Source organism: Pelobates fuscus, chromosome 8 (genome assembly GCF_036172605.1).
Source record: "Pelobates fuscus isolate aPelFus1 chromosome 8, aPelFus1.pri, whole genome shotgun sequence".
In the NCBI taxonomy this organism is placed as follows: Eukaryota; Metazoa; Chordata; class Amphibia; order Anura; family Pelobatidae; genus Pelobates; species Pelobates fuscus.
This window is the reverse complement of record NC_086324.1, coordinates 42,901,622-43,018,802: the sequence shown is the minus strand read 5'-3', so window position 1 is coordinate 43,018,802 and position 117,181 is coordinate 42,901,622. Positions and strand designations below refer to the sequence as shown.

The 117,181-nt window shown below is 41.8% G+C and overlaps 1 protein-coding gene across 3 annotated transcripts; it reads left to right on the top strand.

Annotated features, from left to right (window-relative positions):
• The first annotated feature begins 14,204 nt into the window (after window positions 1–14,204).
• Window positions 14,205–92,763, top strand: WIPF1 (WAS/WASL interacting protein family member 1). 3 transcript variants are annotated; one of them, XM_063428650.1, is made up of 8 exons: window positions 14,205–14,308; window positions 80,152–80,235; window positions 81,662–81,791; window positions 82,792–82,950; window positions 83,361–84,134; window positions 85,339–85,542; window positions 90,241–90,354; window positions 91,721–92,763. In XM_063428650.1, exons 2-8 carry the CDS (start codon window positions 80,185–80,187, stop codon window positions 91,774–91,776), a joined length of 1,488 nt encoding a protein of 495 aa, XP_063284720.1. In that variant the 5' UTR covers window positions 14,205–14,308; window positions 80,152–80,184; the 3' UTR covers window positions 91,777–92,763. The 3 variants fall into 3 exon arrangements, with proteins under 3 accessions (XP_063284720.1, XP_063284722.1, XP_063284721.1); XM_063428652.1 differs by lacking the exon at window positions 14,205–14,308 and adding an exon at window positions 14,348–14,547; XM_063428651.1 differs by lacking the exon at window positions 14,205–14,308 and adding an exon at window positions 35,693–35,730.
• Window positions 92,764–117,181: the final 24,418 nt, after the last annotated feature.

Below are 117,181 nucleotides of genomic sequence, written 5' to 3'. Positions count from 1 at the left end.
ATTTTTGTAGTGCACGTAAATGATACAGGCAGGCTTGAGGTGCCCCAAAAGCAACCCTCAGGCGTTTCCCACGCTTAACATGCGGGGTATACGATTAACTGGCACAATTTTTTCATATTTTATCAGGCTTAATTGCTGTAACGTTATTGCATCAGTTTAAATGTAAGTATATCCTGCAAACAGGATTGGTTCATGTGTGAACTAGGTTAGTGGCAACATAGATAGTACAGGTAGTGTAGTAAAACGTTCAGGAACCCTTATTTAGTGTCAAAACATTCAAAAACAGTTGAAAGGGACACTATAGGCACCCAGACCATTTGAACTCATTAAAGTAGTCTAGGTGCAGGATCCCTGTCCCCCTCAACCCTGCAATGTAAATCATTGCAGATTTTCAGAAACTGCAATAATTACACTGCAGGACTAAGTCTGCCAATCAGACAGCCACTAGAGGCACATCCTGCTTGCTAGACGACTTTGGGTCACCTAACTGACGCTGTGCATGAGGGCATCCAGCTTCATTTAAATTCCCAAAGCATTGCTTCCCTAGTGGGAGGGCCTAATGCGCTCACGGCACTAGCCGACCATTAGGCCCCCCTTTCGGAGACATTGTAAGAGGAGCGCTGGTCCAGTGCTGAGGGAGATCGGCGCTGGAATTAGGTAAGTGTTTATTTTAACCCTTGCAGCGCCGTGGAGGGGATGGGGGGCGTGTGAGAGGGGAGCCAGTCAGCCAGAGTGAACTATAGTGTAAGGAATACAGCTGTGTATTCCTTACACTATAGAATACATTAAACAATGAACAGTGAGACTGCACTAGTGGACGCCAGTGGAATCCAAGCACCATAATAACTTCAGTAAGATGAAGTGGATAGGATATCTGGAGTGTCCTTTTAAATAAGCTGTGTAACCATACAAAACCAGGAGGTGTCACCGTGTCAGGGAACGGCACTTTCCAACGTAGGATACATTGTCTGCAAAACATTCTATCAAAATGTGTTAAAAGTCCCGTTGGCAGAAAATGCCCAGTTACATGATAAAGTGCAAAGCTCTCATTTTAATTCACTGTGAAGTTGTAAAACCACTTCCTTTTGTGCTTTCTGGTTTCCTGTTATCTTTTTGTTTTTCGGTTGAGCAAAAGGCTAAATTTGTCAAAATGTGTGTATTAGTTCAGTGTGAAACACATATGTAATATTCGATTTCCAGAATTAAAAAAAGAATACACCAGCAACCTTTCAGAAAATATTATATTTATATGTTGTAAATGGATGTGAAGATAAAATGTTAGATGAATCTCCCTTTTTTTTTAATTTTGAGAACTATAATTTTTAATTATTAAACCTTGTAAAATACATAACTGAATAACATTTAGTCCAGCTTTCTTGCTACAGTGAAGTTATTTGAAGTGTGATTGTGTGTGATTGTGTGTGAGGTTGGCTGAGTGTGATTGAGTTTGGTGTGGGCCAAGTGTGACAGTGTGTGGGGTTGTCTGAGTGTGTTTGTGTGTGGGGTTGGCTGAGTGTGATTGAGTTTGGTGTGGGCCAAGTGTGACAGTGTGTGGGGTTGTCTGAGTGTGTTTGTGTGTGGGGTTGTAAGTTTCTTAAAATTAGAAAGAGAATGCACACCAAAAAAAGTCACAATAGTAACTAACATGGTTTATTAAGCCAATATCAAATTACAGGCAAAAATAAACAATATAATTAAAGTGACATAATTAGGCACAAAACATAAATCAAAATAAGAATAATTACCAAAAGTTCTCACAAGCCTAATAGGGCAGAAACAGGACACAAAAATTAACCCCCCAACGTTTCGGCACCTCCTGGTTGCCTTTATCAAGGGTCTAATATATCTGGATTCACCACAATCCCTTTAAATAGCAATAAATCACCTGATGGCCATCAGTATGGAGGGGGAGAGCCGAAACCGGAAGTGACATCATCACCTCCGTCCTCGGACACATCCACTCCATATAACATATAAATTATATACATTAAATAAGTAATAATCATCCATTTACATAAAATTCTAACCTCATGGCAGCTAGTAATTGTACAGAACAAAATGATATGCTTAATCCATAATTATGCGTCCTAGCGCGCATGCGTAAAGAAGATATACAAATTGCCATAGAGGTTGCTGGCAAAAAACTCTTCACACTCGTCGCGCATGCGCAGTAATGTGCTAAATACAGACGCATCCACGCATGCGTATGCGCATGCGCGATACCAAAAAATTCGGCAATATACTTACGAAAAAAGATATTAACATAAAGTGTTTGCACATGCGCAACAAATTCGCCACAGTGCAGCTAATATCGAGCATGCAGAGGAGTAAAGAAAATGATAGAATATAACTATGACGAAAAGAATGGAATATGATTATAATCATCTTAAAAAGTAAAAAAGGAAAGGTGGTGACTAACATATAGGGTTGCTCATAATACCCAAATATTAATGCTATTGGTAATAACACACCAACACCAATGTCTTAAAGAAACACACCTTAAAAAAGTGAAAATAAATTTTATATAAGTGCATCAAATGTTTATTAATTATCCTCATTGTGAAAACACACTGAAAATAGAGAATTCATACAATTGCTTAAATAAAGCTGCATTAGGACAATATTGAATCGGACCAGAGTTATCTATCAATATAGCGATATATATAATTCACATAAACATGTAATATTTATATATCAAGCATGTAACAATATATATCTTATAATTAAGATATCATAAAACAAAATGAGTTTTACACATATGGGATACAACCTCCAAAGTATTTGGACTATTCATCAAAAAGTATAAAAATAACCAAAAGACCACGCACTATATTACAACTAGTGACTATATAGTTAAACTAGATATAGCATATAAAGAAATCATATCATCCATTTATACAAAAATCAAAAACAGCATCCTGTAGTCAATTAAATATTGTTCTATACAATGCAATAAATTGTCACAATTAATCACGAATATCAATGTAATGCAACAATAAGTCACCATAAAATGGTAAACACAAAGTACATCACATTATATATACAAATTGGACAATGTGATACTATCCACTCAATTGTCCCATAGGATCCAATATAGTCACTGTAAATTTGTACATGTTCCATGGTCATTCTTCAGGAAAATTTTGATCAAAGGGATTTTTTCACAAGATCCATATTTCAACACCGAGACCATCCAGAGAGTTATACATGAAGATCTAAATAAACAAATAAAAATAAAAACAATCAATCAAGATATAAAAAATACCCATAGTATCGTACCCATAGTATCATAAGAAGAGTCACAAGAATGGGGAAAGATGTAAGTTTCTTTACCACCCTTCTGCCTACCTTTCTGCAGGGAGGGGGTATAATCCCTGGTGGTGCTGTAGAGGCATGATCCCGGCTGGTGTATCGCTGGTGGTCCAATGGGGGAGCATGTGGTATGAATCTTCAGCTGTGCAGACCATATAAACGCTCTTTTGCTCCTTCAATCATGCAATGAGTCAGAGCCAGGCCGGCCTTAATCCTTTAGGGGCCTTTTGTGGAAAAATCTTCACAGCGCCCCTCCTTGGTCACACCCGCTCATTTATGTATAGTGTTTGTAGAGGGGTGTAGTGTTTATATAGGGGCTTTATTAAATTAATATTTTTTTAAAAAAACTACAAATATGAATTCTCCCTTCCCTGTTGTTCCCTGTTGCAGGGAGGAGTACATGGTGATCTCTATTGGTTCAGTGTACATAGAATGAATCTGCTCTGCGCATCTGTTTCTGTCTCTGTGTGTGATAGTTGTTATGGGTGTATTGATTGTGTGTGATATATGTGTGTATTGACTGTGTGATATTTGTGATAGGTATTTAATTCAGATTTTAAAAAGTGCATGTAGGTCCATGTGTGAGTGCAGGTGTGTAATTTGGCGTGTCACATGCACACAGTCCCACAGTCAGATGCACACAGTAATACAGGTTTACTTTCAAATACAGCCACATGCACACAGTTCCAAGTACATAGTCCCTCAAACAATTACAGGCAGACAGTCACACACACACACACACACACACATAGTCAAAGGCAGACAGTCACACACACACACAGTTACAGGCAGTCACACACAGTTACTGGCAGAAAGCCACATGCACACACAGTTACTGGCAGACAGTCATACAGTTACTAATAGAAAGAATCCCAGGCACTCACTGTGATTGTTCTTCAAGCAGATTTATTGCAACGTTTCGACCTCAATGAGGTCTTTTTCAAGTCATACAGTTACTGGCAGACAGTGACACAGTTACTGGCAGACAATCACACACAGTAACTGGCAGACAGTCACACAGTTACTGGCAGACAGTTACACACAGACAGTTGCAGGCAGACCGTCACACAGTTACTGGCAGACAGTCACACACACAGTTACAGGCAGTTACACACAAACAGTTACATACAGACAGTTATGCTGATAGTCACACACAGTGGTGTATCCTGGTTTTGTGTTGCCCTAGGCAGGACAAAACTCAGGCGCTCCCTCACCCCCCAACCCTTCCCCCCTACCCCGTCTTCTAAATACACACACAAATTCACTGACAGATAAGCATACACTAGCTAACAGACAGACACACACACACACACACTAACAGACACACACACACTCACTAACAGACAAACACTAATAGACACACACACACACTCACTAACAGACAAACACTAACAGACACACACACTCACTAACAGACACACATACTCACACACACTCACAGACACACACACACACTCACTCACTAACTAACAGACACACACACTAACAGACAAACACACACTCACTAACAGACACACACACTCACTAGCAGACAAACACTAACAGACACGCACTCACTCACTAACAGACACACACACTCACTAACAGACACACACACACTCACTAACAGACACACACACACACTAACAGACACACACTCTAACAGACACACACACACTCACTAACAGATACACACACACACTCACTAACAGACACACACTAACAGACACACACTAACAGACATACACACTAACAGACACACACTAGCAGACATACACACACACTCACTCATTCACTCACTCACATTAACACACTCACTTTTTTTATTTAACCCCTCCAGCCTCCTTACCTTTGGGAATGCTGGGGGGGGTTCTCCCTTTCCCTGGGGGTCCAGTGGCTGCTGGACGGGCGGGCGTCGCTTGCGAGGGAGCACTTTTCCCTGAGCGCTCTGCTCAGCTCCCTCGCGCACCGCCCGCAGAGTGATGGCGGGAGCAGGAATATGACGTCCCTGGTCACACACACAGACAGTTACTGGCAGAGAGTCACACACAAACACAGTTACAGACAGTCACACACAGACAGTTTCTGGCAGACAGCCACACGCAGACAGTTATAGACAGCCACAAAGAGACAGTCACACACAGACAGTTACAGGCAGTCACACACACACACAGTTAGACAGTTACCTCTTTCCATTATGGGCACTGGGGGAGGGAGTGGAGGCACAGCAGCCCCTGGAGTCTAGTAGTTGGGAAAGCAGGGACTTCTTCCTGATTCCCCCTCGGTGTGCAGCAATAACCTGGCATTACCTCCCTGTGTCAACTCCGCCCCCAAGCTTATTTAACTTCACCCCCATCTTCCTCACTTGTTCCTGCCATGGTGCCCTGTGCAGCCACACAGCTCTCCCACCCCTAAGGTCAGCCATAGAGTGTTGTAACAATCACTCGGCGGCAGCACTCTGACTATTCATTGATGGCTGTTGGAAACACGAGGGAGTGCTTAAAGTGCTCCTTGTGATAATTTGTTATTTAGTATATTGCCAAATTGGCTCTCTATTTAAGGGTGGCAAAAGGGGACCCTATAGTGTTCCTTTGACAACTTTTCAATTAGCCTCAGCACGTGTTTTAGTTCTCAGCGTGTCTGCTCACTGCAGAAAAGATGGTTGGCACTGGGCAGCTGAGCCTAAATTATATAATGTGTGTAACGGACCGTTTCAGCAGACAAGGGGTTAAAATCCGTTTAGGCGATATGCCCCTTTCTGAGAGACAGGCACAGCTACTGCAGAACACCAAACTCCAGAACTGGATACAAAATAGCACTTCAAACTGGAACCTCACGAATAGCTGCTAGCAGACGAACAGGAAAAGCAGACATCAGCTTACACTCCTAGCAATCGATCTCCAACAGCATACAGTGAATCCCCCCAAGAACGAGACAAGGCTCCGTGTTGAGGGTCAAGCAGTGGTCTGAGGTGCTGGGGCACCCAGCCTGGTTTTTATTACAAGAGTACACATACAGGCCACACCCAGGGGGAGGCATAAAATAACCAATGACATAGATGTTACATCCCACACATCCCCTCCCCTTAGTGTGACACATAATCCCATTATGCATACGGTTCAAAATATACTTTTACACAACTTTCATAACTTTAAAACCATACATCACATTCACATAAAAATACATATTCACAATCAATCCATTCGGGGGAACAACATACTCAAAAATTGCATGAATCAGACCAGGGGTTCAAAAGTTAGTAAAAGTATCTTTTGGGCCCTGGCTTGCAGCATGGCAAAATCTGGCTCAAACAGAAGAAAAAACATCCCCACAATGCATCCCGGTTTCCTCCCTTCTGCCCTGGAGATAATTGGAGAAGTAATTATCCAGGACTAGAGGCAGACTCCATTAACCACATGGTTGCAAAACGACATAAAACACTTTAAAATACATAAAGTCACATTTTACACATAACACACAGACATTTCACATATCCCCAGATAGCTCAGGTCTGAGTGCACATTATTAGGTGAATGGCACTCAGACCAACCGAATACAGTTTAATCGCCATAGAGCCAAAGTCTTTAATCACACGAATAGGCTCCATGGCATAGCTATCTGGGTTACCACAGCTCACACAGGGCAAGTACCAAATGACCCCACTGTATTTAAAGGGCCAGAATGAGTGACATACACTCTGGTATGGCCGCATACTGTTTTTAAAGGGCCCAATCTCCCAGGGCCATAGTCCAAAGGCAGCAGGCGGGCAGCCAGGCTTCTCCAATGCAATGTGGCGAGATTGCTCTCGTCACATCTCTCCCCTTTTCCAAACAGACTAACAGGGTATCTGACCTCCTGCCGGTCAGTGCCCTTGTTAGTCCAGCAGCCCACCCACAAAACAGAAACAGCAGTACAGCCCACCCACAATAACTGGTTACTACACCTGGGTAGAGGAGAAATTTGTCCATGTCCAGGTGCCTCACCATGGCTGTGTGGGGGACTGGTAGGCTGCCTTGGTGGGTTGCTGAGTGGGCAGAGACCAGCGGTACTCTGCCCTGATGCCAGCACTACCACGGGAGTAGTCTGGTTGAAGCCTGGTTGCTGGAGACCGACTGTCTCCCCTTTAGCTGCACTGCTCTGCTGCTGGAGACCGACTGTCTCCCCTTTAGTTACACAGCTCTGCTGCTGGAGACCGACTTTCTCCCCTTTGGCTAAACAGCCCTGTCGTGGGGGGGCAGGACCGACCATCCCTACCCCCTGTGTGGTAAGTGCAGATACCACGGTCCCATCTGCACCGGTGGGGGGCTTACAGTCTCCCCCTGGTACCTTAAGCTGCCGCTGGGGAGAGGGGGTAACAGGCTCCTCTCCCAATAGAACACTCTGCCGCTGGGGAAAGGAGACTGGGCTCTCTATTCCCTGCACATTACGGATCCGCTGCTGGGGAGAGGTGGTAGCAAGCTCCTCTCCCATACATACTTTCCGCCTTTGTGGAGGGAGACCGACTGTCTCTCCTCCCAATACAGTGTCCTGCTGCTGGGGAAAGGAGACTGGGCTCTCTATTCCCTGCTGGACACTCTGCCGCTGGGGAAAGGAGACTGGGCTCTCTATTCCCTGCACATCAATGATCCGCCGCTGGGGAGAGGTGGTAGCAAGCTCCTCTCCCATACATACTTTCCGCCTTTGTGGAGGGAGACCGACTGTCTCTCCTCCCAATACAGTGTCCGGCTGCTGGGGAAAGGAGACTGGGCTCTCTATTCCCTGCTCATCAATGATCCGCCGCTGGGGAGAGGTGGTAGCAAGCTCCTCTCCCATACATACTTCCATCCTCTGTGGAGGGAGACCGACTGTCTCTTCTCCCAATACAGTGTCCTGCTGCTGGGGAAAGGAGACTGGGCTCTCTATTCCCTGCTGGACACTCTGCCGCTGGGGAAAGGAGACTGGGCTCTCTATTCCCAAAAAATCACGCTGCTGCTGGGGGGTAGGACCAACTACCTCTGCCCCCTGTAACTCAGCCTGCCGCTGGGGAGGGAGGACGCTGCTCTCCTCTCCCTGCACTTCACACTGCCTTCACGGCATATCACTCTGCTGTTGGGGGGTAGGACCAACTACCTCTGCCCCCTGTAACTCAGCCTGCCGCTGGGGAATGGAGACTGGGCTCCCAATTCCCTGCAGGACCGGTGGAGAGACCTCGGTCCCATCTCTACCGGCCACCTGGGGTTCTTCCCAGTAAATCTCCACAATATCTTCCCAGCGGAATGGGTCTGGATCTGGGTCTGTCACTTTACTGTCCTGCTGAGCCTTCCCAATGGAGTGGAAGAGATCTCGGTAGTCCTGCTCCAGTTCCCACTCCCTGGTTGCTAGGTGAAGCAGGTCTTGCCCTACCTCATGGGGGTCATCCCAGTCATGCCTAGCCTCCCTTGTGTAGAAAATATCCTGAAGTCTGGTCTGCGCAGGGCTCCCGAAGTCCGTCTCTGCAAAGGACTCCCATAACAAGCCAGGACCATCAAACTCCTCTCCCTCTGGCTTGTCATGCTCGGCTGTCCAGGGTATATACTGTGCCATATACCACCAGAGTGCCTGGTAGGCATTTTCCAGCCAAATCTCCTGCCATACTCGGAGCTCCAATTCCTTCACCCATTCCTCCAGGGGCTGTTCTCCCAGGAAGGGCATCCGCAGGGCCACTTGTTTCTGCAACCGCTGCTCTTCACTGGGGAGACTCTCACCCCGCTGGTATTGTACATCCAGGGCCTGGTACCAGATGCTTTTCCTTAATGCATCCCGGCGATCCAGGTCCTCCTCGTATAACACTGCTGGTTCCATTCTGTTGCTTTTAGAGTCGCTGTACTGGGACATGCGTTGCCCCTACTTGTAAATCCAAAGAAATGGTGTTTCCTGTAGCTGTCCTTCTGGCTGTAGGAACGATCCCGCCGCTTGCCACCAATTGTAACGGACCGTTTCAGCAGACAAGGGGTTAAAATCCGTTTAGGCGATATGCCCCTTTCTGAGAGACAGGCACAGCTACTGCAGAACACCAAACTCCAGAACTGGATACAAAATAGCACTTCAAACTGGAACCTCACGAATAGCTGCTAGCAGACGAACAGGAAAAGCAGACATCAGCTTACACTCCTAGCAATCGATCTCCAACAGCATACAGTGAATCCCCCCAAGAACGAGACAAGGCTCCGTGTTGAGGGTCAAGCAGTGGTCTGAGGTGCTGGGGCACCCAGCCTGGTTTTTATTACAAGAGTACACATACAGGCCACACCCAGGGGGAGGCATAAAATAACCAATGACATAGATGTTACATCCCACACATCCCCTCCCCTTAGTGTGACACATAATCCCATTATGCATACGGTTCAAAATATACTTTTACACAACTTTCATAACTTTAAAACCATACATCACATTCACATAAAAATACATATTCACAATCAATCCATTCGGGGGAACAACATACTCAAAAATTGAATCAGACCAGGGGTTCAAAAGTTAGTAAAAGTATCTTTTGGGCCCTGGCTTGCAGCATGGCAAAATCTGGCTCAAACAGAAGAAAAACATCCCCACAATGCATCCCGGTTTCCTCCCTTCTGCCCTGGAGATAATTGGAGAAGTAATCCAATTATCCAGGACTAGAGGCAGACTCCATTAACCACATGGTTGCAAAATGACATAAAACACTTTAAAATACATAAAGTCACATTCTACACATAACACACAGACATTTCACATATCCCCAGATAGCTCAGGTCTGAGTGCACATTATTAGGTGAATGGCACTCAGACCAACCGAATACAGTTTAATCGCCATAGAGCCAAAGTCTTTAATCACACTAATAGGCTCCATGGCATAGCTATCTGGGTTACCACAGCTCACACAGGGCAAGTACCAAATGACCCCACTGTATTTAAAGGGCCAGAATGAGTGACATACACTCTGGTATGGCCGCATACTGTTTTAAAAGGGCCCAATCTTACATCTAACAGGGGCTGCTGCTGTGCTCTCTCTCTCTCTCTCTCTCTCTCTCTGCTACTTCCAAGATGGCTTATTGCTTCGTTCTGCTGTGGGCGCTGTAACTCCGCCCACTGGTGCCATGAGCCAATGATGGTTCCTAAATAAAGAGGCCTATAGCTTGCCTCATGGGCAGCTGGCTCTTTCAAATCTGATTGTCCTATTCCCAAAATAGTTCCAGAGCAATGTGTGCTTTGGCCGGTCAACTTTCGGGAGCTCCTGCGGCCGAAATACGGGGTGCTCCGCCTGGCTCTAGTGTTTGTTCCACTTAGTCTCAGGCACTTCATTCCAAAAAGCACTCTCCTGGTGGGTCGCAAAGTGGTTCAAAATACCGGACCTAGTTGCCAGGAACTGCAAAGTCACCTAGCCAAAAACAATTCCATAACATTCGCAGCTAAGTACCGCTGAGGTGACTGGGAACCACTAAGTCCTAATTCCGAAATTAGGTCCATAGCAGTGGCAGCTAAGTACCGCTGAGGACCATTTGTGGGTTGGTTCGTGCGATCAGCTGCCATGGAGCGAGCATTCAATGAAATCCAGAGAAGGCAAAGTGCCGAACCAGGGGCACCGAGGGAAAGCTGCCAAGGGCGGCTGGGCAGGGTAACTCCCAAATGGGGTCTCAGACCTAAACCATAGTCGGTGGGCAAGAGGTCAGCTTCCACACTCCTCCACGAGTTCATGGCAAACGATCGTGCAAAGGAGCGTTTGTCACACCCACAAATTATTAAAGGAACATACTGGGCACCATAACAACTGCCTAAGTCATTATGGTGCGAGGAAGTCCTGGGTGCTGACTTACTCCAAGGGGTTAAAACATTAACAGACCGTTTAAACCCAAAGTCTTTAATATGGTGCCCATGAGCTATACCCGTTAACTTCTGTTCCAGTCCAAGACTTCAGTCAAAAAGTCTTGGACTAGGTGCAGCTGATAAGCTGAAAAAAGTCAGCTGAGGCTCTCAATCTATCAGTGGCTCCCTATTCACATAACTTAGTGAAAAACATAAGTACCTTTTCACTCTGTTTGGAAATGGAGAATTACTGTGCAAACTGAATCTCTCAGCCTATCAGCGGTGCTTAGTCAATTAAGTTGTTGTGGTGTCTGGAGTGTCCCTTTAACCCCTTAAGGACGCGAGACGGTTCAGGACCGTCATCGGCATTTTTGCGTTGCCGACCGACGACGGTCCTGAACCGTCCTAAATTTAAAATGTACTTACCCGATCGCCGTCGTTCCCCCGGCGGCGATCGGCGTTGCTCCCGTTGTGGGGAGACTGCCTGCAGCCCAGACAGTCTCCCCATGGCGGATTAGGACCCCTGGGGCCATGTGATCGCTCAACAGAGCGACCACATGGTCACAATAGGTGTCCTAGTCTCTGCCTGCAGGGGGACTGTCTGTGCTGACAGGCAGTCTCCCTGCCAGTGTAAAATAAAAAAAAAATTTAAAGTGAAAGGTAATAAAAAAAAAAATATTATTATATATGTGTATATATATGATATATAGACATATATTATACCTATATAATATATGTCTATATATCATATATATAATGTCATGCTAAGTGTATTTTTATATTAATATGTACATATATTAATATAAAAATACACTTATAATTAATTTACACACGTATATATATAATATATATAATAACTATATATATATTGTATATATATATTATTATAAAATACGAATAATAAATAATTTAAATTAAATTAAAAAAATTAAAAATAATAATAAAAATTAAAAAAAAATTATATATCTATACGAAATGTTATTCTAACTGTATTTTGATATTAATATATATATATTTATATCAAAATACACTTAGAATGAAATTGTATATATATCTATGTATATATAAATAAATAAAAAGAATACGAACTATTCATATGTCCATATACAAAATGACATAAATAATTATATAAATATACACGTAGACTTCAAATATATAAATATGCATATATATTTAAATTCTACGTGCGTATTTATGTAATATTTTTACATAATTAAGTTATTTTATTGATTGCAATTTAAGGGACCTGCCTGCCAACCCAGGCCAAAAGTCTAGAGAATTTAATTTGCTAGCACTGTATTTTACCCTGTAACGTTCTACGACACCCTAAAACCTGTACATGGGGGGTACTGTTTTACTCGGGAGACTTTGCTGAACACAAATATTAGTGATTCAAAACAGTAAAACATATCACAGCGATGATATTGTCAGTGAAAGTGACTTTTTTTGCATTTATCACACATAAACAGCACGTTTACTGATGATATAATTGTTGTGATACATTTTCCAGTTTTGAAACACTAATATTTGTGTTCAGCAAAGTCTCCTGAGTATAACAGTACCCCCCATGTACAGGTTTTATAGCGTTTTTGAAAGTTACAGGGTCAAATATATGGGTCAAATATTTTTACATTGAAAATGACCAGGTTGGTTACGTTGCCTTTGAGAGCGTATGGTAGCCCAGGAATGAGAATTACCCCCATGATGGCATACCATTTGCGAAAGAAGACAACCCAAGGTATTGCAAGTGGGGTATGACCAGTCTTTTTTAGTAACCACTTGGTCACAAACACTGGCCAAAATTAGCGTTCAATTTAGTTTTTTACTTTTTTCACACACAAACAAATATGAACGCTAACTTTGGCCAGTGTTTGCGACTAAGTGGCTACTAAAAAAGTCTGGACATACCCCATATTGAATACCCTGGGTTGTCTACTTTAAAAAAAATATGTACATGTGGGGTGTTATTCAGCGATTTATGACAGATAATAGTGTTACAATGTCACTATTGATACATTTTAAAAATATATGTTTTGAAACCGCAATATCCTACTTGTACTTATAGCCCTATAACATGCAAAAAAATAGCACAAAGCATGTAAACACTGGGTATTTTTAAACTCAGGACAAAATTTTGAATCTATTTAGCAGTTTTTTTCATTCGCTTTTGTAGATGAATAAAAGATTTTTCACATAAAAGTCAAAAAACATGTATTTTTTTCAATTTTTCATCATATTTTTTCATTTTTTAAAAATTAAATTACATGAGATTATATAAATAATGGTATGTAAAGAAAGCCCCTTTTGTCCTGAAAAAAACAATATATAATTTGTATATGAACAGTAAATGAGAGAGCGGAAAATTACAGCTAAACACAAACACCACAAAAGTGTAAAAAGATGCCTGGTCGCAAATGTACAACATCGCAAAAAAAGTCCAGTCCTTAAGGGGTTAAAGGAATATACCGCTACAGTGCTCCCTGGCAATTACCCCTACAGCCCTGAACAGTGTTCTAGGCTGCCTAAGTCAAATGTATTTGTGGTGTAACTAGCCCCCGGCACAAAAGAGCAAATATATCTGTATGTGCTGCCTTTCAAGGACAAACCCTGCACATACAAACTCCTACAACCATCACCACTTCTAAAAGCAGATGTAGTCATAGTGGTCGGAATAACCCTTCAAATGTTAACGGAGTTTAATACTTAATAATGTAAAACTTAGAAATGTAAAATAGTTGGTCTATTAATGTTGGCCTTGAGTTTCCCTTTACTTTTGAAATAACTGAATAAAGTTATTATTATTTTTTTAAACTATTTCTTGGTGTCTGGCATTGCAGACCTCTGGCACAATCTCTGTACTATTTATTAGATAAACAAGTTCACCCAACTCTACAAACACCAAAGAAACATGAATATATAACATGGTTAATAAAACAAGTTCCCTATTTTCTCCTGCATGCTTGCTCAGCCCCAGCCTTGCACAGATGTAGCACTATCACTGCTAGCCCTCTCTCTCACAGCAGCAAGAGCAGGAGCAGGCCACATGTGGGAACTGTTGCATCACTTTCCGGACATAGGGGAAGTCTGACATTTTTTGCAGAGCTCAGGGAGAGCCTTGCAAGCAGAGAGCAGCGTGGCCGGTGCCTGGAGAAAGGGGCCATTGGGGGCAGCAGATCCAGAGCTGGGGCAAGCCAAGCTCCCCTCCTCCCTACCAGTAAGTGACAGCAGCAATGCAGGGACTGGCCCCTGTGTCCTGGGTTTGCACAGCTGGATGGGTGGGCCTTTGGGATGTTGATAGACAAGAGAGCTGAGTTGTCAGATCACTGGCATTTATGGTGATTTTGTCATGTCACACACTGCCATGTCATCTAGTCCAAAACAACAGCAATCTGGGCATATTGAGCAGACAGAACTGGAAGGACTTCTGAATAATTAAAACAAAAAATAAAAAAGGTATTTGGAAACTAACACTGCTTCTAACACACCCTGCATTTCCTGGACTCTGCTGAAGTTTATGTAACATTTGCCTGCTACATTTTGTTTAACTCATCAGTTCTGGATCCTGGGGTTTGAATTGTATTGTATCCGGTAAAGTTTATAAAAAGCTCATTATGTGCAGTCATTAGAGCTACAGCCTTGTAATTATAGTTATTGGTGTGATTCCATCAGATGGAAGGGGGAAAAAAATACTAACTCTTACAAGTTACATTGTTTTCCTTATAGATCTGCTCAAAGAGTTGTGTCTTGTGTCTTATTCTCATTTCCTTTGTTTATGTGCTTTTATGCCTCATTTTTTGCTCTTTTGATTTCAGTGCATTCCTCAGGCTGCTTACCATTATAGCCTTATTTCACCCTGAGGGCAGTCATAGATAAAAAAAAATAAAAAATAAAAAATAAAATAGCATATACTAATATAAAGAAAACAACTATTTCCCCTTTCTGTCAATACAGTATCCTGTAAAACCTGTGACTTCTGTGTAATCTCTTTGAAAACTGAGCTTTCAGTTAGTTGAATATTTTTTTTTTTTAGTAATGGCCAGTACTGTTTGTTCATAACACTACATGTTTACTGTACTTCCAGTATCAAACTTTAGTGATCTAGGGGTTTATTCACGAACGTGTGAATTGTTGAGAATTAACACCTGAATTGCGAAATGAATGCAACAAAAATCTTACTTTGTAAAAATTCTTTATCTCAGCTATACAGTCACATTCTTGGCTATTTTAAGCTAGATTTTATTTTTCAACTTTCAGTTTGGAGTTTAGTGAATAAGCCACTATTCACTCTTTGACTCATTGTTTTTCCTTAACCGTCAGTCCCCATACTGTTATGTTGGGTACCCAGAATAGTTCTTCAAAGTTGGTTTATATTATTTCATTTTTCTCCTTTCCCTGTGTGAAAAGTAGTAATAAACTGATGGCTCTGCAAAAATTGTGCATTGTTTTGTTATCCTGTTATTTGCAGAGTTTCAGTTGAAGTCTAATCATCAGCATTTTTAATAGGAAGTTTCAAATTCTGCATAACTAATCTGCAATGTTTTCCCCTTCTGTTTTCAATACGGAGTCCGACTGTCTCAGTGGTGGTATAATACACATACATGCATAAAATAATAATGGATGTATATAGTTAATTTGTTCCGAACACAATCAGTGTACATTACAACTAAATAATATATTATGTATTAAAGTGCTTTAACCCCTTAAGGACACATGACATGTGTGACATGTCATGATTCCCTTTTATTCCAGAAGTTTGGTCCTTAAGGGGTTAAGGGGTTAAAGTACATCAGTCACAATAATGCTACAACCATTAAAGGAAATCTATGGGCTTTGCATGCAAAATTGTATTCCTAGCACTATAGTACCCTATAGTGCCCCCCTCGCTTGTGCCCCCCTCTCCCCAAGCCCCGCACAGAAAGAGTTAACAATCCTTAATTCACTTACCGAAATCCAGCATCGATATCTCTCGGCACTGGGTCAGACTCCGTCTCTGTTCCTCCTCCCCCAACATTGGGGACCTAATGTGCATGCGCCACGATCGCACTAGGATGACCCCATAGGAAAGCATTGAATTAATGGTTTCCTATAAGGTTTCAGCCGAAACTGGATGTCCTCATACATAGCGTGTGGACGTCCAGCGTCAGTTAGGTGACTAAAAGTTGCCTAACGACCCATAAGCGCCTCTACTGGTAGAGGTGGAGTTAACACTGCAAGGTAATTATTGCAGTTTCTCAATAACAGCAATAATTACAATTGCAGGGTTAAAGGACCACTATAGGCACCCAGACCACTTCAGCTCAATGAAGTGGTCTGGGTGCCAGGTCCATTTAGGATTAACACTTTCTGCTGTAAACATAGCAGTTTCAGAGAAACTGCTATGTTTACATTAGGGTTAATCCAGCCTCTAGTGGCTGTCTCATTGACAGCCGCTAGAGGCGCTTCCGCGCTTCTCACTGTGATTTTCACAATGAGAAGACGCCAGCGTCCATAGGAAAGCATTGAGAATGCTTTCCTATAGACTGACTAAATGCGCTTGCTGCTCTTGCCGCGCATGCGCATTCAGCTGATGACGTCCGAAGGAGGAGGAGAGTCCCCAGCGCTGAGGGAGCCCGGCGCTGGAGAAGGTAAGGTATTAACCCCTTCCTCCCCCTTCAGCGTCATGGGAGGGGGTCCATGAGGGTGGGGGCACCCTCAGGGCACTATAGTGCCAGGAAAACAAGTTTGTTTTCCTGGCACTATAGTGGTCCTTTAAACTCACTGGAGCACTGCACCCAGACCACTTAAATGAGCTGAAGTGGTCTGGGTGCCTATAGTGTCCCTTTAAATGTATTATGGCGAAATATACACTTCCTAATCACACTATGCCTCCACAAATATTTTGTTCACAAATACTTACTTCTTTGCTAAATCGAAAATGTTACTTGGTGAGGTCCAACTCAAAAACATGTGACTTAATGAATTTATATTTTGGGGGTTCAGCCTTGTTGCATACAAGATAAGAAATGGTCAAGGAAGAGTCTACTTTATGTTTTACATGTGGAGAAGAGTGTATTTGCGGATGTCTCTAATTGAACCCTTTTTACTACTGAGCACTATTTGATTGAAAAAATATTTGCATTACATTCGTTTAAAGCAAGAGATGCATAGGAAATATATAAACATATCACAACTGATTGGTGTATAGATTGTTTTGCTGACATACATAAAAATGAAAATTATGGAAATCTCAATTTAAATTTTTTCGCTTATACGTTCAGCCTTTATGATTTTGGGAAGTGAAAAGTTTTAGACGGTGTACAGTATTCTTTAGCGTGCAATATTTCACACAGGGTCTGACATGTTTGCAAAAATGCAATCTTTATGACATACAGTAGGTGGGATAAAAATACCTTACTTTCTAAGGGCCCTCAAGGTATAAGTAGTAGTACTGCTTACTAAAAATGGCAACGGAATGCAAAAAGAATGTCTGCTAATGCCCACATACAGTAAATACAGTTAACTCATACAATTCTAAATTTAAGCGGCACTGTCACCGCCCCCCTCTTTATGAAATACTGACACCCAGTCAAGAGGGACTACTTTGTCTCTGTATATTTCCTATTCCTAACACTTCTAGACAACTAGAAGTGTCAAACCCCCCAGCCGTCACCAGTGACGTCTACAGGGAATTGGCTTTATCTATGGATTATCCTGCAGTCTGGCGGGATCTTCCATAGTCCTCAATGCTGTACTCTCGCGCATGCACACGAGAACAGCAGTGACATCGGCTTCTGGCGCTTTTGAAGAGGATCGGAGGAAGATGGACTTGCGCACAAGGGACAGATTCAGGTAAGTCAATCTCACCTCTACCTGCACCGCCCTGGTCACCGGACCCCCAGCAGCGATGTCACCGTTGGAGGTCTTTGCAAAGTCCCTAGACGGTGACAGTACCTCTTTAGAGGTTTTTAGAAACATCTATAACAATCTTTATCAGTCTCTGGAATGCTAAAATCTGTTGTAACATGACCACATGACCACTGCAACTGTCACAGGTTCTCTTACGCGTGTGGTGAGATACCATATGTTTCCATTGTACCATATGCTGTAGGTTTCCATCGAGAATATGTTTTTACCATCAGAAAGAGAGTTTGCCTTTCCCCATATACGTAGATAAGACAACTATTTGGAGTTTCATTGACATATGAGAAATTATTTATAAAGATTTAGGCACCATGACCACTTCAGTGTTTTGAAGTGGTTATGGTGCAAGAAGCCTGTATGTGCTGAGTTGCGTATGAAACACTGCACTTACATAGTATTTGGGCTGCTCGTCTGAGGAGTAACTCCACCACCGGCAGTGTCATTAGTCTGCCCAGAACAAGAGTTCCAAGCTGGCCAATGTTGATTCTGGGCATATTCTATGCACAACGCTCAATTGATGCTCTCATCCAATGAATGAGTGGCAGTATCAGTATGTGGTTCAGCCGTCAGTACAGGAGGCTCGGCGCCTCTAGGTAAGAGGGCAAACCATTGCAAAATGGGAAACAGTGCCAGGTTATTTCTACCATCATGACCAGCTGTAGTGGTTTTATAGGTAGGAGTAAGGGACACTCTACTACCCAAATACAAAATAATTAAAAATCACTGTTTAGTAGATATACACAAAATTAAAACACACATGCATTTAATTGTGCATGTTTTCATTGGGAGTACATCTACAAACAGATTTCAAAACCTGCAGTTCTCTTGTCTGCTGCCTATGCAAACCCTCCCCTGAGAAAAAGTTGGGGGGGGGGGGAGTTTCCAGTTTTTGGTCTAGTAGTGGCTATGCAAATATGAAAGATAAGCTTGTCAGCTGGTGGTGGGACGTCTTAGAACGGGTATGTACGATTGAGCAGAGATGTCCAGGGTTTGGGATCAACATCGACTCCAAGAGTCACACCATTTAGAACAGGGGAAGGCAACCTTCGGCACTCCAGATGTCTTGGACTACATTTCCCATAGTGCTTTAACAGCCATAATGCTGGCAGAGCATCAGGGGAGATGTAGACCAAAACATCTGGAGTGCCGATGGTTGCCTACCATGATCTAGAATATTTTTTAAAAACAATTCCACGTGTCTTGGTGGTTTTAGCATTTGCACTTACAGTGGCTCTGTAGGGCGAGTTTCCCTGCTATTGCCCCTGGGAAAAGCCTATTGCGGCCACAAAGTTTGTATTCATCGCATTAAATGTGTGTTGTCTGTATGGTTTAATTAACACTCACATTTATCTATTTTTGGAAGGAGAGCCAGCTAATCTAGGGCAGATGTTAGACTTCTGTTACACAGGAAAAGTAATGAATCATAAATTGTTTGATGTGCCTTTGGGTTTGATGAGCCGAAAATAGCCATTGAAGACTACTTACTGCTACACTGTCTCCTAGTGTTGTAGCAGCAACTTCCCACAATGGTTAGTAAGCAGCCATACACAACATGCATATAAAATTTGGGTGCAGGGTGGATTCTGAGGTAGTTTACTTTACTTATAAAAGAAACATGTATTTGTAACAGAGTTTATAGAGTTTATATTTAAATAATAAGGCCGGGCCCCCTCTAAAACATAACAAATTTAAATACATTAAGGGACACTCCAGGCACCCAGACCACTTCTGCCCATTGAAGTGGTCTGGGTGCCAACTCCCTCTACCCTTAACCCTGCAAGTGTAATTATTGCAGTTTTTCATAAACTGCAATATTTACATTGCAGGGTTAACTCCTCCTCTAGTGGCTGTCTACTAGACAGCCATTAGAGGGCACTTCCTGGTTTATAGCACAGGTTTTCTGTGCTATAGCGTCGCTGGACGTCCTCACGCTATGTGAGGACCTCCAGCGTCGCCAAAATCCCCATAGGAAAGCATTGAAAGCATTTTCAATGCTTTCCTATGTAGAGGTCTAATGCGCGTGCATGGGCGGACCCTAAACGAGCGCCGAGGGACATTGGCGCTGGTCTCAGGTACGTAACTGAAGGGGTTCTAACCCCTTCAGCAACATGGGATGGGGGGTGGGAGGGAGAGGGGACTTGCAGTGCCAGGAAAACGATTTGTTTTCCTGGCACTGGAGTATCCCTTTAAGCTGGAATGGTTCTGATGCTTAGAGTGTCCCTTTATTGAAGCCGTTTTGGTGTATAGACCATATGTATAAAATGTCATTGCTCAATTCTCTGTCATTTAGGAGTTAAGTCACTTTAATTTCTGTCCATTCAGCCCTAGCCACATCTCCCCTGGATGTGGCTCACACAGCCTGCATGCATAAATTATTTCATTTTCAATCAGATGTTAACTTGTTTTAGAAGTTTTTAACTTCTGCTCTGTAATTTGAACTTTAATCACACACAGAAGGGTCATGAAAGGTCTAGCAAGCTATTAACAGTGCAGGAGATAAGACATTCTAAATTAAACAAACTGTGCAATAAAGTTTAGACTTTGCATGTCAATTTACAGGAAGAGTTTAGGAAGGCTGCACACTTACATGCAGAGAGGTGCGACTAGGGCTGCATAAACAAAGATATTTAAATCCGCAATGGAAGATAATTGAGCAGTGAGACTGCAGGGACATGATCTATACACCAAAACTCCATGATTAAGCTAAAGTTGTTTTGGTGACTAGAGTGTCCCTTTAAGCTAAAGTTGTCTAGGTCACAAATCGTCAGGGCCGGTGCCAGGTTTTTTCTGCCGCCCTAGGCAAAGATCCATTTTGCCGCCCCCTCATGAAAGCAAATACAATCTCACAGAGGGTTATTCACTAAACTCTGAATTTCAGTGAGTTGAAAACCAAATCGCAAAGTTTAAGCAAAAACAGCTGAACTGTGACTGTAGCCGAATTGGAGAATTCTTCTAGATCAGCTATTTTTGCCTAATACACACATACTGCATAATGCATACATCCATACACACATACTGCATAATGCGTACATCCATACACACATACTGTCTAATACTTACATCCATACACACATACTGCCTTATACATGCATCCATAAACACACACTGCCTCATACCTACATCCATACACACATACTGCCTAATACCTACATCCATACACACATACTGCCTAATACCTATAACCTTATACACATACTGCCTTATACATGCATTCATACACACATACCGCTTAATACCTACATTCTTACACACATACTGCTTAATGCGTACATCCATACAAAAATACTGCCTAATACATGCATCCATATACACACTTCTTAATGCGTACATCCATATACACATACTTCTTAATGCGTACATCCATATACACATACTGCCTAATACATGCATCCATAAACACATACTGCTTAATGCATACATTCATACACACATACTGCTTAATGCATACATTCATACACACATACTGCCTAAGACCATGCATCCATACACACATACTGCTTCATACATACATTGTACATTGAATACATAATTTATCACTGTGGTAAATGATGTATTCAATGCATTTGGTGAAATTAATTTGCAAGACTAGCACAGAGGAGCACACACACTGACAGACGAACACACACACTGACACACATACATGCACTCACTGACAGACACACACATACTCACTCACTGACAGACACACACAGACACACTCACTGAGACAGTTTTATTTTTTTGAGGCAATTCAGCCTCCCTACCTCCCTGGGGTCCAGTGTGGGACAGCTTCTCACTCCTCCAGCACGCTGTTTAGCATGCCGGGGCTGAAATTACGTCATATTCCAGCTCCCGTCATCACAGAGGGTGCGCGAGGGACAAGTGAGAAGCTGCAAGAACAGCCTGCCTCACAACCCACAATACAGCCGCCTGCCTCCTGTCTCCCTCTCCTCCAGCATTTCTCAGCAGAGCAGGCACCTGCTATCAAGGTAAGGTGCCTGCTCTGCCATTCCTAAAAAGAACCACTCCTCCGGGCGCCCCCACTTTCAGGTGCCTGGAGGATCGGCCGGGCGCTGGGGGGGAGAGGGGTGCGGCTCAAGAGAAGCTCTGCCAGCAGGCCGGTGCCCTAGGCGAATGCCTAGTTCGCCTAACGGTGGCGCCTGCCCTGCACATCATAGTTCTAATGATGGCAAGATCAGAAAGTATGCTATTTTTGGATTGTTTGGGGTGGCCTGGCCATGAATTTCAAAAGCTAAAAATATAAGATTACATTATTTTTAATGTAAATTGTTCAACAGTTTAAAGGAACACTATAGCATAAGTTACAAAAATATATATTCCTAATTCTATAGTGGCCTAGTGACCATTTACATGGCCAGGCCAGAGCTGCAGGATTTAAAAGGGTAGATTATCTGTTTGCCCTCTAAGCGCCAGTCTCCTCAGTGAATCTCTGTCTCTCTGGGTAAGACTAAGATCGATGTTCTCGGCCAAAGTAGTGCTTTACCATTGGGAGGCTAGTGCACCTGTGCCACAAAATTACTCTCTTTTGCCCATTGGAAAAATAATTACACAAATCAGGGAATTAGAACTTTTCAGGTTCACCTATTTTGTTCTACATATAACAATTCCATGTCAAAGTACCACAATTAACAGTGTATTGAATAAATCTAATTTATGTTCGCAGTTAAGATTGTTAAAGGAACTCTATAAGGTCAGGAACACGAACGTGTATTCCTGACCCTATAGTGTTAAAACCACCATTTAGGTGGCTTGCCCCCTACAAAGATAAGAAAACGTACCTTATTTCCATGTACTGTGCTAGTCCGGCCCCCGAACTGCCTCTTTGATTAACATCATCAGAATTGATGATCTCAGCTAATCCAATGCTTTACCTTGGGAAAAGCATTGGATTGGCTGATATCGTCAAGGAGGCGGGCTGGGGGCTTGGCCAATCAGCCTCTCCTAATAGAGATGCAGTGAATCAATGCATTTCTATGGGGAAAGTTCAGTGTCTCCATGCAGAGAGTGTAGACGCTGAATGTTAGTGCTGCGTACCGTGCAGCACTGCCCCAAGAAGCACCTCTAGTAGCCACCGGAGGAGTGGCAACTGGAGGTGTCTCTAGGGACCAATGTAAACACTGCCTTTTCGCTGAAAAGTCAGTGTTTACTGCAAAAAGGCTACAGGGACTAACTATATTCACCAGAACAACTACCTTAAGCTGTAGTCAGGGGCGTTTTAGCCGCAAGGCAAACAAGGCATTTGCCTTGGGCAGCATTTTCCAGGGGGCGGCAAAAAACGCCGCCCCCAAATGCCTAGGGCATGGGGGGTAGGTTAAATTTATTATATTATATTTTATATATTATATTATATATTATATTATATTATATATTATATATATGAGAGTGTGTGTGTCTGACAGAGAGTGTGTGTGTGTCTGACAGTGAGTGTGTGTGTCTGTTAGTGAGTGTGTGTGTGTGTCTGCTAGTGAGTGTGTGTGTGTGTGTCTGCTAGTGAGTGTGTGTGTCTGACTGTGTGTGTCTGTTAGCTAGTGTATGCGGATCTGTCAGTGAATGTGTGTGTGTATTTAGAAGGCGGGACGGGGGGGGGGGGTTGGGTGGGGGTGGCGCGGGGGGGAGGGGGGGGAGAGGGGCCCCTGAGTTTTGTCCTGCCTAGGGCAGCACAAAACCAAGATACACCACTGGCTGTAGTTACAGTAACTAAAGTGTCCATTTAATATACAGTTGCAAGAAAAAGTATGTGAACCCTTTGGAATGATGTGAATTTCTGCACAAATTGGTCATAAAATGTGATCTGATCATCATCTAAGTCACAACAATAGACAATCACAGTCTGCTTAAACTAAAAACACACAAAAAATGAAATGTTGCCATGTTTTTATTGAACACACCATGTAAACATTCACAGTGCAGGTGGAAAACGTATGTGAACCCTTGGATTTAATAACTGGTTGAACCTCCTTTGGCAGCAATAACTTCAACCAAACGTTTCCTGTAGTTGCAGATCAGACGTGCACAACGGTCAGGAGTAATTCTTGACCATTCCTCTTTACAGAACTGTTTCAGTTCAGCAATATTCTTGGGATGTCTGATGTGAATCGCTTTCTTGAGGTCATGCCACAGTATCTCAATCGGGTTGAGGTCAGGACTCTGACTGGGCCACTTCAGAAGGCGTATTTTCTTCTGTTTAAGCCATTCTGTTGTTGATTTACTTCTATGCTTTGGGTCATTGTCCTGTTGCAACACCCATATTCTGTTGAGCTTCAGCTGGTAGACAGATGGCCTTTTCTCCTGCAAAATGTCTTGATATACTTGGGAATTCATTTTTCCTTCGATGATAGCAATCCATCCAGGCCCTGACGCAGCAAAGCAGCCCCAAACCATGATGCCCCCAACACCATACTTCACAGTTGGGATGAGGTTTTGATGTTGGTGTGCTGTGCCTCTTTTTCGCCACACATAGTGTTGTGTGTTTCTTCCAAACAACTCAACTTTGGTTTCATCTGTCCACAGAATATTTTGCAAACTTGTGCAAACTGTAAACGTGCAGCAATGTTTTGTTTGGACAGCAGTGGCTTCCTCTGTGGAATCCTCCCATGAAATTCATTCTTGTTTAGTGTTTTACGTATTATAGATTCGCTAACAGGCATGTTAGCATTTGCCAGTGACTTTTGTAAGTCTTTAGCTGACACTCTAGGATTCTTCTTCACCTCATTGAGCAGTCTGCGCTGTGCTCTTGCAGTCATCTTTACAGGACGGCCACTCCTAGGGAGAGTAGCAGCAGTGCTGAACTTTCTCCATTTATAGACAATTTGTCTTACCGTGGACTGATGGACGGCAAGGTTTTTGGAGATACTTTTATAACCCTTTCCAGCTTTATGCAAGTCAACAATTCTTAATCGTAGGTCTTCTGAGAGCTCTTTTGTGCGAGGCATCATTCACATCAGGCAATGATTCTTGTGAAAAGCAAACCCAGAACTGGTGTGTGTTTTTTATAGGGCAGGGCAGCTGTAACCAACACCTCCAATCTCATCTCATTGATTGGACTCCAGTTGGCTGACATCTCACTCCAATTAGCTCTTGGAGATGTCATTAGTCTAGGGGTTCACATACTTTTTCCACCTGCACTGTGAATGTTTACATGGTGTGTTCAATAAAAACATGGCAACATTTCATTATTTGTGTGTTATTAGTTTAAGCAGACTGATTGTCTATTGTTGTGACTTATTTTATGACCAATTTGTGCAGAAATCCATATCATTCCAAAGGGTTCACATACTTTTTCTTGCAACTGTATATATATATATATATATAGAGAGAGAGAGAGAGAGAGAGAGAGAGAGAGAGAGAGAGAGAGATTAAATGGATATTCTTAAATTATTTTATTTTTATTTATTTTTTACGTTATTTTTCTGCTAATGTTTTGGCATTCACACAGGATCATATTTTGGATGTGCCCATCAAAATAACGTTTGGGTTCTTAATTAAACCATGCTTGAACTGGACAATCAAGACGCATGATGAAGCGGATCTTAAACTGTGATATCATGGTCTCGGGGGGCCTGTGAATCTCTTTGATAAGCAATAGCAGTTTTGAACAATAAAACGAGTGAACTGTTTTATTTATGGCCTTATGCAGAACAAACTATTTTCTGCTGTGAGTCATCTCTGGAACAAATGAATCTTTGAGCACAAAGTTTTCAAAACTTGGGATAGGAAAGAAATACTAATACATTGAGGAGGAACAGCCTGTGAAATGCACTAAAGTAGACTATAATACAGTAGATGTGTTGCACCACATATTTTTGTCTCATATTGGATACTTTTATATTTCTGTGGAATTTTCATTCCATACACAAACAGATGCAGCGTAAACGCTTAGTGTTATCTCTATAAGCAAGGGCCAGTATTGTGTTTTAGTTTTTATATGAATAGAATAATATCTCTTTAGTAGAAAAGTTTTTCATCTGATTTAGCTACCTGATATGTTAAAGTACTGAAACTTGGGGATAACGTTCTTTTCTCTTTTTTTTTTTCACATTAAGAAAAATAGTTCAAATAGGTAGCCCAGAGAAAGAGGACTTTAAAGTGACACTCCAGGCACCAAAACAACTTCATCAAAATGATTTTGTTATGGTGCCAGAAGGACCCTGGAGGCACTATTAACATACCCCAGCACACATGAGTTTGGCAGCCAAATGAGAATTCCGTGCACATTTTACATCTGGCGTCAGTGTGCAGTGCACACCGGCAAAAGACGTAGCAATCTTCTCCCTTGCAGGCATAGGAGGGCAGGAAGGTCTCTTCCCTCCTTCTCTGTGGTCACTCCCTCCATTAAAAAAGTAGTGGGGGGGGGGCTTTAAAGTTAAAAATCCCCTTCCTCCCCTTCCCTCTCCCTAAGAGCATGCTCTCTTAACCAGCAAAATGGTCCAATCAAAGACTTCTCTATGAGAAGTACCGGTAGCTTCGCCCGGTGCTGGATTACCGGGAAGTTTTACACTTTTTTAGACGGGGCTGTAGGACCTATTAGTAGTGGGTTGGAGTAACCCTTTAAAAGGACATGCATCACTTTGAGACAATAGGCTCACTCAAAAGCTTTAGACAGTTGAGACTTACTCTGAGACAGTGACTTACAGCTGAGATTCACTCTGAGACAATGAGACAGTTGTCTTACTCTGCAGGCTGATAAAACTAGGTAAATATATATATATATATATTTTTTTAATATTGACTTGCTTATTCTTTCATGTTCCTTTAATCTGCAATCTCAGGAAAGTAATCTGGTCTCATATGAGTACATATAAGCAGGGTACTTATGAATTTTGAATTAGAGTAATTTATTACATGAAGGCGTATGCCCCCCGGTTGCCAACCTGTGTTAGCTTGTTAAGAGTAGTTACAATCACTGCTTACGGTCCAAGCATTGGAATACAAAGAATACAAATAAATTAGTTTGCATTGTTGTACATGTAGTCTCATGTAATAATATCATAAACAGGGCAAAGGTCAACGTTATTAAAGGTTGGCATAATATATAGATTGGATTTATTGATTGTTTTTATCATCTACATTCACGTTGTAAACATGAAGTTTATTCATTAAATAGCAAGTTGTATCAAATGGAAAACTGAATTGAAAAAATTAGACTACAATAGCCAAGTTGTGGCTTTAGATAGTTCGAGCAGTTCTTTTTCAAATTGACTGGTTTTCAGTTCACTCAATTCACTATTTAATGACTAATCAATCATTCCAATATCCAATATCTGATGGTTCTACATCATGAGATACTTTACTCACATGCACGTAACATAAAACTAGACAAATGAGCAGCAGAGCGTATCCGTACATTAGAAGAGACACGGATAGGACATTCTCGTTTTACAGCTCTAAAGATGTCTATGTACATGGGAGCATTTAATAAACTTGTAGTGAGCAAAGCAGAAACATTTGTGGTGTTCAATCGAATACATGTATGTGAGGAGGAGAAAAGAGAATAAAAGACGTTGAAAACAAAAATGGAGAAAGAAGCAAAGGAGAAAGGGATAAGAGGGAAAACAGAGAAGTGGTCATGCTAATTTCTGGAAGGTATCCATTGCTCCTCATGGCAAAATCGTGAAATTTGGATGTAAATATAAGCTAAGCCTGAGAGGAACATATACCAACAGAGAATAGGTTTTCTGTTTTATTCCCAAGGTGACATGCATTTTGGGGTACCTTGCATATTGGAGATTGCTTTATTCCAGACTGAGAGATGATTTATTTTCCCAGTTTTTCTCCCAATTAGTCATAGGGGGGAAGTTTTTCTTTTGTATTTTGGTCTAACAGAGAACAGTAACAGACAGTGGTTTAAGGTTCTTTTGGTATTCTGCACACAGAAAGCAATATGGGGTCAGTTCTTAACCTATTGGGTGTTTTATGTCATAAGAAGTAAGAATGTTCTTGATTGTTAAGTATGTAAGAAGGTCCTCTTGATGTGATGGAATATTGAGACCTAGGGTATGTAAAGTGAGATAGAGCTGAGGAAGCAAAATGTTGACTCACTTTGTGAAGTCAATGTTTTGGTAAGGGGGGCAATGGTTAAGTAGACAATAATGTGCCATAAGATAGTATGTAGTGTGCATGGTCTTGAGCACTAACATCAGACAATGGTGATCATGTTGGTAGACGAAAGATTAAAAAGTAGAGAAAAGCCATTTAGGGTTGGACAAAAGAATACATATAAGAGAAGAGAAGTATGATTGGTTGGGTAAATGACGGGCAGAATTGTATGAATGGAGAATGAATTTATAGTGGATGATATCCGTTTCAGAGCAAGACTCCAGACACGCTCATCAGTGCATGAACATTTTTGCAAATAGCGCCTTTGCTTCGAGTGCCGGGACAGGAAGCTAGAGTGTATAGTGCAGACGAGAGAGTAAAGCAGGTGGGAAAATGGGAAAAGGTTGACAGACAAAATCATATATAGAGCAGAGGTATGAAAATACCAGGTCAATAGAGTGTCTGTCATGGTGAATAGAGAATATGGTGGATTGTGAGAGACCAAAGAAGGATGTGGGTGAAAGATGTTTAAAAGAAGCATGGTTTAATAATGGAGATGTTGAAGTCCCCAAGTATTAGCCATGGTGCACGTGGAGAGAGAAAATGAAGTAGTCAGGTGGCATATTTGTCAAGAAACTGAGAGGTTGGTCCAGTAGGTCGATAGATGACTACCACTCTGAGAGAGGGAGAACAGGCGACGATTTCACAGCTAAAATAGATAAAATTTATGTGAGGATATAGCCAATCCTAAAAAGAAACATATAGGTACCAATGTAGGAAAATATGTCACATTCACAAACGTATTCAAGAAAAATGCCTTGAATAATAATGATAGGTGTCTTCACACTGCCAGCTTGATTGGATCCACCTTTGACAAATAAGAAATGTCTAAAAAAAAAAAAAGTACCAATAGTGCAGAATGCTTGTATTTGAAAATCAAATTACATATTTATTCTATGTAACTTAAAAACTCCAAAACGCAGAACTATCAAATGTCAACACTCCCAAAGAGCTACACTCAATATGTTTTGTCACAGTTCCTCCAGTGACTTCCTCTGGGGCTTCAGTATTTGTTCGGTGGTGTCACAACATAAAAACATACATAAAACAATAACAATGTTAACTTTTTGCCACTTTTGTGTTTTGGAGTTTTTTAAATTACGCAGAATAAATGTGTAATTTGATTTTAACTTACAAGTGCTCTGCACTATTGATACTTTTCTTGTTTCATTAGACATGTCTTATCTATCAATGTAGTCTAAAAACAAGGAACAGTTTAAACAAGGATCATACTATAAAAATTTACAAATTAGACTTAGCGTTAACGTCCTACTTAAGATTTTCCCCTACATTCTCCTAAATTACAGCATGTTATTTGGATGTTGCAATAGTTTTTGTTCACTGACTCGTGTAGTCTAAAAATGAGTTGCTCAATGTCTGTTTTTGAATGTGTCTTCTTCACCCTACGCACAGCATGTGTTCTAAGAACATAAGCACATATCAACCAATCACTGTGTTAAATACTGAGTACATTAGTTTGCGAAAGAGCATTGATGAGAAATCAGACTTAGGTTCGTAACATACACAGCGGTGTCATATTCTGAACTAAGATCCAGAAACCTGGACTGGGTTATTTGTTCAGTAAAGATTATAAGGATATTGAATTAAAAATGGCAGGTTTTTAGGCTTAAATCCACATTTAATATTTGGATAAGATTTTGAAATGATTTAATATTTATGGATAAACTTTTCAAATTATTTTAGAAAATACAATATCACAAAAAATATCATATATTAAAAGTATATCAGTATATCAAAATATTACAATATTAATTAGTTTAAAAAAATAAAATAATTCTAAAAGTTCTTGCGAAAATATCAAATCATTTAAAAAAAACATTATCTAAAAATGTAAAAATGGGGCCTTAGCTGACAGATTTAGAAAAACCCTCCCACTCAACTACACTCATAACCTTTTCTACTTTTCATATACCCAGGGAAATGTACTCAGGAGACACTTTAGAAAAGATCTACCGTAATCAGCCAATCACGTGGCAGTAGCTCAGTGCATAGATGCAACCAGACGAGGTCAAGAGTTTCAGTTTTGTTCAAACCAAACAACATAAAGAGGAAGAAATGTGATCGAAGTGAATTTGAATGTAGAGTATTTGCAGGGACCAGATGTGGTCGTTTGATTATTGCATAAAATGTTGATCTCTGAGATGTTCATGCACAACAATCTCTAGTGTTTAAAGAGCATGGTGCAAAATAAATAAATATATATATGAACAACGGAGCTCTGTTCGTGCATATTTAGCCGAACATAGATTGAGGTGGAAGTCCCAGTGGTGTTCGTGCCGTTGAGTGTCCGATTTCAGTTCCATGAACTCGACGGCAAAACACTGCTGACCGCGTTCGATTAAACAAAATGGCCGCCGCCACGCGTTTGACTATACGAACGGCGACCACCCAGCCATTCGTCAATTAAGCTGCGATTACCACAGCTTCTGGGAGATTAACAGGCTGCATACTCCACTTGCGGGTGGTCCCAGCTGTTCGACAGTTTGTTCGGTAAACGAACACCGTAAGCCTAACCCCTTCGGTAAGCCCCATATAATGCACCATAGCAGGGAAAAAAGGCACGAACCGTGTCTTTAGCCCAACGTTCACCACAGGGCCATAGTCACAGGGCAGGAGGCTGGCAAACAGGCCCCTCCAAAAACTCGTGGCAAACTCACAGAAAAGGGGGAGTTTGTCACAATGATCATATACTGCAACTAAACCCCCATTATTTTTGCCTAGATTAGGTGTTTTTTTTAAAAAAAGTTATATAATCTGTGAGTTTTGAAGTTGCTGTTTAGTGGATGAATGAGTGTGCTGGATCTTATGTATTGTATAAATTGGCCCCAGAAGCACCCCACTTATGCATGTTCAGGTGAGTGCAGCCCCCTGGTTCCTTAATACAAACTGGGCATTATTTAATTGATTACTCCGAGCACCTTAACCATTACAGCGAGCAGGCACAATGTAAGTAGTGAAACCACTTTAGAACAGTTTGACTTCTTACTTGGGGTACACCAGGAGCAAATCACAATCACTCCAGATATGAAGAAGTTTGAAATGGTACTACAGCTAACCACTCCAGGCACCAAAGCAGCTTTATCTCAATTATGTCGTTATGGTGCCAAGGGGCCCCCGGAGGTGCTCTTACCTCCCTGTGTTGCCTCAAGTGGCGATGTCCACTCCCCCCCAGGCGGCATCTAGCTTCTGACACTCTCAGCCAATTAGTGACTCCCCATTCACAAAACTGGTTTGAAAAAGTTAAGTTTCTTTCCAAGCCAGTATTGTGAATGGGTAGTCACTGATTGGCTGAGATAATCAGCTGACCGCTCTCAGCCAATCAGCAGCGCCCCTGCCCAGCGGCTCTCTGCGCTTCCTGAAAATTACATTTCCGAAGCTGGATGACAGCTCAGGGAAGCATGCATTGCTGCTGGAGGCAACTTAGGGGTTAAGCCCTTCGAGAATGGTTTAACCCCTTGAAGTAAGAGGGCTTCCTAGCACCATAACAATTTCATTTAGATGAAGTTGTTTTGGTGCCTGGAGTGTCCCTTTAACTCAGTGCAGGGATGTGTGTTATCTCTACTTGTCTCAGGATGGGCTGAATTATTCCTGGTTATTAAAGTGACAGGCTTCTGTAGTTTGAAAGATGACCTTACTTCTGAGTTGGGTCCATGCTAATTATGTATTGGACGTCACAGTGCACATATGGCAGCCTTTCATGTTTTGATTACTTACAATGCAACGTACTTATGTATGAGAAAAATGTATAGCATGCAAAGCGTACCTAAAATATTTAACCTTCCTATATTCTATACAGAAGCTACTTTTTTCAGTTGACAACTTTTTTTTGTGCTTTGTGGTTTTCTTTTACTGATTTTTTTTTTTTTATTCTGAACTGTTCCAGATTCGGTGGGAAGTCCCAAATTTGGTGACCTGTCCCACCATCCCTGCTTTGTTCCTTGGTGTCCTGCTTCTGGAATCTTTAAAATACAGCGTGCATTCACACCAGGCTTACAGGTCCACATTTTGAGCAATCTTGCCAATTTTTTGGTTGGTACATGAGTTTTCCAACGCCCAAATCTGTAATCCATGCTTGGATCTCTTCATCGCAATCTCTAGCGGTGTGTCATCAGTAGCTTCCTGATGACACTATGGAAGTTTTAATACTGTCAAAATGGGTTGTTGAATCTCTCGTACAGAAAGTATCTGGCAATGTATATAGGTACAGTACAATTGAGCGACCCCAGTTTTATTTGATAGGAGACTGCCCATCTGACAAGCTATAGAGACTTTTTTTCCTTTTATCAATGAGTGTCTCTTAAAGGGACACTATAGTCACCAGAACAACTACAGCTTACTGTATTTCTTCTGGTGAGTATAATCAGTCCCTTCAGGCTTTTTGCAGTAAACACTGTCTTTTCAGAGAAAATCGTGTTTGCATTACAGCCTAGGAATACCTCCACTGGCTACTCCTCTGATGGCTACTAGAGGTGCCTCCTGGGGCATTGCTGCCATTCAGTGTCTCCACCCTCTGCCTGGAGACACTGAACTTTCCTCATAGAGGTGCATTGATTTAATTAATCTCTATAAGGGGATTATGCTGATTGGCCAGGGCTGTGTTTGACTTGTGCTGGCTCTGCCTCTGTTCTGCTTCCTTGACAGTCTCAGTCGATCCTATGGGGAAGCATTGTGATTGGCTTTTGTTCAACACTTCTGAGGATGTCAGCCAAGCAGGCTGATCAGGGGCAGAGCCAGCAGCAGTAGACTGGAATAATTTTGGAAGATTTTACTCTATTTTGGTGGTAAAGGGGGACTAGATTATGTTTTTAACACTTTAGTGTCAGGAATACATGATTATGTTCCTGGCCCTATAGTGTTCCTTTAAAGGGTCACTCCAGGCACCCAGACCACTTCTGCTCATTGGAGTGGTCTGGGTGCCAACTCCCACTACTCTTAACCCTGCAAGTGTAATTATTGCAGTTTTTTATAAACTGCAATAATTACCTTGCAGGGTTAACTCCACTCCTAGTGGCTGTCTACAAGACAGCCACTAGAGGTCACTTCCTGACACATAGCACAGATTATCTAATTTCCTCATCTTTTTCAATGCTTTCCTATGGGGAGCGCTAATGCGCATTAGGTCTCCTTGACCGGTGGGCGGAATCGGTCTTGCCCACCGGCCGACGGAGTCAGTAGGAGGAGCGGTGCGGAGGAGGAGACAGCGACGAGGGACATCGTCGCTGCCTCAGGTAAGTGACTGAAGGGGTTTTCACCCCTTCAGCAACTGGGAATTGGGGGGTGGGAGGGAGAGGGGCCCTCCAGTGCCAGGAAAACGGATTGTTTTCCTGGCACTGGAGTTTTCCTTTAAGCATTGTATTTGGACATTTTGGATCCTTTGTCAAATAAATACTTGGTCCCCCATCTCCTTCTTATGAGCTAATTAGGAGGGGATTGTAATTCCTGAATTTGTGTGCAAATGGACCAGATTGACCAGAAAAACTGCATTGCTTCCATCATTAGAATTTATTGCATTCCAGCTTTGACTTTCTGTCTCTAGTGTGTTAAAGGGACGCTCTAAGCACCATGGCCACTGCTATTTGCTTTTCGGGCAACTAATGTTTGTGCTGCGTCACCCTATTTTGTGTCATGCCATTTTTAGGTGATTTGACAAAATATAAAAATCTCCCAGTACCTAAAGCCTTGCACATCTGCTGCGGTTCAGGTAATACAGAAGTAAATGTATGCATTAGCACAGTGGTTTCCAACCCATTCCTCAAGTACCCCCTAACAGTCCAGGATTTAGGAATTACTCAGTTGTATCTAAAATGTTTTTAGAAAGAAAAAAATGTTTTAGACACAACAGGGTAATCCATCAATCCTGGACTGGTAGGGGGTACTTGAGGACTGGGTTGGGAATCCCTGATTTAGCCCATCCAACTTTAACCCCTTAAGGACCAAACTTCTGGAATCAAATGGAATCATGACATGTCACACACATCATGTGTCCTTAACCCCTTAAGGACACATGACGTGTGTGACATGTCATAATTCCCTTTTAATCCAGAAGTTTGGTCCTTAAGGGGTTAAAGGAAAACTCCAGTGCCAGGAAAACAATCTGTTTTCCTGGCACTGGAGGGTCCCTCTCCCTCCCACCCCCCAATCCCCAGTTGCTGAAGGGGTGAAAACCCCTTCAGTGACTTACCAGAGGCAGCGACATGTCACACGTCGCTGCTTCCTCCTCCCCCGCCGCTCCTCCTTCTGCTTACGTCGGCCGGTGAGCGAGACTGATCCGGCCGGCCGAAGAGACCTAATGCGCATTAGCGCACCCCATAGGAAAGCATTGAAAATGAATTTCAATGCTTCCCTATGGGGAATAGAGCGACGCTGGAGGTCCTCACACAGCGTGAGGACGTCCAGCGACGCCCTAGCACAGAAAACCTGTGCTATAGAGCAGGAAGTTCCCTCTAGTGGCTGTCTAATAGACAGCCACTAGGGGAGGACTTAACCCTGCAAGGTAATTATTGCAGTTTAAAAAAAACTGCAATAATTACACTTGCAGGGTTAAGGGTAGTGGGAGTTGGCACCCAGACCACTCCAATGAGCAGAAGTGGTCTGGGTGCCTGGAGTGTCCCTTTAAGGGGTTAAACAGCAACAACAGGCTGAGTGTTCTAAAGGTGGATTAGCCTCCAGCAGACTCTAGCAATGATAATATGACTTATATTTTGGAACTCTTCAAAATCAACACATCATATTGAATATTATTCTATACAAAGTACAAGAAAGCGCAAGAGTCTAGAGTGAATAAAAAAATAAAGACTTTATTGTAAATTACCATAACAGACTGATCTGTATGTATAAAGGCTAAAAACATTAAAAACAAATAAAAATAAAAAAATGGGTGGATTTCTACATTCATACAACCCCTTTGTGTATTTGCCACTTATTGGTATCTTCTGTTATTTTAAACTAAAAATGAAACAAATAGTCAATATGTACAAAAATACACAAAGGGGTTGTATGAATGTAGAAATCCACCCATTTTTTTATTTTTATTTGTTTTTAATGTTTTTAGCCTTTATACATACAGATCAGTCTCGTATGGTAATTTACAATAAAGTCTTTATTTTTTTATTCACTTGCACTGTATGCTTTCTTGTACTTTGTATAGAATCATATTTGTAGGAATATTGAGGATATTTATTTCTGAAGGCGGCATTTAGTTCTGGAATCATTTTAATTATTTACAATATGTATTTTTGATTTTTTGGGGGGGCGTGTTTTTTTCACTATTGGGGTGTTATTCTTAACCTCCCAATTCTTTGTTCATATTGAATATTGTCCTCCTCTCAGATGTTTTGATATATACATAAACTAAGCAACAGTGAGATTAGCTGCCTCTGTCCATTGTAGCATATGCAGTTAGAACACCTGAGATCATCCATTTGGCTAATTAGAGGGGCCATTACCATTTGTGAGGTTAGATTATTTCGTCTGTACTTCACTACGATCAGTCAAGTAGAAAAAATAAGGTGCAAAGAGAAGGAAGTTTGCATTCATTTGCAACTTTTACAGGAAATGAGCCACTTGAATCATTTTAGAGGAACTTACATCGTGTTAACAGACTTAACCCAGAAAACACAGGTTAGTGATTCTCAAAAATAAACGTAATTAAGTATAAAAAAATCTGAATTCTATTGCTCTAGATCCTTTAATTTTAATTCAAACTGTATTGGTGCATGTAAGGATCAAACACTCCAGTTTTGGGGTTTTTTTGTATCTGTTTTTTGGTGATCGAGGACTTGAAACTAACTGCAAATTGCGACATATAATAATCATTTCCTTTTGGGTGCAGCTGAAATAACTAGAAATCACTTTAGTTTTTTTGTTCAGATTAACATGTTTGATTTGGGTGCAGATGCCCAATGAATAATGTTGTTTATGGGGGGGTAGGAGGTGATTTATGTTTGCAATTTAGGTGATTATGGTTACAATATATAGTTTGAAGTGTGGCGTGTCCACAGCCAAAGAGACTGCTTGGTTATATTCAGGTAACGGATTCACCCAGTGTTTCTGGAATTCTTTCTTTTGATTCACAATGTGGAGAAGCAGACGTAGATTGAACATTCGCCCAGAGTAATGTGCTCACCCGCATGGCATTGGGTTTCTTAAATTTGTTTGGGTGCTGTATATGTGCAAAGGGCAAGTGAGGATTTTAACTGGCACTGATGATATTTAGGGATGACCTTTCCTATGATGTATAGCCAGATACACCCTAATATATCATGGCATGTGGTTTGCCATAAGGGGTAAAACTTGTTTACTTGAGAACTGTCTGGGTGAGATGTGTTTGTTTAAATTTCGGAGGCGAGACTTACTTGAAATTAGGAAGTTTCTGAAAATGAAATTCTTCTGAGAAACTGTGCAGCTCTGCAGGATATATTGATTCTCGGTTAACCCCTCATGTACTAAAATCATTTTATTGTGTCATTAAAATGTGATCCTTAAATGAACACTTCAAGCACCATAACAACTACAGCCTACTGCAGTGGTTATGGTTTCAGGAGTGCCCTGTCACATCCTCCCATTGGAAGTAGTCAAACTGAATGGTTTGACTTCTTACCTGGGGTCCTCTAGGTGGCACTTCCTGCGTCCAATACTATGGTGAGCCGGACACTCCTGACCTTAGCGCTGCTCTCAGCCAATGAGCTGAGCTCTGCACTGCTGGGTTTAGCTCAGACAGAAAGCTTCCTTTTTTCTCAGGGTTATTTTCTAAATTTAAAACCAAAATTACCAAAATGGAAATATTCTCTGAGTCAGCTATGCCTTCACTTTAGCTACTTTGAATTAATTTAGAATTTTATGTTTTTAGTGAATAACCCTGTCTATCTGAAGTAGAGGAGGAAGGGAGCAGCATCTGCAGTTAATAGGGACATAAGGATTCGGTATCATCTGGCCTTATAAGTGTTAGAACCAGGACAGTAAGCGTCCATCAGTAGGTGACCTCTGGAACTCCAGATTTTGTGGACTACATCTCCCATAATGCTCTTACCACCATAATGCTGGCAAAGCATCATGAGAGATGTAGTCCACAACATCTGGAGTGATGGTGGTTGCATATCCCTGTATCTAGGCCACCAATCATTGAGATAGAGGACCCCTTAGCTCAGCTTTAGCTTAGTCCAGAGGTGGAGGAAGAGGTAGGGCCTATTTAACAGGCCAGGCCCAGTATATTTTTCCCTCCATCCCACTGCACTCACGCACACACTCACACTCTGAGAGCCTTTTTGTTTCTTCTCCTTTTCCAGTGTATCCTGAATTCCATTGGCACACAATGATGCTCTCCCCAAAAATACAAAAATTACACATTATGTAGAAGCAATAACATGTTAGAAACTATAGCTGTATGGCTCCTGAGGGGGGTTGTGAAATCCAGAATTAGAATATAGGCCAACCCCCGGAGTGGATAAGGAGGGGGAGCATGACTGCTGCCCGGAGAGGTTGCCATGGTGACAAAAATTGATACAATGTTTGGGATGAACTTGGACCGGGGTCACTGGGAAATACTTACCAGACCACTGGAGAGCACGCTGAGGGAACCTAGCAGTGCTGTTTCTGGTCACCTTAAAAAAGAAAAACTGCTGTTAGTGTTTTAAAACTGCTGTTCCAGAATTTTGCCACTGCAGTTAATAACTTAACATCATGGCTCATGTCCCTGACATGCCCAGAGAGGCTCTACTCACGATTTTGCAGGCCTTTCAGAGGACACACGGCGCAGAGTCCTATGCTGCACTGCTTCACAGCGTCCAAAACACCCAGGAGTCTCAAGAGGGGTCGGGGCCCACCAGAGGACGTCGTACCCGCCGTTCCAGGCCGCCATCCAGATTGTCTCCCAGTCCGGTGAGGAGAGCCAGGGCTGTGCCACCAACTACTACCAGTCCAGGGCCGAGTGAGGCTGGCCCCCTGCGGAGGAATCCGGTTTCCGGAAGAAGAAGGAGCGGGGAGAGGTGTTCCACGCGTCGGATGGCCCGGTCGGGGCCTGGCCATCAAGATGGCGGATCCCAAGATGGCGCTGTGGGAGAGGTGAGGTTGCGCAGTCCTCACCCTTCTCTTCCGGCTGCAGCGGATGTGACGTCAGGGCGTGCGGCTTCACGCCGGAAGAGGCGGGGCGCCGCACGCCGGAACGCTGGTGGCGCGTACGTGACGTCTGCGGGTCAAGGAGCGCAGACGTCACAGGCCACTGCCGAACCCGGAAGTCCGGGTGAAGATGGATCCGGGGATTCCGGAACGGAGCACCGCTGGCCCCCCGAAAGTGGAGATGGCCAGCGGGTGCAGGCAGGCCGGCGGAGGAACTCGCCAGGGCATCTTGGGACCACCAGGGAGAGGAGAGGGACGCAGGATTCCCCTCTTCTTCATCACCCCAGGAGACCTGAACGTGCTTCTGCAGCCACAGAGGAGGGAGGGACGCAGGATTCCCCTCCACACACCCACCCCAGAAGATCTGGAGCTACCATGGGGGTGAGCCGCCAGCCCCCTGGAGGGCAGGCTGGCAGGCTGGCCACAGGACCTGTATTGACGGATGGATCGGATGTGGAGCTGATGGAGAGACCCCTGCTCCAGAACCGTGAGTTGGAGTGCGCACGCGCTTGGTTAGGGGCAGAGGGGGTCTCTGGGCTGGAACAAGGGAATACTGGGGAAGTCATAAAATTGCTGCGCTTAGTATTAGATCGCTTAGGGCAGGTTGGCTTAACTGCGCAGGACGCTTCACTTCCCACGGGGCCCCCTCCGTTGGGTTCTATGGAGGGTACTGCAGGGGGGCCGGTGTGTGACATAGCCCCCCTGGGGATGCATGTGTCGCTGGAGGTGAAGGAGAAAATATTGAAGGGTGAGTATGTGGACCTCATATCGTTAGTCCCTTTTGATAGGGAATCTGCTGATAGACCGCGACGTGGTGAGGCGACGGAGATTGGAAAAGGTAAGGAGCTCCCCCGTACCTTCGGTAATTGGTTGCAAGGATTTGCAACTTACGCTAGTATTTTGTCGACGAGGTTTCCAGAGCGGGCCCCGTCTTTGTTTTCTTATTTGGATTTAATTTGGGGGGCTTATAAAGTTTATGGGGGTCAATGCTGGTTTAAATACGACCAGCAATTTAGACAAAAAATGGCGGTTCGACCGCACATGCATTTTGGAATGCAAGATGGTAACCTTTGGTTACTTCTCATGACCCCGTGCCGTCCAGCCTCATCGTCCTTTCCTTCGGCCGCCGGCGCTCCTGGTGGAGCGTCGGCCGGGATCAAGAAGGGCATCTGCTGGCTCTTCAATGAGAGTCAGTGCAGGTGGTACAACAGTTGTCGATTTAAACATGTGTTCCCACTGTGGTGGGGCTCACCCGGCGGTTCGGTGTTTTAGAAGAGGAAAATCCCTCCCCAGGACGGCATCTAAGGATGACGCTCCTCGGGGGGAGGACCCCGGTACGGGCGAAAAAACTGCTTCCGTGGCTCGCACGGTACCCCAGGCATAGGGATGCGCGGGTGCTTTGGGAAGGTTTCACCGACGGTTTTAGGATCCCATTTACTCCGTCTGGGGAGGCGTCGTTTTCGCACAATTTGTCATCGATTCGGGGTAGGGAAGGGATTCGGGCGGCTAAGCTGCAAAAAGAAGTGGACTTGGGACGGATGGCGGGTCCGTTTTCCTTTCCTCCGTTTGATAATTTGCGGGTGTCCCCATTGGGCCTCGTTCCTAAGAAGGAACCGGGGGTGTTTCGGCTGATTCATCACCTGTCTTTTCCAGCGGGGGCTTCGGTTAATGACGGGATTGCGAAGGAGGATAGTCGGGTCCGATACGCTTCTTTTGATCGGGCTCTGGATCTCGTTCGGGAAGCAGGGCCTAGGGCCCTGATGGCTAAGTCTGATATTCAATCGGCCTTTCGGTTGCTCCCAGTTCACCCTTCCTGTTTTCATTTGTTGGGATGTCAGTTTCAGGGGGAATTTTTCTACGATATGTGCCTCCCCATGGGTTGCTCGATTTCTTGTTATTATTTTGAAGTTTTTAGCTCGTTGCTGGAATGGATCGTATCGGAGGTGTCAGGTTTTTCTTCCCTCTTGCATTATCTTGACGATTTTCTGTTCGTCGGTCCGGTTCACTCTTCGCGATGTGAATACTTGTTGGGACAGTTTAAGGCAGTTATGCGAGATTTAGGGGTTCCAGTGGCAGAGGACAAGACAGAGGGCCCGAAGGCGGTTATTTCCTTCCTGGGTATAGAGATTGACTCCATCGGTTTGGTCTTTCGTTTGCCCAGTGATAAATTGGGGACCCTTACGACCATGGTTGATCGGGTGAAGGGTGCGCGGAAGGTGCAGCTTCGTCAGATGCAATCCCTGTTGGGCCACTTGAACTTTGCATGTCGGATCATGCCTATGGGTCGGGTGTTTTGTAGACGGCTGTCTCTGGCTACTGTCGGCATTAGCCTTCCCCATCATTTTATTCGGGTCACCAAGCGGCTCAAGGACGATTTGAATGTCTGGAGTGAGTTCCTCGCAGGGTACAATGGTCGGACAATTTGGCATCGAGAAGCGATATCTAACATGGCCCTGGAGTTGTTTACGGATGCCTCCGGCTCCCTGGGCTTCGGGGCATTTTTTCGGGGACGTTGGTGTGCGGAGCCTTGGCCTGCTGCATGGCGCGAGGCGTACCTGATACGTAACTTGACTTTTCTCGAGCTTTTCCCTATTGTGGTAGCAGTGGAATTGTGGGGGGAGGAGCTTGCGAACAGGCAGGTGGTTTTCCGCACGGACAACATGAGCGTGGTCCATGTGGCGAATCGTTTATCATCTGGCTCGGTTCCAGTATTGGCTTTGTTACGCCGGTTGGTTCTGCGTTGTTTGGAATTTAACATTTGGTTCCGAGCAATCCATGTTCCCGGAGTGTCTAATGTCATTGCCGACTCTCTTTCTCGCTTTCAGTGGGATCGTTTTCGGGAGGTCGCTCCAGGAGCCGAGGAAGCCGGTCTGGTATGTCCCACGTGCTTATGGACCCTCGATTTCGGAACCTAGCAGACCTGTTCAGGAGATCGCTGGCTCCCGCTTCGTGGTCTGCCTATCGGGCAGTGTGGGATCGGTGGCTGGTCTTTGCGAGAGAGTTCGGTTTGTACTCCTCTGAGGGTAGGTTGCTGTCTACTTTGGCTTTCATGTCCTCCTTACGGGAGCGCGCAGCTTCGGTGTCATCGGTGGAACGCAGTTTAGGGGCTCTTTCTTTCCTGATGCGTTGTATGGGGTGGGAGGACCTTTCAAAAGAGTTCGTGGTCCAGAGGGTTCTTCGGGGATGGAGGAAAGAAAGGGTTCCTGATTGTAGACGGCCGGTGTCCGTCCACTTATTGGATGATCTCTGTGGGGTTCTCTCTGCGGTGTGCTTCTCCCCCTTCGAGGCGCTGCTTTTCAGGGTGGCCTTTTCTCTGTGTTTTTACGCTGCGCTGCGGATAGGTGAGTTGGTGGCCGCGTCGGCTAGGGCTCTGGCATCTCTTCGAAGGGGGGACGTTCGCATAGGGCAGAGTGGAGTGGAGGTTTTCATTCGGAAGTCCAAAACAGATCAGTTAGGTCGGGGGAGGTCGGTTAGCATTGGTGCTACTGGGGGTAGGTGGTGTCCTGTGGCGCTGGTAGGTCAATACGCGCGCTTACGGCCGGAGGCTGCAGAGTCCTTTTTGCTTCACGCAGATGGGTCAGTCTTAACCCGGTCTCAGTTCTCCAGTGTTTTTAAGACTAGTTTGCGGGCTTTGGGCATAGAGGATAAGGGATATTCTCCCCACTCCTTCCGGATTGGTGCAGCAACTCAGGCGCGACAGGTAGGGTTGTCCGATGCTGCAATTCAGCGCATGGGTCGATGGGATTCTCGCAGGTTTCAACTGTATATACGTCCTCATCTGTTATAGTTTGTTGGTAGTTATGATGTGTTGTTTTCTTCACAGGTTCCCCCCGGTATGTTTGGATCATCGGTCACTCCTTTATTTATTGGGCGGCTAGGCGCGCTGAGCACAGACCATACGGCCGGAATCTAGGGCTCCCGCATGAGCAGGTTAGGGTTCGATGGCGGGGGATACGGGGTTTGGAGTGGCACCAAGTGTATCCGGAGTGCGTCGCGCTCCGGCGCTTCGTGACCGGGTCAGTGGTTCTGGTACTTCATGCCGGGGGGAATGACTTGGGACGGTGCCGAGCTGTGGATTTAATTTACGCGTGCAAGCACGACTTGGCCCGCTATATGGCGCTTTTCAGCGAGGTCACACTGGTGTGGTCCGAAGTTATTCCTCGACCGGCTTGGGGGGCGCTGCCACACGCCAGGGCGGTGGAGCGCGGCAGGCGTCGTTTCAACATGACGATTTCACGTTTTGTGCGTAGGCTGGGTGGCTTTGTGGCACGTCATGTGGAGCTGGAAGGGAACAACGCAAACATAATGAGGGCTGATGGGGTCCACCTAAACGAAATTGGGCTGGATATATTTAATTTGGGGTTACAGTCAGCCATTGAACAGGCGCTGGCTTCGGGGGGACGCAGGGATAGGGGAGAGGCTGCGGTGGCGGTTTGTCCTTCGCCAGCAAGTGGAACTGAGAGCAGTGCCCGGACGGGCTTGGGGAGTCGCAGCCTGGTCTGGTTGAGGACGGACTTCAGGCTGAAGAGGCTCTGGAAGATTTGTTGTGTTAGCTGTCTGCTGGGAAAACCCAGCAGCTGACAGTTGGTTTAAATTATGCTGGCTTAATAATAAAAGCTGTGGCCGTTGCCCTTACCCACAATTTGGTTGTCTGTGTTTTATTGGGGGGAAGGGTAACGGAAGATAAAAAGGGAGAGGGTCAGCAGTCATGCGTAATGATATACAAAAAAACGAGTTCTCAGGTTGACTCTCACATCGTCCCACCGTACTTGGCATCAATGAAGACTGTTTTTAGGAAGGCTGTCTAAGGTGATTTAGGAATGAAATGCCTTGTTCTAATGCTCAGTAGGATTACAGAAAAGACATATACTTTATTATGAAATTCTAACATTACATATACTACTTAAAGCAGAGATCACACGGTTTCACACAGCACGAACACAGTCAGTGTAAACGGAAAATAAAATACCACAAAGTCAGAAATGGTGAATAGTAAATGTAAAGTCTTAAGAAAGATTGCAAGTTCATGGAAACATGGTATACATCTAATATTTACCAAAATACGATGTAATGAGCAAAGTCAACAAGCTTTCTCCTTCTCTGACCTTACACCATAACGTCTTTCTACCCCTTTCTAACCATGTTTTTATTTTATACAATTTGTCTAATGTAGTTTTAAATCCTTTGATATATCACGCTACAATTCTTATAAAAATGTTATGTGGAGAACAGTTAAGAGCTTTAATGTCCTCTAGGCAGAATTTTTCGATCTGATCCTTAGGACCCACCAGCAAGTCAGGATATCATTACTATTGCACAGGTGTCTCCATGAAAATTACAAAGGGAAACCGTCACAGGCATGTGGGGTCCAGCAGGGGTCACATAACACCCCTCAACTAAAGCAGACCTTAAGGCAGTGGTGTATCCTGGTTTTGTGCTGCCCTAGGCAGGACAAAACTCAGGCGCCCCCCTAACCCCCCCCCCAACCCTTCCCCCCACCCCGCCTTCTAAATAAATACACACACACACACACAAATTTACTGACAGATACGCATACATTAGCTAACAGAAACACACACACTCACTAACAGAAACACACACACTCACTAACAGAAACACACACACTCACAAACAGAGACACACACACACTAACAGACACACACACACTAACAGACACAGACACACACACACTAACAGACACACTCACACTCACTGACATACACACACTCACACACTAACAGACACACTCACACTCACTAACAGGCATACACACACTCACTAACAGACATACACACACTAACACTCACTGACATACACACACTCACACACTAACAGACTGACAGACTCACTCACACACTCACTAACAGACACACACTAACAGACTGACACACACACAGACACACACTAACAGACTGACACACACACAGACACACACTAACAGACTGACACACACACTAACAGACACTCACTCACACACACTAACAGACACACTCACACTCACTAACACACACCCACACTCACTAACAGACAGTCATATACACACTCACACACACTCACTCCCATTAACACTTTTTTTTTTATTTACCCCCCCAGCCTCCTTACCTTTGGTAATGCTGGGGGGGGGTTCTCTATCTCCCTGGGGTCTAGTGGGGCTGCCGGTCGGGCTGCTGGGCTTGTTGTTTGTAGGGCGGGCGGCTGGCGAGGGAGAGCTCCCCCTGAGCTGTCTGCTCAGCTCCCTCGCGCGCCGCAGAGTGAGGCTGGGAACCGGAAGATGACGTAACCTTTGCAGATTCCCAGTTTACTTTTTACAAGGACCTTTCCTGATCTACTATATTATGAAGGCAATCCCTAAGGAAAGTTAGTCACCTTCTCCGGGACAATTCTGTCCCCTATAAGTAGGGCCCGCAATGTGTTCTGGCAGACAAGTGCAGCAAGATGTACATACTATGTAACGTACTGATCTTTCCATCGGCCACTGGGTCTGCAACAGCCTCAAACTACAAAGGATTTTGGAGAGAATCACACCTTTTATACCATGGAGGACTAAGACAGGAGCAGACATGTCCCTGAACTGCATTGTGGGGAGGCCCCATATGTTAAAATTTTGATTTTCTGTGTTTATACAAGTTGACTTTTCATTTGCTGCTGGCTTTGTAAGCTGTTACCCCCAAACTGATAATTTGTGCTTTTAAGCAGTCTAAGTACAATTATTCTTTCATTCCTCACATTATTTTTACAGACGGTGTCCTCCATTCATATTAAGAGTATTTGATGAGTAGTTAGGTTGTGAAAGCATTTGCTCTGATACTATATATCTTCTAAAATAGGGTCACATCGTCACGTGTAGCTCTAGATATTATAATGCTGTACTTGTATGCTACAGAGTAGCAGATTATTGTATTTCTTTTGACCTGCAAAAATCATTTTTTAAAAAGGGTTAATAAAATATATACATAATTTACACATGGCGTGGGTCCTTCAGGATATGGCTTTTCTAATGAGCAAGGTTGGATATTTGGCTATTTTTCGATGGAAAGTTGTGCTTTTCTGATCTACTTGGTGGGAATTTCACTGTTTACCATGTCACATGAATTTTTGGGGGCCTTTCTAGAACAATAGTTGGAGTCTGATTTTGTATTTAATTCCATCATCCTGCTGAAATGTCAATTGAAGGGGTTGTCTAGTAAAAACGTGTCCAAATAATTGTTATTGCCTCAATCACAGTACAAATTAAATGGATAATGGATACTCGGGGCTATTTGTCCAGGAGACCTGATTGAAAGCACTTGTGGGCTGTCTTACAACAGCAGAGCATTTTATATGTTTATACACCTGTAACCAACTCGGGGTGCTGTAAGCATTATGCACTTTGCAATGGTGCAAAGTTCTTACAGTGTGTAGGATGTATCTTGCCAAACCTTTTAATATAAATTTTAAGAGAAACCAGAGCATCATATAAATAGAAAGGTTAATTCAAGGGTCAAACTTTTACCGAGTGATGTAATTTCCAGAGAATTAACAGTTCCTCTTTGAAGCAGTTCTATCAATTAATTATGCCATAATAAGTGTTTTCACTCCGCACCCTATCACTTTCATTGCTCGCGTACAAATGTTGTCCTCTATTCCTGCTGGATCTCAATCTTCTTGTGCTGCCATCTCCATTTCTCTGTCTGTGGTGTCTTATCCTTGGCTTTAAGACTGAAATTCTCGCGCATGCACACAGTTGGGCAAGCGTCATCCAGGTTCACCTCTTCTCCTGGCCTTGTTTTTTGCCATTCCCTTTTAAGGCATGTCTTCTGTTTTATATTTATCCCTCCTCTTCAACCTTCATCCATCTTATTCTCCTCTCGGTTACTATGTTGATACTGAAATGCTCACTACTGAACTGTGTCTGTGCTGTTAACAAGAGAAAAAAAACAAAGAACAAATAGAGTAAAAAAAAAAACCTCATAGTAAATGTGAGCTCCTTGATTTTTCTCTACTGGTGTGTTCAAGAGAATGTATTCATAAATCAGTGATTTGTAGTGAAATGATAACTGAATTGCAAATGTTAGGTTGAAGTAGTCTCCCACCCCCACCCCCTCCCCCCCCCCCCCCCCCGCCAACAGTCCCAATTTTAGCATTACAGTCCCTATTTCGGGTTCCTGTCCTGCCATGACGATTTTAGTTCCCTGGTGTCCTTTATTCGGGAACACCAGGAGCTGTCCTTGGGCAGAACGGCACAAGCACATTATTAGACGCACTTGTGCTGTGTATGGGTACCAGTATCCCAATTAAAGCGCTTCAGCAAAATGTCTGAAAGGATCTGCAGGCTAGGGGTCAGACAGGCCCCTTTAGTCCATCCTTTTTAGTCCAAACAATTCTACACCTGTTCCAAAGGTCTCACCCATTAAAGGCCTTGACAGTAATGCGATTTGTGTCACTTGGAACGCCGGCACTCAAATTCGCCCACCCATCCTGATCTGCATACCTCTTAATCAGTGGTGCCCAAATGGTAGATCCCCAGATGTTTTAGCACTACAGCTAGTTCTACAACATCTGGGCATGTATCTTTTGGGCACCCCTGCTCTAAAAGTTAGGAGGTATGAAATACTTCTATTCAGCTTTTTTACAACTTGACTAGTTTGGTCGGCATTTTTTTTTTTTTCTTTTCAATTTACCAAAACTCACCGTTTAGCAGTCAAAACACTTAAGCTGTGGCAAACGCTACATCGTGTTAAACAGTTTGAACCCTCATCTAACTAGACAGTTTCTGCCTAAAATTCAGTTCACTTTAATTCACTGTTTAGTGAATAGACTCCATTGTTACATATTATGCTGCTTATATTGCAGAAGTAAAAATGGGAAGTGTATTCTCAGTAAAAAAAAAAAAAAAAAAAAAAAGACTGTGGTTGACGAGATAAGCAATAGTGTAGTGTATGTAAATTATTTGTTTGACATGCAATTCCAGAAAGGGGTAGATTGTGTTAAATGTATTCTTAATTGTCAATCAGAGATTGAGAAAATGTTGTTGAACTTTTTATTGATTGGTTACGGTAATAATAATTGGTAAACAGGTGTAATTGAATTTGTATATATGCTAAATATGGGTGTCTGGGACTCTATGTGTGTGAGCAGGGGTGAATATATTTTATGAGAGCAAATATTTGTGTTTGGGATCTGATCTGTATAAGTGTGGTGTCACGTTTATAAGCTTTATAAATAATACACCAAATATATTCCATATACACCAAGCTTGTACATGCCAAAACTGAATGTGACGATTTTAAATGTACAGTAAAGGGATATTGTAAGCGTCATAACCACTTTTTTTTTTTTTTGTATTGTGAATGCAAGACAGAATCAATAAGATCTATTTTATATCACTCTAAAGAGTCAGGCAAATGACAATAACGTCGATAGGATATATATGACATATTGGACATTCACTTTTTAAATTTTTTTTACATAAGAAACGTATAAAACTAAGGAAAGAAAAGGAAATAGTAACGATATCTCAAACGTAGAAACCTACTAATTAATTAGCAATGTGTACAAGAAGAATATTCTCATTTATTCCTCTGCCGCTGGCATCTGCGCTGGCGATAAAGAATTTGTGCAAATTCAGCACACACTGCGTGTTGACAAGGAATATACAGCCATTAGACTTGCAGACACTGTGTAAGCAGACATGCTAGTGTTAGCTGTGCATGGCTTGCAAGTACACAGCCCATTTCTACCCGTATACCTGGCGTGATTGTTGACAGCAAAAGTCAGGTTCGGCTTAGCTGCACAAGTCAGATTTGCAGCTAATGCAAAGTAAGTTTGTAGAAGTTAAAAACAAGTCCAATTAAGAGAAATAAATACATATTATTAATATGCATTTATTAACCTAGATCAGGGGTGCCGAAAAGATAGATCTCCCAATGTTGTAGACCTACAGCTTCTGTGATACTTTGTCATTATAAAGGCATGCAAAGCATCATGGAAGATGTATCTCTACAACATCAGGGGATCTACCTCTTGGGCAGCCCTGACCTGGATTGTTCCTTTACAATTTTAACAAATTGCAGTGAAGAAGAGAAAGATAGTCATTGTTTAATTCTCCTATTCTCTAGGCCAAGCCCAGAACTTATACCAATAACTGTCAGGGAGCTAAGATGGAAGGACAGGATAAAGAAGTGAGGGTTAATTATATTTTTCATGACTCACAAATGCCCATTTATTAAATATAGGGCTAAATAAATATACATTTTCTCGGAACTGCCAGTTCTCGTTTAATAAAATGCATCTGTACAACGTATGTCAAAGAATTCTTCATTGGGACTTCCCAAATAAGATAGATCTCCTATTGCCAAGTAGTGATACAGCAGACTGCTATTTTATGTTTAGAATTGACCGTTTTCTCCGTATGAGTGCGATCACAATGTATTTTCTATTCTTGTAGTCACTGGAAATCACCCTCTGTTCCACTGCAATGTTAAATTGGAAGTTGCACATATTTTTTTTGTTTTTTTTTATAATTAGAAAGCGATGCTTTATGCATTATTAAATGAAACTTTGAACCGTTGTGGTGTGATTCACTACCAGTGGATGGCTGGCAGACAAATATAGGATTGCTGAGAAGGATGGCCTTTTTTTTTTTTTTTTTTTTTTATGTATTTCATTTTTAGCATCAGCTAAAAGTATGTCGTCGCTCCTCCCTGCATTCTGGCAGTGTTGTTTGTTTTAAGAGAAAGCTCATACCAGGGCGAGGAAGAGGCCTTGGTTGTGTTAGGTCATGGCTGAAGATGAGAAGGGCTTTTCAAGACAAGTTAAAAGAATTGCGTATACGCAATTGTATTTACCGTATATATACAAAGAATACAATTTAAAGCAGACTTTTCACGTTTACTTTTTGAATGTTCTACAAATATTCACATAGAAGTGTAGAAAACCTAAAAACAAATTTTTAATTTGTTCATATTTTCATAAGGTCTAAACTTGAACTGTCACTTTTTGTACGTTTTCGTATTCATTATTTTTTTTTCTTTTCTTGTCAAATCACTCCAGAATGATGTGAGATAAAGAGGGTGCTATTCGAAATTGTGTGCCCCTTGTAAGCCAACCGCTCAGTCTACCAGACATACGCATCCATACCCCTAGAAACACATATATTCCCAGGTTCACACACCCCAATACACATTCCTAAAAACAAGAAATGCATTACCAGAAACACATACACACAAATACACTCTGAAACACAGACAGAAAATGTCAGGCTCACACAGACACACTGGCCAAACACATGCAGACACACACTTTCATATACAGACATATACATATACTTCCAGAATCTTACCAGATGTGTGCGCGCGCGCACACACACACACACACAAACAAACGTAGACTTGTATTCTATGCGTAAAATAAGGAAATGTGCTGCACACAAGAAAAAAAATTATGGGATAAGTTTAAAACATCTGAGCATTAGAGCAGGGATGCAATTATCCCCAGAGTGTAAGAAGGAGAAGCAACAAACCGGGCCGACAATGTAATGCAAAAAGATAAAGGTTTAGTGGATCCTAAGGACAGAAAATAAAATACAACATTTTGGTCCTCTATGCACAAAAGGCAAAAGGATTGTATTTTTTGAATTTATTTTTTTGTCCTTACATTAAGTCCGCTCAGTGGTGCTGGAGTACATGGTTAGTGATCAGTGTTGTCAGACTCAGGGCTGATTACATCAGAGATCTTCTGTGCAGCCTGGCTGAGGGACGTAGAAATAGAAGTGCCTAGCAGCAAACTGCCCAAATTGGGCTCCGTGCTTAAATAGGACCATTATGGCAGTATAGTCTGTACCCATTGATGATCCTGAGCATAAAGAGAGGGATGGCACAGAGCATGTACTGACCTAGTACAATAAATTACAGTTGTTATGGTACTTAGAGTGGTCCTTTAAGTTACAGTAATCCCTACTTTGATTTCAGTATAGAATTCAAACTGAATTTAACAGCAAGATTAAACTGTACTAAATCTGCTAAACCTTTAAAATCTATTTGAAAGCTCTGAACTAGACCTCCTCTATTAATTTCTTTAAAAATTACAAGGTAAATACCAAATATACTGGATAAAAAAGCAAGTAAAAAAAGAGAGAATTGTTAAGTTTATTTTGACATTCTGGTCACCGAGATGTGCGTATTCCAGACAAGGCTCTTTCTCAACACATGACGTATTGCGTCTGCTGTTGTCATGTCTTGAGTAAGATCCCTTTGTTTTTATCAAAACCTCACGGTGACAAAGGCTACGATGTTAACATGATGCTTCTTGTTTCGATTTTAATTTAACTCCTTGTATATAAAAAATATCAGAATATCTTCATAATATGAAATCATTTTTAACCGTATGCAACAATATTAAATTGAGGACAATATCTTGAACCCATCTGAACCATGAACATATATTTGGCCATTGTTTATGTTCGATTGACTTCTGTAATGTACAGTGTTCGCAGTATACACAGTGTGCCCCATTAGAATTTTGCTGATTTGTAAAATTTGTGGAAATCATAAACACATTTTTAGCGCCCATCTCAGCTCCCTGGTTTTTCCATGGTCTTATTTCAGCCTCTACCCAACAGCCATATCACCAGCCTCACTACCACTTCTACCATCTTCCAAAGCAATATTCCTTGTCCAACCCTGTAATATTGCAACCTCTACTTCATACCACCCTATTTCCTAGCCATCTCCACTATTTTTTATACCACTACCAAATACCTTTGACCTTCTTATCAGATGTCCAGCCTCCAAACACCACCGTCCACCAATAAACCCATTCTTCTGCATGTTTTCAGACCACCTTCCCAAAGTATATAAATATTTTTACCCCTTCTTTAAAAGCACAAATGCACTGGACTCGACTGGAGGGCTTATCGGAAGTATTCCTGTATGGAGCATTCGGTCTAAGTCACATACAGTCCAAGTGTTTTATATATATAGATGTATTCACTAATAACCTATTTTAATAGCACCTTTTATACAGACAATCGCTTATATATATATATTTTTTAACCGTTTCAGCAAACCACTTCCTTTTGGCAGATTTCTTTAAAAACATAATCCTGTTGGATTTTAGCCGAGCAATCTGATGACTTTGCATTAATCATTTCAGTGGAAACCTAGGTTCTACTCATATGTAGTTTTCTTTGTTGTTTTTTTGTTTTTTGTTTTTTTTTTAGTGTGTGTGCTGACATTATGCGCGAGAATGTGACTTATCCCAGGAACTTTGATCCCTAAGATTGTTACTTTTAGAGCGTGATATTTTCAGTATTTTACATAAAATGCACGGATATGCATCAATCCCAGCTCCAAAACAATAAATATGGTTCCAAAACCAGTTTTATAATTCTAGTATACGCTACAGGGAGTATATCGGTAATTCTTATTGCATTTATTTTAAAGTTTTTTTGTTTTTTTTTACGTAATACCTAAAGTTGTGACTTTTTGTCTGAAGTATATCTTACTGATAACGTATCAGAGAGCAGATACATTTGTAAGCCTTCCTACAAACGTCAGCCATCGATCACTGATAGTCAGTGTCATAAACAGTAGATTAAGACACATTGTTGCTCATGTGATGGAAGATCTTTATGGCTGATTGCCTGAGGGAGCATTCATAGAGGCTCATTTAGTATTCCTGGATGCATTTGTTAATGGGCTTATTTTTATCAATCATAAACATTGTTCCTCCTTCATTCATTGACCGATCTCCCATCTCTTTACACAGGGGTAGTCAACCTGGTCCCTACCGCCCACTAGTGGGCGGTTTGGGATTTCAGGTGGGTGGTGGTGGGTTCTTCAGAAAATGCCCAGTGTGCCTCGATGGCCATGGACCAAGGTAGAGTCAGCCTTGCTGTAAGCCATCTTGGGCTGGTGAGGAGATCAAGTATCTCCCTCACCGGCCCGCTGGCACTTCGTTCCAGCAGAGGGAGGGAAGGGCCTAGAAGACTGTGTTGCTGGCTGTTACCATGGCAATGCTCCAATACAGTGCTGTGCTCGCAAGAGGACAGGAGAGTCAGCCTGTAGCCAGAGGAGCGTCAGTCTAAAGTGAACATGTCACCACTGGACCAGGGCTTGCATCATTATGTGCCCCCTCCCTGTAAAGTAAGCAGAAGGGACGGGGAGACTTTAAGATACATTTTCCAATCTCCCCCACCTACGCACAGCATAGACCCTATGCACCCTTTATACACACACACACACACTGCACCCCTCACACACTGTGCCACATCACACACACTGCACCCCCCACGAACACACACAGTGCACCTCGTTCCTCACACACACACACACACACACACACACTGCAACCTTCACACACACATCCCGTCTCCACACACACACACACTTACCCCCCCGTCCCCTCACACACACACACCTCTCACACACACATCACGACCGCACACACTGCCACCCTCACAAACACACACACACTGCCACGCATGTATATACTGAACCCCTCACAAACACACACATAGCCCCCCCCCTCACACACACTGCACCTTAGACACACACACAATGAACCTTTACACACATACTGTACCCCTCACATACAAACACTACCCCACACTACACCCATCACACACACACACGGCCCCCCCACACACTGCACCCTTCAAGAACTCCACCCCTCACTCACACTGTCCCCTCACACATTTACCTACAGAAACTGCCCCTCACCCATGTACATACTGCCACCCTCACACACACAGCACCCTTCACACATACTGCCCCCTCACACCCACACAGCACTACTCACACACACACTGCACCCTTCACACACAAACTCAAACAGCACCTTACACACAGACATAGAAAAAAAAGTATAAAATAAAATAGAAAAAAAGGGGGGAAATTGATACATTTAGATACATTTAATACATTTGCGTTAAAAATGCACTTGCGCTATACAATTAGTTACCACAGCACTGTTGGGCGGTAAGAACATTTTACCATCAGCAAAGATACAAAAGTGGGCAGTAGGTATTAAAAGGTTGACTACCCCTGCTTTACATGTTCCCCTGCCTGAAGCTTGGTTACCTTTCCTCTCATATGGGCATGACTTATCCATAACTTATTGCATATCTCCCCCACAGTCTACAATATTGTCTTTCTACCTTTATATACTATGCAGGAGACCCACTAGTGCAAAGTCTTGATTATACAACAGAAAATATGCACAACGTGGAAGTAGGTATAGTGTACTAGCTCAAAAACACCTGTAAAGTGGTATCCCCTACACCACTTAAAACATAGAATTATACATACATAAAACAAGTGGAGCTTTTAGATTTCAGCAGGCGTTCTGTAAAAGTAAAATACATACAGAAAATATTGCAATATGTCTATAACACAGTATATAGAAAAGGGTTAAAATATTTGTCAAACTCACAAGCCTGGAGTCATACCCTCATATGACTCTGGTGGTATAAGCCTCTGGACCATTTGGGGGTTGTCCAGACCCTTCTTTGGCAGCGTGCTGGATGTTGAGTAATTCCTTTGGTGTCTTTCTGACTGGTTTCCAAAATAGGAGTAAGTACCCAGTGTGTCAGGATTTAAAAAACGATTTATTCCAAAGAAATATAAAAACAAGATATATATATATAATAAAAAATACTTATCCCAGGTAATACTGGGTAGACTCAATAGTCTCAAGTTCAAGTAGATAGTCCAAAACGCGTTTCGCCTTCTCATAAGGCTTCCTCAGTTGGCTGTTCTGTGTTCCGTCTGTTAGGGGGACGGCGATGGGCGCCAAGTTCGCCCCCAGCTATGCGAACCTGTTCATGGCGTATTGGGAAGAACAGCACGTATATCAAGGACACCCATGGGGATCGAACTTGGTGAACTATCGCCGTTATATAGACGACATATTTTTTATCTGGACAGGAAATGCTATGGACCTCAACTCCTTCATTTCCTATTTAAACACTAACGAATGGAACTTAGTTCTGACCTCACAGATCAACACTCAACACATCAATTTTTTAGATCTAGATATTCATATAACAGACATGAAGATTGCAACCAAAAATCACTTTAAAGAAGTAGATGCGAACGGCTACATTCGCAAGGAAAGTTGTCACCACACTCCTTGGTTAACCAATGCACCCAGAGGACAGTTCCTAAGAATTAGAAGGAACTGTTCGAGTGACCAAGATTATTTAAGACAAGCCAATAAGATCAAAATTCAATTTTTACAAAAAGGCTATGAGGATTCTTCACTACAGGCAGCCCTAGAAAATGTCCTAAAAATACCGAGGAAGGAACTTCTGGTATACAAAAACAAAAAGAAAGACCCTAAATGGAGTAGTAATAACATTCCTTTTATATGCAATTTTAATGGTAACAACAAGAAAATTAATAAAATTATAAATAAGCACTGGCATATCTTACGAGACGATCCAGTCCTCAAGAATATCCTGCCCGATAAACTAAAAATAATTTTCAGGGGAGCCAAGAATCTAAAAAATACCTTAGTACAAAGTTGCAATAGAGAAACAAAAATAAAGAAAAACTTTTTCACAATGAATAAAGGATTCTATGGATGCGGGCAATGCCTAGCGTGCAAGAACACTAAAAATAAAAAAAGACACATAACAGACCTAGAACCCTTTATTAATAGGAAATTTACCATAAAAGATCACCTCACGTGCCACTCTAAGGGGGTGATTTACGTTTTAAAATGTCCCTGCAACCTCCTCTACATAGGCCGTACAATTCGAAGCCTTAAGATTAGGGTGGCTGAACACACAAGAAATATTAAAAATGGATTGGAGTCACATAGCGTCTCCAATCACTTCAGAATCATACACCAAAAAAACCCTGAAGGAATGTTCTTTAGTGCAATAAAGCAAGTATCAAAAGATTGGAGAGGAGGAGACTATATTAGAAAGATAGGGAAGGAGGAAAGGAAATTTATCTTCAATTTTAATACCATGATACCATATGGGCTAAACAAAGATTTTGAACTATGTCACTTTATGAATTAATATGCATTTTAGTATTTATTATGCTTTTACCTCCTTTATATGTGTATCCCTTTTTTTTTTAGTAGACCCAGCTTGTCCACTTATCAAAAATGCAAAGAACCACCTTTTAAATTAATTTTTTATTAGTATGAATATTATATTATATGTATGAGTCCATACTGTACCAATTTTATGAATATACGAACTTCTCTACTTAAATTATTCCTATATGAAGTATTTCTCGCACATGGACACTTCCTTATGTCAATAAAGCTTGTTGAATTGCCCACACACGGAAGTCCAGCGACGAAACTGATGTTGGAACGCACGTTGCGTTCCAAAAGGACGCAAACCGGAAGTGCCGAAACCGGAAGTGCCGAAACCGGAAGTAAAAGACGAAATTAGTGAAACCGGCAAACAAGGCATTTAAAAAGCCACTGGAACAGACGGAACACAGAACAGCCAACTGAGGAAGCCTTATGAGAAGGCGAAACGCGTTTTGGACTATCTACTTGAACTTGAGACTATTGAGTCTACCCAGTATTACCTGGGATAAGTATTTTTTATTATATATATATCTTGTTTTTATATTTCTTTGGAATAAATCGTTTTTTAAATCCTGACACACTGGGTACTTACTCCTATTTTGGAAACCAGTCAGAAAGACACCAAAGGAATTACTCAACATCCAGCACGCTGCCAAAGAAGGGTCTGGACAACCCCCAAATGGTCCAGAGGCTTATACCACCAGAGTCATATGAGGGTATGACTCCAGGCTTGTGAGTTTGACAAATATTTTAACCCTTTTCTATATACTGTGTTATAGACATATTGCACTATTTTCTGTATGTATTTTACTTTTACAGAACGCCTGCTGAAATCTAAAAGCTCCACTTGTTTTATGTATGTAAAAGTCTTGATTAACTCCCCCAACCAAGCACTACTATACAGCACACCGTCCTAAACCACTCCAACAGCCACGCACCTTTATACAGCACAGTCCAAACTACTCCCCCAGCCAATTATCAGTATACAGCACTGTCCCAAACCACTCCCCCAGCCAATTACCACTGTCCTAAACCACTCGCCCAGCCAAGCACCGCTATACAGCACAGCCCTAAACCACTCCCACAGCCACACACCTCTATACAGCACAGTCCTAAACCACTCCCCCAGGCAATTACCACTATACAGCACAGTCCTAAACCACTCTCCCAGCCAAGCACCGCTATACAGCACTGTCTTAACCACTCCCACAGCCACACACCTCTATACAGCACTGTCCCTCTTTTCTAAAGCCCCCCCTCCTTTTTTCTTCTAGGGGCTTCATATTGTTTGTAGGACAATCCCTGCACTTTGTAGAACCGTCTCGTCTGCACTCTACATCACAGTGCCCCTCTTTTCTCTGTATAGGGAGGATTGGGAGGATAGTGCGCACGCACAGCAAATCTGCATGCTGCCCCAGTAAAATGTTCTCCAGGGTTAGTCACTATTGTGGGAATTCTAAGTGAATTACAAATTTAACCCCTTAAGTACACATGACGGACATATTCCGCCATGATTCCCTTTTATTCCAGAAGTTGTGTCCTTAAGGGGTTAAGTAAATCAAAGCTAAACTGGAAGCATAGCTGACTTAGAGAATATTTCATTTGCAGCTACTTTTACCTTTAATTATAAATTCACTTTGCTTTCTCACTTTAGTGAATAACCCTGAGTCTTCCTGACAGCCACTAAAGGTGTGTTCATGGCCGCCATCAGGACGTAACAACCCTGTTCGGTGAGACTCAGGGAGGCTAAGGGAGATACGACTGCACAGGGCCTGGGACACCCGGCATGCCACTGCCCCACATTCCTAATGTGCACACATATAATGGTTATCGCTATACATATCTTACTCTGCAGTGCCCAGCACACAATATCTTCAGTTTCCGGCAGCTAATATCTCCAACTATCGCGAGTCTCCGGCCATCAGAGCATTGCCTTCACTTCCCCTCGACTCCCAGACAGCAGCGCAAGGGAGCAAGACAAGAGGCAAGAACAGAGAGCCTAACCCTACTCCTAACCTAACCCTACTCCTAACCTAACCCTACCCCAACCCCATTCCTACCCCTACCTATTTTGCCACTTTTCAGAAATCCGAAGCATCTGAATGTCAGCGATTTCGGCCCGGTCGTCTAACAATCACAATTTGGCCCTTGTCATCGTTACTCAGATCTTTTTGCTGGTCCATTTTTCATGGGCCACCAATTAAACCCTGCTATTTCAATGAAACATCAGGTAGCTGATCAGTGCTTATCTTCCTGTTTTAGAAAGGAAGTATCCAATATCCGATAAGTCACTGGTCAACTTCCTTATAATATGTTACTCAAAATCTTATAGAAGCATGAAAATCAGGAACCTAGTTACAATGTGTTCTAAATTATCTGTCTTGGAAGCATTACTTTTAGAAAATAAATGCAAATTGGGAATGTTTTGAACTTTTCCCCTAGTTCTCTGAAGATGTGAAATAAGTCAGAGAAACTGGATTATTTAAAGCCCCCAATGTACAATGGAGTACACATTTTAATGTCCTTTCTAGCTATTGTACAATTGTTGCCATTCAGTGTTAAATATGAAGTCCAACTTAAATTTCCAATAATCTCACTTAGTGAATAACCTGATTTCAAAGACACAGCAAAATGGGAATTGTGGATAATTGACAAGGAAATCGCATATTGGCCAAAATGAAAAAAAAAATTCCTTATTTAGCTAAGAATCCTCTGTGTTCTCGGCTAATACCCTGAGCTATTTTTAGGAATCGGAAGGAGGATTATGAGAGTGACAGGCATCACATAATGGGCTACTCTGGCCTGAAATTACTAGTTCATTATAACTATGTTTTACGAGCGAAAACATTTGGTGTCCTCACTATGTACAGTTGTAATCAAAATTATTCAACCCCGAAAATTATCAAGATTTACAGACTTTCAGCTGCTTGCAAAGAACAAATCAAACAAAAGGAATTGAAATAGCTCAATGAATGTTTCAAGTGGTTTCCCCAAATTCAACTGAAAATATAACTTCTCCGAGGGGGCGTGGCCAACCAAGCAACTGAAAAGAGGAGCTCCGAAAAAACGGCTCAAAAAAGTGACCTTACAGCAACAATTTCGCTCCCAAACTTTGTCACCCCACGGCCCCACACCCAGAGTCGATCATGGGGCGAAAAAATAATAAAAAAAAAAAACAGCCAGAGACCTCGAAAATACCAGACATTAGGCTTTCGTTTGCGAGGCCGACTCCGCGCGCGCCACCTAAGATGGTGCCGGAGGCACAGAGCGATGAAGAGGCCTCAATGGAATCTAAGGACGAGCAGGAGGAACGGGCCTCCACATCGGAAAGCAGCATGCACTCGGAATCAGAGGCAGAGGGGGACTCACTACCGGCGACACGGGGTGATATCAGAAACCTCCTACAAGACTTCAGGAAGGTGTGGAAAGCAGACCTCAAAGAAGCCCAAGCGGATCTGGGTAAGCTCACAACCAGAGTAACTGATCTTGAGTCAAGGGAGGCGGCACGAGACACTCGAACCCAGGCCACCCACGATCAGCTGGAGAAAATGACCACCCAGATCCAGAAACTTACCCGAATGGTGACCGTGCAGGAGTCCAGGCACAGGCGCCGCAATGTCCGAGTTAGAGGGGTTCCTGAACATGTCGGGGGACCAGAGCTACTACCCTTCCTGCAACGAATGATAACAGCCATGGGCCTAAAGAGAGGGGAGAACAACCAGCTGCTGGTGTCAGCGTTCAGGATACGCAAATCGGCATCGGCTCCCGCGGAGGCACCCCGAGACCTCATAGCAGTAACATCTGACGTGGCTGCAAGGTCTGCTATTATGACATACTCCAGAGACACTGGCAACATCAACTTTGAGGGCAACTCGATTACGATATACGCAGACCTACCGTTCGCAGTACTGACAGAGAAAAGGAAGCTGGCCCCAATTGCAAAACGCCTGCGAGATGCAAAAATTAAATACCGATGGGGGATGGACGGAACACTAGAGGTCCCAGGCGACAATGTGGTGAACACGCTGGATTCCACAGGTGACCCAGAAGCCTTCCTCCAGAGCCTGCACCAACCAAGGCCACCACAGCAGATCACACAGCTAATGGAAACAAGCGATCAGGGCACTTCTAGAGCCTCTGCCCAAAGTCTGCGAAAACCGACACCAGGAGAACATAACCAACGCAGGAGAGGGGAGATAAAGCGCCTAGCTCCGATATAGGGGACTTTGCTCACCTTACCTACCTTATAGTGACAAGTAGCTTTACAGCGCAATCATTCCTACACATAGGGCCCATAGCCTGCAGCTACCTCACACACGACTAACACCAGCATACATAATGCACAGAGGTCTGTCCCTCCTGATAATCCCGACGAAATTAGCGTCACCTTTCCAAGTTATATAAAGTTTACTGAAATGCTTGATGTATATATGTTTGTTCACCATTATGATCTATGTGATGCATTGAATGTCGCAACCCATACGAGAAGGCACAACAGTGTCGTGATATTGAGAATCATATATTGGAAAAGTGTTTTATTGTATATAAAACTCCAATAAAATATAAAATAAAAAAAATATATAACTTCTCCAGTCTTAAAATTATTCAACCTCCTGAATAGAATCCCTCCTAACTGTGCACATATGCAAAACAGGTGTTTATTAGTTGTGCCAGGTGTGCTTGAGATGGAACACTTGCAATACCTGAACTGGCTAAGAGTTTGTTGAGTGTCACGTTTGACTGCATGTTATAAATATGGCTAAATCAAAAGAATGGTTCACAAAGTTAAGAGCAGAGATCATTGCCCTTCACAAACAAGAAACAGGATGCAAAAAGATAGCGAAGGCACTCAATGTTCCTAGAGGCACCATTGGAAGCATAGTTTGTAAGTGCAAAGTTGAAGGAACAGTTGTTACACTACCTGGATGGGGCAGAAAAGGGAAGCTTTTAATGGCTGCAACCAGACTTCTGAAAAGGCAGCTTATGAAAAACTCTCAAGTCACTGCAAAAGACCTGCAGCAAGACTTTGTGGCATCAGGCACTGAGGTTTCAGTGAGTACAGTAAGGCGCATACTACCCACAGAAGGTTTCAATGCCAGAACTCCAAGACGTACATCACTACGGACCCAAACGCACAAGAAAAGTCTGCTCCAATATGCTTTCATTTGTTCATTGCAAATACAGCTGAAAGTCTAAACATTTTCAATGCGGATTGAATAATTTTAAATACAACACTCTAACTCCCAAGCCGGAATAACAATGTGGGGAAAAAATGCCATTTATATCTGACAAATGTGTTTTACACATGATATACCATTAAAGAGTTTCATAAGCCCTAAACATATATAGTTAATGTGGAATGATACAACTTGCCTAAATTCAATTGTTTGCTCTATGGGTGGGTTAGAAGAAGTGACTCTTCCACATTACCTGGGTGGCTGCACAGGAGACAAGCATTGGTTGTTCGATGATACCCTAGTTTATATTACACTGTTACAAAATGATTTGCCAAAAAATGGGGGGTGGGAGCAGCATCCAAAGATTCCAGCCACTATAACTACTGCAATAAGCCTTAGTGTTTAGAATTCTCCTTTAGAGAGCTCTGTAGATTTGTTCCTTGTTGTCTTGGTACTTGTACACAATTTCGAGCATACCAAGCAGAGTAAACAGAATAGGCATTGAAGCTTAAACCCAGTGATGTTTTTTTTTGCCGTCATCACAGTTTGGAACTTATAAAGACTTTTATGTCCGTGTGACATTATCTACCTATTTTGTTATTGGAAAATCAGTAGGACATTCCTTTTAAAATGGGATGTTTTAAAAGACAACAATTTGACGATGGCTTAGACTGAAATTGGTCCTTAGGGGGTTACAAATTGAGCAGCTTGAAAGAGCGGTTTTAAAATCAAGAATAGGAATGTAGGCTGTGGCAACAGTATTATAAAAACCTTTAGACCTGTCCCAGAAGTGAGGATGCTTGTTTTTAGTTCACTGGTTATCAGTTTCACATTAAACTAATTGTCACTGTTTGTGATGCTTCCCTGTTGAGATTCATCTTTTTTTCCAATATTACTTGGGAATTTCAGAAAAAAATTACCAGACTTACAAAATATTGCTGAATTTGTCCAGCACTACCAGCATGCCACTACCACTTAGGTTAGACAGAATTGACATTGCTAGCAGAAGTACATTTATCATTATTAAAGGGACACTATAGTCACCCAAACAACTATCTTAAAGGATCACTATAGGGTCAGGAACACAAACATGTATTCCTGACCCTATAGTGTTTAACCCACCATTTATGTGGCTTGACCCCCCCCCCCTCCTTAACGCCCCTATAAAAGTTCAAAACTCACCTTTTTTCCAGCGCTGCGCGGGTCCACCGGCGCTGGCGCTGGCTCTGCCCCCTTTGTGACATCATCAAAAAGGCAGATTTTTAGCCAAGCCAATGCTTTCCCACAGGGAAAGGGGGCCAAATGCTGTTTTGGCCAATCAGGACCTCGCTCATAGAGATGCATTGAATCAATGCATCTCTATGAGGAAAATTCAGCGTCTCCATGCAGAGCGTGGGGACGCTCAACGGCAAGGCTGCTTACTGTGCAGCCCTGAGCCAGGCAGCCCCTCCAGTGGCCATTTAAGCAGTGGCCGCTTGGAGGTGTCCCTCGGGGCAATGTAAACACTTCACTTCCTTTTCTCTGAAAAAGCAGTGTTTACATGAAAATATCTGAAGGGAGCTATTATACTCACCAGAAAAACTACATTAAGCTGTAGTTGTTCTGGTGACTACATAGTGTCCCTTTAATGAATCAGTTTTGGTGTATAGATCATGCCTCTGCAGTCTCATTGCTCAATTCTCTGCCATTTTGTTTATGTAGTCCTAGACACACCTCCCTGCATGTGACTTGCACATCCTTCCTAAACACTATAAGAAGTTATCTAATGTTTACACATTTCTTTATTGCAAATTCTGTGTAAATTTCGATTTTCTTATCTCCTGCTCTGTTAATAGCTGATTAGACCCTGCAGGAGATTCCTGAAGTAATTAAAGTTCTATTTACAGAGCAGGAAATAAAAATAAGTTACATATGATTGAAAATGAAACCATTTTGTTTTCATGCAGCTGGCTGTATCAGTCTTAGCCAGGGGAGGTGTGGCTAGGGCTGCATAAACCGAAACAAGTGATTTAACTCCTAAATGGCAGGGAATTGAGCAGTGGAACTTTGGAGGCATGATCTATACACCAAAACTGCTTCAGTAAGCTAAAGTTGTTTTGGTGACTATAGTGTTCCTTTAACCCCTTAAGGACACATGACATGTATGACATGTCATAATTCCCTTTTATTCCAGAAGTTTGGTCCTTAAGGGGTTAAAGTGTCCAAGTATGTTAATCTCTAGGTACCAGGTAGAAAGTTTCTCTAACGCCACTCCTATATAGTTAGGCAAAGAATTAGGGTACTACACTAAAAAAACTATTGGCAGAGTAACCACTACACCAAGATATATAGTGGTGAGGTTGCTTAGAGTGTCTCTTTAACTTGTTCATGATAAGGGTTTTTGCAAATCCTATTCTGTCGTGGCACGCAATATGACATAAGTAGGGTTAATATGCTATTAAATATGTGTACAGATTGGTAGTTTCCCCAATTACCGGCTACATACATTGCATATGAGATATAATGGAGTTTGTTCAAAATAGCGAAGGTGTAAATAAACTGTGGATAAAAAAAACTAATTTATTTGTTCAACTCAACAGTTTTGTACTTCCAAAAAATACAGTGTTTGTGGAACACAAACCTGAGAACAATATCAAAAACTGGGGGGAAAAAATGTGTTTTTGTTTTTTTAATTACAGTTTCCCCCCAGTTTAACCCCTTAACGACGCTAGACGGTTCAGGACCGTCATCGGCATTTTTGCGTTGCCGACCGACGACGGTCCTGAACCGTCCTAAATTTAAGAGGTACTTACCCGATCGCCGTCGTTCCCCCGGCGGCGATCGGCGTTGCTCCCGTTGTGGGGAGACTGCCTGCAGCCCAGACAGTCTCCCCATGGCGAATTAGGACCCCTGTGGCCATGTGATCGCCCAACAGGGCGACCACATGGTCACAATAGGTGTCCAAGTATCTGCCTGCAGGGGGACTGTCTGTGCTGACAGGCAGTCTCCCTGCCAGTGTAAAATAAAAAAAAAATTAAAGTTATAGTGAATAAAAAAAAAATATTATTATATATGTGTGTATATATATATATATATATGATATATAGACATATATTATACCTATATAATATATGTCTATATATCATATATATAATGTCATGCTAAGTTTATTTTTATATTAATATGTACATATATTAATATAAAAATACACTTATTATTAAATTGCACACATATATATATAATATATATAATAACTATATATATTGTATATATATATTATTATAAAATACAAATAATAAGTAAATTAAATTAAATTAAAAAAATAAAAATAATAATAAAAATTAAAAAAAAAATTATATATCTATACGAAATTTTATTCTAACTGTATTTTGATATTAATATATATATATATTTATATCAAAATACACTTAGAGGGGGGCGGGGCCTGACCGCCGAGCTGCATGGCTGCATGAACCGTGTGCTCCGAGCGAGAACTCTCTAAAAGCTAATATATTGCTAACTTTTCCCCCGGCAAATACGTTGATCCTACACAGTAGAGAGCAGGCGACACCCTGGATCTCAACACTGGAGGATTTGGAGCCCGGTCGGACAAGCTGAACCCGACAGCGAAATTGCGGCCTAAAGTCGGAGGTGAGCGTGGGAGAAGCGGCCGATCTCCCTGCTCCCAGAAAAGCTGGAAAATGCCAAAACTGGTGGAAACCCCGCTCTCCCCCCAGCCGGTGGGGGTTATCCCGGCTCATATCAGTCACCAGCGGAACCACGACACCCATCAGACCCAAATGCAAGCACACAGCATACAAGGGGCCAAGATGGCGTCTGCTGACCCTGCCGCAGAGACACACAGCTTACTAAAGCCACTCGAACAGCGACTGGATGATCTCTTTCGCAGATTCTGGCGGAAGCTGCAGAGCAGAAAGGACCGAGCCTTAATGGAGAAACAGGGACAAGCAGAGCACAGACACCTACCTCCTGTCAAACTGCACCTAGCGGCTGACAACCGACGGAGACTACCAACAGCACCTGAGTGTGCGACACCAGCAAGAAAAAAGCCACGTCCTGCAAAACCCAAAGCCCACTGCCGCCTTCCTGGGCTGAGGAGCAGAAGGGGTAGCACCCGATTGCCTAACCCACATCCTTGGAAGGTACTAACGACCACCAAGACCACCCGGGATATCGCCTGCAGCACTGAGAGCAGCTGGAGCGGAGGGACAGGCACAAGGGCTCCCGCGAAGGCCTGGGGCTGGAGGGGCGACCAAATCTGGACTAACAGGACACTATCCTCTATCATGCAAGACAGCAAGGGTATAGGGTAGCGACATGGCGCACCAGCGCAGGAGGGACACGCTCAGACAAGCTCTCCCTTAGGCTATATTTTGTTTTGCCTATCATCTGCCTAACAGGTCTATGTCCCCTATGTTTTTTAATTGCTTACTGCTTATTCATGCCAGGACCTAGACAGACCTCCTCACTAACTGACGGTGCTGTATTGTCTCACACTAGTAAACTAATGCTTAACGACCTATTACTGTCCAGAGGGCAACCTATTACTTTAAATAAGCGGATAGAAATTGTTACTTTGCATAGCCTGCAAACATCTATGCATATCAGATACTACCTGTCAGTTTATAAGCAATGTCCTGTTATATGCATTTTTGATAACGTTAATTAACCTTGTTACTGTTCCTACTACAAAAAAATGTGCAGTACATGCCACAGTCTCCTGCCTCTCGAAATGTCTGCATTCACTGTGGTGGCATGGCAAACCTGTCTTATCATACCGCCATATCTATAGTGTGTTGCTCAGGTGCATAGGGGGCTGTCTGGGGTGGTATATTCCTCTAGTATATGCTACTGTATTCCTCATCAAAACATGTCTACAATTAGTAACTATTGTTTATCAGCAATATACTCATCTAGCTTTCTCCATGACAAGCGTAATATATTACCATAATTTAAAACAAATGTGAACCTGAACTACTGTTATCAAATAATATAAAAAATGTGCCTGTATATCTAATGCCATAGCATGTTATGCCAATGTTTGCCTACTCTACCGGATGTCGCTGTTGTGGCACATGCCGGCTGTTTGTTCAATCAGTGCACAACCAAAATAAAGAATTAAAAAAAAAACAAAATACACTTAGAATGAAATTGTATATATATCTATGTATATATAAATAAATAAATAAAAAGAATACGAACTATTCATATGTCCATATACAAAATTACATAAATAATTATATAAATATACATGTAGACTTCAAATATATAAATATGCATATATATTTAAATTCTACGTGCGTATTTATGTCATATTTTTACATAATTAAGTAATTTTATTAATTGCAATTTGAGGGACCTGCCTGCCAACCCACGCCGAAATTGCAGAGAATTTAATTTGCTAGCACTGTATTTTACCTTGTAACGTTCTACGACACCCTAAAACCTGTACATGGGGGGTACTGTTTTACTCGGGAGACTTTGCTGAACACAAATATTAGTGATTCAAAACAGTAAAACATATCACAGCGATGATATTGTCAGTGAAAGTGACTTTTTTTGCATTTTTCACACACAAACAGCACTTTTACTGATTATATAATTGTTGTGATACATTTTCCAGTTTTGAAACACTAATATTTGTGTTCAGCAAAGTCTCCTGAGTATAAAAGTACCCCCCATGTACAGGTTTTATAGCGTTTTTGAAAGTTACAGGGTCAAATATATGGGTCAAATATTTTTACATTGAAAATGGCCAGGTTGGTTACGTTGCCTTTGAGAGCGTATGGTAGCCCAGGAATGAGAATTACCCCCATGATGGCATACCATTTGCAAAAGAAGACAACCCAAGGTATTGCAAATGGGGTATGTCCAGTCTTTTTTAGTAACCACTTAGTCACAAACACTGGCCAAAATTAGCGTTCAATTTAGTTTTTTACTTTTTTCACACACAAACAAATTTGAACGCTAACTTTGACCAGTGTTTGCGACTAAGTGGCTACTAAAAAAGTCTGGACATACCCCATATTGAATACCCTGGGTTGTCTGCTTTAAAAAAAATATGTACATGTGGGGTGTTATTCAGCGATTTATGACAGATAATAGTGTTACAATGTCACTATTGATACATTTTAAAAATGTATGTTTTGAAACCGCAATATCCTACTTGTACTTATAGCCCTATAACATGCAAAAAAATAGCAAAAAGCATGTAAACACTGGGTATTTTTAAACTCAGGACAAAATTTTAAATCTATTTAGCAGTTTTTTTCATTCGCTTTTGTAGATGAGTAAAAGATTTTTCACATAAAATTCAAAAAACATGTATTTTTTTCAATTTTTCATCATATTTTTTCATTTTTTTAAAATTAAATTACATGAGATTATATAAATAATGGTATGTAAAGAAAGCCCCTTTTGTCCTGAAAAAAACAATATATAATTTGTATAGGAACAGTAAATGAGAGAGCGGAAAATTACAGCTAAACACAAACACCACAAAAGTGTAAAAAGAGGCCTGGTCGCAAATGTACAACATCGCAAAAACAGTCCGGTCCTTAAGGGGTTAACACCGTAAAACTTCCATACCTACCAATCTTGTATTGCTTAAACAACATGTTTTACATCATCTTTACCGGATAAAGCTGTGATTATGGGTGTATTGTAACTAGATTTAACTACCGGTATATCTTCGCATGCGAGTCTGTAGATTTGAATCTCTTTTAGTAACTTACTCACTTTAGAAGGATTTAAAAAAGCCATCCACATGACAAAAAAAAAAAAAAAACTTTAAAAAAAAATCAATGAAAACAGAGCTGACTTGGAGAATGTCTCCAAAATGGCTATGGTGGCATTAAATTTGAAATCCACTTTGAGTTCATAACAATTAACCCTGAAAGTGTCTGTTGTTGGAACCAGTAATGCATTTCGAAACCTGTTCCAGAACATTGTTATTTTAACCCCTTAAGGACACACGACATGTGTGACATGTCATAATTCCCTTTTATTACAGAAGTTTGGTCCTTAAGGGGTTAAAAGGATATTTAAGTGTCATCTTTTAACTTTTGTCTCTGTCTCACTTCACTTATATAATGTAACAATCACAAAATCTAAACTGATCTGAGTGATAAATTGAGCAGCTGCATGAACTGATCCATCCTGGTAATTACGAAACATACGGATATATGGTTTTTTTCCCCCCAAGTCTTACTTTTTGCACGAATAGACCAGATTTGACCTAACAAAGAATTTGCAGTATAACCTCGAATGAACGAGTGAAGTTTAAACGTGGCTTTACTTTTTCCTCTGGCAAAGTAGCAAGCACTGCCTTTACCAGCACAGCACAAAGTTAGGCAATGTGCAACACTACAGCAATCCATATACCACAGCTCATGGAAACCTGTAGTCCACAAGTTCAGACTTGTTATCCAGAAACAGCATTTTAGCAAGCCAGGACCCAGCAGGAACCCAAAAGTGCCCATTCGTGACCTATTCCATAAATGGACATTTTTAACGCAAGAGCCGGTCTAATTTTTTTTGCCGTTGTACTGGTATTGGTGTTTTCTATTTTGTAAATAATTGCTCGATGAGAGGATTGATCAGTAGTGCAAAAAAATAAAAATAAACTAATATTTTGGAATTAGTAATAAATATTACTGATCAAAATGTAAAACCCACAAAACATTTAAAATCTGTAACAACCTAATTCTAGACAGATTCTATCTCATGTTTATGTTAAATGGATTCAGCCATGGGCTACCGAAAGGGTAAATGGGCTACAATAAAGCTGTCTAGTCGTTTGGTAAGCCTTGTAGTTAAAAGTAAGTTTGCAAAATTAATACTGTAAAGTAATAATAAGCGCAGTGATATCACTCCTACATTACCCATACTGTGAACATATTAAGGTCACATCATATGTTGGTGAAATCATGTCTAGTGAATAGATCCCCTACATTTTCAGTAGAGGTATGATGGCCACTAAACGTTCAGTGTTTGTTTTCACTAATAAATGCTCAAACAACTTTTTTTTTTTTTTTTTTGCATATTCGCTCTAATTGTGGAGTTTAATTTTTACACAGCATATATTTTTTTAGATTGGGTAGGTTCCTTAAAAAAAAAAAAAAAAAAAAAAAAGTCTGTGCTCAAGGAGCAGATTGCTATTTTACTTTGGGAAGTTTGTTCAGACACATTGGGTAAAAAAATAATAATTTTACTCTCAGAAAGTTAAATGGTCACTCCAATCCATTTTCTCTATATCTTTTGTTTTATGTATCTTTCATTTTAAAGGGGCATTCCTCTGCCCAAAAAAAAACAAAAAACAATCACTATTTAGTAGATATACCTTCAATTAAAACAGGCATGCTTCCAAACACTGTTTTTTTTTTTTTCTACAGCTTTTGTAAACCCTCCTCTTCTTCCCCAGACCTTCTGTGGCTGTCCAATCACAGACTTTCCAATGCAGCTCAATGAGAAGTATTTGCAAGACAGGCGCTCTGGGCAGTTGCTGCCTCTTGAAATTCATTCCACTGAGCTAAAAAAACAGGAAGTAACAGGACCGTTTTCTGACTGACAGCCAGGGGGTGTAACAAGGTTAATATATAAAAGTGAGAATTTCCATTGAAATCTGCACTTTTTGTAAAAAGGACACACTCTTCACATGTAAAGCATTTCAGAAACCTAGAGTATTTTAGGAGTTTAGAATTTTCCTTAAATTTATATTGCCCTATTGGGCACTAGTGACTTTGTCAACTCCACTTTTTAAATTTCTAAAACCTGTAAAATTAAGAATAAACTTATCTTGAATGCAGCGCTGGGCGAAGTCCTCCTTGGTGCTTTCTACGCCACATCAATCGTCACACAGCATCGCTTCTTCCATCTTTTGAAGTCTAATCAAATGCTTCTCTTAGAGAAGCATTTGATTGGACCAATCTCCAAGCTCATTGTGCATGTGTACACTCTGTACTGCGGAGGGGTGGCTGGGAATGTGGGGTAGACAAGTGAAGGTGGTCAAGGGGTGGATGTTAAACCAAAAATGTTAATGTGAAAAAATGAAGGGAGGCGGAAAGAGCTGGGAGGGATCGTACAAGGGAGGGAGCAGGCGTATAAATTGCCCGCAAAGATTGATGCTGGTTACGTCTGTCTTCAGTGTGCAGTACATGTAATTTCAGTGCAATATTTACATTATAAATGACGTGTGCTGGAGGTGCAATTAGCCCCCAGCACAAAAGTGCAGATGCCTTTTGAGTGCAGCGTTTCATGCAGAAATGCTGCACCTATAGATTGCCGATTTCATGATCACTTCTAAACTCAGAAGTGTTCATTGACGCTGGAGTAAGCCTTTAGGGAGTTCATCGAGGTGAATGTCCGAATTGAGCAACTTTTGGATCTGTCAGTGAAACAGTTGGTTTTCGGTTATTCTTCATACCTGATAAAAATATAAGCAATTTTTCATCCACATATTACTACAACTCGGGCTCACTTGGGATAATTCTGCTTTTGGGAAGTGGAAACACAAAAACTCGATAGAATAAATGAATGTAAAAAGTACTATTTCATTTACGTAACTGCTTCTCTTACAAATCTGTGTTTCACTTTTATAAGGACTGTTTAAGCAGCAACATTGCCACTACAGCACAGTGTAATGGTTATTTTGACAATATTATCTGAGCTCTGCTCAGCACCCAAAGATGTCGGCCACTTCATCCAGGCCTCCCAACAGCCCCATCTTCGGCGGGACAGTCCTGATTTCAGGGCCCTGTCCTGCATCAGGTGGGTGCCCCCTTTCTGGGTGGCCGCCCATTATCGGAGTCACTTGTGATGCAGGTCATTTGTCGACACTCCTTAGGACCCTATTCTACCCTCTCAATTATTGGGAGATAAACGTATCTGCAATGATAATCCAGAAATTACATTTCCCCATTATTGTTAAAAATAAAGTCCAAATTAGATGGCAATAATATGCAGAGAGCACCGTGGTGCGTTAAGCCCATTACCTTGATCTATCAATGAATCGTGGGAGGGCTTTGGTTGACAGGAAGAGCCCAGTTTTTGTCACACCACTCCCAAATCGATTTGATTAAAAAAAAAAAAAAAAAAAAAAGAGGATGACACCCATAGAAATTTGCCCGCCTAAGTGTTCTACTGAGTTGTAGCAGTTATGTTGCTCTGAGTCCCCCTTTAAATGGGATGATTCACAGTCTTTCTTGTGCGTTATTGGTCTTGACCTTTCTTGAACTACGAGTTCTTGTTTATTACTTCATGGAAGATCGTAAACCTTGATCTGGTATTTTTAGAACCTTTTGAAATAAGTAGGAAATTGATTTGCACATTTTATGTTTTCACGGATTTTAGTTTTAAACTTTAAAAAGTGTTTTCATAAAGTATATGTTTATTGGCCAATTCATATTGCCTGCAAGTGTCTATATATACATAATATATTTCAATGCATACTTCTCCTGTCTATAGTTATTTTTATTAGAAATGCAATTGGATCCTACCGTGAACTACTTAAAAAAAAAAAAAAAAATTTAGGCAGTTGCGTTGGGTGTGCACACATCTACAATGCGGAATGCACCGTCCCTTAAACAGAGTTACGTATTTACTAAACACTGGATTTTGCCTGGATGGGCAAATACCAATCATTATTATGACAATTCATATATATTTACTGAAGCAAAATATGAGCGGAATTTGGTTGGACCGAGTGAATCTGCAGATACATTCGGTGTCCTGATTAAAATCTGTGCTTTTGCATCCAAACTCTACACAGAGTGTAGGATTCGGAGGATTCACAAAGCACAGATTTTAACAAAAATTTGTCAGGATACACATTAACAAATCATTATTCACTTGATTTTTGCAAGTCGATGATAATTTCAAGCACTGTTTGCCTGCTGGAAGTGCCAGCAGCCAGCGGTTACATAGTTTTAAAACCTTCAGCAATGCAAGGGTTAAAGGGATTCTATAGTGCCAGGAAAACCAAGCAGTCAGCCGGCAGAGGAGACCTAATGTGCATGGGAGGCAATGGCCACGTTAGCATTAGGATTTCCCCATAGGAAAGCATTATTCAATGCTTTCCTATGGGGATTCTGGTGACGCTGGAAGTCCTCATGCATAGCGTGAGGACGTCCAGCGTCCTTTAGATGACCAAAGGTTGTCTAAGCACCAGTAGAGGAGGAGTTAACCCCGCAAGGTATTATTCTCAGAAACTGTAATAATAACCACTGTAGGGTTAAGGGACATGGAACATTGTACCCAGACTACTTTAGTGAGCTGAAGTGGTCTGGGTGCCTACAGTGTCCCTTTAACTATGTGGTGGATGGCCAGCACTTGCTATCTAGCTGCCACATAAAAAAGTAAATACAAAATAAAAAAACCCTATGTGGGTCAATAAGACCTCCATATTACTTTGAGGGCCATTTACATTCTTCCCATGCCCCCCATTATATATATATATATATATATATATATATATATATATATATATATATATATATATATATATATATATAATATTTTTTTTTTTTTTATTACTTTTAAATTTGCCATCTGGCTAGCTAACACATAATTAACCCTTGCAGTGCCTAGGGTGTTTAACCATCTGTCCACTGGCTGCTAGCACTGCCACATATTTCAGATTTGTTTTTAAACCGGCCCAGGATTTGAAGTATCTGGGCTCGAATACAAAGTCCTGATTTCATCCATCCAGAATTCTATACATTGGAAGTAAGAGTCAATTTCTTCCTGTGCTAAATTATTCATATATCTATGATTGTTTCTGCACATATATTTTGTGTTTTGTACCCACAATTGTATGGGGTATGGGGGGGGGGGGCAATATTTTACCTTGAAGGGTTAAATCTCCAGCACCACTGCACCCAGACCACTTCATTATGATATGGTGGTCCTTTAACAAGAGCAAAGTATTTTGCAATTAAAGGCACAGTCCAAGCCCTCTGTAAACTACACCTTTTTAGCAGTGGTGACTGAGCCCCTGTGCTTTTGTGAAATCTCCAGGATTACCAGCTCCCAAATATGCCCCTCTGCCTGGGACAGAATAAATGAGGAAGTTTTACTTCCTCAATATTTGTCTGAAATATTTGTACAAGATTAAACAGGAGTTGAAAGTACAGAATTGCCATTATCGATTTTTGAGCTGCCAAATTGAAACAATCTGTTAAAGTGACACTTTAGTTCAGCTTATAAGACAAAACTCCTCTAGATAAGTTTGAAGTAACTTGAATGTGCATAGTTTTACTAATTTTATTTTTACTGCTTCACAAAGTTTGCATTTTTAAGAGACGGAATATTGACCTTAACGTGATCTTATCTATTTATTTTGTGGTCACGGAGTAGAATTATGATTTTAAATACACATTCACAGTCCGTTCACATTTTCGGAAAAAGTAGCTGAATTAGAGAATTTTTTCCATTCAGTTATTTTGGTCTTAAATTTTAGATTCACTTTAAATTTGCTTTTGAATTCTCACTAGTGAATAACCCTGATAGTTTTCACCTCCAATCGTTCGGTTAGTGTTTACTTTTACCCTTTTTATACCTGTAGGTTTTCGTACCTGCATTTTTTAAAAAATGGTTTGACTACATACATTGTGCAGTGGGAGGGAGGTTAGAGCATTCCTTGCACAATAACTGCTACAGCGTAATTGTAGTGGTTATGGGGCTTTGAGTGTACCCTTGTAAATAGAACCCTCCTAATACTAGAGGTGTGCCATTCACATTGCTTTGCAAATTGCTGGTCATACCTCTGGCAATCCAATGGTTAAACAAATCATAGGTGATTTTCAAAGTTTTACTCAGTGAGATGTGACCGTTCCGCTTTAAGTTATTGATTAAAGAAACTTTGATTTTATTCTATATGTCAATCCGTTTTTCTAATTTAAATATCTCTCGACTCATTCCAGCAGGCTTACCTACTTTGTTTGCTTTGTTTTTTTTCTTTATCACTGTAGATACATTGCACATTTTACTTTTTGTCTGCAACCTAAAGATGTAATTATTTTTTTTAAATAATGCTAGTGCTTCCTAATTTTATATGGCAAATTATTTATCAAGTTTTGGGGCGTTTGCTTTTTGTCATTAAAAGATATTGTCCAAATGGCACACAGTGTGTAGAAAGGGGATTTTGCTCTGTTTTTGCATTCCTATAACTGATTATACTGTCTTCTGATGAATAGTGGGACTGTTAAATGAGCAGAAACTGAACTTCAAGAGGTTTAGTAATCTCTAAATTCCTTTTTTCTGACTGCAGGCTCAACTGCTGCTGCACATACAATGGGGCTCTTTAAGAATGTCCCCTTCCATTAGGTCAAGCATTATTTTTTTCTAGAGAATGGGAAATCATGAAGTATACACTGAAATATGTGTAAAATAAAAACAAAGATGTACTTCATGAACCGCTGCAGTATACAATTAATTTTAAATAAATGCCAAAATTGGGAGTGATCAGGCTTGATAAAACTTTTTTTTTTTTTTTTTGCAGAAACGTTGCCCCTATGTGTAAGCATGAACCTTGTTAAAAGGTTCCTTTAGTCACCAAAACAACTTTGGCTTAATAAAGCGGTTTTGGTGTATAGATCATGCCTCTGTAGTCTCACTGCCTAATATTCTGCCATTTAGGAGTTAAATTACTTTGCTTATACAGCCCTAGTCCCACCTCCCTGCATGTGGCTTACACAGCTTTTCTAAACACTTCATGTAAAGAGTCATCTAATGTTTATACTTCCTTTATTGCAAACTCTGTATTATTTAGAATCTCATATCTCCTGCTCTGTTCATAGCTTGCTAGACCCTGCAGGAGTGTCCTGTATGTAATTAAAGTTCATTTTTACAGAGCAGGAGATTGAAATTGAAATTTGAAACCATTTTGTTTTCATGCAGACTGTGTCAATCACAGCCAGGGGAGGTGTGGCTAGTACTCAGGGCCGGCGCTTCCTATAGGCGACTTAGGGAGTCGCCTAGGGCTCCTTTTAGGAAGGGGCGCAGCCTGGAGCGCCGGCCCCCCTCATGCAGCAGCCGCCTGAGCGCTCTATACTGAGCCTCAGGCGGCTGTAGCACGGCCCAGACTGGCCTGTACATGAGGGCGCACTGGCCCGGGGGTGCAAGATATGAGGAATCAGCAGGAGGGAAGCGCACAGCGCTCCCTCCTGCCAATGCCTCAGTGTAGCGAAAGTCCGGCCGGGTACAGGAAACAGAATCTCCTGTACCGTGGTCCAGATTGGAGCTCTGCCATACTACACTGAGGGACTGGCAGGAGGGAGCGCTGTGGAGGTGAAAGAGAGACCTCTATGGGAGGGGGTGGGTGTGGAGAGTCCACTAAGGGAGGGTAGGGGGGGTGAGGAGAGACCACTGTTGGGGGTAGCGGGAGGGGGGTGAGGAAAGACCACTGCGGGGGGGGGAGGTGAGGAGAGACCACTAGGGGGGGGGAGAGAGGAGAGACGTCTAATAGAAAGGGAGGGAGAGAGACCATGAGGGGGAGGGCAGAGGAGAGCAGAGACCACTAAGGGGGGGGGGGGGGGAGAGAAGAGAACACTGAGGTGGGGGATAGGAGAGACCACTAAGTGACAGGGGAGAACTCTATTGGGGGGGGGTAGGAGAGAGCAATGAGGGATGGGGGGAGGGTTGGAGAGCGCACTAGGATACAGGAGGGGAGAGCTATAAGGGACAGGAGAGAAGAACACTACGGAAAAGGGGGCGGGGAGATCACTAAGGGACAGTGGGTAAGGGGAGAGCTCTAAGGGACAGTAGAGAAACAGTAAAGGACAAGGGGGGAAAGAGAAGCACAAAGGGGCTGGTAGGACTCAGCCCCTATCCTACCCCACAAACTCTCTCTCACACTACACACACAATGCTTCCCTATACATACACAGAAATACACAATGCATCCCTACACACACAGAAACACACCATACTTCCCTTACACACAGAGAAACATACAATGCATCCATTACACACAAACACAATACATCCCTTCCACACATACCCAAGGGGCCCAAAAAAATGGAGCTGCTTCACGTTCCCCCAGAACATTGACTTTTGTGACCACAGTTACAAACAGCCATCAGAGAGCCTGTTCTACACCAGACCAGTGGAGCCAGAGCCCATCATCCTCATCTGGTTGTAAGTAGGCAATCTAGTATATTTTTGGGGGCATTAATCTCTAATTTACCTCACATTAAAGGGACACTACAGTCCCCAGAACCACTCCAGCTTAATGTAGTGGTTCTGGCGTCTATAGCCTGTCTCTGCAGGCCTTTTAATGTAAACACACACTGTGTGCAGCAGTGGCAGATCATATGGGTGGGGCATATGGCAGATCATATGGGTGGGGCATTGTGATGTCACATGGGGGTGGCGGCAAATTTGTATTTTGCCTAGGGCGGCAAAAATCCTTGCATTGGCCCTGCTCGTACTGCAAAAACAGAAACAAAAGTTATTTAACTCCTAAATGGCAGAGAACTGAGCAGTGAAAACTGCCACATTCAGTTTAAGTTGTTTTGGTGACTATAGTGTTCCAAACGCGTTGTTTTCCTGGCTCTATAGCCACCCCCTTCTGTTACTTACCTGGGTCCAGCGCCGATGTCCACCCATGCTCCTTCACCGCCAACGTCAGCCGGTGGGGGGAGACCTAAAGTGCATGCACGGCAATGGGCACGCTCGCATTAGGATTTCCCGAAAGGAAAACATTATTCAATGCTTTCCTATGGGGATTCCGGTGACACTGGAAGTCCTCATGCATATCGTGAGGACGTCCAGCGTTGTTTTTGGCAAACAAAAGTCTATCCACTAGGAAGTCCCTGTAGTGGCTGTCTGCCACTAGGAGGAGCTAACCCTAGCAGGTTATTATTGCAGTTCATAAAAACTGCAATAATTACATGCCCAGGGTTAAAGGTGATGGGAGTTTGCACCCAGACCACTTCAATGAACTGAAGTAGTCTGGGTGCCTACAGTGTCCCTTTAAGCACACCAACAAATTTTCATTATTGTAAAGTTTATGGAACGGTCAGAGAGTACACTGTGCTCACTCTCCCAGATGAGACTAAAAATCACTGCAGACATCCCTACAGAGCTGTCAGTCAGACTGCTGGAATTTTCAGTTCCAGGCTGTCTATGTACATTTTGTGATCATACCGGAAGCACAAGTAGGACTGATCTTTCTTTTTCTCTGAGAGAAATCTGAGCCAATGCCATGCGCATGGACTTCACAACACTGTGAATCGGGCTGTGTATAAACTAATAACTGCAGCTTGGTTGCTATTAGTTTATTGAGCAGTGTCATATTTATTGATAGGAGAATTGAATGACTGGGGAACAAAATTCCTATCCTATAAACCCCATAGACCAGAGGTAGGCAACCTTTGGCACTCCAGATGTTGTGGACTACATCTCCCCTAATGCTTTGCCAGCATGATGACTGTAAGACCATTTTGTGAGATGTTGTCCTCAACATTTGGATAGCCCTCCCCTGCCATGGACTAAATGAGCAGCTCCTGATTGGTGGTGCCTCTTCCTGGCGAGGGCGTGGCCTTTTGGAAACTGTAGTCAGCTTCTGTAAAATGTGCAACGTCAGGATCTTGTAAGGTAACAATTTGTACTTCTTTATTATTTGTGCTATTTTTAATGCATTATATACTAAATTTAATATAAAAATGTGGGTGGGGATTTTTAGCCTCATTCATTCTTTTTAACAAACTTTTTACATATGAATAACGATGCTAGTTAAAGGAACACTGTAGGCCCTTTAACAAATTCATCTTCTTGAAGTTGTTATAGTGCCTGCAGTCTTTTTGGCTGAGATCATCAGAATTGACAATCTAAGCCAATCCAATGCTTTTCCACATTGTGCCACTCAGCTTCTCCTCATAGAGATACATTGAATAAATACATCTCTATAAGAAAAGTTCAGCTCCTCCATGTAAAGCGTGGAGAAGCTGAAAGTCTGTGCTGCATATTGTGCAGCACTGACCCAGGAAGCACCTCTAGTGGCTGTCTGAGTAACTGCAACTGGAGGTGTCCCTAGGCAGCAATGTAAATACTGTATTTTTCTCTTTAAAGGCAGTGTTTACATGGACATGTCTGCAGGTACTGACTATACACAAATATATATACACACACACCAGAATAACTACATTAAAGGACCACTATAGTGCACTATAGGGTAATTAAGTCCCCCACCCCACCCTCAGGGCCCCCCTCCCGCTGAGCTGAAGGGGTTAAAACCCCTTCAGCCACTTTCCTTTCTCCAGTGCGGGGCTCCCTCGATGCTGTTGAACTCTCCTCCTATTGTCAACGTCAGCTCCGAATGCGCATGCGTGGCATGCGTGGCAAGAGCTGTGCGTGCATTCAAACCGCCCATAGGAAAGCATTACTCAATTCTTTCCTATGGACGTCCAGCGTCTTCTCACTGTGATTTTCAAAGTGAGAAGCGCCTCTAGCGGCTGTCAGTAAGACAGCCACTAGAGGCTGGATTAATCCTCAGTGAAACATAGCAGTTTCTCTGAAACTGCTATGTTTTCAGCTGCAGGGTTAAAACTAGAGGGACCTGGCACCCAGACCACTTAATTGAGCTGAAGTGGTCTGGGTGCCTATACTGGTCCTTTAAGCTGTAGTTGTTCTGGTGTCCCTTTAAGCATTGTTATTCTTTTCTTACTCTATAAAAGTATTAAAAATATTACAATATTTTTTATACATTGACTGAACATGTTATGGATCAGAATTTTACTAGTCAAAACTCAAAATCCCCAGGTAGCAAAACAAGTAAATGGTTAAAGTATTTGCTAAGAAATATCTGAACTATAAAAGGATGCAGATGTTTTGTGTTTTTGTTTTGTTTTGTTTTTTGCATTCAGCTCAACTGTATTATTTAACTTGAAGAAAAATTAAGATCAAAGAATTTAATTTTTTATATTACAACTTATTTAATGTGGTATATCGTATATATTTGCTTTACAGCTCATTTAATATGAAACTGATTACTTCTGCTCAAAATGAAAGTCACACTTCTTCTGTGAGATGGGGACTGTGCCTCCTTTGAGTTGTTGAGCTTCCCTGTTTGTGAAGTGTCACAAATGTGTCTTTGTAAGGCTCGAACTGTGGCATATTGCCTCAATTGGTTATAACAGCTGTAAAAAGAACACGTCAGGGGGAACAGGATGACTGTGGGTTTGAGAAAGCACTAACCTTCCTGTTGCAGCGCTTTGGCAGGAAGCGTTCGAGCACAAAGCGGTAGATGATATTTATGAGGGTATGCTGCATGGGACGATTTATAATGTCCTTTAGAACACTGGAAGTCAAGACAACTAAAATATTATTCAGAGCTTCTGACTCGCCCTCTATTCTGCTTAATTCATATCCCATTGTCATGTATTGTAGATGCCTCGGAAACCCAAATATGTTGACATCCTGTCAATAATGCAGTAATACTAAATCGAAACTATCACCCACACAACTTTTATTATCAATTGTTCTTATAACATTATATGGCTTTCACCGTTTGGTTCAATCACTGTAATAGTGAGATTCTGGAAACAAAATGCTGCTAACGGTTTAACCTCAGCAGTAAAGTCTCATTTACGTATCCACTCACCAGAAAGAAGTGAAATGGAGGTGAGCAGAATACGCAGGCACCTCCACAGAATTTCTGTTTTGAAGGCAGTGTCAATGATCCCGAACCATGTCATTTGCCTAGAAATACTGTATATATTACTTGAAAGTGATATACACACACTTGTATCTTCATTGTGTCCATGTGGACAGCACCATGGGAGCTAAATTAAAAGGACACTTCTGTCACTATAACACCTGCATCTAAATAAAGTTGTGTTGGTGCTAAGAGACCCCAGACGCACTCTTACCTTAAGGGATTAAACCGTTCTCGAACGGTATAACACCAAAGTGAGCCTCCCGTACCGATTCTCAGGTCCCCAGCTAGTATGCAAGTTTTATGAATGGGGAGTCACAGATTGGCTGAGAGCATCAGCTATCCACTTTCAGACAATCTGCGGCGCCACTACCCAATGGAAACATTTACTGAAACTGAGATTCAGAAGCTGGATGCCAAATTGGGGACTTAAGAATCAACGCTGCAGGCTGACTTTGGTGTAAAACCGTTCAAGAATGGTTTAACTCCTTAAGGTAAGAATGCACCCAGGATCCTCCTGGCACCCTAACAACTTCATTTAGATGAAGTTGCTATTGTGGCCAGAGTGTCCCTTTAATTTGCATGGTAAGCTCTGACTGAGCCAGAACAGCCTGACCGAAAATTTCAATTAAAAAAATTTAAAATATTTGAGCATCTCATTGGTAACTTTTGAATTGAGACAAAACACCCCACAAATAAGTGTCCCTTCAAGCTTCTAAGTTTGCTATAATAACTTGGGATCATTGCAAAGGTTATGGTGCAGAGAGAACCTTGCTCAAAGTCCTCTATATAGGGAGGCCTTATAAAAGCACTATAGTGTAAAAATCAGCACAGCTCCCTGTTTCAGCGACATCAAAGGGAAAATGTACTTCCTTGATTGCCATCCAAGATCTGTCCAACTTGTACATGCTCTGGTCTATTGGTTAAGAAAGTTTGTTTGTGTAAAATTGCTTGTAACCATTTCAGTAATCCAGATTTGATTTTTATTTTGCCTGTACTAATCAATGAAGAAGCTCTATTTTTTTGCATGATGCTAATGAAACTGTTTCTTATCGTTAACAGGTGCTGCAGACAGAATAGAGATCATATTTGAAGATGCCTGTTCCCCCTCCGCCCCCACCTCCTCCCCCTCCCACATTTGCAGTGGTACGTATTTTTGTACAAGGGTTTTCATGGTTGTGCCATACTATTTATATATGAACGGTAAAATGTTTGAAAATTGACAAATTTTAAAACATAAAATGTTTATATCGGGAATATTTTTATTTTAATATTTTCTGACTCAGAGATGGCACGGAAATTAATGCTTAATGTTTATTAATTGGCTGTTTCAATTTTGTTTTCATTTTCAAAAATGAATATATAATGTCAGTGATTCTCTTATCTGGGCCAACATTTGCGAATCTAGAAAAAAAAAATCTTGCTTTCTCAGAAAACAGCATTGTTTACATTTGTCAAACTGCAGGAACAGGGCCTATGCACCAAAATCACTATTACACAATTAATATTTTTGATGCTAAGAGTGTTCCTTTAACACATTTCTAATATTTTCTTTAATATTATTTATTTTTCGATGTATTTTCTTTATTTGGCTGTAAAAAATAAAATTTATACAACTTAATATAACCATTGTACAGTTATATTTTCTATAAAAATGTACATGAGAAATTCCATACTTCGTTGCATGTTAACAAATACACAAGTAATTTAGTCATAATTTTCAAATGCAAAAATAAATTGTGTGGCAATATATTAAAAAAAAAAAAAAAAAAAATGATACCCAAAAAAATGTAATTCAAAAAATAACTCTACACAATTTCTACTCTCAGACATTTATTCATAAATATGTGTCTGTGCCTGGGAGGGTAAGGCATAGGCCCGTAACTCCATGTATCAATTTCACCCGACCCTCCATGTCCCTCTATGTGTCAATTTCCCCCCCTTCTGGTTGTCCATGTGTCAATTCCCCACCCCCCACGTACCTCCATGTGACGCTTCCTACTCTGTCTCCCCCATGTGTCATATCCCACCCCCATATGTCAATTCTCTCCTGTTCCTCGTGTCAATTCACCCTGCACTGACCCTCCATGTGGCAAAACCCTTTTTGTCCCTCTGTGTCAATTCCCCGTCTCTTGATTCGGGGGAGAGTGGTATTCCACTCTCCTTCCAACATCACTCCTTCCCTCTTTGTGGTCCAATCATAGAGAAGCATTTTCTTGGACCATTCTTCCCGGGTAAAGAAGATAGGAAGCGAATAAAAAAAAAAAAAAGACACACAAAGAATATAGGAAAGCACGGAGGGCTGTAAGAAGGCAAGAAGGGAGGGGAGATATAAGCTCTTTCTGTAGGTAGAGCACAATGCGCGCCAATGAGACATCACTTTTGCACAGAATTGACATTAGGCATCCCGGAACGGAGTTCCGAGCTGCCTGTGTCATGTGTGGGAGGTGTAACCATAACCACTTTTAAAAGCAGAATGGTTGTTAGGGGAACCCTTTAATTCTAACCGATTGAAACGTTACCTTTTTCTGTCTAAGTCAGTAAGTCATGTTATCTATTTTGTGTTCTCCAGGCAAATATAGAGAAACCTGCATTATCAAAAAATGAGCAGTCAGGTCGAAATGCACTCCTTAGTGACATTAACAAAGGCAGAAAACTCAAGAAGGCTGTTACCAATGACCGTAGTGGTCCAGTTATAGATCGTAAGTTTTTTGTTTATTTTAATTCATAGTTCTACAATAGTAGCTTTATAACATTCATGAACATTGTAATTCTATAGCTTAATCACTGTTGGGCACATGACATTGTTGGAGCCATTTACTGAAAATAGTTAAGTGCAAACAAAAATTAATGTTCATAAATTATAATTTTACTATGTTTTTTTCTATTTAGAAATACTAGTAATTTAGTAGTCAAATGCAAAGTTGGTATTAATTTTTTATAAAAATGAACAAATATGTACACAAATTAGAATAATTGAAGCACATTTGGTAACTCCACATTAAAATACACTGTAACATGTTTTGTTTTGTTTTTTCATACTATTTTGTCTAATATTCTCTATGCAATATTTTAATTCCAATGCACTAATTTTCACGGTAAACCCATTATATTTGCAATGTTTAATTTCTGACAGTGAAACTACAAATAAGGGAAATTCATTCGTCATTAATGGTATCCTTTTTTTCCACATTGTTTATTTTTACAATATTTTTTTTTTAAACTGTTACTAGTTAGTACATTAATCCCGTATGTGCCTTACATGGTAAAACCAGTATGTACCATATAGTGCTTTCTTAGCCTAGAATGCATTTGACAGAGCTTTATTCGCCCAGTAAATTAGAAGATACTATTAAGTGTGTGAGTAGTATCATTCATGTTTTCCATGAATTAAGCATTTTGCTGCCAAGTTTTATTCTTCATTGTACCACTCTCCTAAACTGAGAGCTGTACTCCAAAAAAAACTCTTGGGAAGGACTTTAGAGGACATATTCAGAACCCCTATTGAAAATAGCATGAGAACAAGAGCATGTTCACATATCTTATTGAAATTATTTTTATTCATTTATTTGCATTTTTAATTAATTCTAAATTAATTAGCTGTATCAAAAAAGGATGTCAACTCCAACTTGAAGTGGTCCTTGAGTAATGAAAATGTTAATGAAAGTGTTGATGTAATTTTTTCTTGTTCTGTTTCTTCAGAGCCAAAATCATCTGGAGGAGGTGGTGGCGGTGGCGGTGGCGGCGGAGGCATGGGAGGAGGGGGCGGTGGAGGAGGTGGATTTAGTGGACCTGCTGGTTTAGGGGGCTTGTTTCAAGGAGGAATGCCAAAACTCCGATCTGCAGGAAGCAGAGAAAATGGTGACTATACTTACTAAAAAAAATTCCATTTATTTTCCAGATATTTTTCCACATTGAGCTACACTTACAGAGTTATTCACTTATACGTGAATTTGGGAATTAAATGTGAATTCAACATGAATTAAAAAAAAATCAGATTGAACTGGCTGAATTGGAAAAATCTCAAAATAAAATATGTTATCAGATTGCCTCTATTAGCCTAAAATTGGAAACCCATTTTAATTCACTTCGATTTCTTAACCATTCACACTTTGGTGAATAACCCTTCTTATTTATTTATAGCATTACATTTATTTAATTCCAAGTAGTTAAAGATACATAAATTTATTGTCTGTGGTCTGATGCATAAAAATGCTGAATCTAGAGCACCATATTTGTGAATCAGTATTAATTGATATATCTTATTTCAGAGTCCTTGGGAAGCAGGCCTCCACTGCTACCCCCAGGTGGAAGAACATCAACTCCCAGACCCCCTGTTCCCACAGGCGGACCTTCAAGGGGACCTCCACTTCCAATGGGTCTAAGGAGTAGTGCTCCAGAAACTCCAAGAAACCGGATGCCTCCTCCACCAAGAAATGATTTTGGATCTAGATCAGAGAATGCACCTCCTTCACTCCCAAATGCTCCTAGACCAACTGCTTCAAGTCTGTACAACAGAGGTCCACCACCAGTTCCAACAGGAAACAGACAGATGAGTCCAGTATCTGGCCCATCTGTTCCATCTCCTCCAATTTCAAACAGAGTTCAAGGATTTGGAGGAAACAGACAGATGTCAGTAATGCCCCCGTCTTTTCCTTCCATGAACAAGCCACCACTTCCTCAGACTCCTAGTCCATCAGTTGATGACCGACCTCCACCTCCTCCAATGGGAAATAGACCTTCTCTTAGCAGAGATGCCCCTCCGCCTCCACCACCTCAAAATAATAAGCCACCGGTTCCTGGAACACCAAGACCAATGTCATCTTCACAAGGCCCACCTCTGCCTCCAGGAAGACCAGGACCTCCTCCTCCACTTCCTGCTACTCCTAGTGGAATGGATGATATGCCAAGCCTTCCTAGGCGTAATGTATCATTAGGTGGACCTCCTCCGCCTTCTTTACCTCCTTCAAGGTCTGGTCCTCCACCTCCCCCACCTCCAAATGAGAGGCCTCCTCCTCCTGTACGAGATCCACCTGGACGATCAGGTACATAAAACTAATTTTTAATCCAACGTTATAGAAGAACTATGCACCCAATTTACCCACGTGGAATTTATGGTGTCATATTAAATATTTTTTTCTAAAGACTATAGGAGAGGCTTTCAATTTGTGATGATATTGACACAATAGGAAAAATTACATCATGCTTGTCAAGTATTTATTTCAGAGCTGCAGTAAATTTGAAATGGCCAATAGAAATATCCACACTCTTAAATGATTGACGTGATTTTGGATATATAGATGATACACTTTGAGCTCTATCATTGAAAACAATGCCATTTCTTAAAAAAGACAAAAAATTGAATCTTTTTTGTTTTCCAATACCCACATCGCTGGTTATTGTCAATTAGACAGCCACACTAGGGGCTTCCATTTAAAATAGATTCAGTAATTAAATCTATTATACGTCTGATGTTGGCATGCAAAGTATGCTGACAACAAGTGCTAAGTATGTGCCCGGTGAGGAGCATCGTCAACGCACTGTACAGATTCACCTAACGCCACCATTCTTAAATCTGGTGCATATCTATTAGATGCATTTGATTGGCTCCTGCTAATCAAAGTTCATGTTGGGTATATAGGAAAGTGTTTCAGGAAAACTTCAGAAGCAAGTTAATCAAACAGGATCACTGGTGCCCAAGGCTCATTGATACACGTGGTGAGCGAAGGTTAGCCCGTCCGGTCGGATAACACAGAACATCTACTGCAACTCAAATTGCTAAAAACTTAAAGGGATTCTTTAGTATAAGAAATGGAAAGGGTTAAAACAATTATAAAGGAACAGAAAGTCCCGATGTGGGAGAGTGTACAGAAAGCAAAAAATGTATGCATTTCTATTGCTTCTCAAATGTGTAAATATATTTACGAGAAGCCAGCACGTTTACAAAATACTTACTGCTTTATGTTGTCCTTTTTGTTTCTCAGAGTCACCACTTCCTCTTAAAAGTGTGAGACAACAAAACAGATCAATGTCCATTTAATGCACAAAAATGTTATCAGTCTTAATACATACCAAAGCAGGGTGTCCGATATATTTAGCATTATACTACACAAGGTGATCTCACTTCTCATTTTGTTAGATATTTTGTGTTTTATTTAATTCATTAGTCATTTAGATGTGTTGTATTGATAATGGTCATTTGGGTTTCCATATGTGCATTCAGTAAAAAATATGTTTCCTAATTTCCAGGGCCACTTCCACCACCCCCTCCTGGAAGTAGAAATGGTATGAGTTCAAGAGGTTCTCCAGGGCCACCACCTCCTTCAAGGGGAGGTCTAGAGAGTCCAAGAAGTGGACCTCGTCCACCACCTCCTCCAGAAAGACCAGGCTTAGGAGCCTTGCCTCCACCTCCCTCATCTATGAGAAATGGTTTTCAAGACTCCTCTTTTGAAGGTAACAAAATATTATTGAGGTAGTAATGTCTTTAGAAAATGTAGCTTTTTCATTAGACCCACAAGTAACTATATTGTTTAGAGATAGCTAATCTGCAAGAGGAGAACGTAAATAATTGTCTAATAAACACAGTTTGATATGTGTGAATAAAAAAAATCTATTAATGGGTCTAGTTAACTCCTTGTCCTTTGGTGATATCACTGGCTTAAATTGATACTCTAGGCACCTGAAGTGTTCATATTACTGTCCCTAAAGTCTGAGCTTTTAAAGTTACTCCTTTTTCTCACTACAGGCTTTAAATTTGAGCTTGTAGCTCCTCCTTTTAGCCCTGTCAATCAGAACCAGGGATTACACTTCCTGACTCTCATACCAAATTACGCCAGTAAATTGGCTACATGAGTGCAGTCTAAATGGTTGATTTGCTGCATGTCTGTGAGGAGCAATGCTTCTTTATGGAAAGCATTAGACTGGTGGCATGACCAGTAGCTGCCAATGCTCCATATATCCTCATGTTTCTCTGTGAGAATTCTGTGATTGAAAATCAAGCTACATGAAACAAATTGACACAAACAAGTACTTTTTATATAGAATATTCCTTAAAGGCTGAAGCCGTTGTGGCCCAATTCATTATATTTAGCAGTTGAATTATTTTACAATATTTACTCAGTTCAACTGCAGGTGAAAATCATAATTTCTCAAACCCGTATATCTTTGTCTAATAAACTCCTTTCTGGAATGTATTTTTGCTGTGTTTTCATAGTGAATAGTATAATGTATATAATAAATTATATGAGGTAACTTTTAAGCTGCTAATTTCTTTATTAAACATGTGTAGGAGGTATATTCGTGTATAGTAGGGCACACCAGTACAATGATACCACACCTTTGCATCCTGGGTAATGTAGTTCTTTTTTTTTTTTTTAATTCTTTATTTTTGTAGTGCACGTTATAACAGACGAGCTTGCGTTACCACAACAGTAGTTGCAAGCTATTCGAAAACAGAGATAATAAAACATTGGCATGGTATCAGAAACATTGGCACTTTTCTTTTTTTTTGAGGACAAGATATCAGGAATAAATTCAGGCTATACATGCACACTCTATATGTGGAGTAAAACCGGAAGGAAACTACACCTACATGTCTGTTTCGCAAGTGGCAATGCTCAGGTAGAGTGTTATCTAGACACGTGATATGAGTTGAGAGATACAGGGTATGCATATTAATTAATTAGCGAGAATCAGCATTAATATAGCCAGGCTTAGGTATGTATTTGCTCGGTAAATGCTAGTGCTGCTGTGCTCATTCTAGGCGAGTAGAGAAGAGGGCAAATAGCATAACATGCGTTTTTTTTTTTTTTTAATTCTTTATTTTTGTAGTGCATACGTAAAATACAGGCTGCTCAGGTATGCCACAACAGCATAAACAGGCAATCTTCGTTACAGGGTGATACAGTGAAGTAGCATTGTGAAATCTGCACATTTTTTTTTTTTGTTAGTAGATGATTTGTCAAACGCTTAAGAATAGGTTTAGTACGGTTGCTTCAGGCTAGGTACACTTTTCTAGTTGCTATGATATTTGTTATAGGTTGTTACAAGATGAAGTCCACAATAAGTGGCACATATTGAATTATGGGTTGGGTGCATTTTTTAAGTATTGCATTACTTTGAATATATAAATACATAATGGAATCAGAAACGTCTAGTGCTAACGTATCACATAACATTTAGCAAGAACAAACTATTTACCTATTAGAAAAGGTAATACTCTCATAGCTATTGGTGTAATATTAACATGCTGCTACAGTTTATGAAACCCGCATAGACGTAAAGTTACAACTCTATATATCCTGAGGAAACTGCACATTTCTCATTAAGAACGACTAGGTATTAGCAAGATAAAGATAAACCCTTCAGTTTGTGTCTACAGGTTTAAGCTGTATGTTTTGCTGGGGCTTGTGTTGCATTTTCGTTTCACTGTGCTCGTTATTTTAATTTCGATGAGAACCCACTGGGTAAGCAACTTGTTAAGTGTTAGGCAGAGATAGAAACTCAGTAAAACCAACGTTGTGGTGAAGTGAGAACATACAACTCGGACTAACCATATGTCGTCGTGTTTTAAGCTATGTATCGTTATCGTATAGGGTGTGATTCTGGTGTATGTCATGAGGCTCGCCTGTGGCGTATACTAGGCTACAGCACAGTTAACGTGCTGGGTTGTAGGCGAGGTGTTTGCGCCTAGTGATGTGTTCTGGGGAAGAGTGTGTGGGTGAGGCGGCTTAATGCTGCCAGTGAGAATTATCGCGGAGATGCCTCAGTGTGATGTGAGGTGTGTTCTCAGCTGGAGGTATGCTGGTGAATGGAACAGAATGGAACAGAAAAACTTATAATGTCAACATAAGAACATATTACAATATGAAATTGCTGCAGGAGCGTGGAAGTGTCTCTTAGGGCGCTCAAGCGCCGGCGGTGACGTAGGTAGTTGCGTATGTGGGCGCTAGGATTCCCGTCAGATTGACATCGTTCGGGAAGGGTAGTCGCCACTATAAATGAAAATAAAAATAATAACAAAAATGGGGAGTTATTTTTGGCCCGAGAGTCCATCCTCGACCTTTGCCCCCAAGTGGAGCGGCATCCCCCCAAGGTTGCTAGGTGGTCGTTTTAACGTTAAGGGATAAAATAAAGTAAACTCAATGCAGGCACACCCACTTGAAAATTGAAACTAAAAGGGAGCACAGTCTGCACATTATTAAAGAAAGGGCTAACGTAACATGGGGACACTCTGGATAGCATATAGCGGCTTTGAAAAAGGTAGTGTCCAAGCTGAAAACAAGACAGTGTCTATCTAGTGCCAGCAGGGTGGCAGGCTTGGTGCGTGGCTGTCTCTAGAGTCCAGCGGGTGGAGTTCAGGTAGTAGCGGCTTTGTAGGCTTCTGTCGAGGAGCTCCGCGGTATAAACGGAACCGAGCCAGCTGGATCCCAGACGTGCGTTGCGGTAGTCGACCCTGTCCCTCTGCCGGTCAGGGCGTCCTGAGGGAGACCCAGAGTCTCTAGAATGGCTGTTGCCCCTTCGAGGTCTTGTACTGGGTGAGCTGTGGCCCCTTGGAGGACTGCCAGTGTGCGGGAACCCCTCCATCTATACGGTATATTTCTTTCACGCAATAGTTGTGTGAGAGGCTGTAGGGATCTGCGCCATGCCAGGGTGCTACCTGATAAATCCCTGAAAAAGGTGAGTAGTGATTCCTCAAAGTTGTAGGGGGTCTTTCCCTTTAGAGCTCCCAGGACTGCCATCCTGTCCTGTTCCGATTGAAAGCGGACAATCAGGTCTCGCGGTGCCGATGTTGGTGCCCTGGATTGTTTCGGGATTCTGAACATGTCGACGGGTGTCACCGTTTTGGCATGTTTAGCTGGTAGTATCGCTGTTAGTAGCCTCCTTACGAGGTGTGGTAGCTCTGCATCAGGGATCTTTTCTGCTACTCCTCTGATTTTGAGGTTTTTGTCTCGCCTGGAGTCCTCCAGCGATGCAAACCGCTGTTGTGCGGCGATATGCTGCTCGTGAAGCGAGTGTACTTCTCTTTTTAATTGGGCGAGTTGTGCCTGCGTGTCATGGGATTCCCTTTCTATGGTCCCCATGCGGCCAGAGAGGCCCTGGAGATCTTTGCGGAAGGTCGCCATGTCTGTATGGATGTCTTTCCGCAGGCCCGCCAGCAGCTCCTGCATGTCTGCCTTGGTGACAGGGGTTGTGTCAGGCTTTTGTGTAGCAGGTGTCGGGATCTTGTTCAGCTCTCGCGGAGCAGGTAGGTGGAGGTCCCCGGGCTCTAGGCTTTGGTCATCCGAAAATTCAGAGCTCTCCCCCATGTAGTCGGCCATCTTAGGCAATGTAGAGCCGTGTGCCTGCCGCCACATGTCGCCGATGCTCATGCCCGGTTTCGGCTTGTCCGGTCTTTGCTTTTTAATTTTCCGACCCATGCCGAGGGGGACTGGTGGGGTCGATTTTGGGGTATTAGGATCGCTAGAATCTTTTTCGTTAGGCCTCTGGTCTCGGAGCACATCAGGCGTGCGACCGTTCCATTCAGCAGCCACCGGAAGATGCAGGTAATGTAGTTCTTAAAGGGTACTCCAACCCTTTTTGGGGGGTGGAACCTTTTCTATGTAAACTGCACAATAATTAATATTAATTAGATCCTCCCCACCCCATTGTGCTGCACACCTGCCACAAAAATGTAAAAAATGTATTTAGCTGTATCCAGCGCCGAATGTACCTTCAACACTGTGTTCACACCCCTTCCTGATGTCGGTCAGGGTCTCACATGGTCCAATCACAGCCTGCAATCTGAGTGAGGAGGGAGACTAGGAGTGAAGGGGTGGGAAATGTATATATTTCTTTTTTTTTAAACAAACAAAAAAAACAACAACCAAGCAATATTGATTTTATAGGGAGGTAGCAGTGCTCAACTCAGGGAGAAACATAGAAACATAGAATGTGACGGCAGATAAGAACCATTCGGCCCATCTAGTCTGCCCAGTTTTCTAAATACTTTCAATGCTCCTCCAAATCACTGAAGTGGTCATGGTGGTTGGAGTAACCCTTCATAACATCTGAAATGCCAATGCTGGCCATCACTGCACTAGCCCTTTAGAATACTACCTGTTTCAATGTTGTTGTTTTTTTTAAATGCAACTTTCATGTCCCTTTACACAGATGAATGGGAGCGAAGATTTTCATTTCATCCATTGTCAGATCTGCCACCTCCAGAACCCTTCATGCCAATTAATAAAACGTACCCCAGCAAAATCATGAGAGGGGAAAGCCGAAGTGAGTACGAACAAGTGTTTTCTTTCCATAGTTTCTTATCTATTGTATCATGTATATTTGTTTCTGTTTGACAATTTTTATCTATTGTTTTTTTTGTGAATTTGCAAAAGTTACAGTGTGAAAATTACACCAATGAAGGTAAAGGCAACGAGTCAATTGTCCGGGAGTTCTAGAGAAACCTTGCATTGGTTCATAAAATAGCTAATGCATTCCCCCAGACAAAAAAACATTCTGTGATAACCACGGACGCCTCCCAAGTCACATTGATGGAGTTATTATTGAAGCAAATGCCACCCACCGAGAGAAGTAACACAATATAGAATGTCAGCGTTTGGGCCTCTAATTATATATAATATTATATACCATGTGAGCACAGCATTCCGGGACCTATACATTAGATTTGAACTAAGTAGTTTGAGTGAGCAGAACTTTCTGATGATTGGCAGATTTAATTAATCTGCTTGCAGAGGGGCTAAGAATTATATGTACATTTTAGCCATGTAATCTTTTATGAACAGGTCTGTACCATCCGGTGGCTCTTTGGTATGTTGTGTCCTACAAGAAAGGTGTCCTCTGGTCCCTTTTGACTTTTTATATTATCATTAAAGGTCTGCAGGGGGCGCTGTTGTAATCACAGACCAGCAAGCCTCTATCTATCTTAAGCCTTAATTCACTTTAAAAGCATAACATACCACTGCAACAGGTGATTGTGATTATATACATTTTATAATTGAGACGCAATTGGCATAGAGTAATGTTTAATTTAATTGGTCGACATTATTGTCTTTATGACGAAACACAGTTTTGTAATTTTTTTGTAAAATTGTTTTAAAGGGACACTGTAGGCACCCAGACCACTTCTGTCCATTGGAGTGGTCTGGGTGCAAAATCCCACTACCCTTAACCCTGCAAGTATAATTATTGCAGTTTTTTATAAACTGCAATAATTACCTTGCAGGGTTAATTCCTCCCCTAGTGGCTGTCTACTAGACAGCCACTAGAGGGCTATTCCGTGTCTATGGCACAGGCGTCGCTCAATTCCCCATAGGAAAGCATTGAAAGCATTTTCAATGCTTTCCTATGGAGAGCTCTAATGCGCGTATGCGGCACAGCCGCGCATGCGCATTACGTCTCGCCTGCGGGTGGGATCAGTCTCGCCCATCGGCTGACGTAAGGAAGAGGAGGAGGAGCGGCAGCGAGCAGAAACCACCACCGAGGGACATCGGCGGGGGTTTCAGGTAAGTGACTGAAGGGGTCAGGGAGAGAGGACCTGCAGTGCCAGGAAAACGGATTGTTTTCCTGGCACCGAATTGTCCCTTTAATAGTAACTGTTTTGATTGTAATATTTATTGTGCTTTTATTTTAGGTGGCTCAACCAGAAAAGAAAGAGGAGCTCCCCCTTTGCCTCCGATCCCAAGGTGAAACTGGTTTTCCACTGCCGTATATCCTGCAGAACAGCGGCCAGGAGTAATTCGATATTGCTTATTTGTTGAGTGATTGATATCCTGTTGAAAAGTTACTGTGAAGTAACTGTCACATGGCATTGTAAAAGTATTCTGAATGCAAACAATCGCAAGAGAATAGTGCATTATGTCATAAAATGATGGAACTTTTTCTTTGATGTTTCTAGCCTTCACATTGATTTTATGTACATGCGAATCTGTGTTGGAAACCAGAAAACATTTTTTTTTTTAAAAGCAAAATTAAACCCCAATAACCCCCTTAGGCTATTTATGGGTCATTCACATTCATTACACAGGGAATATGAATGTCACCAGATTTTAATTTGATTGCAGTTCATAATTATTGGTGGTTGAACCTTTGCTTTTAATTTAATTTTCACATGGTGTAAAAAAATGAAGGTAACCGCATACGCAGATTATGGCACCCTTATATGGCTACACCTTTTCCTTAAAACTATCCTGCGAGAAAATATCCTTGCTACGATGTGTTGTAGTTGCTATTCAATTTTTGGGTACATCGAGAGCCGAGATGTCTTTTACGATTAAATGACGTGTTATTTATAATATTAATAGGATAGCTATTACAATCTGTGACTCCATTAACTCTTCTTTCTTCCTTAGAAGCCTTCTTCGGAATTAAAACAAGTCGCAAAGTTCTATAGTCTGTCCAATTCTGCAGTTAAGTGGTAGAGCAAGGGGCACATATTAGCTTAATAAAATAGCAGGAAATATTAAAATTAACATCTTGTGTTGCTGTGCCATGAAACAGTGCCCACATTCACAACGGGGTGACACGATCTCGCTGAGATCTGATCTAGAAAACGTTAGCTGTATTGCACTATTAAAATAAGTAATCTGTCATTTCAATACATCCTTCAATATGTCTACCGTCAGAAATGTTATATAGTTTGTAAAAACTGGCATCTCTACTTTTTTTTTATTTTTATTTTTTTATTTAAGGCCAAAATCATAATTAAAAAAAAAAAAAAAAAAGATTAAAAAAATTCTAGAAATACTATTGGTTTCTTGTAAGGCATGCTGTCCATTCAGATAAAAAGAAAAGTACAGTATTACCAGTGGGATACACAGAAAATAAGATACTCAAATACACCTTTGTGAGTTACCCTTTACCCTCACATCAAAACATAAATTACATACAGTATAAGGCGGAGTATCTTCTTATTGTAATAAGGTTAAGATCCTAGAGATAAAACAGAATAAAACACATAATAGTGCAATATTGTCTGTGCAATATAGTAAGTGCAAGATATAGGTGGAATATCACTCACAAAATGAGAGCCTATAAGTAAGGCTCAATGTTCCAGCATTGTGGGGTATAGGTTCCCACTACCTTCTTTACACTGCCAGGAGATGGTAAGAACTCCAATATTCTCTCCAAGGTAAGTATAAATATAAAGTGCTTTATTGAAAAAAGTGCACAAATATAATAAATAGAAAATATAAAAAAACAAGACCTTATAATTGAAGATAAGTAGTAGAGATAGTCTCTGGAGTGGAGTGCTTTATTGAAATAAGTCACCAGAGACTATCTCTACTACTTACCTTCAATTATAAGGTCTTGTTTTTTTATATTTTCTACTTATTATATTTGTGCACTTTATATTTATACTTACCTTGGAGAGAATATTGGACTTCTTACCATCTCCTGGCAGTGTAAAGAAGGTAGTGGGAACCTATACCCCACAATGCTGGAACATTGAGCCTTACTTATAGGCTCTCATTTTGTGAGTGATATTCCACCTATATCTTGCACTTACTATATTGCACAGACAATATTGCACTATTACTTGTTTTATTCTGTGTTATCTCTAGGATCGTAACCTTATTACTTGTTACAATAAGAAGATACTCCGCCTTATACTGTATGTAATTAATGCTGTCCATTCAGGATCATTAGAAAATAGATTGGAATTCTATGAGTAAATATCATGTAGATTTAAGTTAACCGTAAAACCCCAACACTGAACAACTGTCATATTATAAAGGGCTAATTACACCTGCAATGACTACAGCTTGGTTAGATAAAAATGATATTGAATTTTTGGGTAAAGAAAATTGTGAGCTAATTTAAGTAAAAGCTAAAAGTGTTCATTATAGAGCTATTTTAATTAAACTGGCAGAGTAGTTTATCTGTATTACATAAGTTTTATCCCAGTTGTAATTATAAATTACTGTAAATTTAAAACCGCATTTGCTCAATTTAGACCAAAAATAGCTGAAACTGAAACATTCTCTAAAATGCCTCTGCTATTTTCCCCCCTCAATTTTGCAATTTATGGTTTCGATTTAAAATATTTCACGGTTTAGTAAGTGAATCCATAAATGTTGCAGTTGGTAACATATGGCTTGTCAAATTCAACTTCCAAAACCAGTACTGTATAATTACCACCGAGTTAACATGAATTAGTGTTTTAAATCAAGCGTGTAATTGCAGAATACAGCCGAAAATAACAAGATTAATTGGGTAATGTTCCCATTTGTGCTATTGTGGGCACAATTTGCCAACTCTGTTTTCAGTTCACCTTAATTCACTTTTGTATTGAATTTACCCCAGTGATTGTCAGCCGTAGCATCATGGGAAATGTGTATGAAAGATTAGCCATCTAACACTGAAACTATACATTCTCACTTTTTAACCAAACTAGACAAACTGGAAATAGTCTCCAACTCAGCCCGGGTTAGAGCTTCACTATTTTGCCTATACAAATAATCCAATCAATATACGACCTAACAAAAAAGGGGGCTTGAAAGACAAGAAGCAATCCATAGGACGTGGCAAAAGGATGCAAATAGTAAAAAAAAAAAAAAAAAAAAAAAAAGGAATGATCAATAAAACTAAATGTCACATATAAAAAGGAAAGCACAAACTTTAATGTAAAAAAAACAAGTGAGCTCCCTAGAGCATTAAGTCCCTAACGTGGCACTTACTCATACAGGGCTATTTACAAAAGTCAGATTTCAAGGAGAATTCAAAGTAAATATTAAGTTTAAGGTCAAAAAAGTCAAACTAGAAAAATATTCTAAGCCAGCTGTGTTTTCAGTTCGGCTACTCTGGCCTTAAATGTAAAATCCACTTAGAATGAATCTTGAATTCTCACTTTAGTAGTTAACCCTGATAGAGTTGAATGCATTTCATGCCTATTATGGCACCTACTCGCAGAGTACAATGCATTCTGTCCCTAACATGTCACTAACTCATAGAACCCAATGCACTTGGCCCCCAACGTAGCACTTACTTTTAGAGTGTTCGACTAAAGGCCACGTTCGGCATTTAAATCATTTGGCGGCTCTCTTGTGTTTGTACTCTCCTATGTTTGTATGACATATTTATATTGAGCATTATATTTTTTTTAGTATTTGCGCAATTTTGTCACTTTCTAGGTTGTGTTTCTGTCCCTCCCTTTATTTTTTTTGTAGGGTTGTATACCGACTGGATTTCTACTGGTATAGCTACAGTGGACAGGAGTCTCCCTTCTTACTTTGTGGATGACCAGTTCAGCTGAGGTAGGAGTTATATTTATTCAATATGTAATATAGTGCCTTTATCTAATTTCCTGATTTTTTGTTTTTTTTGTTTAAACTTGCGTATTTTGGCCTAAACATTTAAATTCCCAGTAGAATGCCAGACAATTCCAGTTTAGTGAATTAATCCAGCTTTTAAGAACAGACCCATGTGTTATAAGAAGACAGAAGTACTTTTAAAAAAAAAGTTAAATTCGTTTTTGCAACCAAAGAATATTGTTCTGTAAAGAAACAAACAGAAAAAATGAAATTAAGCACAAATAGGCAAAAATATAAATATATTATCTTTGTTTACAAAATGTTTACTATGTTTTTGTATTTTCACTTGGTTTTTCTTCTTGATAAAAAAAAAAAAAAAATTGGTCATTTGATGGAATTTTCTGGTCATGTACTAGTCACCTCCAATACTATTGAACATTATGTTATGTGTTATGTGTTACATTTGAAGTATTCAGTTGTGTACAACATGGTGTTGTCATTTAAAGCACCGCAATATTTGTCTACAGTGTCTGTAGTTATTATGAGTAATCTTACAATTGTTTCCATTCAGTACTGAAAAATATGTCTGGTCATCGATGTTCATTTTGTTCAGGGATTACTAACTAAACAATTGAGAACAAATCTGCAAAACTTGGACATTTCCAAGTCGTTTTTTTTTTTTTGCCTGTTCGCTGGTTTATTAGTGAATAAGCCTACATGGACAATAGTCCTCCACTGGGCTAGCTGTTGGCTGAGCAAAATGGGAGTTGCTCTCATTAGGAGCTTTTTTGCCAGATATTGCCACATACTTGTCATTACTCACATAAGTTCTAAAGTAAAAGGTGAATGCTACATTTTTCCAATAAACAAAAATAAAATGTTTAGAATCACAAGTCGATTGATATATATCTACAAATAAAGTCATAAAAAGCATTTCAATCCAACTCACCCTGTTCAGTGATGTTTGACATGTAAAAAAATGCAATTTATTTCCCTCTGTTTTTGATGTTCTTATGTGTTTTTATTTTGTTAGTTTTATGTGTTTACCCTTTTTGTCCTTTTTTATTTTTTTTCTGTACCTTGTATAAATAAGAAATGTAAAGATATTTTTTTTTTAAAATGCCATATTCAAGCAATAACAGGACATTTATGTTAAGCCCATAGATGGCCAGATTATTATGTCAGAGTAAGATGATAGGCTCACTGCCAGATTTCAGGACGGATATTCCCATCATTCCTTACAAATTATGTCAGAGGAACAACAAAAAGCAAACTGGATTAAGATAGTATGAAACCATGTCATAATAACCCTGGTACGGTACTCAATTATAATCATATTGTATTGATTCAGTTCTAGTATATATCTGAAACAGTGCTGGATTGTGGTCTTATTTGACCTGAAGCTAAAAATTATACTGGGCCTAAATACAAAATGTTAATGTGTTTCTGGCCTCACACACCTGACCTCCACCTGCAACTGGACTTTGTAGCTATATTTAAACATTTCCATATGATGGAAATTTCACGCATATAAAGTCCATATTCACAAGGCTTCACAGCCCATCCTATGGGGCACAGGGAATCCATCCCATGGGTAATGGGGCACAGGGAATCCATTGCATGGGTAATGGGGCACAGAAGGTCTATGTGCAACGTGCTTCATGAAGAGATATGCTTTTCCTATGTGCAGTGGGCATAGTGCACATTTCTCTCAGGTTGTGAATCTGGGTACAGATCAGATGCCGATTTCTATATGCATTGCGCAAACTAACTTTGGCATTTTAACTTTTATGGATGATATTTCCCATGAACCTCAGCCAGTCCAAGGAAAATAAATTTGCTTCCCTGGCGACACACCATGGCATCCAAAATATCAAAACAGTATTATATCACAAAAAAATAAATATTTTGCCGCTTGCAATCTATGGGCCTGATGCTTCAGCTCCAATTGCTCCATGTAACTCAGGCCCTGACCTGAAGGCGGCCTTCAGCCCTAATTGGTTGCTGAATTTCAGGTACTGCATAATTAGAATACCACTGACATTGGCTTTCGTCTTCTATAGAACTCTGTACCTTAAGACATTCTACAAAATAAGAATCTGTCAGTTTGTGTCAATTCCATCAAAAAATAACTGAAAGCTTGCATCTTCAAGATTCATTTCATTTAAACTATTAACCTCCTTCCTGCCCTCGCCTTCCCCTCACCTCACTAAACCGCCTAGCTTCCTCTACTTAAATTGTGTCCCATAACATAAGATTTCATTTCGTTGTAAACTTTCCTAGCAACCAATTTTTTCTTTGTATGAAATACATCCTACGCTTACCATTTGTGTTATTATACCCCAGTTCCCTTAGAATGTAAGCTCATTTGAGCAGGGATCTTAACAACTTATGTTCCATTATGTCCAACTTGCATTGTTGCAACTACTTGTTTGCTAGTCCACCTATTGTACAGCGCTGCGGAATATGTTTGCGCAATATGAATAATAATATAATAGACAACCTATAGACTGTAGTGACAAATAAACTTTTTTTATTTCTTCAGGTGACTGTTTTTGTTGTGTGAAAATTCAGTATGAACACGTTATGTTCACAACTGGATATTCAGTATACCAGTGAATTACAGAGAGTACTGCACATTGTAGGCTACAATAGCAAAGTGCATCCATCATGCTTTTTGGGTCCAAAAAAATAGCTTTTTCCTTTTGTCAGTTTTTCTGCATTTCCCTGAATGGTGCACAGTCCAGACTGTATTATTGAGATATTTTGTACGGCTGTCGTAAATTAGGTCAAAGCAAACAGGAAGACAGGATTTCCTATTCAAAGTTGCTTACTCATAGTGCCTTAATAAAAGTGGTTTAAAATGTATTATTTTTAATGCTGCTTTTTTTTTTTTTTTTTTTACAAATGTAATTGTTCGATTTATCAAAGGCAAAGACAATCATTCTAATGCAATATATTAAGTGTCTGTTGTAATTGAGGGGACATTGTATACACCGTAACGGCTTAATCTCTTTAGAGTGGTTATAATGTCCCGAGTCCCCTGGCTCTTCCCCTTGTCCTTCTATTCAACGTTAGAGCATCTTTAATGTTTTAATGCTAAACAAGAGTCCACAACAGCCAATCCCCTATGTGCTGTTTGGTCTAATGAGCCTAAGCAAGAAAGAGTGGCTGTGATTGGCTGGCCACTTTTAGCCTATCACAATGCCATTGTTGTTATGAATTGTTATGGCTACATGGAAGTTTGTAATTCTGCCTTAGCCATACCTCCAGTAAGGGTTGAGCTATGCTTGGCCAGAGGCCTGTAAAATTGTTAAAAAATAAAAATAAAATGGTTTAACACTGAATAGAGGGACAGCGTCAGGGGGCTCCAGGCACTACAACCAATTAAATTAGATAAAAAGGTTATAGTGCCTAGAGTGTCCCTTTAATGTATGTCATGACTACCATTAATGAAATTATGCTGCAAATTGCAAAATTGACCTTGGGAGATTTAGACCTATATCAGAAAGGTCAAAAATCTTGTGCAAGAATAATCACTGAAATGAGCAAGTTGATTGCTCGGGGACCCTCCATTTAAATGGAAAACGTTTTGCAAATACTTCTCCCTATGAGCTTGTGGAACATTTCCCCCCCCCATTGCTTGCATTACTTTATCCACAAATGCAACTCTTCGTCAAAATCATAATTGAAATCAATGATGACATAACTGGGGAGAACTGCCTTAAGTTAATATCACGTTCTGCTTAGTTTTTTGTTTGTTTTTTTAACTGTGTGTTTTTTGTTTGTTTTTTAATCATATGCATAAATATATTGCCGCCACATGTGTCAATGATATCTTGTTCATATTTACTTTACTATGTGAACCATGTAACTTTACTGCTTACTGTAATCTTTGACCAAATGTTTTGGAGTGCAACGCTTTCAATGTGGAATGTACAACTGAGCATTTGCATCCTTTCTAAACAAGTGGAATATGAAACGAAAAACGGGATTACAATCCAAAACGAACTGTCAGTGTATCTGCCAACTAGGAGAAGTGAATTATTAAATCCATAACAAAAGCATACAAACAAACACATTTACGCTGGATACGAACAAACTTGCCTGAAATGTCATCAAAGACGTGAAAGATCAATAAATAATCTTTTAATGTTTTGTATAAAATAAAATGCATTTTCTCAGTTATTTGAACAATACTTAGTTTTGTGTGTGTTTCTAAATAGGAATATTATGGTATTAATATTTGAATAATTGTATTCATTCTTGTATATACCAGTGGAATATTATGCAAAATATACGACCATAAAATGGTAAAAGCAAACTATCATATTTACTCCCACCACAGGATGTACGGCTCATGGTGGTCTAGTGGTGAAGAAGCAGTAAGATTAGAAGTTTCCCAGTAATAGCAGTGAATGTTGGTGTCACAATATTATTTTATGCCCAATTGGCCTCTTCATTACTTTTTTTTTTTTTTTTTAAGAGACAACATGCCCAACAATTTGCCTAATTTGTGCTTTCTGATGTTTTTTTGCTTCCCACTACCAGCAGGAGGAGTGCCAACTTGTAGTTGATATTACCAATCTGTACATTGATATAGTACTTTTTAAATAGGTGTAGGTAGGGGTAGAATACTCACTGATGTATTGGATGGTAAACAATAATTTATAAAACCCTGTACTGTTATCAGGTAGCTGACCAGTGTAGATGTGTCATTTGGCCTTTTTCAGTACATAAAATCTGTAGGGTTGTGTACAAATTAGGTCCCACTTTCAAACACTAATAGTGATTAATTTTGACACTTTTTTGCCTTTTACATCATTTGACATCTAAATGAGCTTTCAACAAGAAAACTATCCCCCCCCCCCCAAAAAAAAATGGTTACTAACCAAACCGAGAATTGTCATTAATTGAAAAGGGAAAATGCCTGGTAAAAAAAAAAAAAAAAGGTCTTCTAATCAGCTATTTTGACTTAAATTGTGCAGTTCTTTGGTCAATTTCGCATAATGCATGGTTTAGTGATAATGCAAATACTTTGCTTGACAATAATACATTTTTATCCTGCTTACATTCAATGTATTACCACTGGTATATCTGGGATATATTAAAGTAATCACTATAGTGTAAGGAAAACAAACCCGTTTTCCTGACACTATGTCTTCCTTGGGGGACCCTCACCCTCAGGGTCCCCCTCCCGTGGCACTAAAGGGGCTAAACCCCCTTCAGCAGCTTACCTTAATCCAGTGCCGGGCTCCCTCGGCACTGGTGACCTCTTCTCCCCCGCTGATGTCGGCTCCCGAGTGGAGCGGAATGCGCAGGCGCTGCAAGAGGCGCGCGCGCGCGCATTCTAACAGTCCATAGGAAAGCATTTCTCAATGCTTTCCTATGGACGTTCTGCACGCTGGATGCAAATTTCGCATCCAGTGTCGCAGAAGCGCCTCTAGCGGCTGTCAGGAAGACAGCCACTAGAAGTTGGATTAACCCTGCTATGTAAACATAGCAGTTTCTCTGAAACTGCTATGTTTACATGTGAAGGGTTAAAACCTGAGGGACCTGGCACCCAGACCGCTTCATTGAGCTGAAGTGGTCTGGGTGACTATAGTGTCCCTTTAAAGATATTTCTTTGTATAACTGGGGTTTCATTAAAGTCAGTGACCTAATTTAAGACCATTCACCTAGACAGGTAGAGGTTTATATCCTTAACAGGTAGTGGGATGTTTCAACATGATATTCTTTCATATTCTAAATTATTATAATGTTGCTTCTCAATAGTAGATTCTCTAACAATCACCTCCCAAAAACATAAATAAAAGTTATAGAACAGACACTTTTGGATGCAAACTACGTAACAGATAACTTTGTGTATAGGACGGATGCACAGATTTAAAATCTTTCCATTTTAAATTTAAATATTTACTTTATTGGCGTTCTGAAAATCTTTATATAGCCACCTCTTTGGGAGAAGGATAGCAGAACACAGGCTTAGTTTCTTTGAAAAGGCCTTCCTCTGTACTCTTAGTGGTAGGTAGCCTGCCATCTAGTGGTGACCAAGTAGTCAACAATTTAAAATTTAGCCAAATATATGCAAATGGTGGGAAAATTGTTTCAATAAATTGTACAAGTTTGTTTAATTATACCTGACTGGTAAACCCCTAACTAATCCGGTGCTACCAAAACATTTTCAGAATTATTCACTAAGGCAGGGGTAGGCAACCTACGGCACTAGTGCCATGCACGGCACTCGAGGTGTCTTTGCACGGCACTCCAGGCTGCTAGAGTCAAACTGGCTCTGGCCTATCAGGAGTCCCAGTAAAACTTTAGATATCTGCTAATCCGAAAAGGTGGTGAAGGACAATCCTCAATTTATGCATTGCAGCACGTATCTCAGATCACTTCCTCCCAGCACTTGTGAATAGGAAGCCACACTGTAGTAGAGCAGCTCGCAGTTGCTGTTGCAGCTCCTGTCCTTGACATGTACCTGGCCGGACTAGTCCCCACTGGAACCCAGGGAAGTCACCCACACTGCTAGATATACACAGAAATGCAGAATAACCCTCCCCTCATACAAATAATACGGACAGCCCACACACAAACATTCACACAATCCGCACGAAACGAAACACTACTAACAATCCACATACATGCACACAACCCCACATGCAATACCCCAAACAGCCCCCACACACTACCAAACACACACTTTGACATATCCATCCACACACACACAATTCCACAAGCAGCACCCATACACAGCTTACATTCATATGTATCATACACAATACTATAAACTACTCATGAACATAAACAATATAATAGCTCATATACGCAGGGCCTTCTTTAACGCGGGGCAAACTGGGCAGCTGCACCGTGAGCCCTGCTGGCCTCAACTATTTCTAACCCTCTGGTTGGTAATCTGCACACTAAGGAGGCCCACCGGGTGGCCCATGCACAAAGGACCACCCGGTGGGCTTCTGTCAGCAGGGACCCAGTCACACGCTGAGGTGCTTTAACAGCGCGAGCGGGCCCCTTGCTTTTCGGCAGCAGGCTGGGAGGAAGTGACGGCCACGCATCACTTCCTCCCACAAAGAGAGGAGCGCGCAGGAAAGAAGAGTAGGCAGATTGGAGGGGGGCTGGCCAAGAGCTCTAGACCCCAACTCCCAACGCCTTCAGCCACCAGCAGGAAAGGTAGGAAACTGGAGGGTGAGTTTTAAAGTGTATGTCTGTGTCAGTATGTCTGTCAGTGTGTGTGTGTGTCATATCTGTGTGTGTCAGTATGTTTGTGTGTCAGCATGTCTGTGTGTCAGTATGTGTCAGTATGTCTTTGTGTGTGTCAGTATGTCTGTGTGTGTGTCAGTATATCTGTATGTGTGTCAGTATGTTTGTATGTCAGCATGTCTATGGGTGTGTCAGTATATCTGTGTGTGTGTGTCAGTATGTTTGTATGAAAGCATGTCTGTGTGTATCTCAGTATGTCTCTGTGTGTGTCAGTATATCTGTGTGTGTGTGTGTGTGTGTGTGTGTGTGTGTGCTTGCAATCATGCCAACACCACATACAAACATATTCTACAAAAACACACAAAAACTGCTTAGTGCTAAATACAGACCTGCAAACATGAGTAAATGGTAGAGCTCCAGCTGTCAATGCATTTCTGGAGTTGCACGACAGATGGGGATCTACCTTTTAATCACCCGTGCAACACGGAGACCGCCAAGAATTCTTGCACCTCTCTACTTTAGGTCCGCCACTGTGTTGAGGTGGAGGACGTGATTGCATGCCTGGGAAGGGGGGACAGGGTCCAGGGGGCCCTAAGCAAATGCTTTGCCCAGGGTCCAGTCATTATTAAAGACAGCCCTGCATATATACGTACAAATACAACGATACAAAGCAATTACAGTAAAAATAACACAAGCAGAATACAGCAGCATACACACCTCGATTTATAAAAAAAATAGGACCGGCACGCTACGGGACACCACAATCCTATATCGGCACAGTGCTGCTAAAAGGTTGCCTACCCCTGCACTAAGGAGAAGTAGAAAAAAAAAGACCTTTGGCAACGTTACAGCCAAGTCAGCTATATTTTATATTTTGTCTATATTGGCCTAAAATGTAAATGTCAATGTGGACTCTTGACAATTCACACTTTAGGGAATTACTATCTTTTCCACATTCTCATGTTTTAAGAATATATCCTCGAAACATAAATCATTCTACATTGGTAGTTGAAATTGCAAAAGATACATAAAAAATAGCCACGGTAGAAATGTATCCAATTCAGTTTTCATGTCACATCAGATTAGTGATTACTGAATAGATCTGAATTTGTGTTGCCGTGTTGGGATTTTAATATATATATTTTTTTATTTCCTGCATTTCAAATTAGAAATAAATGGGCAGTCACATACACAGAAAGTATAATAAAAGTTGGAAGGGGGTTAAAAAAAATATGGCATGTGATAATAAAATTCACAACAGCTTTATAAAAACATAGAAACCTAGAATATGACGGCAGATAAGAACCATATGGCCCATCTGCAAGACCTGCTACTCGTTAATTTTGTCACTTTTTTTAAAAAATTTTTTTGAGGATTCGTTTTTCATTTTCATTAATTCTGGATTTTACACTGGGTCCTCCCTCCTGAATTGCACACATTAGGTCCTCCCCCTTTTTATTATTCTTTTGGGCCCCCACCCACCGCTCACGTGGTAGGGCTATTAGGTTGGCCCTTCTTATATTACAATAGTGATACCTGTGAACCACCCAGTATTAATTCTAATGTTCCCCACCTGATACCTGGGTGGGGGCACAAGGGGAGGACTATGTTTCCCCCCCCCCTCCCCCCTCTTATTTCACAGCTCCCATCCGATGGGTTGGGATCTAGGGTGCAGCTCTCTTGTTTAGTGTCTCCACGCTGAACTTTCCTCATAGAGATGCAATGATTCCATACATCTCTATGAGGAAATGTGGATTGGCGCAGTGCAGCATCTTCCATGTGCAATAGTCTCCCAACACTTTCCTATGGAAAAGAATTGGATTGTCTGAGATTGTCAAATTTGATGGTTATAGCCACAGAGGCGGGGCAATGTGTTTCCAGCCCCAGCACGTCTGGCTATGTGCTGGGAAAAAAAATAGTAGAGGGCGTGGCTATTTGGGCAAGGCTGAATGACACATGAGGACCAAGCTCTGTTAATGTCACTGATTCTGAGCAGCCTTTTCAACAGAGTTCTGAACTGTCCACTCGACAGTCCCATTAATTTGACAGGGCACTCAGAGCAATATGCCCTACAAATCTCCGAAGAGATAAACCACCACGCAACATTATCTGACGATTGCACCATTACACTGTGAAAGATGACATTATTTGCCAAGTAAAGTTACAGAAAGAAGTGATATTCGAATGACATACCATTTTGATCGTTTAAGATTTATCCTAAACTACTCTTCAGGCATGCAGGGCCCTGAAACCCCTCACCACAATACTGAATGAAAAAGGTATACTTTTCTGCTGCTTTTTTCCATTCGCCCTCTCTGTGACACATAGGGGCAAACCTCTGCTAATCAATTCACCGTCTGAAATTCCAAGACACCCATACTCCTTCTGGTGTGGACTACTTGTTTTATCTTTTCAATATATTAGAGGCGAGATTTTGTCACTCAGTACACCTACTTTACCAAGAACTAACAAGTATCAGTGTTAATGGCCAGAACTCTAATCCATGTGCTACAGTGAATTGAAGTAGGCAGGGATGTCCCCTACCCCCTTTACTTCTTATTTTGGTCATGGAGCCCTTTTAAAAGGGCATTCGCCAGAATCCTCTGCTCAAGGGTTACACCCACTCAGAAGGTGAAGCAAAGATTTCTGCCTTTGCACACATTCTCTTTTGAATTATTGATCCCACTCGTTCTTTGCCTTAGATCTAAGTAGAATTAGATAGCTTCAGCTCCATCTTCAAATTTAAGGGTAACATTACTAAAAGTGAAATGCTAGGTCTCTGAGCATCCCAAACACCAAGAAATCCTTCCTGCTTCAACACTATGAATGCCGCTAGGCTTCAGGAGGAATAATTTACTCGGGAATACACCTGGCCGCCTCGATCTCAGGTTTGGTGAAAGCGAATTACTTACCCGTTATGGTCCTTCATTAATTAATATATGTATTCCAGCCATTTTCTGTTTCTGTCCCAAGATCTTTCTTTACAACTGTTAGGACCCTTTTCATCACATATGTTTGAGGGTTTTGCCCCATTGGAAAAAGGTATTGTCCATTGGCAACAATAACTTTTCAGCAACTATGCTACCCCTCAAGCTAAATTACACGCCCGCTTTGCAAGATTTATTTTTTATTCCAAAAGGGCTCTTCAGATGCAGAGCTAGTTCCTTTCAAAAAGTCCTGGACAGCAGCACTTCACATTCAGCTAACAGAAAATAACTGGTCACACATATTCAGGAGGGTAATGCCCACACCACTCAGTCAAGTCAAAAGCGAGTCCCTCTTCAAGCCAATCACACGTTGGTACCATATCCCAACAGTACTGTGGCTCGGAAGAGGACACGCTGGAGGACATTTGGTGGTTTTGCCTAACGATACAAAAATGTTTAAAACAAGTATTGGATAGGGTGGTGGACCGCCTGGTACCCTGACTAGGTACCTCCACCAAGCACGGTTCCTAGCTTTAGCCAGGACACCATCACACTTCAGCCTCAAGCCGCAGCTGCTTGACTGGGGCATCGCCATTGCTTCCCACCCTGAAACAGGGTCCTTCATCCAGCTTCCAGTGATCAAAGCTCTCCTGCAGAGAGTATAGCTGTGTAGTGATTATAGTTATTATAGCATTCCCCCCACACATTAGCCGAGACTGAATGCTGGGAGTAGATCTGTTTAATGCAGGTAAGCACTTTCAATTTATACACACTGTAAACTCCTCCCTGTGCCTGAGAGATAATTGAGTCAGGAACTGTCCAAACTCAATTATCTCCTAGGTACAGAAAAGTATTAAAAAAATTTAAACACCACAAAAGTACCCCTAAAATACATGGAACCCCCTCAATAGTCAAATCCCCGGATAATCCTGATCTGAGTGCCTATCATATCCAAAAAACAATCGGTTTGGGATTGCCATCGAGGTAAACTTTTGACCGTCCTTCCACGAGGTAAAAGCCCAAAATAGTTCCAGAGAAATCATGGCAACACAATAGATGAATGATTTTAAGTGTCGAATGCTCATGGCAACACAATAGATGAATGATTTTAAGTGTCGAATGTTCCCCCCAATCTGTAGTTTGTATCACCCGAACGCCGTTTGCATGGGCAGCAGTTCCCTCTTCAACGGTGTTCGCAAGAGTGCCTATCCGAAATCAGTTCCAGGCACTCGACGACCAAACACCGCTGCCTGCGTTCGTGCGACAAGATGGCCGCCAACTCAGTTCCCACGTGTTAGTGCATAAGAACGACGGCCCCCAGCTGAAACACTTAGAATACTGAGGTGCAAATCGATTATGGAGGTGCCAGGAGGGGTTAACAAGTCCAGAGGTGGTCCTCAATTCGTGAGTTTGTTCGGTTCCCGAACTAAAAGGGAAAACACACGAACCAAGTATTTTATGGGTAGGATACATGGCCCATAGTCCTTGGGCAGGAAGCTAGCCAGCAGGCTCCTTCAGGAGCTCGTGGCATAGGCACATTTGCCACAGATTGGATAAAGCAAATCTTACCTCTTGCTAACACCTTTACACCCTCACAAATCTAATTGGGTTGGCCTAATGCCTTTCAAGATATGAGTGAGCAAAAGCTATTATCGTTCCTCTTAAGCAAATTATTTATTACCTGAACTATGGAAAAAGCCTTAACACACAATTTTACAAGCAGTGGGTGAGCAGGGTAGATGGCACAAGATCAACCGAGGACCTACACTGGGGGGTGGGTGATCATACTCATAGATACACAAAGATGTGGAAGCCTTGGATAGACCATTGGTCCCCTAATCGCAACACACCATCATAGACTCCCATGATCCTCTTCCTCTGATACACCTTCATTACATTGATCATACCCAGATAGTGCTCAAATGAGACACCTCTGCCTCTCTTACTTCCCCAGCTGACCATTCTGATATACCCTAAGCCTGTATCTTTGCAGACGCCCTTGTCAATGGATTACCTATTTGCACAAGTGGTATTCTTAAGTTTCTTCTACGTAAGGTTATCATATTATTTTACTTCTTTCTTCTTTTCTCTTATGTAATGCAACTCGATGACTCAGGATATAAAATCACTTCAGCCCCCGCATCACAAAACGAGGCTATTGCGTATGCGCGGCACAATGTCACGCTGTGCCAATAAACATCTCCTCATAGAGATTAATTGGATCACGCATCTCTATGGGGAACATTCAATGACTTCATGCAGCGCCTGGAGATGCTGACTGTAGGTGCCGTACACAGTGCAGCACTGGACTAGGAAGCACCTCTAGTGGCCATCTAACAGACTGTCACTAGAGATGTTACTAGACACAAATGTAAACATTGCCTTTTCTTTGAAAAGGCAGTGTTTACAGTGCTCAGCCTGTAGGGACATGCTATAGACACCAGAACCTCTACATTAAAGGAACACTATAGTGACAGGAACACAAACATGTATTCCTATCACTATAGCTATGAAGAAAACGTTTAGTCCGCAAAGTCAAACGTGATTTTACTAATCTTAATTCCAACGCTGCACGGCTCTAATTTTATGTCAAGACAGGAGGCTTCATATTTGCTGTACTTTCTTTACTGTAACTCCCAGCAGCAAAGAAACAGTTAACAGTAAGTCAAAAACTTAACCAATCAGAGTGTACAATAGAGTATGTCCAGTCATCAGGCTCCTCCCAGCTTCTCTTTCTTTGCTTAGGTGAGTCTATTCCAATAACAGCATGTAATCAATTTCTAAAAATATATATATATTAACATGGTTTCATTTATTTCTACTTCAAACAACATAACTATATTGCTTTATAGTTCATTCTGTAATTCAATAAACTATCAGGTCGTTTTTCCAACTACCCTTAAACCCAACTAACGTTTGAACCACTGTCTCTTTAATTAAACTACCGCCGTCTGCAACTTCTGTCTCATCCGAAACACATCGGATTACTGACAGAGCCGCGTCAATAACCCGATCGTGGCTTCTGGCCGGCTGCCATCCACGGGCGGTATCACCGCCTGCATTACCGCGTTTGTTTTCCTACCGTCACCATAGCGACGGGTCCGTCCTCCCGCGGCCATTTCCTTCCCCCTGCATTGCACGGGCTTTTTCCCGCGCTTCTTCCCCGCCATCAACGTCAGTTGCAGCTAGGTGATCTCCACGGCTCTCCAGCGCCTTCTTCTGGTTAGTCAGGTAAGTTACATAAAAAAACAATACATGTAATGCGTACATCTAATTAAACAGCACTTAGCTGGTACATTTCTTTTATTAAAGTGTCTTCACTTTGTTTTACTTTCAGATTACCATCTAAACTCTAAAAATCCTTGCATAAGAGGGTGACCCCCTCTATACTAAATAATATTGTCTCATTACAGAGGGTGACCCCCTCCATGCTATATTTGTTTGCCTCATTATAGAGGGTGACCCCCTCTAAAAAGTATATTAATATTGCCTCAAATTTACAGAGGGTGACCCCCTCTACTTTATAAGATTTTTTTTGCCTCCTAAAGGGTGACCCCCTCATTAATCTGTACTACTCTGATTATTTCTACCGCATTTTATTTGTGGGTGACTCCACGCTCAATTGGTGACTGACACCACTCTTGATACAACGCTTTGCGTTACTTTGCCAAAAACAAGTCCACCGCCTATTGAATTATTTATTATAAAAAAAAATAAAAAATTATTATATATATATTACGTGTGGTGACCCCACTTTACCGCAATTATGTCCGTGCTACCGCCGGTCAGGGCCGGTGCTTGGATTTTTAGGTACATAGGCGAAGATGCATTTTTCCGCCCCCCCCCCGTCCCCCCCCAAAAAAACATCTTCACCTATGTGCCTCTTAACCAGCCCCTCTCCCCTCCCTGACCATTAATGGTCCCTTTCTCTGTCCCTTAGTGTTCTTCTCCCCTACCCCCTCTTTTCCCTGTCTCTTGGTGTTTCTCTCCCATTCCCTCCCTGTCCCTTGGTGCACCCCACACCCCTTTAGTGGTCACACTCCCCTTCCTGGTGTGTCAGTGTGTACAGAGTGTAGCGGAGCGGAGCGCGGTACAGGAGCTTCAGTTTTCTGTACCCGGCCGAACTGACAGGGAGTGCTCTCTCTGTGAGCACCTCCTGTCAGTCTGGCCAGGTACAGGAAACAGAAGCTCCTGTACCGCGCTCCGCTACACTCTGTACACACTGACAGTCACACACTCAATGACAAACACACAGACGTCACTGACAGACACAGACTCATTGATCTGACACACACTCATTCATTGACACTGACAGACCCACACTGATTGACACTCATTGACAGACACACTGATAGTCACACACAGACTCAATGACAAACATACTCTCACTGATTTGACAGACACACACTCATACACTGACAAACACACTCATCATACACTGACAGACACACTCATACACTCACATGCACACACACAGACACACTCACACACACACGCTGTCACTCACAGACGCACACACTCTGTCACTCACAGACACACACTGTCACTCACAGACACACACTCTGTCACTCACAGACACACACTGTCACTCACAGACACACACTCTGTCACTCACAGACACACACTGTCACTCAGACACACACTGTCACTCAGACACACACTGTCACTCAGACACACACTGTCACTCACAGACACACACTGTCACTCACAGACACACACTGTCACTCACAGACACACACTGTCACTCACAGACACATACACTCACACACAGACACATACACTCACACACAGACACATACACTCACACACAGACACATACACTCACACACAGACACATACACTCACACACATACACTCACACACACTAACACACATACACTCACTATTTATTTTATAAATAAATATTTTCCACCCAGCCTCCCTACCTGGAGAGCTGGTGTGGATGATGAATCCTTCCCTGGGGTCCAGTGGGGCTGCTGGGCGGCGTGCGGCTGTGCTCAGATCAGACGCGGCGAGGGAGCTCTAACCTCTCTGCTCTGCTCCCTCGCGCGCTGCCTGTCTGCTGATACCGCGGGAGCCGGAATATGACGTCATATTCCGGCTCCCGCGGTATCAGCAGACAGGCAGCGCGCGAGGGAGCAGAGCAGAGAGGTTAGAGCTCCCTCGCCGCGTCTGATTACAGCACAGCCGCACGCAGCACCGGGGGCCGAGATGGTGGCCCGGCAGGAGGGAGAGCTTCCCTCCTGCCGGTCACTGAAATCTTGCGCCCCCAGAGCCCGTGCGCCCTAAGGCGGCCGCCTGTGCCGCCTTATGGACGCGCCGGCCCTGCCGCCGGTAAAGGCAAAGCACCGGCTTAAACGCCTAGATTATCCATTCCAGATACTCGGGATAATAACCCCAATTATAACCTGGACCCATTAGAGGGTTCCACCTCCAACCTGCAACTTCAAGTGATTGACAAATACTGTGCAGGGTATTCAGACGAGGATTTTCCCTCTCACGAACTAAATGAACCCCCCTCTGACTCTAACCCCATTTCTGAGGATGTTTTACTGGATACCCTTGGCCGTCCCCTGGTCGACCCTAGGTACATCAAACACCCACGGTCGACTGAGTTGACCCCCCCAGACCACATTGCTAAATTCTGCAGGATGTGGCTGCGTAAGCCTTTGGAAAAGGAAGTGAGAGCTAAGTTAACAGCGGAATGCCCACAACCTGTTATCCCAGACAAGGTAGCTGTTACCCAAGAATTTGATCCCTTGTTCGACACCTTCCTATACAAATCTGGAAAAGATCCCCGTAAGGGTTTGGAACAAGGCCTGAAGGCAACTCAAGATAAGATGATGGATATGGCGGGACCGCTTATCCAAATATTCAGTATTGCGGATGAGGCTTTGGCAGGTGGCACTTTAGATGCGCACATGGTGCGTGAATGGGCACAAAGGGCATTATGCCTACTTGGCAACGCCAACGTAGCCATGTCAACCAAAAGGCGGAAAGCCGCCCTATACAAAATCGACTCAAAGCTTGCCGAACTAGGCACTAAAGAGCTTGGCCCTGAGGCACAAGGCATGCTTTTTGGAGACAAATTTATTAAGGAGTTGAGCAAACACGTTGCGGTGTTTACAACGCTTACCAAAGCGCAATCCTCCTTACGCAAGGTGTTTAGGACCCAAAGTTTTCCCGGGAGAGCCAGCCATTACCAAGGCCGGTCGGCTGGCAGAGCTGCCTTCACAGGCTACAGGCCTTGACCTTCTAAACACTGGAACTCGGGCAATACCCGTTTCCACCACAAACACTTCTTCCCATCTCGTGGCTCTATTAGAGGAGGTGGATCTGCTTCCCTCAGCGGTCACACTCCTACAAGTAATGGACTCTCATTTTTCTCATATACTTATAGCAGGCCGATTAATCCATTTTTCCCAACAGTGGTCTCGACTCACACAGGACCCGTGGATCCTTCAGACCGTGTCTGGCTTCCAACTAGAATTCACAGAGAACCCAGTTCAAGATCTTTACCTACCCCCCTCAGAATGTCACAAATAGACGACATGTCGCTTCAGGTTGAGCTCGACGACTTAATCACCAAGGGTGCCATCGAACAATCCCTCAGCCCACGAGGTTTCGTGAGCAACATGTTTCTGGTGAAGAAAAAGTCGGGCGAGTTCCGACCAGTCATCAATTTAAGAGAGCTGAACAAATTCATCAAATACATTTCAAGATGGAAGGCATCCATCTACTACGGGACCTCCTCTGCGAGGGAGATTGGTTCTCCCGCTTCACCCTCAAGGATGCATACCTCACGGTACCAATCACGCCAGAACATCGCACCTTCCTCCAATTCCATTGGCGCAAAACACTATGGCAGTTCACCTGTCTCCCCTTCGGACTGTGCTCCGCACCTTGGTGTTTCACCAAACTAATGAAACCGGTGATGGCGCTACTTTGTTCACAAGGGATTCGGTCCATCATATACTTGGATGATATCCTCCACGTCTCCATACAGTTATGACTTCAGCTCTCCTCCAGAATTTGGGTTTTGTCATCAACCTTCAAAAATCTTCTCTAACTCATCTCAGACGGTACAGTTTCTGGGATTTCAGATAGATTCGATTCAGGCAGTTCTACAACTCCCTGCCACGAAAATCAAAACCATAAAAAAGGACATCCGGATATTGCTGGCTTCACCATATCTCCGACTCAGGGATTTAGCCCGCACAATTGAATTACTCTCTGCCTCAATCCAGGCAATATTTCCAGCCCCACTACACTATCGGGCAATGCAACGTTTGAAAACACACTACTTACATCGTTCAACATCTTACGAACAACAGATTTTTCTCACAGACGAAGTCCAATTGGAACTCCACTGGTGGCTTCAATATATGGAAGCCTGTAATGGAAAGGCTATCTTCGGCTGACAACCCGATTTCCTTCTGACGCCAGCCTCCTCGGATGGGGTGCCACTTGCTCGGAACGTTCTACCATAGGCCTCTGGTCCCCATCAGAACAGGCACTACACATCAATTGCCTCAAACTAATTGCTGGTTCTTTCGCGATCCGCAGTTTTGCCAAGAAAGCGTACAACTGCAGCCTTATCCTGAGGATGGACAATGTCTCAGCAGTACGATACGTGAACCGCCTAGGTGGCTCCCGATCAAAGATGCTATTGGATCTGACAAAGGAATTGTACCAATTCTGCCTGGACAGGAACATCTCCCTTCGTGCAGAATATCTCCCGGGCTCCTACAATCTTGTCGCAGATTGGTTCTCCCTCCACTGGAGGGATTCCAGCGACTGGCAACTAGATCCACACATTTTCCATCACCTGCAGGCTCTGAGAGGACCACTCAACCTGGAACTGTTTGAATCTCGCCTGAACCGTCAGACGGACGCATTCTTCAGCTGGCTTCCACACCCAGCGTACCTGGCAGTGGATGCCTTCCTCCATCCGTGGCCAACATCCGGAGCATATGCCTTTCCGCCGTTCTCCATGATCCACGCACGGTACAATACCTCAGAACACAGGGCGTCACGATAACACTGGTGACCCCACTGTGGCGAACCCAACCATGGTTCCCCTATCTCCTAGAGATGACAGCAGACTACCCCCTACTCCTACCCGTCTCCTACGACCTTGTCAGGGACCCTTCAGGCAACTTCCATACACTAGCACTACAAGGCCACCTCCAGTTGGTGGCCTGGACCATTTCAGGTGATCCTTGAACGTCACTGGCCTTTCGACTGCTGCTTGAGGACTCCTATGGGACTCTTGAGCCCCAGGAACAAGGCCCTCTTATCTCTCAGCATGGCAACGTTGGAATAGCTGGTGTTTGGAGAGGGACGTCGATCCCTTTTCAGCCTCTTTGATTAACATCATGAACTTTCTGGCATCACTCTTCGAACAGGGTAAGTCTTATTGGTCAATTAATGTTTTCCGTTCCGCCATTTCGGCAGCTCATACCCCTGTTGACAACTCCGCGGTTGGCAAACACCCCTCCATATGTAGACTCTTGCGGGGCATCCGACTCGCGAGACCCCCGGCTCCCAAATATAATCAATTTTGGGATGTTGCTATTGTGCTCTCCTTCTTAGAGACTTGGCCCTCTAATGAAGAGCTCTCTCTCCGACAACTGTCGGCCAAACTGGCACTGCTGCTCTGCCTGGTATCTTTTAGAAGAGTTTCGGATCTCAGAGCATTTGACATCCATGCCGTTGATTTTACCCCTGAGGGAGTACACGTCTCCATTACCAGGCGCACCAAAACCAATTCATCTACGGTAAACTACCCTTACCTCCACGACAAACCCATGCTCTGCGTAGCTAGCTGCGCCCGACACTACATCCTTCACACTAGTGCCCTTAGACCACAAACAGGCCCCCTACTGGTGTCCTACGTTCAACCTCACAAACCAGTGTCATGCCCCACGATTGCTTGTTGGATCAAGTGGCTACTGACCCTAATAGGCATCGACCCATGTTTCGGTGCTCATTCAGTGAGAGGCACGGCTGCCTCTTCTGCATTTACGTCTGGAGGCTCCCTAATGGAGATCCTCACATCCGCAGATTGGTCCAGAGAATCCACCTTCAGAACATTCTATTTCAGACAATCCTCTCATGTATCTAATTCCACCTTATCATTGCTTTAAAACAGCAAATATGAAGCCTCCTGTCTTGACATAAAATTCTGAATTATTCTAGCCTTAGTGACCGAATAATCTAAATTTTATTAAAGACAGGAGGCGAATATTTTCCCGCCCGCTAGAATACGCACCCAACCCATCTAGGTAGGTATTCCACAACACCTCTATTTAATAAACCAACTATTTTTCGTAATCTAGGTCCCAGGCTACTCTTTACAACTACATTTACAGATAATATCCACATTAACTCATAACTTAAGACTTGTCAGAATATTTGGTGTACACTTTGGTTGGAAACATATCATTTAAAGTAATTAAGTATTGTTTCTCTTATCCAAGAAACCATACTTTCACAACCTCTCTCTCTCTCTTTTCCTAGTGTGAAAACCCTTCACTATCCTCCCAAGGAATTACCTACGTTCTTTCCAAATCGTTTACATGGTTGACTTCATTCTGAACTGTTCATCGTTCTACCGTTTATGTTTACATGGTTGATTCTACGGCTGCATCAAGAAAGAGGAGCTGGGAGGAGCCTGATGACCGGACATACTCTATTGTACACTCTGATTGGTTAATTTTTTTACTTACTGTTAACTGTTTCTTTGCTGATGGGAGTTACAGTAAAGAAAGTACAGCAAATATTCGCCTCCTGTCTTTAATAAAATTTAGATTATTCAGTCACTAAGGCTAGAATAATCCAGAATTGCGGCTGGCCCCACTCCACCACCTTGGCTAAGATCATCAAACTTGACGATCTCAGCCAATCCAGTGCTTTTCCATAGGAAAGCATTAGTAGGCTATAGCACATGCACGGCAAATTGCCACACTGTGTCAATCATCATCTCCTCATAGTGATTCATTGACGCAATGCATCTATACGAGGAACATATTTGGGGGATATAATATGGGTGTATTGCATGATATTGTATGGGGTTATTACATGGGTTTTCTGCATTATATTATATGGGGGTTATTATGGGGTACTGTATGATATTATATGAGGGGTTATTATGGGTTTTCTGCATTATATTATATGGGGGTTATTATGGGGTACTGTATGATATTATATGGGGGTTATTATGGTGTACTGTATGATATTATATGGGGGTTATTATGGGGTACTGCATGATATTATATGGGGTTATTATGGGGTACTGTATGATATTATATGGGGTTATTATGGGGTACTGTATGATATTGTATGGGGGTTATTATGGGGTTTTCTGCATGATATTATATAGGGGTTATTATGGTGTACTGTATGATTTTGTATGGGGGTTATTATGGGGTACTGCATGATATTATATAGGGGTTATTATGGGGTACTGTATGATATTATATGGGGGTTATTATGGGGTACTGTATATTGTATGGGGGTTATTGTGGGGTACTGCATGATATTATATGAGGGTTATTATGGGGTACTGTATGATTTTGTATGGGGGTTATTATGGGGTACCGCATGATATTATATAGGGGTTATTATGGGGTACTGTATGATATTATATGGGGGTTATTATGGGGTACTGTATGATATTGTATGGGGGTTATTGTGGGGTACTGCATGATATTATATGGGGGTTATTATGGGGTACTGTATGATATTGTTTGGGGGTTATTGTGGGGTACTGCATGATATTGTATGGGGGTTATTATGGGGTACTGCATGATATTATATGGGGGTTATTATGGGGTACTGTATGATATTATATGGGGGTTATTGTGGGGTACTGCATGATATTGTATGGGGGTTATTATGGGGTACTGCATGATATTATATGGGGGTTATTATGGGGTACTGTATGATATTATATGGGGGTTATTATGGGGTACTGCATGATATTATATGGGGGTTATTATTGGGTACTGTATGATATTGTTTGGGGGTTATTATGGGGTACTGCATATTATATGGGGGTTATTATGGGGTACTGTATGATATTATATGGGGGTTATTATGGGGTACTGCATGATATTATATGGGGGTTCTTATGGGGTACTGCATGATATTATATGGGGGTTATTATGGGGTACTGCATGATATTATATGGGGGTTATTATGGGGTACTGCATGATATTATATGGGGGTTATTATGGGGTACTGTATGATATTATATGGGGTTATTATGGGGTACTGCATGATATTATAAGGGGGTTATTATGGGGTACTGCATGATGTTATATGGGGGTTATTATTTTGTACTGCATGATATTATATGGGGGTTATTATGGGGTACTGTATGATGTTATATGGGGGTTATTATGGGGTACTGTATGATATTATATGGGGGTTATTATGGGGTACTGTATGATATTATATGGGGTTATTATGGGGTACTGCATGATATTATATGGGGGTTATTATGGGGTACTGCATGATATTATATGGGGGTTATTATGGGGTACTGTATGATATTATATGGGGGTTATTATGGGGTACTGTATGATATTATATGGGGGTTATTATGGGGTACTGTATGATATTATATGGGGGTTATTATGGGGTACTGTATGATATTATATGGGGGTTATTATGGGATACTGTATGATATTA

Bases quoted from the DNA above. Each gene is read 5' to 3' on its own strand.
- WIPF1 (XM_063428650.1), top strand. From the start codon at position 80,185: ATGCCTGTTCCCCCTCCGCCCCCACCTCCTCCCCCTCCCACATTTGCA. The intron at 84,135-85,338 runs GTACATAAAACT...CCTAATTTCCAG, and splicing joins AGATCCACCTGGACGATCAG to GGCCACTTCCACCACCCCCT. The intron at 85,543-90,240 runs GTAACAAAATAT...CCCTTTACACAG, and splicing joins TCAAGACTCCTCTTTTGAAG to ATGAATGGGAGCGAAGATTT.